We start from the raw sequence: 144,179 nt of genomic DNA on the forward strand, positions 1-144,179 counted from the left end.
CATAAGTCTGAGAAAATTATTCTGCAGAAACACTGCCAGCTTGGACCGAAAGAGACAGCAAGAGTACAAATTAAAGGAAGCTGTTCGCCCCGCCCCACCCCACCCCACAAACACTTCCCCGAGTTCTACTGGCAGGAAGCAGACAGATAAATATGTACTACCCTCATGAAAAAGGAAGAATAACCCAGGAGGTGGAACCAAGAGTCACAGAAGATTATTCCCAGACCTTGAAACCCAATCAGTAAAAAAGCATTTGCCCAGCCTCATTTCAGAACTGTTTTGGACCAGTGTCTCCTTTTTCTCTTCTATATTCGTCTCCTTTTATATTGAAATGTTTATAACTATTATCCTATACTCTTTCACCATGTTTTTGAGGTGTGTTGGGTGCAGATAATTTGTCTCTTTAGTTTCACAAGTCCACAGATTTATTAGAGAACTCATACCTCAGGAACTGTACTTAATAAATGACACCCAGGAGCCTCATCTGCATCTGATTTAAGTGATTTTGATAATGAGATTTTGGACTTTGAGATGATGAGATTTAGATTTAGATGATGAGACTATTTTACTTTGAGCAGAAGCCATAATAGGTTGAGACTTTTGGGAACATCGGGAGAGGGGTAAATATTTGGGGAGGACATGAGTCTTTGGGGACCAGCGGGAGGACTGCAATAGGAAGAATTCTAAGATGGCTCCCACTACGCACACCCCTGGTGTAATTCTACCCTGTATGATCCTTTCTCAATGAGAGAAGAATGGACTGGTAAATATGTTGGTTAAGTTACTAATCAGTCAACTCTAAGCTAATCAAAAAAGAGATTATCCTGCATGGGCCTGATCTAATCAGGTGAGCCTTTAAAAGACAGATTGAGTCCTTCCTGAAGGGAGAAATTCAGAGTGAGAGAAATTCTCCTGCTGGCTTTGAAGAAGCAAATAACCATGTTGTGAATAATCATATAGGAAATTACACAGCAAGGAACTGAGAGCAACCTCTAGGAACTGACAGTGGTCCCCAACACATAACCAGCAAGAGAACAGGGACTTCAGAACTACAACCACAAGAAATGGGTTCTTCCGACTATTGGTGAGCTTGGAAGAGCACCCTGAGGCTCAAATGAGATAATATCCCAGGCCAACACCTTGATTTCAGCCTAGTGAGACCCTGAGCAGAGGACCCATCTAATCCATACTCAGACTCCTGACCCATGGAAATTGCATTGTTTTAAGCTGCTAAATTTGTGATAATTTATGTACAAAAACTGAAAACAGATCAACGACTGCTACACGTCTCCCATGCTTCCCCCTTTTAAAAAGTATCTCTTGTATGAATCATGTCCCTGTCTCTTCATTCTGTGTTGGGTTGTAGGAGTGGAGCAGAATGCACATAGTTTTAGTGTATGTCTCCATGTACCCAAGATCTACCGGATGTAGATCGTGAAATCCTGTACTTCTCCTGTTGCCGTGTTTGGATGAGAATTGACAGGGTTTTAGTTTATTTTGTATGTGGAAAGACCTAAATAATTAGGGCCAGTGTGCAGACTGTGGTAGACTGATTGCCTTAATGGCCCCAGTTAATAGCATCCCCATATTCACAGTCTGCCCTGTAATCTTATATTTCTCTCCCACTCTGATTTAGGGATCAGCCAACTTACTCGCTTTGGTCAATGGGATATTAGCAAATGTGTCACAGACTGGCTTGAAAGAAGAGGTACATTTTCTGCTTATCCTTTTCATGACTATTACTCTCTTTTGTGCCCTGCTGTGCTATGAGAACATGTCCCTGCCAGTCTAATTCAGATAACTTGAAGGGAATTGTCTTCCCACCATTCCAGCTAAGGGCATTCTTGATCAGCCAATAGTCAGCCAACTGCAAGGTATATGAGGAAGTTCAGCTGAGACCAGAAGAATCTTTTCATCAAATCCAGCCTAAATAGTTGACCCACAGTGAGCTAAGAAAAAAAAAAAAACCCAAACTTATTATTTAAAAACCACTGAGTTTTGGGGTGGTTTGTTAAACATCAGAATTATAGCAGTAGATAATTGACATCAAGAAATACAGTGGTCCCCCCTTATCATTAGGGGATACATTCCAAGACCCCCAGTGGCTGCCTAAAACCACAAATAGTACCCAATCCAATCGTGGTCAACCGGAACATGTTTCTGCTCATGTATTCACCCACAAATTCAATGCCCTTTCTATCTTATCTGAACACTTGTCATGCACTGTGGCTTTAACTTATGAAGTCTGAGGTATGATAACAGAACTAGCACAAATTTCTTTTTTCTTTTTCATAATTTCACAAATAGAAGATTTGTTCTTAATGTAGATCTTGGCAACCTCAGCATACAAGTTTCTTCTTTCCTTATTAAGTCAAGAACTTTCACCTTTCCACTTACAGGAAGTACTTTAAGGCTTCTCTTTGGCATATCCCAATTGCCAACATCACTAGTCTTGCAGTTTGGGGCCATTATTAAGTAAAATAAGGGTTACTTGAACACAAGCACTGCGATACCATGACAGTGGGTGTGATAAAGTAGATGGCTACTAAGTGACTCACAGGTGGGCACTGTCTACAGCATGGATGTGTTGGACAAAGGAATGATACTGGATAGGATGGAGTGGGACGACGCAAGATTTCATCACACTGCTCAGACCAATGCACAATTTAAAACTTGTGAGTTATTTCTGAAATTTTCCATATAATATTTGCAGACTACAGTTGACTGCAGAAAGCAAAACTGCGGATAAGAGGGGACTACTGTAAGCTACATCGCATAATCCATTTGAGGGAGACATCCCCCATGCCATTTTTTATTTTTAGGTACTTGGAATTTCTCACAAAATAGACTTCACAGGCTTGTGAGTCATTCTGATGCGAAGCTGGTGAATATAGTGGGTTTGATTTCTTTTAGAAAAGACTTAGTGTCTAATCCAAAGTTGTCATCTATCAAGATGTGGCACCAATGTACATTGTTATGTCTCACTAGGAATTGCATGGACAGTCAATAAAGACTCTTTTATCTCAATCACCCTGACTACTTGGCTTTGCCTGAGGGCTCATGGTCTCAAATTCAGATTGCTGAACACAAAAAAGAAGCAATTTTAATTATTCCTTTCAATTTTCCAATAATTTTCAGAGCTGAGAGATCACCAGAGACAAACTAGGTCATAACTCTACTTATTTTGAAATATGTTTGTTCCTCTTTAGGTTTCTCTAAGATAGCCCTGTGTTACACATTCACCTGAAACAAGACCCCTGGACTTCATTATCTTTTTCTGTGACAGAACCTTTGAACACTTTGCACAGATATAGACATTACCAAGTATTAGTATACATGGTTAGTTAATGTTTTACTATCTCTTGTAGCAAATAAAATTTGTTTCAGAGTCTTACCACAAACTTATATACACAAAAAATTGGCAGATGCCATTGGAAATTCTTGAGATAACAAGTCTACCCTACTCCTTGCTATAGTAAGAGTTGTCCTTTGTAACTAGAAAAAAAATGCACAAAACTAAACTCTTGATTTTATCCTTGATAACTATTTTTTTCCTGGCCTTCTCAAACTCAATAAATGAATCAAAAACACACTCAGGAACTAAGACAATAATTCTGGAAGTCATCTTGATTCCTCCTTTCCCCACATTTCCTTTGTCCAGTCCATTGGCAAATTCTATCAATTTCACGTACAAAATATTTCTCAAAGACAAACACTTCTGTTCATTTCCTCTTCCCCATCCTATTCCTGATCAGTTGCTCTTCTTTCCTCTTTGCATTAACTTCTTGCCCTTTCATTCAATCATCACATTTTGGTTACAGTGCTATTATCAAAAAATTTCACTTTGAGATAATCTCAAACTTGCAAAAAGTTTTAAGTACAGTACAACCATCCCCATACACTCAGGTTTACCAAATGTTAATATTTTACCGTATTTGTGTTATCATTTCTTATATATATCTATATATCCACCCATCTATCTATATAGTTTATTTTCTAAAATAACTGAAAATACATCGTAGACACAATTCCCCTTTACCACTAAATCCTGTTGTGTAAATTCTTAAAAATAAAAACATTCTATTATATGATCTGTTTAGTCAGCAAAACCAAAATTTAACATTCATATAATCCTATTATCTAATCTGCAGATCTTATTCAAATATTACCAATTATCCCAATAAGCTCCTTTTTCTGATCCAGAATTCAGTTCAAGATCACACATTGCATTTGGTTGTAATGTCACTTTAGTCTCCTTTAATCTGGAGTTCCTCAGTTTTTACCTCCACGAACTTGACAGTTTTGAAGAGTAAGACTGGTTATCTTGTAGAGTGTTCCTCAGTTTGTTAACATAAGAATTCTTCTTGTTTAGATTTAGCATATGCATTTTTAATTATTTTTATTTATTGAATCAAAATCGATTATACATATTTTGGGGGTTGAATATTGAGATATGTTGATTGGTATGTGCATTTTTGGCAGGAATATCACAGAAATGGCGTTTTGTTCTTTTCAGTGCTTCATAACAGAAGGCACATTGAATCAATTTGTCCTATTATTGGTCATGTTAACTTTGATCACTTTGCTAAAACAGTGTTTTCCAGGCTACTTCACAGTAAATTTTCCTTCTGTAATTGTTATGGGTTGAATTCTGTCCCCCAGAAGATATGTTGATTAAAGAAGGATCTCAAACATATGGTTTGCACACCCATGTTCATTACAGCAACCCTAATATCTGAGAGAGGAATTAATAAAGAAAATGCAGCATACACATTCTATGGAGTATTATGCAGCCTCAGAAAAGAAAAAAATCATGTCATATGCTACAGCATGGATGAACCTTGAAGACATTATGCTAAGAAAAATAAGACAGTCACAAAAGGACAAATATTATATGATTCCACTCATATGAAAAATCTAAAGTAGTCAAAATCACAGAAACAGAAAATAGAGAAGTGGTTACCAAGGGCTAGGAGAAGGAGGAAGGGGCAATTAGTGCTTAATGGGTGTAGAGTTTCAGTTTTCAAGATGAAAAAGCTCTTGAGATCTTTTGCACAACAATGTGAACATCCTAATACTACTGAACTGTATACTTTAAAATGGTTACGAAAGTAAATTTAATGTTATGTGTTTTTTACCATGATAAAAAAAAAAAGGATGGCCAGAATGCTATAAAAAAAAATGCTTATTCTCAGTGGTAATTAAAGAAATATTGATTAGAACCATTACCAGCAATGAACACTATCATTTTTGTCATCTTTGTCAACCAATCTTTTCATAGATTAGGGTGTAAATTGGTATTACCGTCTTGAAAACATTTGGCAATAGATTTATTAAATGTGAAAAAAAAAAGATATGTTGAAGTCCTAACATAAATGTGAACTTATTTGGAAATAGATGTAATTAGTTAAGATGAGGTCGTACCAGAGTAGAATTGTCTCTTAATCCAGTGTCCTTACAAGAAGAAGAGAGAAAAACACAGGGACACAGTCACACAAGGGGAGAATGCCACGTGATGACAAAGACAGACTTTGAAGCGCTGCAGCTGCAAGCCACAGAACACCAAGGACTACAGGCAAATGACCACAAACTAGGAAGAGGCAAGGAAGGATTTTCTTCTACAGATTGCAGAGAGAGCATGGCCCACCTAACGCCCTGATCGCAGACTTCTAGCTTCCAGAACTGAGACAATAAATTTCTGTTGTTTTAAGCTACCCAGTGGTGGTACTTTGTTACAGCAACCATAGGGAATTAATACAGTAATTAATCATTATATTGTAGGGAGATATTTTGAGACTATGTAAGTAACCTATTTTTCTGAGTGTATAATTTTACTGACTGTAGAGATAGAAGATATACCTAGTTTCTCCTGGACTTACCCCATTCACCTTTTCCCTTTGCCAATCATGATCTATCTCCTTTTGCTGTAATAAATTTTCACCATGAATATAACACTTTCTGAGTCCTGTGAGTCCTTCTAGTGAATCATTAAATGTGAGGATGGTATTGGGAATCAACAACACAACCCTTCTAGTGAAGTTTTAATTTCAGTTATTTTTCTATTTACTTAGGAATTTGTTTCTTCTTGTAATTTCTGCCTCTTTTTTGATATTCTCTATTGAGTGAGATATTGTACTTACTTCTTTTTTTTAGTTCTTAAGTTTCATTAGTTTCATTCAACTTAAGTTTTTTAGTTTTTTAGTTCATGCTTTCCTCCAATTCTTTTGACATATTTAAAATAATGATTTAAAATCTTTGCCTAGTAGACACAACTTCTGTGCTTCCTGGACAGTTTCTGTTGATTGCTTTATTTCCTGTGCATGGTCCATATTCTGCCGTAGCATTCACTACCTGACTATGCAGAGCCTCGAGGTCATTTTGAAGTGAAAACTTAGGGCCTTCTTAGGTCTTTCCTGAGCATGCACACAGCCCTGCACATGTATGTGGCCTTACAGATTCCAGGAATATGTTGAAACTTCTCAAGGCCATTATGGATGGCCCATCTATCATTTGCCCCAACTGTTATCCGCCATCTCAGGCAGCTGAGAAGTGCATAAATTGTCTTTAATTGTTTTCACCAAATGCCCCAGGGAAAAAGGTTTTCGAACTAAGCGAGCTCTGAGTCAGGTCAAATGAAGACAGCCTTGCAAATAGGAACCATTAGGTAAAATTATAACAATTCTTTTTAGTAGAAGTTTTGAAGGAACTCCAACCTGTTCTGTCCCCTTTGATGGCTACCAGACTGCTGGTTTTCACCATGACTGAAGGGTGTTTGTCTTCAGTGCTACTGTGGAGTTGGAGAGGGGAGGATGAGAAGAGGGCAGGTGAAAGTGCCATGAAGCTTTCTGTTCTTACCAAGATTCAACTGTTTTTCTTAAATGAACCCTCCCCTTATTGCTGGGAGCTTTTGGTTAACTTCCAGAGTTTTGAAAAATTTAATTCTGAACATTTTTACCAGTTTTCTTATTTATAGAGGAGAAATTTTTCAGCAGTTTTTACTTCCTCTTCACTGACCCAGAGTATTTTTTATTTATTTATTTATTTATTTATTTATTTATTTATTTATTTATTTATTTATTTTGTCGTTTTTTCATGACCGGCACTCAGCCAGTGAGTGCACTGGTCATTCCTATATAGGATCCGAACCCGCGGCGGGAGAGTCGCCGCGCTCCCAGCGCAGCACTCTACCAAGTGCACCACGGGCTCGGCCCCCAGAGTATTTTTTAAATGTAAATTGAATCATGCTACTTTTCTCCTTCAAATGCTGTATTTCTAATGCTCTTAGAATATATCCAAACTCCTTGATCAAAGCCTATAAGACTAATAGGACTCTTCACATCTCTAGAATTACTTTTAATCCCACTTCCCCTTCATTTGGTATGCTCCAACTACACAGAGCTCCTTCATGTTCTTGAGATTGAAGCATCACCCAACCCAACTGCGTACAGTACACAGAGAATTGATTTCTGACCATTCTGTTGGCCCTTTTTGTTTTTTCTTTTCTGTTGGACTTATTTTCATCCCAGATTTAAGTACAGTTGCACATCACTTAACAACAGGGATAAATTCTGAGAAATATGTTGTTAGGCAGTGTTGTCATTGTGCAAACATCACAGAGTGCACGTACACAAACCTAGATGGTACAGCATGCTACACACCTAGGCTACTGGCATAGCCTATTGCTCCAACAACTGTTGGATATGCAATCAGTCGTTGACCTAAATGTCCTTACCTGGCACATGACTGTACATCAGAAAAGAGTTCTTTTCCTTCTCTCACAGCAGTCCCAGTAAAATTGAATAAAATATAATATATTGATATAAAATATATTTATATTTATATTTATATTTATATTTATATCTCAAAGGCTCCACTGGGGAAGAGGTCTAAACACTATCCAGAGAGATGCAGTGTTCTCATTAGCCAGACCTAAGATCTGGTGCCAGCTGTGGAGTCAACTCAAGTGGAAGCACCTGGATTGAAAGTATGACAGGGAATGGGTTGCCTAGAGAAAAACATGTAAGGTTGCCAAAAGAAGAATAAATCGATAAGGAGCAAAAACTACAACCACCATTTCAATTCATTGCCTTTGGGTCTGTGCTCATACTGTTTCCTCTGACAAGATTGCTAAGCATGATTGGCATAGTGTCATTCTCCAAATCTTATCTTAAATATTTTTTCTTCAGATAGATATATTCTGATCATTTAATCAAAGTAGCTCCCTTTCAGCATTCTCTATTACAACAGTTTTATAACCTTCATAACCTTTAGATTGGATGCTAGATTAATTCCATCGACAAATATTTATTTAGCACCAACTAATGCCAGACAGTGTACTAGACTTTGGTTATTGTCTTTCATAGCATACTGTGTCTGTGTATTCACCATTGCATGATTGAATGCCTAGAACATAAAAGGGCCTAAATAAAAATTCACTCAATGAATGAAATAGCCCTGATTCTCAATTCAATAAGATATTTTGAGATGTTAAAAAAAAAAATTTAAAAAGGAACAGTGGTATATTGTTCTGCTAGACCAGTTTATCTCCATCTTTCCTCACTGTCTTACCACTTAATTTGTCTTAGGCACACTCATAGACCCTCTAATTAAGGTAATAAGAGTCTTAATCACATAAAAATTAAACATAATACGAAAACCATGATAAACTACCTGAGATGAACTGCAGCCTATTAAATGAATGTAAAGTGAGATGATCTGAGCACAGAAATCCTTGTAGCACATGGACAACTTTAAAAATGTAAGACTAATATAGTGATAACATTTCTATAAAATAATATCACATTTTAATTTTGTGAAATGTGAATAAAATAGGATCCTGGACTTTCTCTGACCATTATGTTCTGCCGAATATTCAACTTCATGTACCTTATCCTTTTTGCTAGCTATTGGAGGAATAACTGTAACACACTTTGGGTGCCCTGTGAATGTTCAGGTGACATACCAGTTTTTTCATCAACTCCCATGGCTTTAATGACTACCCAGATCACTCACCAATCATAGCACTAGTCCAGACCTTTACTCTGTTTCAAATTCATATATCCAATTGCCTACTTCTCTTGGTTTTATCAAAGGCACCTCAAGCACACATTGCGTAAAACTGAATTCATGGTGTTTTCCTCAAACCTGGTTCTCATCCAGTATTATCTATCACAATGGAGAGTACCACCATTTAACCGAGAAAAACCCATACATCAGAATTGGCCTTTTTCTGTTCCTTAACATCATCTCTAAAGTGTCAGTACCAACAACTGTCTATTTTACCTCTTAAATAGTTTTTGAATCTCCCACCACTATCCTAGTCAAAGCTATTGTTTTTCTAGTTGTATTACAATAACATCTCAACTGGCCTATTCACAGCCTCTCTGCCCACCTACTATAGCTGTTCTCTATATCATTGAATTGTTTGTATAAAAATGTCTGTATAAAAACATGACCACATAGCTATCTTTCATTCCTATAATCTTTCAGACTTATACTTTTCTCTTTAAGAGTTCATGCCTGCTTGGTCCTACCTTACCTCTTGGGTCTCATCTTCCCCCACACTTCACCAACAACCCTTATCTATTCTCCATACTCTGCCTACATTGGACTTTCTTATAGAACCCTACACTCACTAGGATCTCTTCTCCCAAAATTACTTAGATATGCTCTTCTGTTTGCCTCAAGTAATTTTTCCTAACTCCTCTTCATCTTATGAATTTCTACTCATCCTTTTGACATAAGCACAAACTTCTCCAGGGAAGCTTCTCTGACCTTGCTGACTAGGTCAAGTACCCCTGTGATAAGCTTTTATAGCACCAATTACTTTCCCTCACAGCTTTTATCACAATTGCAGTTATTTGTATGACTATTTGATTAACATTTATCTTCCCTACGAGACTGTAAACTCCACGAGGGAAGAGCCTGCGTCTAGTTTGGTTCACCACTGTATCCTTAGAACAGTGCCTGACTCATATTAACATATTAGGCATTCAATAAATAAGCAAATGGTAGGGATGTTCCAGAATGAAATTCCAAAATGCAAATTTGTAGAGTTGCTCTATCTTAGGATGGCTTGCTTGAAGGTTTTGAATCCATCCACTCAATTAGGTACAGTCAAGACATGAGAAGTGATAGCTCAAATCTTGGACAATTGATCCCAAGTGTTGCATACCTCACCAACTTGTACCTGGAGGCACTGGCCTTGATGTCATTTTCTATTTAATTGTCTTCTAGGTATTCTCTTAGTCTCAAATTTAGCCTCAACATCTTTACCTAGTGTTCTTTACTATCATCAGTGTAGACTTACAGTTGTAAAATGTTTAATGCATATTCTGACTCAAGTAAATGTGTAGGGGGTTTTCGATTTCATTACTGCAGTTGGTACTGCTGTCTATAGAACAATAATTCACGTTGCTCACTGCCCAATAATATTACTTATGTAGACTCCAATGTCCAAGCGAGAGCTGATGGGGGATAGAAGTAAACACACACATTCGGTGGGAAAAGGCCTCGCCTAGGTAAATGTTTTCAAGAATCACGGTCCCTTAGTCAATTCTAAGGAGCCAGTTTATAGACATAGAACATGTAGAATGTTGGGACAGATTGCAACCTCAGGTACACCATGTGGTAATTGAATCTAGACCTTTATCAAAGAGAGGCTGTCATTTAAATGGGTGACTACGCCTTGGAGGACAGAAAAGTCACAAACTTTTAGGGGATATTTGGAATCTAAATCTGAGTTTACTTGAATTCCTGAGAATCAGAAAACCACTACAGACTTTTCTTTAGGGCAAAGGCTTACTGTGGCCAACTGAAAAAGGTGTTTAAAGCTCACCACTGGAACCCCAAACTTACCATGTTGTCACTTGCCCATTATGAGATAGGCATAGTGAGTCTGAGATAGACATCCTCAGGGTGTGGCAGAATCCCCACTTTCTTTTTATTACCTGTAAAGTAAGGGTATAATAGGGTAGCAACAACTGAGGGGAGATTATTTGGACTCTTCCTCCCCATCAAAATATAAAGTCAGGGGCAAGATCGCTTTTTTGGAGGAATTACAGAGATTAAGACTATTATCAAAGATTTGTGAGCTGTTGGCCAATGATTTCTGTCCCCATTCACTCCCTCAATATGGTCAGTGCAAAAACTAATGCTAACTCCAACTGCATTTTCCAGTCCCCACAATGGCCTCTTTACTAGAACAGAGGAGTAATGTTCCTGCTCCTGATCTGCAGTTCCTTATTTGTTGATTGTGCCCTACTTCGTTCCTGTCCGCTTGGACTCCCAGGAAGAGTATGATTTCAGCAGGCAGGGGCAACAGTTTAACTCTCTGCCTCTATGCCACAATCTAGATCTCTGGAAACTTGATGACCTTTCTTTCCTCCTAGAATGGAAACTCTGACACAGTACATTTACAACCTCATGCTTACCACTCCTGGAGAACAGCAAGCGGCAATGCCCTAGTTGTCTTGGAAAGGAATACTAGTAAGAGACAGTCATTCAGAAATAAAAGAACTTATGTTCTCTGTTAAATCCCAGGAAGAAGGCAGGGGGTGGGGGTGGGGGGTTCCAACGTCAATGGCATGATAAAGTATTCCCCCTAAGTGGAAGACAAGTTGCTGCACACAATAATAACAGGGAATCTTTTTGGATTTTGGAATCAGATTTAGAAAGCATCTGTGTGACCTGTGACCAATTAACAGGTAACAGAAATGTGCCAGGAGAAGAATAAGGGAAGGCTTCCCAGCTGGTTCAGTCTACAGCAAAAGCTGCCCTGCTAGCTGTCCTGATAGTCACACTGATCCAGCAGTGTCCAAGATGCATGAAGCAGACCAACATGGTATGAGGAAACTCTAATTATTTAAATGGGTTACTTACTTGAAACACAGAAGCACAGACATTTTTATATTCATAGGAAGCACTTACTAAAATCTTGCTGAATGAGGATGAACACATAAACCTATTCCTAGCAATTAAACATAAGAGCTACCGCAGGGAACCCTAGGGTTTTAGAGCTAACTCATGTTACCCTCAGCAGGTAACTATTTTCTTTTTGTGTAACAGCTCCTATCTTGCTTCTAAAATCAAATATCTGATTATTAAGCCAGGTGAGTCTGCAACCTGGGCTGCCCTGCATGCACTGGGTGCCATCAGCTCTACAATCCATATAAACAACAGGCTATACAAGCCACCAGAGTTAATTATTTAAATGGTTGCTTCCTTGGAACACAGAAGCACAGATATTTTTTATATTCATTGGAAGCACTTACTAAAACCTTATTGAATGAGGATGAACACATTAACTAGTTCCTAGCAATTAAAAGATTCCCACTAAATAGGAGACAATCAAATACTGTAAAGTAAATTCACCAGACTTTAGGCTTCATTAATAATATTTATTTTAAAGAACACTTTTTATTGTAACAAATATAAAGTCATCAATGTTTTACAAATTGTCAAAAATGCCTTAAGTACAAAAAAAATACATTAGTAAAATGAAAGTTATGTTGCATTATTTGGTACATACTTAATACTGTCAACATGCACACCATATGCCAGAAAAGCTCATGCATTATTGGAAGAGAAAAAAAATAAGATATAACTGCTATGTTGTCTGATTATAAATTCATGGCTTCAGTCAGTTTTCTTTCTTCAGGGATACCATTTACCTGCAATGTGTAAGAGTGAATATGGGCATGTGTTAGTCAGGGCACGGACACTTTTAGATTTTGAGCAAAACAAATTATAGCAAGAAGAAATTTTCTACTTTCTTAATATAATTTAAAATAGTTACATTGCATTATTACTCAGAATTTTTTTAGAAAAAAGGAAGAAAGAAAAAAAATTCCAAATTGGTCTTCTCCTTCTTGGACCAAAGCTACAATATTTTATATTTCTCAGAAGGTACAGCCTGAAAATTCCTCCCACAATAAACAAAAACAATGAGGTTGACTGCGGGATACATGACTGTACCTTTTAATTGTGGCTTTTAAAAAAATGTCATGTGGGTTAGAAGGGCAGAGAAAATAAGAAAACTGGGAGGGGCATCAAACCTAATGGCTTGGGCCTACTCCAAAAGGTAGTGCTGTTGTCAGCTTTTAACTGCTCTATTATCCCAGCTAGTGCTCCAGTCCTGGAATACAACACCAACAGCTCTTCTTAAACTTTTGATAGGAATTTAAAAGAAAACTAGCTGAATGAAACAAACTTCAAAATCTAGTCTCCCCTGATAAATTCCATATAGGTAGTTACAAATAAAATTATTTGATATACAAGAGACAAACTCTGCCTAAATTACCTTCCTAAAGGAGCTGTGACACTAGCATGGTGCTTTGAGGTACGTGGAAAAAGCCAGTTACTGTTTCACGATAATCATGCACAAATGTAGCTGCCTTATAGTGCTAGCATAATCACAGTGGAAGAACAGAAAAGCTCTTGTACCCATAAACATACATAAACAGCACTGAATCCATGCATTTGCATACAGAACAGAATAATTTAGACATTGCGAAACAAACTTTATTTTTTCATTTAAAAGAATACAATAGGAATAAGGAATGTAACTTTCCTTTGAGCTCCTCTCCCCAGGAGGCATGACTCTAGTTTTAAATTATCAGAGGCAGGAAACAACAATCTTTCATAATTATAAAAAATGCTAGGGTGGTCTCTCTCCCTTTAGCACTTAGATACTTTGGGGATTTATTGAGAAAACAACAATAACAACAACAAAAGAACCAAGAGGAGATAGTGCACTTTATTCAATAATATGATCCAAATTGCAGAAAAACAAAAGAAAACAAGAAGGTAATAATAGGCTATAGTGTTAACTCAAAAGAAGAGTAAAGCTTTCTTGACTCAACAAAATGCCTGCTCCCCAAAACCTGTTTTAGAAAAATAATTTAGAAAATTAGGTTGAACAACCTAAAACCCCCCTAGGGAAATTTTTTGGCTCTTATCACATTTGCTCAGGCAGAATTGTCCTTGTATTTGGAACTGCTCCCTATTACTAAAATGCAGCACACTAACAAGTCTACTTGCTAAAAATCTATGAGACTATCAAATAAATTGCTCTAATACCATCTACTCAAGTTTCCTATTTCTCCTACTGGGTAAATAAGTAAAATCTGGATTTTTAAAATACTCAAACATTTACTATTTTTCTAGAAATTGTCTCCCTTCTACTCGCTCTACCCCTGAAATCTGAGGAGAGGTGGAAGTCTCTCAGGTTAAGGAGGAAGAAGTTCTATCATTTCCACTGTAGAAATATTCTTTAAAAATTTTCCCCTTAAAAAACATAGCCATGAAATTAGTGGTAGTACATTAAATTATTTTTTTCTTTAGCTGACACATATTTATAACAACATTTGTTCCTTCATCAATCTCCTGAATGTTTACAGAGTAGCATGACCACATCAATATATACTGAAGTCTGGTGGAAACACGTTAAGATTTAAAACAAGTAATCAAAATTGTGGGAAAAAATTCTGATAAACATTATCTCATAATTAAAATCTGATGAAGAACTTCATTATACTTGCCTCAAATCTTTGAAATGTTGTCAAACGAAAATCTCCTTAAATTCCCGAAAGCGGTAATAGAGAAGATAATTTCTGAATGAAAACATCCAATACATTTCTACATATGCCTAAAGTTTTTAAGAGACTTACTTAATGGCTCCCCTATACAATGCCACTATTCATACTTAGAATTCCACGCCCAACTTACATTTTTAAAACTTCTCTTGCTTTTCCAAAAGAGCTACAAAGGCATTACTGGTTGCCTGGCAATTAGAACTAGGAATCAACCACTAATTAGAAGACAATCATGAATAAGTTATCTACTCAGTAGCGAGATGAATGAAATAATTGGCTGTGGAAAATTTTTAGGGACACTTGAAAGAAATAAACTTAAAGAAAGCAAGTCTTAGGGAAATAGAATAGTCCAGGGAGAATTGTCCGCCATCTTGTTGTCACTGGTCATGTTATAACAGCTTTTTAAAGCAGCTTTAAAACCAGGCCAACCATTTTTCATTTATCCCCTTGAAGCCTCAGTGATTCGTCACAATGGCTTCCTTTTGTAAGAGTCAGTTTCAAGCTGCTCACTTACTGAGACAAATCCTGGATGCATCCAAGCCAAGAATCTTTCATACCAAGGGGAAGAATAAGGAGCTTCACTTAAGGAAGGGGATTTTATTCAGTCTTCCTTAATTAGACAGGACCTACATGGATGCTTTTGCTCTAAGATCATTTACCTTGTGTTTATCATTCTGATGCCAATCTATGCAATAATCTAAGTCATTATTCTGAGGTTCTAAGTTTGATTAAGGAATGACATAACTGTTTTGCCTTACTTGGTGAAGCTTAAGCTTCATAAATTATATAGTGCCATAATTATTTTTTAACCTATCAGATTCATCCGTAAATATCAACTTATTATTCTTAGTACAGTACTCACCTGTCGTCTGCTGTTGGGGAATCTGAGTCTGATGTGGCAAGTTCCTAGAAATGATTAACATTTTTGTGTAAAACTGTGCTATTACATACATGTAAATAGAGAGCAGACATTAGAATGAAGAACTTTAAAGGTAGCTGGGACCCTAGATCATGTAGTCCAGCACAACTTCCCCTCCCGCTTCATGACTTTATGGATAAGGAAACTGGGGTCCAAGGAGGATAAACAATGACAAACACTTGATAACATTCATGGAATTCTTACTACCCACCATATCTAAACTACCTCGCAACAACCCTAGAGGTAGGTATTACCATTTTTCCCATTTTACAGAAAATGAAATAGCTTTAGAGGTCCAAGTACACATAGCTGAGCTAGGAAGAGGTGGATAAATAATATGTTACACGATGCCAGGACTTGTGTGGTAACTGAACACTTTCCAATCTGGGTCTAGAACACATATACACACTTACGCATTCTCAAGGAACAACATATATAACCTCCTTCATTCACTATCCTAAACTTGTGCTTTTTTATCTTCATGCTGGGGAATGACACTCACTGGCCATATGCCCACTGCACTAGTCAAAATACAAGTCATCCTTATTCTTCCCTCTCCTTAGTCCTCACATTCACGCACTTGGAACTTTTGACATTTCTCCTCAATCTCATTTGAATCTGTCCCTTTCTTCCCCATCCCCACTGATTGAAGCCATCATCATTTCTCACTTGGATCCCTGCAACTGGTTGGACTTATTTCCTCATTCATTTTCTTGCTCCCTTATGATCCACTCTGTCAGATGATATTCTAAGACACAAATCTGATTATGTTATATTTGCTTATATCTAATTGCAAGTTAAGTTTCAGGTTTCTTAGGGCGGCCTAAAAGGCCATCAATACATCTGGATCCTACCTGGAGCGCCCCCTGTCTCCTTGGAATGGAACAACTAACCACCACAGCTACTATCATGTACTACACCCAACCAGCTACTCTTTGTCCTTACAAACTCAATTCAAAATCTGTTACAGCGGACATGTATTACTCTTATAAATTAAAAATTCCAACAAAGAATCTTGTTAAAATTATAACATATATTTTTAATTTAAAAAATAACATCTCAAGAACCACTTCTACCCTTCCTCACTCTCTAAGCACCCCCCAGTTAGGTTATTATTTAGCATGCTTTCATACACATGCTGATTGTCATTGTATTTCTCTGCACAGAATATTTAATTGCCCAAAAGTGCCTTAACCATAACATCCTATTTTTAGTATCCCTAGCAGTAGGCATGCAATGATTTTTGAATGAATACATGCAAAAGCAAAGATACTTACCAAGTCTCACATTATATACATGTTTATTAACATGCAGATACAACCATTTAGTTTCAAATTTTGACATTGAAATTAATTTATGAAAATGTATCATTTAAATTTTGTGTGGAAGAAACCCTAGGAGTCAGCTCCTTGCTACAGAGTAAGAATTTGATCCAAGCCAGGGATTTTCAAAGTATTTGTTTCTCTTTAGCAGTGGAATTCCTTTTAATTGAAATCCTCAGCAGAACTCTGATGTACAAAAGAGATAAATGTGAGGTTGCCCGGGTTGAAGCAAGGGAGCTAAGAATCCTGCCTGCTTTGTTTCATTAGCCCCGCATGTTGGCCCCTAAAGCATTTCTTAAAAACCCCCAAGAAATAGAGTTTGAAAACCATTGATCTGAATCATTTCAGCCAGGCAAATATTATTATATATCTAAAGTGGAAAATAGCACATGCTAGTTCAATACTGTTTAAACTCTTAAATTAATCTATAGTTAATGCCTTCAAGTGATTTTTAAAAATTTTTCAGTGTCATTTTAAATATATTGCTAAGAAAATAACAAAATCAATTCTAATTCAATTTGAGGAAATCACTTAATAATTCATCCCAATGATTACTTTTTTTTTCTCTATTACTTATCAGACCTACTTATCCTTGTGTGGTCTAAGGGAATATTTCTTTTGGTTTGTTTGTTCTTTCATTATTTCACACAATGTATTTAATATTAGTTTTGGTTATGACAGTAAAAAGGTGAATTTATAAATCACAAAGAGGAAATAAGTTCTGGATTTAAAGATGGAAAAGCAAACATCTTTACTACAGAAGTCAAATGCAATTACATGGGCACTTGGGTTGGGGTGGGGGGATAAGGGTACACCTGATTTGAAATGAACACAGCACATCCTCTACACACACACACACCACACACACTACACACATGTGCATCCTCATTCCCTGTCATCTCTAGCGTTACCCAGCCTTTTAAGAGCTTAAGTCAACACATTTTGACAAAATACAAAAAAGCAGAGGACAAAGAAAGCACATAATGTAGGTGTTCTGACATAACCAGTGATTGGTAAACAAAGACACAGGTTTTTCAAAAGCCCTAGATCATGGCTACCCTAAATTCAAAATCAATATTTGGATGAAATAGTCGGAACCTCATCTCTCAGCCCTCTCAACATACCCTTCTATGTAACACAGCTTGAAAACTACTGACCCAAGTCAATCTATGCCCTATCATTTCTTTTACAGCCTCCATTTCCCCCACTTTTTGCTATACCGTGGAACTTTCTAAATGGCAATAGGCTGGGCTAGGTGAAGAGATATGGTTGGTTGAGAAAGTGCCACACACTGACTAGCAAGAAATTTAGAGAAGATGCATGAGAAAGTGATTGTATGTATTACATCAGTTAAGGGATTTAAAACTATCTGCAGTGCATTTCTCAGTTAAGTCTGAACAATGCACATGCACTCCTTGTGATTTCAATGTAAGCTTAGATGAGTTCTATCAAAAGTGCTTATGTGTACAAAAAAGCGCTCAACCAAAAAAAAGTTGAGATTCAACTTCCCCTGAAACTCCAAGGTGTGCACACATAGCTCTGGTTTTGTGGTTGCCCAAACCTGCGACTACATGCAAGCCTGGGTGTTAGAGTGTTAATATGTCTATGCTGGGCATATTTGACATTGAATATTCCATTTAAGAGTGGAAGGGAGGTACCTCATATGAGCACTGCTTCAGGCATACTGGAAAAATGCCTACAACTAACTCTGTGAGAGTTAAGATGCAGAGAATGCAGGAAAAAAGAACATTTCCATCTTTAGAGAAAGCAGGCCGCTAAAAGGCAATTATACAGGAGAGTGGGGTTGACTTCAAATAGAGGCACCATAATCTTCAAAGAAAGAACCTTTATAAAGTCATAAAACTATTTAGAATAATTCAGTTATTAATGGACTCACTGAAAGGTTATTATGTGTAAACTGCATTACATGGAAATTTTAAAAAACTGTAATTCTCTAAATTATTGGCATTAATTATTTTCTAATTTTATTACCATTAAATCCATGCATTTAAATAGAAAACTGTGTAAATTAGTCATTGCACAAACTTCATTTTTTAAGAAAGCAAAGATAATGACTTGCAAATTAATAAATAAGTGATGGGAGAGGATGCAGAATTATTTGCTATTTGTATAGCCATTTTAAGGTAATTTGACAATCTTGAAAACCCTGTAGAGTAATTCTGTGAGTAAGATTGCTGATTATCAACCAATTATATTGCTACTTGCTTGCAGACTCAAAAGCAAAGTGATTTGCATAAAGCCACAGAGTCTGTGCCAGAGTTGAAAGAGAATGACATTAGTTATCTGGAATACAAAACACTTCCTATTTGAATTAGTATGGACTCATTAACAGTAAGAAATAGTAATATGATTTCGGAATTTCCCAATTGTTTCAGCAAAGTTATATTTCCTAAATGTTGACTTTTCTACAAAATTTCTTTCTATAAAAATGCTGACTTGGACCTATAACATTATTAAGGAATCAGGCCATTATTTAGAGGGAAAGAGGAAGAGAGAGAGGAACGAAAGAAGGAAGGAAGGAACCTAGATTTCAAAGAAATTGGAAACATCACCATAACTTTTAATTTCAAAACGTTAATCTTAACTAAAATCAATGTAGTATTCTACATGAAACATATAGAAAAGAGGATACATTCACTTGCTTCTTTTAGTTTTTTCCCCCTGCTTGTATAAAGCCCTAAAGCAAGCCTATCACAGCGTTAAATTGAAGCAGTATGAACTGAGAGAACCAAAAATACAACAGGCAATACCACCTCTATCGCTTTTGGTGTATACTCACTGAATTAAAAATTTTTTTTTTAAAGTTCTTAACTCTGAAATATCCTTGGTTGCTTGACACTTCTTGTCAATAAGAAACCATTATCTTAATACCCTGAAACATTCTCTTCAACTGATATTAACTTTTATCGAAACTTAATTTTTTATTTATGAAATTTTACCATAAAGTTGGTTATCATTATCACCAAAGGGTAGACAAATGGAAAACTACTTAAATAAAAATTAAAATGATTAGTTACTATCTTTAATTAGAAGACTTAATTCTACTTTTACACTTGTTAATGTGCAATAGATTCAGCACAATCTACCTCCTGTTTTGAGGGAGACCCAATTATCCTGGATTAGGTCTAATGTTTAATATAATGAATAAGGAAAATTTTTGTATACGTAATTAAAATCTTCCTAGAAAATGTGTGGGGCACTTTTCCCTATTATTTATTTCACAAGGGCCCTCTATGAAGATGCTCCCACTCAGGAAAAATCTGTTGGTGGTGATGCTAAATAATGAGGAGGCAGGTCGTCCCCTAAAAGGCAATGTAACTCACTACCAATTTTAAAATAAATTATTTTTTAGAAAATTGGATATTTGCTACTCTCCAATCAATGCTCCCTTCTCTAAGCTTGCAAAATGCACACAAATTTCTAGTGGTTTTTGGCTTTCCAAGTTTGGCGCTGTTCTGTCACATTTAGGCCTTGCTTTCTAATCAGCACTCACCCCTCACTTCATACCGTCTTCCTCAGGCAGTTTAAGGAGGTGTGGAAAAGTCTATAAGCATAAACTAATAAACAGCCCCATCATTCTAGATAATGTGCATGGACTGCCTCTCTTTCATACTTTAACACATACCCCTCAGGTGAATTTAGGAAAAATTGTTCTCCTTTTAAAATTCTGTATGAAGGAATATGAATAACAGCCCCTCCCCCATCCCAGTCTCCACTCCCCACCAGAAATACCAGAGGCTCTGGATTTCCTAATCCTAAAATTTAAGTCCTTTAAGTATTTAAATCGGAGACTCTCAACTTTGTTTTCTGGCTCCACGGTAACATACACTTCCACCAGACTTCAAATCCCCAGACTTTGGGCCCTGCAACCCATACTGTAAAATCTCCACAGTGATTCTGATGTGCAACCTGGTTTGGCTAGCCTCTTTCTCAACATTCCTTTTAGGACCTAAAATTCTATGATTTATAATTTAATTTTTTTCATTTAAATAATTGCAAAGGTTTATCTTTGAGGTACATCAGTCAAATCTGTAATAGATTTTTGATATTAAGCCTTTGGTCACAAACAAACATAACTTCCAGTCACAACAATGATTCTTTGGCCAAGCCAACTCACTTTTAAAAATTATATTCCAATGTGATTCGAGAAATGAATTGTAATAAGTAACGGGACTGCTTAAAGAGGAAAAATATACTTCCTACTGTTAATGGTCACACTTATTCACTGAGCTACACAGATAGCTGAGCACAGATGCAGAAAGCCTGGCTACACGAGAAGATGGGGACATTCTACAGAATACCTGGCTAGTGCTCCTCAAGACTGTCAAAGTCATGAGACACAAGGAAGGTCTAAGAAACTGCCCAGACCCCGGGAGACTAAGGAGACATGATGATTATTGTGTTTTGGGTAGAATCCCAGAACAGAAAAACAGCAGTAGTGGAAAAACTGGTGAATTCTGAACAAAGTCTGAAGTCTAGGTCATAGTAAAGTACCAATGTTGAGTTCTTTTTTCTGATAAGTGTACCATGGTTCTGTACGATGTTCACAATGGCAGAAACTGGCTGATGGGCATCTGAGAACTCTCTGTATTATCTCTGCAACCTTCCTATACCTCTAAAATCATTCCAAAGTAGAAAGTTTATTAAAGAGTAAATGCATAGAGAAGGGGATCAGACACCCCTCCCCCCCACAACCAGGCACATGGCACCAGTGCCTCAGTGCCCGCCAGGGGACCTGGGGCATGGAGAAGGGGACCAGATACACCCCACAACCAGGCACACTGCCAGAGCCAAAGGAGCATGCCAAAAACCTCACCTCCATGTGGGTGGCCCACCACAGCCACCACAGTAACCACAGCTGCACGAAAGTGGCTAGATGCCACAATCATCCTGCAGATGGTCCACCAGCCACTAGAGTGCATTGACACAAGGAGAGTCACCAGCAGAGATAAAGAAAAGAAGAGGATGTCTCTCTCCACAAAGCCCATTTCAGAGTGACAGAAGAAACTGTCTGCTCTATGATAATATGGGGGACCTGAACACACCTCTCAGCTTTGGACAGATCATCTAGGCAACAAATCAACAGAGTAATTATTATTCTTTCAGATGGAGAGAAGAAATCTAGGGTAATTACAGGGGGAGGGGGGAGGGAGAGGGAGATGAGGAGAGATTGGACAAGGGGCATAAAGAATAATTATGATTTGCAACAATATATATGCTAGAAATATTGATTTGATCAACATATCTCAACGTTAACCCCCAAAATACATATAATCAATTTTGATTCAATAAACAAAATAAATTAAAATAAATAAAGAGTAAACATATCAGCAAAGATCAAATTAAATCGACCTTACATTTCTAGACTATGTGATCATTTTAACAGCCTGTTTATATTGTCTCTGTAATTTGAAAAGCAAATGCAACGGTGCACCATGAAACCCTCCTTTGTGAGCACGTGCTATGTCTCCCCATTCTGTCCTGCTTCCCTTCCCACCACCTCTCTGTACCCTTTGCTTGTAACCTGGATCAGACATCCCTCAGAGGTCAATGACCACATTATCTATCCCTGACTAGGTATCAGCATAGGTAAATAATCTAATCTCTGTCTGGTCTAATTTAGCTTTGTTTCTTATCAATGTGTCAAATTTATCATCTACAAGTAATTAAACAATTTTTACTGGCTAACCCATGGTGCCAGTTTGGAGCCCTGTGAAGCGTTCTACCAAAAAGAAAATATTACTGTGTAATTGATAACTGTGGCAGCCCCTCATTACACAACTGTTACAAGTTCTCTAAACCTTTGAAGTGGATCGACATGTTTAAATGAACAAACTAGTTTCTATGCAGCTTTGAAGGAAAGCTTTGAATGTTCTTGAGCCTCACTTAGAAGCCAACAGAAACCTTTAGCCATATCGTTATGCCCAAATACTTCTGGTGTCAATTCTGAAGAACATGCACAAAATCCTGTAGCTAGCCAAACTGTTTATGAACAAGAAGTTCAGTACACTTAGCATGAGCGTGTGAAGACGAAATGCATGCCCTTTTAGGAAGGGGTCATCAGTAAGTACAAGGCATGGTATCTAAGCATACACCTGGTTACCAAGTGCTGTAATGCCTCATCAAATATAACACCTTATTTTAATTTTGAGAACTCAGCTCAACCCAAATGACCAAAATTTTTATATAAGGTCTACTTGGTGCTGACATTAAACTTTAAAAACACGGCCATGTTTTTGAGGTAAGGAGCAAAAGTTGAATTTGCATAAAAAACAGTTATGATGAATCTGATATTATAAATTCCCTATTATCTGGCATGGTTGGAAAATGAGGTTAATCACATATTCTGGCTTATAGGGAGTTACCATAGAGACCATGCACATATTATCCGGTTCCAAGAATAAGAGAAAAATAATATACACTCAACACTGAAACGGCACCGAATGTAATTTAATTTTCCTGATGAGTCAGACACACTTGATGATCCTGCAGTGCCTCAGAATAATCATTGTGAACATCATCAATTATCTTCGTACTCTATCTATATAGAAGTGCTAGTTAATGGAGCTTTTCCATTAGAAGAAATCTGAATATTACGAAGGTTTTCTGGATTTAAAAGTGCATATATGTTGAAATTGTTGCAAGTTCAAGGTAATAACCTATTGTATTTGCAAATAGATCTGATCAACATAATGACAGCCTTGATGGGGTTATGGAAAAACCAGGAAGATGCATTTGGTTGTATACTAGACAGGAAATTTTTTATTTAGCCTGTATATTAGTAGCAACTTTGTAAAATCCTAACCGCAGGGAATCAAAAGAATTTTTAAGGAGCTATTCCTGTTCTCAGTATATATGGTTAGAAAGGGTATCTGAAAAATGACAGCTGCCTTTCTTCCTCCTTTAAACTTCACCAGCAACAGAGCTTTACTGATTTACAATCACACTCAAGATCCCCTACCCATTACAATAAACAGTTTTGTATTCTAAAATTTTATAGCATTGTTACTTTGCCAATAGAAGCACTTCCCAAGCTGTGTGCTTTGAAGAGTTACCTATTCTGACCTTTTCCCATGGATTCACATATATTAATATGCTAAAGAGTCTGAGAACTCTTGTAACTTAAAAAAACAAACAAAAAACCCCCACAAAACCTATTTCCCAAGTGTATTTGAACATTTCATTTTTGAAGAATATCAACACTTCACTGGCACTCTAGGTTAAACAATATAAGATATACCAGCCTTAAAAAATAAGTACAAATTATTTTCATTTTGAAAATGTATGATAAGCTTATTCATAATTTTTACCTAAAAAAGGCAGAAGAGAAGGCAGGAGAGATTATTAAATTGTGAATTAGCACACCATTCTTGAAATTTTACTAATTTTTCTCATCAGCATCTAATCCTAGTAAACTGGGTTTTATGATGACCCATAATGGAGGGACCACTGACCATCAGAGAGCATACAAATCTATCCTTTCTATTCAGTACAATGAAATTTTGTGAGACTTTAACATTCATATATCTGATATAATATTAATGTTTCCAAAACTCAAATATGTAAATGTATGCAATTTTCCCCACTGTTAATAGGACTTGAATTAATTACTCTCACACACACATGTGCATGCACACACATAAACATATACCTAGGCCTATACAATCCTAAGTAAATGATGTTAGAGAACTTTAAGAAAATGTCCGTAGTACTTCTGGATTTCCAAAGTATTTTGGGCAAATTTATGCAGCCTAGCTGTGTATACTACTCATATTAATTATTGTTTAATCTTCAAACTACCACATGCACTTTATCTGGTTATAAAATGAGCACTTTCGATGGAAAAAAGTTTGTACGTATCTTGTTCCCAGATAAATTTTTCATCAATAAGTATTCACTTTTATATCATATCCTAAGGTGTGTGTGTGTGTGTGTGTGTGTGTGTGTGTGTATGAGAGAGAGAGAGATTTTTCTTTTTTCTGCATATCCATCCAATCTACAAAAGCAAAGTGAAAAAGAGAAGGACCTCAAAAACAAATTTTGTGATTTCTAGTGCTTGGGGCAATTGAATTCAACCCATTTTAACATATGGTTAAAAAGAAAAAAAGAGCCCTGCTTTTAAAAATAAATGCCAGTTTTATCCACCATTCCCTTCTATCAAAATCTAGCTTCTAGAAATATAACATGAGCTCTGTGCAACTGTGCAATTTCTTCAACCCTTTCTCCCACACCTCTCCCTTACAAAGTTCTCTTCCAGATTTTCTGACCAGTCTTTCTAGCACTAGAGAAGGTTTGCACTAATAGAAGATGTGCTTATAGCCCAATTGGAACTGCTTGTTTTGGTATACAAACAGATAACAAAAAACTCTTTATACTGAGGGAAAAAATTTAGGTTAACTTTCTTCAGTAATAAACTAAAAAAAATAGATAAATTAGCAGAACCAAATAATTGTAGCAACACCTCTAAAAAATAATCAGTGTGCTATGTATTAGGATATGCTTCTCTTTTCACAATTAACTCATCTTTGAGCAAACATATGTTAGTTTATAATCAGTGTCAGTTTCTTAAATATGAAGGCACATGTGGTCTTGCTTGGATTAGCGAAGAAAAAAAAAAGCATTTCCTGAAAGTAATTTATACTGTGTTTGTGTCAGGACAGTGGGATTGGGATCTACACTATCAACGTCCTTTTGGTGTTTCCTCTTCCAGTTAAAAACAAACAAAAGCAACAACAAAAAGCTCCAGTCTATATAGGCATTAGTAAAAATGCACATGCATTTTAATAATTATGGCTCCCAGTGGATACTTACAGCTGTGTTTGCATCAGCGGCATGTTAGTATTATCATAATTGTCTGTGTGTAGAGGAGGTATGATTTCCCCAGTTACAGGGTGAAACACAGGCAGCGTTGACAGGGGCCATGCTATCTCTCTATTCTTGGACATGTCTCGAAGCTCTTTGGTAGATTTCTGAATAGCACTGTGATGGACCAGTTGGATGCTAGGTCAAAAAAAAAAAAAGTAACATATATTTAAAACCGTATATTAGCCCAAAGGATTATCAATACGAACAAGTTATGAAAAAATTTTTTCCTTTAAAATAACGATATATTATTGCACTTTGGGCATTCTACAAACTATGTCAGAAAGAGAGATATCTAACATACTTTTAACGTAGCAAAAGTGAAAATTATAAACTGATTTTAAAATACATAAGTCTTTCACTAAACTGAGCTATGACGCATTGTGTTAATATTGCAGCCCTAAGTAACAACCTAGTTTTCTATTTATTTTCTACGATTAAGATACAACTACCATTGCTTCTATATTGTTGCGTCTGGTGGGGCATTTATAAATACTCACAGAAGTTTCATTTTATGGTAGGTTATTACTGTAGATTCAGGAAAACTTGTATGAAAGGTCTTTTCATCTGTTCTCTGGTTTACAGAAATGCAGATTGGGAAATCACATAATATAAATGGCAAGTTAATATTCTGAATCTGAATTATTTTAGGTTTACTTTTTATCTATGTAATCTTAGTTTTCAAACCGTTTTTATTTTTAGTTTCTACCCCTCCTAAATATGTCTATTTAGAAAGCAGCTTTCACATTTCTGAAATTAACTATGAAAGATGACAAATGAAAAAAAAGCATGGCACACATGTACGGAGCATGACGAGCAACTGAGAAGTGAAAAAAATGATAAAGAAAATAACAGGAAAGAAGACACTTACTCTGGTGTTTGCATGTTTCTCTTTTCCCTAGAAACAAAACAAAATTTATGAATTAAATAATAGCATTGATATTTGGAACATTAAGACTATATGTGCATGAGATCTTGCGTGATGTGGAAAAGTTGGCATTGTTACTGCTAAATGCAACCAGGCAGCATTTACCACCAGGTTTACATTACTCGGATGAGTACACATATAGCGATGGAATACTGATGAGAAACGCACAGAAAAATGAAAAAAAAAATGGAGATTAAGAATCAAGCTCTTGACTAAAATAAAATCTATGACAGTGAAATCAGGCTACATGTAAAAGTGGAAGATTTTGTTACTTGCTGCATTATTAATTTTTTATCCTTTGCTTTGTTACCCTGACTTCCAGACAATCTCAGGAGATTATCTTAATTGACATAGATGTCCTGAAAGTACTAACTATTCATGAAGTGAAGACTCATTACTCAAATTATACCTTATTTTCATTAATTTACTCCTAAGGTTTTTTTTAAATATATTTTAAACATTTAGATTGTGTCACCCTGTTTGACAGCAGAACTATTTCAAGAAGAATTCTGACCATCACGTCTGATCAGACTAAGACAATTTATTTATTTAAAGTGCAATTACCATGTGAATAGACTCCACAGCTTCTTCTCATGCAAGATGGCTTGTATAACCAAAATATCTAGCCTCAATTATTCTTGGGACTGATTTGCCAGCATGAATTTATATCTAGCCTTAATAATTTTTGGATAAAGTAATTATATACCTTAATTTGATTTACTAAACTCAAAATTATTTTTTCATTTTAAAGGAATAAAGCACTGCAGTTGGACTTGAACGTAATTTCAATTCATTTATAAAGTGTTTTATGAAGTAAATGAAACTTTGCTTTTAATAGGATATTCTATGTTGTTATCTTAGCAGGCTTTCTAATTTTTTATTAGCATTTTAAAGTACTCACACTCCTTCCCGTCGGCAGCACATGATATAAGCAAGTATTAGGAAAAGGACCAGTGCTACTGCCGAGGGCACAGCCAGTGTAATTAGGAAATCCGTGTAATAGTCTCTGCTTTTCAAAGAATCAGAAGGGGGTTTGTACTCTCCACCATCAGGTAAAATCCCCTCTCCACGAATCACCTCCTGAAAGGTGGACACTTGCTTTGTTTTATCAACCTGATACAAAAGAAGACAATTACATGTCAAATTAATAGCTGCAAACATTATGAGATTTTGAGATGCAGACATACCAAAATATTCTTTGACAAATTACCTAAAAATTCATCTTTTCCAATTACTTTATCACCTTGAATTTGCAATTATTTGTTGGAGGTAAAGAGAGTGAAAGTAATAAAGGCTTTACCTTGGCCTACTTTCTATGCCCATCCTACAACATAGATATATATGCATGTACATGTATACATACATAATACATGTGTGTTTTTGTATGTGGTTATTGTTCTTTTTCAGTTTCCTTCTTCCAAAGCAGAAGTCCTTCACACTACCACGCAGATTTCTTGTTTCCTAGTAACAAACCCATAGTGCAGATGTTAACAAACTGCAAACTGGCTGATAACCAGGTATGCAGAAATGGTTTCTAAAGTAGTGAAAAGAAAAGAAAAAAATGAGGGATGATTTCCAAATGCATTGTCCTTGATCTTTCTGCCATGTAGCTGACAGAAGTAATTTTTAGGAAAGATAGTCTAAGAAATGATATCATTTTACTAAATTCTATCCCAGGATCAAAAAACACACAACCCTTGCACTATGTTAATTTACCTTCACATTAATTGAACTGCTTTCACTGAGTTGCATTTAATTATGTTAAGGTTTTATTGAAGGACACTAAAACAACAGCCATGTGAAATTTATTACTACATTTGCTACTAAAAACCAAAAATGTTGGGAAGAATTATTTGTGGCATTACTCAGTATCCCCCCTCCAACAACTCCAATTGAAGAATTTTGTTAATAATACAATTATTATATACAATTATTAATAAGGTTAGTAAAAACCTTATTTTCTGCCAAGGAAATAATGCTCTGCCTCCTTTTTAAGAATAAGAACTAAATAGCTGATGGATTTCCTTTTTTTATCTTGAACATTAAAAGGCTTGCTGTCAAACGTGATCGCAAGCCTATTTATTTTTTTGTAAAGTTTAGGTCCTCATTTTCTATTTCCTTTATATTTTATTTATTATGTTTACTGTATGACCTTTTTATGTAAGCTTCCTCAAATCTTTTGTGGTAAGATGTGGCAGACTTTCCATTTAAAATCCTTAAAGCATAAGACATTTTAAAACTGTTTAGTACTTAGATACTATCCATAAACATAAACTCATTTTGTGGTACAAACTCAAGTAAAATGGCAGTGTTAAGGCCTACAGTCTACTGACTCTGGTGAGAGGAATCTATTGAAATTATAATTGTATACAAGGGTGGGAAAGACTCAGTGTCTGATTAGCACCATGACTAAAACATTGAGATTTGCAAATTCAACACTGACCTATAATACACATAAACCACAAGTTAATAATTTTACTTGATTTAAGAAGGCAAAGAAAGACCATTATTTTTCTAAGACACAAGGGATACAAGTGTAGGGCAAAAGGATACAAGGAGTGCTAAGAGCTGCAATGTGAGTAAGATGTTCTTCAGTACTGGATCCTGGAAAGTTGCCTGCAGTTGGCTCTCTAAGACGTGAAGTGACAGTTGTGTTTATGTGTCAATAACTTTGTTCAAATGTCAACTTTAAACTTAGAACTAATTCACTCACCACCAATCATAAAAGAGTTGACAGAAGTTAAATCTAAAGGTCACTAAAGAATTAAAACAACTTTCCTACCTTTCAGACAGTAGATTCAAAGTATTTTATACATAGATATATATAATAAAATTTATATATAAAATATTATAAATATCTTACATACACAGGAAACCTTACATTTTCTTAAATTTTTTAGAATACAATTTAACAAGTAGTTTAGAAAGAAATACTTAATGTTTATGAATTAATTCTTAAGGCTGTAAGATTCTAACTTTCCTCACTTAAAATTGTTTCTTGTTCCTTGAACTTTCTCTACAATTTGAGTTTTCAGGATATTGAATCATAGCACAATATTGCTTTATTTTCAGAATTATTACTATACTCCGTTCTTTCCTTCCAAAGTGGGGTAGTGGTAGAATATTTAAGAAGAGACTTTCTGCACTTATAGCATTGACTCCATAATCTGTACTGATTTAGCAGTCACCTGGATATCCAGGGAGTTCATTTGGACCACCTGCCAAGCTAATCCAGCCATAGCAACTAATTAAGGGTAGAGTGAGTACAAAAGTGGAGATACTCTTTCCTAAAAGAATGCACTGTCAATGAGCTTACCATATCCTTAAAGTCAAGGGAAGTCGATTGCAGTTAACAAAGTAAACCCAGGATTTGTTCCTAAAAGCAATCCAGGTTTTAGTCAAATGTTATCTACAACCACATCACTCCTAATTACATTTGTAAAAACAAAACAAAAACTCACCAATGAAATTTTGCACCAGTCAATGTAAAACTGAGTACGAAATTTTTTATCACATGTTATTACAGGCTCCATTTCTTGACTGCATCTCAATTGATTCTGTGGATTTTCAACTTCTCGTAAACAAGAAGAAAACGGGACATCGGCACCAACCATGACATAAACACTGTAAAAATGTGAAACTCTCAGGTTATCATTTAAGAAAATTGGAAACACTGGAAAACAAGCTACCTTGAAAGCATGATTTATCCTTTTGGATTGAGGGATTAACTACAATCATCCCCAAAGTAGGGCCTAGGCTTTAAAAGCAGTGATTCACGTAGGGGCTTCTTTTCATTTATTCCTTTATTTAACCAATATTTACTGAGTGTCTTGACTCTCTCTGAGTGTATTTACTCACTCCATATATGTTAACTTCTAGAAATGTTATTTCATTCTATTTTTTTCATTCAAAATAATCACATCATATTTTGATTAGTATATTTGGTAGACTATTTGCATGAAAAAAGTATTTTTAAGGTAAATTGTTTAGAAAATAATCCTATCACTAGAAGTAAAAAATCTTCATTTGATTTCATTATCACAAGATTGTAAAATTGCATCCCTGGAGGTATGGGACTCTAGGCAGACTTTGCTATTCTACCCAATTCTTCTGTCAGTTTTTCTACTATACAAACCCCTACGTGCTTGGTCTCTGATTAGCAGGCTTTTCAGTCTTTTATGTAACGAGTTAATATAAGAGAAAAACTATTACTTGGTAAACACAAATGAGGCAAACAAAATGTATTTTCTTGGTGTGCATCTTAGCAATTATGGTGAAAGAATTCTACTTAATTGGCTAACAAGATTTCACAATAAAACAGAAGATAATGACAATAACATTTAAATAATCTTGGAGTAGTTTGAGAAGATAGGAATCTTATTGGCCTTTCAATAGAAAAAAGAAAACTGGGATATTAATCTAAATAAATATTATCTGTTTTCTTAATGACAATGCCACAGCTACTTATAAAATGAAATAAAACCATCAAAATTCCAGCTGTCTTCCTTGTAGAAATTAACAAACTAATCCTAATATTCATATGTAAATTCAAGGGACCCAGAATAGCCAAAAAAACCTCTTGAATAAGAAAAACAAATTTGGAAGACACAGAATTCTCAATTTGAAAGTTTACTCAAAGGCATAGTAACCAAAACTGTGGTATTGGCATAGGCATTAACACACAGATCAATGGAATAGAATTTTGAGTTCAGAAATAAACACTCATATTTAGTAAATTCATTATTCTCAAAGGTGCCAAGACAATTCAAGAGGGGAAAAATAGTCTTTACAACTAGGGGCTGGCCCGTGGCTCACTCGGGAGAGTGCAGTACTGATAATACCAAGGCCACGGGTTCGGATCCCATATAGGGATGTCCGATTAGCTCACTGGGTGAGCGTGGTGCTGACAACTAATGGTGCTGGGACAACTGGATATGCACATGAAAAACAATGCAATTGAACCCCTATCTCATACCATATACAGAGGTAACTCAAAATAGATTAAAGAGGACTTCCGGTTTCTGATCCAGCATATAGGAAGCCTGGAAGTAAATACTCCATCCTAATAACAAGTAAAAAGCTGAAAAAACTAAAAAATAAACAATTCTTCTTAGATCTAAAGAGGAGTGAGGTCAAAGGGCAAACTGCTGCTCCCCAAATTGGAGAGACCAACAGATGAATACGGAGAATCACAATTTACTTGAGAAGAAACCTACAAGTTCCTCTGAGGGAACCAGTGCTGGGGCAGGAAACTTGAACTATAATTGATGATTTGCTGGAGGCTCAGTGTGGACAAGTCTGATAACTAAAAACTCCAGAGGAACCCTGTCATCGGAAAGCCTCCACATTTATGTGAATTTTATCTCTTGGAGCTCTAGCACATTCTTGTAGTGAACATCAGAGAACAATCCCCTCATATTTCCAGTGAGAAGGGGGGGGGGGAAACATTTGAAATATACCATAACATTCTGTTCTTCTTAACAAGGACTGTCTCAGGAGAAACGATTTAACCACAGCCTAACCTGCTGGGGTTACATAAGAGCCTAACCAATCTGGGAGAAGAGAAATCCCTAACTACAACGACCTCTATCTTTCCATGTCCAGGGGAAGAAATACCTAATTCTTAGCCACTTTAGCCATCCTTTCCCACCTAAATTGGGGTGGAGGGGGGCACTGAGAAGCACATGTGAAGTTCACAGTCTAGAAGTCACAGGCTCACTAAGAGACTGAGACCTAATCATAGAACCATAGAATGATTCCCCTACTCCCACATCTGACCACCACCATATTACTAAAGGCCTGTTTACAGCAGTACCTTTTACCCAGTCCAGCTATCGAGAAAAAATTATAAAACATACTAAAAGGAAAAAAACACAGTTTGAAGAGACTGAACAAGCATCAGGACCAAACTCAGATATAGCAGAAATACTGGAATTATCAGACCAGAAATTTAAAACAACTATAAGTAACATGTAAAGGACTTTAATGAATAAAGTAAACCTTCCTTGTAAGAAATGTTAAAAGAATTTCTTTAGAGAAACAGAAAATGATACAGGTCAGAAACTCAGATCTACATAAAGACGAAATAAGTGAAGGAAAAATAAAAACTTTTATTTTTCTTATTCTTAATTGATCTATCAGATAACACCTTGCTCAAAATAACAGCAACAATGTATTCACTTATATATGCTCAACTGTGTGTGTGTATATATATATGCTTATATATCATATAAGTAAAAGGAATGACAGCAATGATACAAGGGCTATTAGGGAAGAACAGGGATTATTTAGTTATCATAAGGTACTGGTACTATGAAGTGGTATAGCATTTGAAAGTAGATTTGAGTTAGCTGTACAGGTATATTGCAAACTCTAAGGAAACCACTAAAAAAAAATTTTTTTTTAAAAGTACAACTAATATGTTGAGAGGACAGAAAATTGAATCATATGAAATGCTCAATTAAAATCACAAAAGGTGGAAAAAGAGTGAAAGGCAAAAAATATGAGGACAAAGAGCAAGGGCAATAAATAAAAACAGTAACAATTATGGTAAATAGTAAACCGACTATATCAATAACACTTTAAATAATCAATGGTCTAAATGTACAAGTTAAAAGAGATTGTGAGAGTGGATTAAAAAACAAGATCCAACTATATATTGCCTATAAGAAATCTACTTTAAATATAAAGACACATACATTAAAAGTAAATGGATGGAGAAAGATATACCATGCTAACACTAATCAGAAGAAAGTGGGAGTAGCTCTATTAATTCCAGACAGAGCAGACTTAACATCAAGGAAAGTTATCAGGGATAAAGAAGGGCATTACATAATGATAAAGGGGTCAATTCTCCAAGAATGTACAACAATCCTTAATGTATATGCACCTAATAACAGAGCATCAAAATAATGAGGCAATGAGAACTAGGAGAAATGGATGAATCCACTATCACAGTTGGAAATTTCAACATCTCTCTATCAAAAAAGGACACATTCAGTAGGCAGAATATCAGTAAGGATATAGCTGAACCCAACAACATTATCAATTGACTGGACTTAATAGATATCTATAGACTACTTCATCCAACAATAGCAGAATACACATTCTTCTCAAACTCATGTGGAACATTCACCAATATTCCAGGCCATAAAACACATCTTAACAAATTTAAAAGAACAGAAATCATACAGTGTCTTCTCTAAGACAGCAATGGATTTAAGCTAGAAATCAGTATCAAAAGATAATGGGAAAATTCACAAATACCTAAAGATTGAGCTTCCAAATAACACATGGGTCTAAAAAGAAATCTCAAGAGAAATTTAAAAATATTTTGAATTAAATGACAATGAAGACGGCATCAAAATTACTGGGATTCTGCAAAACCACTACTTAGAGTGAAATTTATAGCATTAAATGTATATACTAGAAAAGAAGAAAGATCTAAAATCATAATCTAAGCTTCTACCTTATGAAACTAGAAAGAGAAGAGCAGATTAAATTCAAAGTAAGCAAAATAAAAGAAACAATAAAAATTAGAGAAGAAATCAATGAAACTGAAAATAGGAAATCAATAGAGAAAATTAAAGAAACAAAAGATCAGTAACATTGGAAAGAATCTTTAAAAGATCAGTAAAATTGATAAGCCAGGCTGACTAAGAAAAAAAAAGAGAAGACACAAATTACTAATATCAACACTGAAAGACAGAGAGCACTAGAGATCCCAGGGACATTAAAAGGATAATCAAAGAACATTATGAACAACTCTATACCCCAAATTTGATAATGTAGATGAAATGGACCAATTCTTTGAAAGGCATAATTTGCCAAACATTCACAAGAAAAAATAAACAATTTGAATAGACCTATATCTAGTAAAGAAATTGAATCAATAATTAATAACCTTCTAAAACAGAAAGCACCAGACTGAGATGGGTTTACCAGTAAATACTACCACACATTTAAGAAAAAAATTATACCAATTCTCTACAATCTCTCTCAGAAGATAGAAGCCAAGAGAACACTTTCTATTTCATTCTGAAGCCAGCACTAACTTAATACAAAAACCAGATAAAGACATTCTAGGAAAAGAAAACTACAGACCAATATCTCTCATGAACACAGATGCAAAAATCCTTAACAAAATATTAGCAAATCAAATCCAACAATGTATAAGAGGAATTATACACAAGGACCAAGTGGAATTTATCACAGTTATACAAGGTTAATTTGACATTCAAAAATCAATTAATAAAATCTATCACATCTACGGGCTAAAGAGGAAAAATCACATGATCACATCAATAGATGTAGAAAAAGCATTTGACAAAATCCAACACAAATTTATGATAAAAACTCTTAGTAAACTAAGAATAGAGAGGAACATCCTGAACTTAATAAAGAATATCTACAAAAATTCTACAGCTAACATTATACTAAATGGTGAGAAACTTAAAGCTTTCTCACTAATATCAGGAACAAGTTAAGGATGTCATTTCTCACCACTGCTTTTCAAGATCATGCTGACAGTTCTAGTTAATGCAATAAGAGAAGAAAAGGAAATAAAAAGTATATAGATTTGGGAGAAATAAATAAAACTTTTTGCAGATGACATGATCAAAAAGAATCGACAAAAACTTCCTAGAACTAATAAGAGATTATAAAAAGGTTACAGGATACAAAGGTTAATATACTAAAGTCAACCACATTCCTATATACCAGCATGAAAGGTGGAACTTGAAATTAAAAACACCATACTATTTACATTAGCACCCACAAAAATGAAATACTTAAATATAAGTCTAACAAAATATGTATCAGTAACAAAAATATGTATCAGATCTATATGAAGAATACTATAAAACTCTGATGAAAGAAATTAAAGAAAAACTAATAAATGGAGAGATTTTCCATTTTCATGGCTAGGAAGACTCGATATTGTCAAGATGTCAGTTCTTCCAAAATTAATTTATAGAACCAATGCAATCCCAGTCAAAATCCTAGCAAGTTATTTGGTGGATATAGACAAACTGATTCTAAAGCTTATACGGAGAGGTAAAAGACCCAGAACAGCCAACACAATATTGAAGAAGAACAAACTTGGAGGACTGACACTAGCCAACTTCAAGATTTACTGTACAGCTACAGCAATCAAGACAGTGTGGTATTGGTGAAAGTATAGATAAATAGATCAATGGAACAAAATTGAGAGCCCAGAAATAGACCCACATAAATCTAGTCAACTAATCTTTGACAAAGGACCAAAGGAAATACAATGGACAAAAGACAGTCTTTTCAACAAATGGTGCTGAAACAACTGGACATATACATGCAAAGAAATGATTCTATTCACAAACTACACCCTTTGCAAAACTTAACTCAAAATGGATCACAGATCTAAATGCAAAATTACAAAACTCCTAGAAGATAACACAGGAGAAATTCTAGCTGACCTTGGGTTTGGTGATGACTTTTTAGATACACCACTAAGAGCATGATTCATGAAAGAAAGAATTGATAGGACGAACTTCATTAAAATTAAAATTTTCTGCTCTACAAAAGACACTATCAAGAGAATGGAAAGACAAACCACAGATTGGGAGAAAATGTATGCAAAATACATATCTGATAAAGAACTGTTATTCAAATTGTGTCTGGAACTCAACATATGTGATGGTGAGGCAGAAAAAATTCTCACATTTTTTGTATAATTTCTTTCTTATGTTTCTTATAACTTCATGGCATCAACATCAACACAAGAGAAATAAAAGAACCTTAACTAGGCTAGCTCTTTTCAGAAGTATATTCAGAAGTTCTATCGTACATATTCCTATGTTCACTGTTTATACATAACAATGTATAATGCTAGTCTTTATGAAAATAATAATTATAGCACTTAAATAAATATGTAAGCCATAAAAAAGAACTGTTATCCAAATATACAAAGAACCCTTAAAATTCAACCATAAGAAAACAAACAATCCAATTTAAAAATGGGCCAAAGACTTTAACAGACACCTCACCAAAGAAGACATACGCGTGGCAAATAAGCATATGAAAAGATGCTCTACATCATATATCATCAGGGAAATGAAAGTTAAAATAATGAAATACCACTACACACCTATTAGAATAGCCAAAACCCAGGACATTTTAAACACCAAATGCTGGCAAGGATGTGGAGCAAAGAAACTTTCATTCATTGCTGGTGGGAATGCAAAATGTTTCAGCCTCTTTAGAAGACAGCTTGGCAGTTTCTTATAAAAGTAAACATACTCTTACCATATAACCCCGGTATCACTTTCTTTAGTATTTACCCAAAGGACATGAAGGCTTATGTCTACACCAAAACCTGCACACAGATGTCTTTAGCAGCTTTATTCATAACTGCCAAAACTTGAGGGCAACCAAACAGTCCTTCAGTAGGTAAATGACAAGTAAACTGTGGTACATCCAGAAAATGAAATATTATTCAGCACCAAAAAGGAACAAGCTATCAAGCCATCAAAAGACATGGAAAAAACTTAAATACACATTACTAAATGAAAGAAGCCAATCTGAAAAGGCTATATAAATTTCAACTATATGACATACTGGAAAAAGAAAACTATGAAGACAGTCTAAATATTAATGGTTGCCAGGGGTTCGGGGGAAAGAGGGATGAATAAGTGGAACACAGGCGATTTTTAGGGCAGTGAAATTAATTCTGTATAATGCTATATAATGGTGGCTATATATGTAATTATACAGCTGTCCAAGCCCATAGAACATATGACACCAAGAGTGAAAATAAATGTAAACTATGGATTTTGGGTGACAATGAGGTGTCAAGGTAGTTTCATCAATTGTAACAAACATATCATTCTGGTGGGCTATGTTGATAATGGGGCAGGCTATGGAGGTGTGGGGGCAGTGGGTATATGGGAAATCTCTGTGGAAATCTCTGTACCTTCTACTTAATTTTCCTATGAACCTAAAAATTCTCTTTAAAATAGTCTATTTTTAAAAGTATATAAAAGACTTTACTGCAAGAGCTAAAACTATTAAAGTCTGGTCAATTAAGAAAGAATAAATTTAACAAAATAGAAAAAAACAAACAAAAAGATATGAAACTCAGAAAAAAACAGTCATAAATCTTTCTGACCTTGGATTAGACAATGGTTTCTCAGATAAAACACCAAAAGCACTAACAATAACAGAAAAACTACATAAGTTGAACTTTATCAAAATTTAAAAGTTTTGTTCTTCAAAGAACACCATCAAGAAAGTGATAGACAACCCACAGAATGGGATAGAATATTTGCAAATCGTGTATCTAATTAGGGACTTGTACCAAGAATATATAAAGAACTCTTGCAACTTAATAATGAAAACATAAATAATCCAATTTAAAAATGGCAAAGGTACTCAATAGACATTTCTCCGAAGAAGATATACAAATGACCAACAAGTATATGAAAAGATGTTCAACATCACTGGCCATTAGTGAAACAGAAATCAAATCCACCATAGGATACCACTTCACTCCCACTAGGATGGTTATAATCAAAAAGACAGGTAATAGTCAGTGCTGGTGAGAATACAGAGAAATTGGAAACATCCTACTCTGCCTTGGGAATTTAAAATGGTGTAACTGCTTTGGAAATAGTCGGACAGTTCCTCAGAAGGTTAAATACAGAGTTACCATATGACCCAGCAATTCCTTTCCTAGGGATATACCTAAGAGAAATGAAAACATGAGGGAAAGATTCATATTATCTTTTAATTCTATTTTTCCATGAATGCTTTGACGTACCCTCATATGTCTACACAAAAACTTGTATGCAAATAGTCATAGCAACATTATTCATAATATTCATAAAGTGGAAACAACCTGAATGCTCAACTTATGAGTGGATAAACAAAAGGTGGTATATCCATACAACAGAACATTACTCAGCAATAAGAAGGAATGAAATTCTGATTTATTCTATAACATGGATGAAACTTGAAAGTATTATGCTACGTGAAAGAAGCCAGTCACAAAAGACCACTCTTCATGATTCCATTTATATGAAATGTCCAGAAGAAGCAAATTATAGAGACAGCAAGCAAACTAGTGGGTACTTAGGGCTGGTGGCAGTCGTAAGTGACTGCTAATAGGTATAGAGGTGGGTGGGGGTGTTGGGATGATAAAAATGTTCTAAATTGATTATGGAATGGTTGCACAACTTTGTGAATTTACAAAAAATCATGAAATTGTACATTTTAAATACGTGAATTGTATGATATTTGCATTATATCTCAATATTTAAAAAAGGAAATTATTTCCTTGCTTTTTTAAAAAAGGAAATGAAATAGAAGTACAGCACAAAAATTCACAGCTCTATCAATGTAAATATGAAGTTAAACCTGAGATGACAATGTGTTGCAGAGGACAATCAAATTCATTTGTTCTTTATGTCAAATTTGTATTAGGACTTAAGATTCATTTGAAAGAACATTTTTTAAAAATTATAGTAACTTTGGGAAACAAATAGTAAATGATGGACTGAAATTGAAGATTCACAACAAAAGTAAATATGAGAAACCAATTGGTAAAGTATTTAGGTGATCAGTAAATATAAACGTATTCCATTTAAAATAAGTTATTACTTTTCAGCCTCCTACAGGCCAATTCTTACCACCTTATTAACTGCCTAGCCAACACCACATTTTCCCTTGATAATTATGAAATATACTTTTAAGTATAGAGACAAAATGAATATTTCTTACAACTGTTAAGAGCCCTCTTGCTTAAACATGACATTGATTTGCATTTATAATAAGTTAGATTTTAAATTCATTTCAATATAACAAATGGGCATGAGAGCTTTCAGTGCTTTGAAATTTTTTTTTCTTTAATTATAAAAGCAATATAAAAACATTAAAGAAAACTTGGGATATAAAAACAGAACTCATTTATATTACCAAGATAACTATTTGCATTTTCCAATATACCCTGCAGAATATTGTTCAAATGCATATATTTTAACCTAATTGTAATCATCTCTGAAATATAATTTTGTATCCTGCTTTTTCACTTAACGTGTCATAGGCATTTTCCATGTTGTAGTTTTTATAATTATAGTTTTATGGCAATATAAATTTTTAAGTGTACACGATTTATTTAGTAATTATTTCAGAGTTGGACATTTAAGTTGTTCCAGTTTTTGGACAGTATAAATAATATTGCAAAGACTATCTCAGTGCATGTTTTTTTAATGCCACTATCTTAAAAGAGATGCCTAGAAGTGGAAACAGTTTTCTGACAGTTGACACATACTGTCAACTTACTTTCATCTCTACTTGGATGATCCACAAGTTTCTCAAACTTAATATGTTCCGAACTGAGTTCATCAACACCCCACCCCACCTCCACCTGTTCCTCCTTCCATCTTCTCAGTGATTGGCATCCCCAGATGCTCAAGTCATGAACTCAAGCATCATCTTTGACTCCTCTCCTTCTCTCCACATATTCAATCTATCATCAGTTTCTGACATGTGCCCTGAAATGACTCTCATCCACACCTGTCCACTTTGTTCCATCCCACTGCTACAACTCTAATTCTAGTCACCATCACCTTCCACAAGGAGTGAAGCAACAGGCCCTTAACGATTCTCCTTGAACCCAGCCTTTGCCATTGTCCTCAGGAAACCTGTTCGCTGAATGAATGAATAAGTGAAACGCATTATTTAAGTTTAAAAACACAGAGCACAATTGTCACGCTCAAGAGTAGTAGACATTGGATTTGCCTTGTAGGTTAAAAAAAGTGTATTTATTTTTTTTATTTTTATTTTTTTGTAGAATCAGTAGGTTTGAACATGTTGGGTTTTTTTAGTATATAATTTTGCATGAAACCATTGTGATAATAATAACTACACTATAGATGCTAAAATGATATTTTTCATGATGTTTTCCTTTTAGCTATCTTTATGATATGCATAAATTTATAACTTTTATGAAGTGAAATGAAGATGATCTTTACCTTTATGACCTTAGCTCATGTTTTCAAAATTTCAAATATGTGTAAACAGATGAGATGGGACCATATTATCACTGACAAGGCTCTCAATGAATGTTAAAAAAAAAACATGGTGCTTCATAATGTTGGGAATTGGTGTACATTAGAAGAGCTGTTCCTTTTGAGGGATTTTTTCCTTCCAATTTGAACCACTCAATTTCCTTTCTTTGAGGTAAAATGTGTTTATTGAGGCCTTTTAAAACATACATTGTGAAGAACCAAGTAACAGGTTCTTGGTTAAAAAGAATTTAGGTCAAAATTCTGCTGTTTTCAGCAAGTCAAATAAATGGATCCAATTATTGCATTTTTTCCTAATTTTCCAAATAATAAATATATTGTGTTCTTTCTTTTGTGTATACAGGTAATAAATGACAGTTTAGAGGAGAATGTGACCATCTCTGTTACATGTTGCCTGGGAACTCTCGAGCTCTCAGAAGCAGCAGCACCATGCTTCCTGCCTTCCTCCCAACCCACTTCTTTTTCCTGGATCTGCAATCAATCAATCAAAAAATAGGATGAAAAAAATAAAGAATAAAGGATTTATGGTGCTATAACAAAACATAAAAAAAATGAAAAAGTAACCAAAAATTAGGAAAAATTTGAAAAATCAACAGGATTAATAAAAATACCATTGTAATCCAGAGCAGTGAGTTTGGCACTGAATGCATGGAAGGTACCCAATTAATAGGGAAAACAGTGAATGTCACAGTTCTCATTATTAGACAGCGGTGGTGCGACTACTATCTAAAAGTTTTAATGGCACTAAATTCTAATAATCTTCTCATGTGTTCATGTTCTTCTGGCAGGAAACATGGGTGCCATGTTCCCTGAATTCCCAAGACCTATCTCCACACAGCATTGTTTCCATTCAGTCTTCTCCTTATTCTACAAGTGTCATCTCTCTAAACAAAAACTTTAATATCAACCATTTCCTGCAAAAGTCTATAATGCTTCAGGATAAAATCCAAACAACTTTTCCTGGTGCACAAGGCCTTTCATGGTCTGGTCTTTGCCCCCTTGGTAACTGTCACTTCTGGATTCCTCTCCCCCATTTCCACACTAAGTAGGTTTCAAAATCCACCATGCTGTCTCCTACTTAAGGGCTTTTCCCAAGCCCTTCCCTTTGCCTAAAGGTCCCCTGTCTCATTTTCTCAGCAGCCTAATTTGTACTGATATTTTCAACTCAGATCAGGCTTAGCCTCTATGACCCCTTTCCAGGCACGAACCTGAAGTGAGGTATTCACCGCTCTGTGAATACCTCAGGTGTAGTTCTCACGACACTGATCTTAATTATCTGATTACTGGCCTAGTCTCTATTTGATTGTGAACATAAATTTTACTTTTTAAATCACTGTGCCCCAAAGATGAATACAATATTCTCCCATAAGAGATACTTAACAAATGTTAAACTATGAAAGAAAAAATGATAGAACTTAGAAGGATATTAAACAAATAGTGGCATTGATTTCATTTATTTATTTTTGTTATAAAAATGGATTGATATGGGTTTCCAATATTTTATTTTATTAAAGGAATTCTCAAAAAGTCCTTATATCGCCACCGTTCCATAAAAAAAAGGATTTTTACACCAAGAATATAGGAGGGACATTATTTAAAAATAAAGGGCAATCTTGTATGTCTCCAAAGATGGGGACAATTTCAGAACCCTACGGACTGGCTCAGGATCATGATTTTCCATGAGACAAATATTTGGCAGCCACTGACTTACATTCTCTTCCTTGAGTATAACTCCTCACTGAGGCCTCTGATAGAGGGCAAAAATCAGACAACTAATTAGAGGGAGTACTTTGTGAAATGTCTGTAGAATAACCAGGATTCTCTGTTACAGATTGAGACTAGATGTACATGCTTAGGTAACTAGAGGAAATAGCGGTAGGTTTGACAATCTCTTCTGAAAAGTGAGTATATTCTTTAATCCTCACACCCCATCATTCCCTTCATAGCCACCATTTACACCACATCACTCACCAATTGTTGGCAGCTACGACATGCCTACAATGAAATATGAGCCTACTCTTCTTTCCACCAACTTTATCCCAGGCTAAATACATCCACAAGTCCTTAGCTTCTGGCTCAGTGTCAGAAGCAAAGGCAGTACCAAGACCTTGCCCAGAGATAGCACAGTTGCCTTGGGGTTATGGATCTGGCAAGTGAAAATTAATCTTTTCAGAGGGCTCAGCCTTTCTTTGCAGAAGCTTACTCACTTTGAAGTAAATCTTTGTAATTGTTTTCTGTTTGATTTAGGACAAGTTTGAAAGCTGTCAGTGAGTTCTGTTGAGATGAAAAGATGCTTGTCAAGAAAGATGAGGAGCTGGGATGCTGCAGATGGGCTCTTGATGATTAGCATCTAATGGCGCTTTAGGCTGTAGAAGGGTAGTACGTTTACTTTGAGGGTCTACTACTGAGAGCCACTCTTAGTTATCTGCTGCTTATTTGACTACACATATCAAATATGGAAAAATTTGCACTTAGATTGTGGCTGCCATGAGTAACAGAGAATAATTTCACAGAGATCTTTTTTAAAAAAATCCAGGATCAAGACTTAGGCTAAGTATTAAGCAGAACACATTTATTAGGTGCTTAATTAATACTTACGAAGTGTATAAATGTTTTTAAATACAATTTTAGAAAAGCAAGGGATACAATTCCTTTGCTCCCTCTTACCCTCCCTCTTGATCTTTTCAATACTCCATTTTTTTAAAAAGGACCTTCATCCCATGATATTTTCGAAAGAAAATACAGAGGCAAAAAGTGTATTAAGTGAATTAAAAACCACAATATACACCATTAAAAAGAAAGAAGGCTCCAGAGATGAGTTGAGCATTAGATTTATTTCTAAATTTAAAGCAACGAGGCTAAACAATTGTTTTTGTTACCATGACATTATATGACAACCAATGAAAACATGCAAAATTATTCCCAGCAACAGACCTTTCTTCTGGAATTATAACTCAAGAGTAGGATCTTATTTCATTGGTACTTGTATAGGGACACTGGAGTAATAGAGTTGGCATTGGGTACAATTTATAGAAATTCTATTTTAAAAGACCTCTCATATGAATACTTTATAAAGGTTAAGGCTTAACGTTAAATTAAAACTCATGGAAAGCATTTCAATTTGGGAAGTGATCTGAGACAAGAGTCCAAATAAATGCCACGGGACTGACTCTCTCAAATATCTGCCAGCATATGCCGCCCTCTAGCAGGTGTTGGTGGTCGGTCAGCTAATGATTGAATTCTCTAACTAGTACTTGTAGGACAAAAATTCTGTTCTTAATTTAGAGTCACATGCTCAGACCTAGCCCTAGGCTCAAAGAATCAGAATCTCTAGGGGGACTTGGAGGCCAGGAACCTATCTAAATTTTTAGTAATGCTTTACTGGCAATTCTCCAACTAGACATAGTTGGGAAGCACTACTTTAGGTCAGAGTTTAGTTTAGAGAGTTGCTTAGTTCAATCTAGTTTAGTTGAGATTCTAAAAGTGCCTCTATAGGTGAGGCTTACACTACTGATTGGAGAAGGGTTAGCCCAAAAGAAAGTACAACTACGGAAAACTACCAATGCCTGGTTTTCATGCTGCTTCCTCTACCATTTGGTCATTAACAATCATTGTGGAACATATTACTTTATGAAAATGGTTAGAAAACCTCCATATTTAGAGAATGTTTTCAGGGCAGATAACCCTGTTTGTCTCGTTTTGTGGTTCTGCTTTAATTACTCGTGGAAAGAGAACCATATTGTGACTCTGAAGTGAAAATTTAAGCTCTAGAATTATGGTTCTGTATAGAAAGCCAACCAGCACACAGAAAGAGATAAAGCAGCTATTTTCCTCAAAGCAATTCTATGTATGCTTAAACTTCCTTCAAAATCTATTACTGTAACTCAGAACATAAAATTTCATCCTGAAATTTTTAAGTTGGATGTTACAACTCACTGCTTTTCCCCATGCCCCTTCTTCCTACTCCTTCAGACTTCACGTATGTGTATTTATGATCTTCTCCCTTATTTCCAACTAAGTTCTCCTTTAAAGCTGCCCTTAAATTTAATTTTCACTAACCCAGGTATTCTAGTTAATTCCAGATACCACCTGTATAAAAGTCTTACCAGAATTACGAATAAAGGAGGAATTGGAAAGGAAATGAATATGCTGCACAAAGGTGATTTATTCCACATACATTATCTTATTGGATTGGGGGGGGGGAAGCAAATCTGCCTCAACCTACAGATTAGGAATTAAAGGTCAAGGTTTGGCCTGATATTGGCATTGACACTTTCAAATCACCTCTACAAACATATAAGTCATACATTGTATTTGGAGGGCTTGAGATTGACAAATCCCTTTCAAATGCTTTGCCTCATTTAATCATTATAACAACCCTGAGAGTATAATCCCTATTAGAGCAGATGAGGAAGTTGAGGCATAGTGGAGTTTAGTGTTTGCCCCATGTCACCCAGCTTGTGAGTGACAAGGCCAGGCTTTAGGCTCTCGTGTCACAGGAATGAGTCTCAAATCCACCCCAGCCATCAGTCACTGACACATGGTGGAAAGAATGTTAAAAGAGAAGAAATAGTTTCCTAGAATAAAGTTACAGCAGCCTGCATGTCCTTCTGTAGCTGATAACTGGGGCATCAATTTCCTTTGAAATTCATGGCCTTAAATAATCAGCTTCTCTATGGAAGATACAAAAGACTTTGTGTCATAATTTATGATGCTGATCCTGATCTACAATTAGATTTCACAGGACTTGGAACTTGAGATACAAAGAACCATTAACACGGCCTTTTTGTTAATATAGAAAATTGCTAGTACATTCATATCTTTATAATACCCATTTCTTATTAAAAAGAAAAATGCAATAGGCCATCTTCCATATATGATAAGCTTGATATGATTACCATATTTTAAAATCCATTTTTAAGGCAATGAGATAAGGTCTGCTTACCCCTCCTTCATGTCATTAATAGGAAGCGGAACTCTGCCACCCCTGTCTAGGGCCGACGTGATGTTTATGGCGTTCAGGCGCTCAGGTTGCCACACATTCTTCACCGCCCCAAGAAAGTCTCCAAGAACTTCACTGGCCAACATTTCTTCTACGTTCATATTTTTAATGAAGAATTCTGCTTGATATGGCAATGGGAAGTCTAATTTTGGTGAAAAAGGGTATGCATATCTTTAATGAATTAGTCCTCCCAAAGAGAAATGAAAGAATAATTTGAGATTTGTTGAGGTCTGTCATAATCCTGGCAGTAGGGAGCAATATTAATACTGACTTTAAAAGCTTTCTGTATAACAGATGACGTATCTAAAACAAAACATACATTACACACCTTATCTACAATAGAATAAAATCCAAGTTTCCACAGGGCAATTTATAATTACATATAAGACTTGGCCAAAAAATAAGAAAAACTAAATCCCATTTTAAATTTATATTATTACTGATATTTTTGGAGCACGCTAAAACAATACATTTTCCTAAAATAAATACTGATATATCCAGTGAGAATTATAAAAATCAGAGCAATTCCACTATTTTGATCACTCTATAATTAAATATTTTAGAAAAATTATAAAGTTAGCATGCAATTGCACATTTCGCATTGTTAGAGATTCAGTTAGCTTTTTTCTCCCCAACATCTCATCAAAATTTTCCTCTCAAAATTGTTAAATTAATATTTTAACCCACTGTCAAACTCAGACTCTCAATATAAGAAACTCTAAATGAAAATATTTCAGTTTCTCAAATGTTACTCCTGAATTATGAACCATCGGTTTCCTATAGTCTGATTGTTCCATTAAGATAAAGAATAGCTTTCTTTTGTTTAATAATATTTCTGTAATAATAAAGGTTAATTTAAAAAAATATTTACTATGAGACAGGCCAAACTAAGAAATTTAATTTTCACAAAAAGATGAGTAGGTACTTATATTTTTCTCTATACTTTCAGATGGGGAAGTTTATCTTTAGGGAGGTCCAGAAACTTACCATAATTTAAACTTACCTCATAAAATGTTTTTTCCTTTTCTTTTTAATTTTAATTGACACACTGTAATTATACATACTCATGGGCTACAATCCGATGTTATGATATATATGTTGTATAGCTAGGGTAGCTAATGTATCAATCACCTCATGCTTTTATCATTTCTTTGTGACAAAAACATTCGAAACCCTCTCCTCTAGCTATTATGTAACATATAAAACTTAACTGTTAACCATAGTCACCCAACTATGCAGTAGCACACCAGAACTTACTCCTCCTATCTAATTGAACTTTGTACCCATTGGCCAACATTTCCCTTTTCCCTTCCCTGCTCCCCTCCCCAGTCTCACCTCACATGATTGTTATCTAAGCTAAAGGAGATTATGCATACAAAGTGCTCAGCAGAGTTCTCAACATATGAGTATAGTAAAAACTTATAAAATATTAAACTTCAGCTCTCATTATAACAATATGAAAAGGCTAGCTATCTGAATTCTTACTTTAAAAGGACAAGAAAATGTTTCTGAACTCCACACGGATTGAAAGTCCTCAATTGTAATTATATTATGTATATCCTCTGATTCATTTCAATAAAAGCCAAGTATCTGTAAAGCATTCCACTCTTATTTAATAAACAAAAAAATTACATAATAAGTACCTGAAATCTTGATGACCTCATTTTTTACAAAGTCACTTTGATATTAAAGGACATTTAATGCCAGAGATGAAGTCAGAGAAGAAACTCTAGTTATCAGAGTTTTCAACAAAGTTTTCTAGAGTGCAGTCATTTCTGCCTTAAGATTTAGTTCTTGAGGCCCCTAATCATACAAAGTTCTTTACTTATCTCCTACACTGTCATTTTTTCTGCTTATGATTTTGTTAGATTTGTTTAATGTATAGTCCATCTGCAATCCTCTAAAATACAATATATTTATTCTTTTATGCAGATAATTTTCCTGTTTTATACAGATATGTTTCCTGTCTTATACAGACAAATAGTAGCTTAATCATGCTACATTGTTCCCCATACCTAGAAATAGGCAGAAATTTGTCATGAAGAGATTCTTGGCAACAAATAATATCATATTTATAAATTATACTAAATATAGTTCTTGAATACGCCAGTTTATAATCTATTCATTTCACTCTGTTTTTACATCCAGTTTTTTTTTTTTCCCTTGGGGGGGGGGAGCATGCAAAACTTTTATTATCAGTCCTACTTTCCTACTTCTTGGAGAACTATTTGGCGTTTCCTGATCCATGTGACCCTACTTTGTTGCTACCTTTCTAAGACCGCTGTGAAGCCTGTGGCTGCTACCCCGCCCCTCAGTGGCTCTGGGCTCTACAGCTGCCTGCTGTCTACCCAGCCAAGAGCTGCTGCCAGGCCTCCCAGAGATGAGTCACAGCAGCTTTCTAACTCTGGGGAAATCCCATGCCTGCTATATTTGGAAATCACAGAGGCCAACAGAACAGTAGGCCAACATATTGGCAGCAGGCCTCTGAGGCGCTAAACCCAATTTAGAGAATCATTTTATGTACTCTTCTTGAGCTCCGTGCTGTGTGAGTCTACGTGACTAATTTCCCATTAGGTCTCTCAAACAGAAGACAGCTGGGCAGGAACTTGGATGGAGCATGATTACCCTGATATACAACTTTTGCTATTTTTTGTTGTAAACCTCATCTGGGACAAATAGCACAAGTGTGGGCCATCCTCAAAGATGTACATCCTAGTGCACATATACATTCTGTCTAGACCAGCAAAGATAAATGCATGACCTTTAGTTCAGTGGTTTTCAAACAGTTTTGGGCCACTGAGCCCTACTTAGAAGTCACTAGAATGGCTCTACCTGAATTAAAAGGGAAGGCTTTCCATTCCTTCTGTACAAGCACACCTTCAAAACCACTGATTTAGATAAATAGCCCCTAAAGCCAACTTTCAATCCTATAGTTGTCTAGTAGTCTTCCATTAGTATCTGCTTGATTATAGGTCCCCAAGCATCAACACCACCACCTCCTAAGATGCCTTGTGTACTTTGTGTCTATAGCACTAAGACTATATTTGAGAAGGAAGAACTTAAAACTGTAGACCGGGCTATCAGTCTGTAGGGTCACCCATACCTGACTAACAGCTTTGAGTCCCTCTGAGACCATAATGGTGAGGTAAAATGGTCCAAGACCACTGTAATGTAACTATATAACTATAGTGACGAATTTCCAAGGAGGAAGGAAACTTTTCGATTATTCTGCTCATTAAGGGTATTCCAATTCTACAGGGACAAGTATCCAATCACAAGTGTAGCCAAGAACAAAAGTGTCCCTCATCCAAACAGGAATAGCTAGCAAGAGCTCTTGGGGAGTGAGAAATAGAGGACAGGAAGTCCTCTGTCCAGGCCAAGAGACCTGGCTCTAGGACTTGCTTTTCATATATGAAGGTCTTTTAAAATTTTTAACTCCCAAATTTGTTGTCTTCAATTGTCATTGCTAAAATGCCTAGGAAAAAATTCACTTAAGGAGGTTCAAGGCTTCAAGCAATTTCTCCATGTACATATTTTCACTTTTACAGAAATTGCTTTCTTTCATATAGTGTAAAGGCAATTTTTAATCCAGCTTGGACTGAATTATCATGAATACCAAAGTAGTGAGTTCTGATAAAATATTTTGAATTTGTTCATTTGTTTTTAATTATTCTAGTAAATAGAAGCAAGAATTCCCCAATTGTTTTTCTATTTCCAGAGGGAAAAAATTCTGTATCAATTCTTCTCCTGTCACTCTCATAAATGATATCTAGTATGGAGAGGATAACGTTATGGTTTATAAATTTAACTAAAATGTTTTTAGTGGTATTTTTCCCAGTTGCCAAATATTTCCTTTGTCCCTAACCTTCAAAATCCTTAGGAAATCACTTATAATTTCAGCATATGTAACTCTGTATTGCTGATGGACTCTAGAAATTACTGAAGCACGATCAGCTATTTAGGAAGGAAGTTGTGCTCCAAATTATAGTTTAATTCTGTAACTCTATATATTCACATACAATTGAACTACTACCTATGATAAATTTTAAAGTAAAATAATAAAACTAGCTAATAATTGCAATTGTGCACTGTGATCAGTTCTGTATTAAGCACATCTGAAGCCTTAACTCATAGAATCCTTACCCCAGACTTACGAGAGAAATGCTATACTTAGTCCCATTCTATGGATAATAAAACCAAGGCTTAGAGAAATCTGTTTAGCTCCCTATCCTGGGTTCTTTACCACCATAACATACCACGATATTTCATAACAAATGACATATCGCTTAGTATTCTTTTCTATATTTTACCATTTCATCAGTTTTTATATAGTTATAAAACATAATGAAATACTTCTTGGAAATGAAGAAACAACCATCAACATATTTTTCAATACCTACCTTCTGCTGACATTATATTAATTATCAAATTATGCCTTGCTGTCTCAAAGGTGCGCTTATTGTACGCAGTTATCTATTATAAAAGGAAAACCATATTACAGAAACGAAATATTTGTAAAATTAAATTCATTAAGGACAAAAATGAAAACAAATTATCATTCTTTCCATTTTCATTATTTGTTGATATACTTACAAAATATTCCTTATCTAGGCAATCAGAACTCAGGGCTTTTAGCAATATTATAGGAAAATAAATAATTAGTCAGGTCTATTTAATATGCTAAAACAAAAAGTTAAAATCAGAAAGACCCTTTCAGAGAAGGCCATTAAGTCCTGGTAGCAATGCAGATGCATTAGTAAATGGATTAACCATTATGAATTACTTACCAGTGATGTTCTAGGATTTCAAAAAAACCTAAACAACATATTTTTGTACTTTTAAATGGAGTTTAAGGATTATAATGGAAAGTACACTTTAAAACAAAAACGTCTTTGAACTGCTTGCACTTAGTACTAAACTGCACACCAATCAGTTAAAAAATGTCATAAATAACCCTTTGGAAATCATATCTAATTTATGCTGGGAGTGAAGCAACAAGGATCATTGTCTATAAAGCTACAGCACATGCTCAAAAACACGAATCAATCCCTTCATAGACTCAAATATTAGTAAACATCTGTAGAGCCAATGAACTTATATCAATGTCAACTCAGAAACAGCCACCGCAAACAACAAACAAAGCAAGGGCCAACCACAGGATACAGCTTCAAAAGCAATGAATAATTAACTTTATAACAGATTTAAATCACTCAAGCACACCTGCAGTACCTCAAAAAAAAACAATGAATTTGTCAAAGTCTTAGAATCCCAGCACTAGCCTTTGGGCAATGGTAGCAGCTGGAGTTGACTCTGAGATAAAGGAATAGGATAAAACTAACTCAAACTAATAAGAAATATCATGTGCATTTAAAAACAAATAAATACCAAAGATTTCTATACATAATATATGAGCTCCAAAAGAAATAAACTGCAATCATTGGAAATATTGAGAGTTGAAACAGTAAAAATCAGAATTTTAGAATAAATAATTCAAAACTTTTAACAATATTTTAAAAGTATATATTCTGAGAGATATATTATTCCACAAAGTTAAAAGAACTTCTCTCTCCACAATTTGTCAAATTTCTGTTGGATTTCATCACTTCCTTGCTGCTATCTGTTGGGACACATCATCAATTAGGCTCACACTGGACACTAAAATCAAGACTAGCCATAAAACAAACTAGAAGCTATTGTTCAAATGAAGTGAATTTAAAAAATGCAAAATAAGTTTTACTTGAGAATCGTCATGATTTGAAACATTTACCCTGCAAAAAAATTAATCATATTTTCAATGAAACAGAGTATCAGTCCTTTACTATTTGTTATAATATCTTGAAGCTTCAGCATAGAAAAAAATAAGATATTTTCAAATTAATAGCAATATTCTTATGGCTAGTCTTCCTATATTTATCACAAATTTCATTATTGTAAATTTCATAAACTCTAGTGGGTTTTTTTTTTTTTTTTTAGTCACAGGCTACTGAAGGGAGTGAAGATTGTTTCATATCGGGGGAAGAATTTTATTATCTGAATTTATATTTATGTTTAATTTTAACAGCTGTAACAGAATGTAGTCCTTCTATCACTTCAAAGAGATATTTAAATACTGTAATATCCTCAATCAAATTTTACTTATTACAATGATGTGACAGCCTTCAAGGCAGAGAGGTGTATTTGTGTGTGTGAGTGCACATGCATGCGCATGTTTTATTTTTATTTTTATTTTTGACTGGTAAGGGGATCACAACCCTCGGCATGGTGTGGTCTGCACCACGCTCAGCCAGTGAGCACACCAGCCATCCCTATACAGGATCCAAACCTGCGGCCTAGGCACAACCAGCTCTACACTCTCCTGAGTGAGCCACGGGGTCAGCCCTGCATGCTTTATTTTTGATCCCCTATTTCTAAAACAGTGCCTGATCTATTTTAGGTCTCAAAATTTAAATATTTCAGATAAATATCTACTGAATTAATAGATTTATATGACTACATATTAAAGACATGCAAAACTCTTGATTAAATTAATATTATAATGAAATATAATTGATTAATTATAATGAAATTAATGGTATATTTAAACACTATACCTATTACTATATATGGATGTAAACATGAGCTATTTACAGATGAATTGCTACTTGTGTTATATGTAGGATATGCTAAATTTTCATCATTATCTTTTTAGTACATTATTTGATACATATTTGTGACAGTATATGTTAGTAGTAAGGCAAAAGAACATAACAAACTCTCCTAAATCCATCTCAACACACTGTTTCTCTCCTGTCCTAGTCCCTTGCCTCTCCCCAACAAGTAAGTGATTTTAAATTTGGTGTTTAACATCCCATTCATTTTAAATACAGTTTTATTATAAATACATGTATACTTAAAATATATTGCTTAGTTTGCTTGTTTTTGAGCTCTACCAAAATGGTAAACTACATGTAGTCTTTTGGTACATGTTTTATTTTGTTTTTTCATTAAACATTGTGTTTAAAAAACTATGTTGCTGGGCAAGCTTAAGTTCAATGTTGCTCTTAACATTCACTGTGAATACACCACTATTTATTAATCTGTTCTTTTGCTCATAGACTTTTGGGTCTCCCTGTTCTGTGGTTTTCCAGTGTTTTGCTATATAGACATTGCTTAATGAGCATGACTGTACATGCCTCCAGGTGGGCATTTACAAGTGTTTCTTTTGGGTAAGAATCTAATTTTATGTTTTGCCATATGGCTAGCCAATTGCCCAAGCACCATTTAATAAATAGATATTGTTTTCTCCACTTATCTACAGCACCATCTCTTCAGACATATATCATTGTTCCTTATGTAGAGGTTAACTGTTTCTAGACTCTCTATTCTGTTAGTTAATTTGTCTATCCCTGTATCAATGTAACCTTATGATAATTACTACAGATTTATAATAAATCTTGATATCCAGAAGGGAAAGAAACCCTTCCCCCCTTTTTTTCTGCTTTAGGATTGTCTTGGTTATTCCCAGCCTATTATTTTTCCTACAAATTTTAAAATCAGCTTGCCAAGTTCCATAAAAAAAAAAAATCTATTGCAATTTTTATTGTAATTGCATTGAATCTATAGATCAATTAGGGGGAAAGGGATGCCTTCATGACATTGAGTCTTCCTATTCCTGAAAGAAATATTTTTTCATTTAAGTAGGTAGTCTTTAATACCAATAAAGTTTTATAATTTTCCCCATACAGACTTTGCATACCTTGTTATAGTTATTCCTAGTGTCTTATAATTTTTGTTGCTATTAAAAATGGTATATTTTTTAAAACATGTACTTTCAATACTTGTTATTCATATATAGAAAGTAACAATTTTTTATATTGATCCTATAGCTCACTGCTGGTCTGTCTTAATATCTTTAATTGTCTATAGACTATTTACATCATTAACTGTTCAATTCTTCTTTTCAAATTTTCATAGATTTAATTTATTTTCCTTTCTTTACTGTACTGGCTAGGACTTCCAATATATTCTGTAATAGATGTAATGAGATGGTCATTCTTGTCTTGTTTCCAAATTTAAATTGAATTTCTGTTTTCCCATTAAGGATGATGTTTGCTATTATTTTTGGTAAAACCTATCAGGTTAAGGAAGTTCACTTCTATTCTAGTTTGCTGACAGTTATTTTTTTCTTATTAAGAATAGGTAGTGAATTTTATTAAACGCTTTCTCTGCAACTATCAAGACAATTATGCTACTTTTCTCCTTTGAAGAGAATGAGAATGCAATGAATTATATTTACATATTTCTTTTTAACTTTTACTAATATATTTAAAAGTTAATTTGACAATAACTCAAAATAACTTTCTTTTATCTACATATATTTCTATTTGTATATTTCATATCTGGTAATGTAGTGAATTATGTTTAAATATTTCTTTTACAACTTTTACTAATATTTAAAAAAATTAATTTAACAATAACTCAAAATTCCTTTCTTATATCTACCTATACTTTCCATCTTATATCTGTATTGCCTTAAGGAAGAAGATTTATAGATAGAAATCACTGAAAAGTAAGTTAATACAAACTTTCAATTCTAAATGAAGTAAAGCCCTCTTCCCTTGGCCAACATGGAAGCTCATATCCACACTCCAGGACTGATAAAAACTTTGGAGAAAAACGCAAAGGATACTGTCCCTTCAAAGTTTGTACATGGTAGAAAACATGTCACCTGCAACCTGTATACGCTCCTGGCAATTCCCCTGGCAGTTCCTAGGCTGCTGCCCTGTTCACTACAAGTCAATCTTTACAGAATTAAAGTTAAAATAGAATCTAAGATCCTGGAGGAGTCAAGACCTAAAATTATGGTAGGACTCTCCTGCCATTAATGGTCATTATAATTCTGATTTTGGTGGATACAGTAATTAGTGAAACACTTTTAGCTTTTATATCATTCATTTTTTTAAAGTATTAATTCCCCTTAAAGGTTCAATGTGATCATTGTTTTTGGTGTTGTTTTAATTTCTAATATTTTCCAGGTATGATGTTAGGAACTTGAAAACCTAATAAATTGTAACACCACCATCTCTCCTAGAAGAAAAGCTAAACACATCAGCATGGCTTACAGTGAGTGCACTCAAAGATCTGCCCCTACCAATACCAACACCTCCTGTTCCTTTCATTTGCCCTCTGGGTACATCCTACCCTCTAGCCACACTGTAGTTCTCTGAGACCAAGTGACTTTTTTATACCTCCAAGATTTTGATGTGCTGTTTCCTCTGTCTAAGATAGCCTTCTTTCTACTTTGTGAAGTAAGTTCTCATTTACCCTCTTACAACTCTGCATCAAATAGCACCGCTTATTATGGCATTTATTACAGTGTTGGCCAAGTATGTGTTTCCATCTCAGTGCTCCAACCCCCCGGGGCTGTAAGACATGGCAAAACTCACCTGTCACTCATCTCTCTATTTCTAAGCACCTATCATAATGCTTGGCACACAGAAAGTCTACTGAATGACTATATTTCAGGGACATAAAATTTGAATTCAAAATACAGAGCAAATAAGTGTTTTAAGTTTGCATTTATTTTCTTACATAGAATTCATATTACAGTACTCTATTTCTTTTAAATATCTTTTAATTTTTTTTCACTAATTTAGACTGTCATTTCTTATATAAAAGCTGAAATAAAAACCTTTATAAACAGAAAGAAATGGCACATTTCCAAATGTTATCTAGTGTGTTTCCATGCACAAAATATTAAAAACCACTGCCGTGTAACTTTAATTTCAATGCTTAAAAGGCAAATTACAAAATTTGGCTCTTTCTAAATAAATTACCTCAATGATAGTTGGTTTCCCCACATTTTCAGCTGTTGGAGACCCATATAGGACTCCATCACTATATGGTGTTCTTTGGATATATCGAAGCCATCCAGGTCTGTCTGGGTAACCCATTAAATTTGTGTTAAAAGTTATGGGATCATTACTAATCTCGCCTAAATAAGAAACACAGAATTAAAGCATTAAATAGTTATTTCACACATGTTGCTTTGATAGTTTCAATCAAAACATTCTGTTTAAAAATTTTTTTCTTACATATGTAGCAAACTAAATGCACACACACACACACACACACATACACACACACAATCCATCTGGGAATTTAGACTAGGGACCCATGTAAAGAAAAAAAATCCTTTTGGTGTTAATTTGTGTAGAAATCAGATGCAACAAAGAAAGCAGATTCATATGATTTTCCTGGAAAAAAAAATTTTGGTCACTTAAGAGTGGGACAGTTCCACCAGTGAAAGAACTCTCTCTCAGAAAAATCCCCTTATCATTGTCATGTATTCATTCTTTTGAGAAGCGTTCTTTTCATGAAACTCTGGATACTATCAAACTCATATTAAGTGATATTCCAACATTATAAAATTATCATCAAAACAAATATAATTTTAAAACATTGGAGAACAGGATGACAGATGTTACAAATTCAAAACAACTGTAATAATGATAACATTTATTAATAATAAACAATAACAGAATCATTTATTAGCACTTTCCTGGCCCTGTGTTAAATGCTTTACAAGCACTATTTCATACCATTTTCAAACAAACCTATGAAAGCAGTATTTTCATTTAGCCCTAATTTTATTGATTGAATATATATTTTTTATATTAAATAACTTCTCTATGGTTATATTAAGTGATGAAACTAGCATTTAATCCTGGCTGACTCCAGAAACTATGCTCAACTACATGTTCTCTTCTCAAATGTTAGAGCTGCTGTTCAAAAGGTTTAGCTATATTGTTTGGCAAACATGAAATTATTTTAAATTAATTGATAAAAAGACTGCCTTTTTTCTTGAATGTTATTAAGAACATGGTTTACTATATTTTATGAATGTTCTCAGGTATGCTATTCATCATATAACCGATAAAAAGAATATGTATATTAATTTTAATGCTAAAATGTGCTCTTACAAAATATAATTTTCAAAAAATCATTTTTACTTGTTACGTAGGCAAGAGTTGCAACTTAGTATGTTTTATCTTGCTATTCTTTCTACATCTTCATTAATTTGATGGCATTTGTGATCATTCAAAATAACATATTTAAACCAATGAATTAAATAAGACTTCATAATTGGTGTTACTTTGAAGAAAAAATTAATCTCCATCATATTACTATGAAGTTATATAAAATCATATCACATTGTAAAAATGTTTTTTTAGGAATTCTTAGTATCATATTTCATTCTCTTCTACAACACTGTACAGTTTTCCAAAAAAGCAATGTATTATGTAAGAATGTAAGTCTTAATACAGAAAATCATAGTTTTATAGCTATACTTATTTCTATGTGAATACAGGTAGATCATTTGTCAGAGGATTAACTGAAGACTAGAAATATGCTTTCTCTAAAATTCAAAAATGAATTATTTCCTTTTGTAATTAAATTTCTAATCTTGAAATGAGAAATATTCTACAATGACCAATTTATCAGGTATATAGACCATTTCAAATAATATTAATGATATTTGATCACATACTATCTAGATTAGATACACTGAGCAAAGAGAAAAATTAAGTATACTAACCACTTTTTCCCCCCACAAAGAACGTACCAGGTTTTGGGTAAGGTGGAAATTCCCCCTTGAAATACTCTCTTTCCAAAACATGAACAAAGAGAACACCTGCAGATGGGTATACATTCCGATCAGAGTGCACCTTCGAGAAAATAGTATACACTGAAAACAGGAGAAAAAATTAGAGAGAGAAACAAAAATAATGAGATATGCCCTTGATAATTCAGCTTATACTGTAAATAAGGGTTTCACTATGTAGAAATTTCTGGGAAAACTAAAGCAACGTGCAAAAGAACGGTTAATAAAAGTTTGTTTTAAAGGGAAGTGATTTTAGAACAAAACATGGAAAAACTCTTTCGAGTTATGTTTAGAGCCTTTTCAAACACTATGTAAACAAAATTGGACACATTTAATATTTTACATTGTTAAATAACAAAGACATCCATAATATCTTTCTGGTAATTTATTTTTACTTGAAATTATCAACAAAATACATCATGGTAATTGACCAACTACATAATTGCTACAGCTTGTTTTTTTCCTCTTTCCTTTTTTTAAAGAGAAGTACATAGAATAATTTTCAAGTGATGAGAATCTACATCATACCAATTGTTTTCTAGACAAAGCAAGTCAGGATATGTAATACCATCAATATATGTAAGGCAGCTTTCATATATACTTATAAAAATGCTTCGAATACTTTTTCTGAGTATTCATTCCTCATCTCTCCTAGAAATAATTTATTCCATTTTCCCTGATTTTGACAGTTAATAATTTGAACACCATAATCTATAATCATAATCTATTGTATTATGCTACAACCTGAATAAGCAATAACAATCATATAATAAAATTCAGTGCAAATAATTTCTTTAAATGAAATGGGTCAGATTATGTGATTTATTGATAACAAGACATATGGTGTGAGTACATTAAAATGGCCAGATTGGTTTGATTAGTTCCCACTTATTGTTTCTCTTCTGACCTCATTATCTCCACCAACACATTACTGCCATTCCCCTTGTCACCTCTACAATCTTTTTGGGGTTTCTGTCGTCCGATTGGCTAGTGGCTGCAATTTTTAGACAAATAAACCCTATCAGGCCAGTTCTTTCTCTTAGCCACTGATGGATTTGTAAATGGGGTAATTAACCTTAGGAACCCCAAGGCAGCTCTTGCCAAGCTCACAACTGACTAAAGCCCTGGATAGCAAGACTGGTGACAGTAAATGTTTCAGCATAAAAATAGGAACTCCCACAAAATGTTTCTTTATCTGTGAAAACTTGTCCCTGCAGTTCTGTGGACGGCTGCCAAAAAGGAGAACTGAACTAAAATATTTGGCTTGTAGATTCATGTATACATAGCTTTACTACTAAAAACACAACTTCAAAGGCTATGTAACAGAGGGAAGGAAGCTGCAAGTCAGGTTTAAACTAGGTATGTAGGGAGGTTCATTCTTTCCTGACTTGTTTGGTCCTAGTACACATAAGCAGTTCTCCCATGGCATACAAAGTACCCAACTGCTACTCAAGAACAATTTACTCACCTGTGGAAATGATCCTATTCCAAAAAACAAGAATGAACAGATTATACAAAAATAGTAAGAATGGGAATTTGGCTTTTTTTCTTTAATCAGTTCTATCCCACACTGTGCCCTAAATGCTAAGTGTTTTAAGGAATATGAAGATAAAAAAAACCCAGTCCTTGTTGTCCATGAGTTCACCATCTGGTTTGACAGACCAACATCCACCTAACTAGGTATTATCCCAGAAGTATAAACTGCTCTGGCAGTGCTTAAAAGGATGGGAGGAGCAATCGAGGTTGGAAAGATCTGGAAAAGATTTATGGAGGAACCAGAATTTGATATACCTTTTAAAGTACTATTAGGATTCTAAAACTCAGAGACGGGGAATTGAGCAGTAAACACACGTGCAAGATACAATAGTGGTATACTGTGGGGCCCTTTCAAGGAAGGAAATTAAGCCAGTGATGCTAGATTCTGTGATATACGTAAGGTAGGGGAAGGTAAAACTGGGAAGGAACGAAGGGTCAAATTATAGACAGTTTTGAACATCTGTTGAAAAGTTATTTCTCTATATACATAAAAGTGTTTAAATTCTGGATCACAACCCTACATGCAAAGCAGAGGAATATTTCAAATAACCTAAGTTAGAGCTTATCTAACTTATTCTTTCTAGAGATTAAAAACACCCTGAAGTCCAGCACTGAGTTTTATTTACCTTGTTCTTTTCTCGGCACCTAGAAGAATGTCTGGCATATTTGAGTAATTGTATCAATGCCAATGGAACAGATGAATACATTGTAATACAAAGCACTGTAGAGGTAAACACAGAACTACATATATACAGAATATTTAAGTGTAGCACTTCATAGATTACCATCCTCCATTTACACTATACACTACTAACAGTCTCCCTCAGTTTTTGCTCCTATAATGTGGCAAAAGCTAGCTTATAAAGCAAAAAGATTGTTCATATTAAATAATATTGAAACGATTATATTTTCTTTATAGCCTCCACAGGGCCTGGCGTGGAACTATTAAAGGATACCTGCCATTCCACATCATCTCACTTCAAAACCTAGTGTAGAACATATATATCAGTTTCTGCTTTCATAAAAAACATTTCTGCAAACTATAGAACCAAGCCACATCTACCATAGCCCTTCTGGGTTTTAAGATGACATGCGTATTTCTTTATTCATGTGTACTCAATTGCCTTTCTGCAATCTGCTGAACTACATACTTGCTGGACAGTTACCTTGGCAACTCCACAGTAAAGCCTGCTTCACTTTAACTATAGCATACCATTCACTTTGAGAAAAACATAATACAGATATATGACACATTCATCACCTTGAAATGAAAATGACTAAGCCTCTATGTTTTGTTTGTGAAAATAATACTTCCTTTCTGTAGCATCAGTTTAAATTATGGGCACCCATACAATGCATTAGAGAAGTGCTCCTTCCCTTTCCCTTTCCCATATGTTACTTGCAAAACAAGTAGCTCTTCAAAAGAGGCTATTTGGGCAGTGTTTACACCTGTGCTTCCTTTCAAAAACAACAAATGACACAGAGAACTCGAAACTATATGCTCTTGTTCTAAACATGAGCTATATAAATAATACTGATAAGGTCTGCACCAACACCCACAGAGGCTGCTACTAACAGTTAACACATGTTGCACTCACATATACCTAAGTATTACAAACTGTAAGCTCGAAGCATATTGTTTTCCTTAACAGCTAGTCTTGAAAATCAAATTTAAACACTCTAAGAAACCACAACACTAAGATCTAATAATCTCTGAAATATACATGTGTACGCTGCCATGCTAATAATCAAGCTGAGGTCACAGGGTCCAGCCTCTCTGTGTATCGCATGGTTTTGCAATCTTCTATGGCTGCAAATCCATTACCTCTGCAAACACATGCTACTAGATACAAATAAACTAGAAACCAGTGTGTGGCTACATCGGAGCAAATCTATCACCATTAGAGGAAAAACAAACCAAAAGTTCAACCCACAGGAGGTCAAAAATATCATCTTTAAATAGTAAGGATACTTAGACTTGCAAAGATTAAAAACTTCTAAAGACAGTCATAAGTAATAGAATTTTTTAAGGAAAAATTATATATCTGAGTAGACAGTCTAAAGGGTATGTGGGCAAGGAGCAGGGATCTTCATTTCGCCCTCATTAAACATAGCTCCAATGTCTCTCATCACCATGCTACCAAAATCTTGTTCACAAAACTGTTCCCTTTACGTTTTAGTCATAGGGCATAGAAACTACAGACCCCTTCAACCACTGTTTATTATGTGACAGCACAGAGCCAAGAATCAAATAACAGACTGTGATAGCAGTAGCAATAAAGTAGGACCTCATGCTAGCTAAATAGTGCCCTGTCTTTCTTTCTTTACTAATAGCCCGTTAGGAATTTTCTCTCTCTGTTATGAAAATATAAGGGTGTGCATTGGTGTGCTTACTCACAATTACTTTAAAAAAAAAAAGTTTGGATGTATTTATTAGTAAACCTTAAATTTTGAAGGTATTATAGTGGTACATTGCTAATGACTGTGTGGCATGTAATGCCACAATTATTTCAATGATTATTTTTAATGGCATATGCATGTACATGGGTATGCCCTCAGTCCCACCTCTGCAAAAAAGTCCAGAGAACACTTACCGGCCCTTTTTCTGCATCACCAAGAACAAAAATACCTGGCTGTAAAGATAAAATAGCTGCTGATTGTGAGACCCTGAAAGTTCCAGCTAGATTTAAACCTTAAAGCCGTCTCTCTTCTGAAATCATTGAGAAGTCATAAAGTACTGTCAATGTTCATGACCAGGTGACCTTTATTAGGAGCCAATTATGTATGGATGCCTTATCAACAGATTAATGACTTTAAAAGGTCTGTTTATATCATCATTTTCTAATTTTTAAGGTTTACAAGGATATAGTAAAATTACAGTTTACCAGGAACCCCATGGAACAAATCATTCCAGAGAGCTGATTTTTCTCAAGTCCTCGGCGGTCAATCCTTTTTCATAATGGTATAAGATCGTCATTTTACACATCAATTATCATACTCTGCTCTATTATACAGTGATGCCCTCATGGACTGTTTGGTTGCCTTGTTGTTTACTGATCATAGTAGTGGTTCTCAATCTGCTAATGCTTTTTAAAGGCTGTGTGTTTTATAGATTTTCTGCTTTCTCCTCTGTAGATAAGTTGTCAGCTGTCATTTCTCATTGCTATCAATATGTTTCCTATAGCAGCTTTTCTATCCCTTCTAATTTGCTGTTATTAATGTGCTGCAGGGTTAGAAACCAGCCTACCAAACAAGGTAGGACTGCGTGTTAAAATAAGAGCAAATACGTGATATTTTAACACACATGAGACTCTGCTAGATGTAAAAAACAAGAGCCTGCATTTGCAGCGTCTATTTCGGCTGCCCCAAGACCTTTTGTGGCGTATTTCCTGGTTCTTAGTTGACGCATTACACTTCTGAATAGATGATCTTACTATAATTGGGACAGAGCCATTACCTGAAGCAACAGCAGCATAAACTCTGTGAATTAAACACATTCAGAAATAAATAAGTGTATAATTGAAAGTCTTAATTCAACCCATATGTTATGTAAACATGAACTACCAAATCAAAATAGATTTAATGCATTGTATAAAGTAATTTCTTACATATTTGATAGATGGGGAATATACTGCATAATTTAAACAAAGAGATCTATGAATTAAATGATATATTACCCTTAGCAACAGCTAAACCAGCCTAAGAATATTGTAACACATTATAATTAATAAGTAACTTATTAATAAAAAATTAAAGTCTATTTCTAAAAATACTGCAATTTTGTCAATTTGCCTCTCGTGTTCAGCATTTTAAGACGTAAGCTATTCATTGGGGAACATCACAAAGGTGCTTTACTTGAGTCCAAATTACTTAATTTAGACAGTGTGTATTTCCCAGCTGTTCAGAGTAATGCCTTAATGGTAAGTATTATCTGGAAAAAAAATTTTTGGATAAGAATGATAAAGATTTTTAAATATGTTTAGAATATAAACAGAGTACTGAAAGGCAACCTACCTGGTACAGGTTTTAAAATAAATTTTCGCCTAAGTAACTAGGTATGATCATCCCAGATAATTTAAAATGTTAGATACTAACAGGGAAAATAAGACTTCTTGTCTTATAATTTATAATTTTAACAGCTAAAAGGTCTTTATGAGATTCAGAACCCCTGTATATATAGCACTCCAGAAGCCACTACCAATTCATCAGAATTCATTTTAAGAGATGAATCCCACTTGCTATCTCTGCATAAAGAGAAACCATTTCAGGGTTTTCAGAGCCTGACATATTTATGGATCCCTTCCTAATTTTTTTTTAACATGTTACTACTCTATAGTCAAATTGAGAGTTAATTATTAAAACAGATAATTGCAAAATATTTTAAGAGATACTTTCTAGCCAGGTACACCAAATCTGTTTGGTTTCTTTTTTTTACTCACTAAGATTTTCCCTGTGTTTGATCAATCCAACTTTATAAATTTTGGCTTTGAATCAAAAGCTTTTCTCAGCACTCTGACCTTCACCTTTGAGTTTACTCAACATCAAAGTATTGCAAGCCATTCATTTGGCAGTAGGCAGCCACTGTCTTTGTTTCAGTCACAGGTAGTCCATGCCTAGGCTGTGAAATTCATCACAGGGACAGCTTTTGTAAACTTCATTTCTCTAAGAGATACAGCCACTTTTCTTTCCATGAGGTAGAGGAGAAACTACTACTTGGACTTTTTTATATAAAAAAGCAGAGGGTTTCTGCATAAGACTTTTTTCCCCCTACCAAAGCCATTTACTTTAATTTTTCCAAACTTGAACTAAATATCTAGATCATTATATGATTGCAAGTGTTTTCCCTTTTTTTCTTAAATGTCAGTTGGAAAGAGGTTGCAAACCATTGTTAATTGGTGATCAATAAGCTTAGTCTCAGAACACTACAGTTGAAAAGGGCTTTAGATGTCATCCTGTCTAGATAAGCCAAATATCTTTCTCTACTAAAAAATAGATCACAGCATTACTTCCTACCTGGATAACGCCTCAGCCTCCTGCTCAACCCTGAATTCCTGAGTTACTACCAATCAGAGTTGGAATGCCTTTGTTCTCCAGGAGATTTCAGCCCTTCATTCTATAGATGAAAAATTGAACCCAGAGGGACTAAGTGACTGGTTCAAGCCTGTAGGACTAGTAAGAGAAAGTACCAGGACTTGAACCGGGGTAGTCACATACTTTGTTGATTTGAAAATGTAAGTTAATACATTTAGTAGTTGTACCTTATATTATTACATCTCACTACAGTAAGTCTATCATGTTGCATAATACCTTAATTTTTAAAATTACCTCTCCTTGTTTTATGAAGAACCAGAACTTGACCAGATAATCCAGATAATCCAAGTTTATTCTATTATTCCATAGAGTTATAATTATATTGCACAACTGGAAGAAGGGAGTTGATAATCATAATTTCAAACACACTCGTTTTTAAAGGAAAAAACAAACCTAAAGATTAGAAGAGGAAACATTTCAGCCCTCATAACCAGAGCTTAGAAGAAGAACCTTACATTTCTTGTAGATGTTTCTTTAAAATCCTGGAACTTTGTGATCTTTTTCTGATTTTGCCACTCTTCAGAGGCAAAGAAGAATATATATTTTCAATACTAGGGGCCACCTCCTGCTCCTTTCCAATCAACAGGAAAAATAAGTCATCTAGAGATACCTCTATCTTCAAGCCATGTAGTCCTTTGACTGTCAGCAAGCCAAGAAGCTTCCTTTAAGATGGTAGAAGAGAATTCTATTGTAACCCAGAATACATATTAACTTCATTTCCATGAATATTTAAAGTTTAACATTTAAGTTGAAAATAATTACGAAATCAGGACAGAATCATTTTAACTTTGCCATAGTTTCTTAAAAAAAACACAGTGAAAGCCAATCAGTAAACCTAAGGCTAAGCCATTTTAGAATGTGAGTTTTCCTAAGAAAGGAGAATTTGAAGATGAATACTCCCTTTTTATTTAGATTGTTCCAAGCTTAAATTTTAAAATTTTAAGTTCCCCTACTCCGACCCCAGGAAAAAGGGAAGGGAATCCATATTTAGAGTGCTCTTTATGACTTTTGTAACCACTTAATGTGTGTCAAGGTAGAATGATGGCAAGTGTGAAATGTGTTTGTCTGAGGCATTTGAATTCCTCAGAATCCCATTTATAGAAGAGGTACCACCTCAATGCTTCAATTAAGAATTGGAATTTAAAAGAAAAGTTACATAAAAAATGCAACTTCTAAATTTATTTTACTATATAAATGCTCTTATATTCTTTTGCGCTCTCTTGAAATCGTCAAAAAGAGATGTCTGGGATTCATGGTCAAGAACATCTCAAAGAACATTTTATATCTTAAACAGCATTAAAAAATGGCCTTACTATACAAGCTACTAGTATTTGTTATTGCAATTTTTAAGGTGATGAAACAATTCTCTTCTTCATACAGATGATGAAACGTATTTTTTTGATAATACAGAACTATAATGATTGTATTTAAATAAGAAGACCAGCAAGGGGAAAGAATCTAAAAGGATGAGATCAAGAGAAACTGAGAAAATAAGAGAATTTGATAAACTAAACCGATTACCTCAGTAGATTGAAGATGGATCAATCATTTCTATTTTCAGAACTTTAGTTATCTTTCAGGTCTGAAGGAGAAAATCAGTTTGAGGTCCAATGGTAGCACAAAGTTTGAAACAGGAAGAGAATAGTATCTCTTGGAGATTCTAAAGGATGCTATGTAAAGGTCATGGAATGCATTTCACTACAAACAGCACCATAATAGATGACTCACTTGGGTCTAAGAGCTGGTTAGAGAGTACTCTCTTGATTAATCAAACAGGAACAGGAGGAAAATGCTCAGAGAGAACAGAAGTTCTAGGGATCAAAGTTAAAGAGAAGAAACTGAAGAAAAGAGAAAGGATGACCCCAATTTAGTGTAAAATGGTGTTAAGTTCAGAGGAAGAGTCTTCAGGGATACTATGTGGGGCAACAGAAGCCAGGGCAGGTCCAGGGTACTTTGGAGGTGACAGAGCAGAAATACAGTGCAGACTGCAACAATGAAGAACACCTAGTGTCCATAACTAGAAAAATATTAGAAAACAAGAAGGGATATACCAAAGAAGCTGAAGGCCCTCAGCATGATCAAGGAACCAGCCAGATAAGGGTAATCAGGGGTGATTCCCTTGTAGGAACTAGGGAGAATCTGCTGAAAATATCTAAAGAGGGTGTGGGAAAAAGGATTATGAGGCCATGGGCTTAAGTCCTGGAACAAGTATATCTAGTGCTTTTTAAAATGAATTTTTGTGATCTTTTCATGGGAAGTTATTATTATAAAAATCTATGTTTTCTTATATATTTGAGCAATGGAAATGCATAGGTATTTGTGGGTTTGTTTCAAAGACAGCAGGGAAGAAGAGATGTTGAGAACCTCTGTCCCACTGTGAAACAGATCTCGGGGTAGAAGATTCTAGTGGAAGAATAATTTGGTACCCATTATAAAAAAGTTACTGACTCCATCTTCAGAAATGTACGAAGAAAATGAGGTAAGCCAGGAATCACTCCTACAAGTACCCAGAAGGTTTTATCTGGAGGTAAGGCCATTTTACCACATAAAATTACTGTTTCTTTAATAATATTTAAACATTATTATTATTATTATACATATTTTTTGTTGCCCCAAAGTTATAGAAACTAGGCTACTACTCTGCTAATGTTCACGACCACATTATTAGCCAATATTTTGCATGTGGGAGGAGGAAGGACCATAATTAAGAAATATTAAGTGAAAGTTCATAATGGTAATTGATATTTTGAAAGCAACTAATATTTTTACTGTTAAGTAAGGCCTTTTCTCCCTAATGAAATGCATGATTTCAAAGGTCCTGGAATATTGTTGATGAACACATTTACAGATAGGGAATAAAAATTTAGCAGGATCAGTCAATCATTCACAGGACAATAAAAAATAAGTGCCAACTAACAATTTAATAGCAAAACATATCAATTTGGTTTTGCAACAAAAATCATCCAAAATTAGCCAAAATATTTATGACCATTTTTCTAAGGTTGCATAAATACTGTTTTAAAATGATATACGAGGGGTATTCAAAAAGTTCATGGAAGGATTCATATTATCTTTTAATTTAATTTTTCCACGAACTTTCTAAAGAACCCTTATAAATTGCTTCTTAATGTTTTTCAATGTTATATATAAGTTGTTACAATAACCACACTGGGACAATGTTTATAAGTGGCAAGCTAGTGACTGGATAAGGGGCAACAACAGGTTAAAAACACAGGAATGATTTTTAGTTAAAAAGCTACAGCAAATGAAAAAAAACTTAAAAAATAATGGATTAAGAACATAGAGGATCAGAAGTTTTAGAAGATTAGAAAAACAAAATTTTATTTTATTACAATTGACTTATCAAAAAAAAAAATCCACACATGACTAAAAAAGCAAAGGGAATACAGGAAGCAGACATTTAATTGACTCCCCCAAAGGGAGTTAGATTTACAACCTAAACTCACCATCTTTCTTCCCAGCAGCCATTTTTCTGCTGATTATAAAACTGTTGGCCTGTTTGGTCTTCCAGTTAACTGTTCCATTTATGCCATCAGCACAGCTTAATAAAAAGGCTTTTCAGAATGAAACAAATGCACAAAAAATGAAATTAATGTCAAAATAAAATGACCATAACAGATCATCTACTATGAACTGGGTCATATTCCTTCCAGCCTGGCCAGCTGTTTAATTCCAGTCAACAAATATCTGTTGTTTGTCAATACAAGGACTATATGGGGATACAAGGTAAACAAGACACTGTTCCTGCCCCCCTGCAAGGAGTTTCCAGTCTATGGGGATTAGCAACTCATGTAAAAAATTTATGTAATATATAATATAATGTATATAATAATTATACACACACATAATGGTAGATAGTCTAAGTGCTACAAGAACACTAAGGGGAAAATAATTATCTCTGGCTAGGAATGCTGTGTTAAGTTTAAAGTATCTTTTAAATTCACAGTTAAAAAGACAACTCAGTTAGTTCAACTGGTCAGAGCATTGTGCTGATAACACCAAGGTCCAGGGTTTGATCCCTGTACTGGCTAGCTGCCAAAAAAAAGCAAAAACAAAACAAACAAAAACGAACAAACAACAACAAAATTAACAGTTGAGTTTTGGAAACATTACACTAGCAGCAATGAACAAGATTGAGGTTAAGGGATACTAAATAGGGGGCTATCACAGGAGTGCAGGGTAGCAGCCAGGTTGAAAGGAAAGAAAAGGTGATGCCAGTTACAAGATACCACGCAGATACTAGCAACAATACTTCAATTGTTGGATGTAATGCTAAAAGGAGAATCAAAGATGGCTTTAAAATTCTGATCTAGCATGACACAGAACAGTGAGACCTTAGGAACCCCAGAAGAGAAGTGAGTTTCGGGAGAAAAGTGATTAATTCAATTGGGGATAAGTTAAATTTAGAGTAACAGTTGGATATACAAGTGAAACCATCTAAGATGGGAATTAGATGGGAATAGAGCTCTGGTTCTTAAGACAATGTAATGGGGCTTCAGATTCAGATTCAAAGTTTTTCTCCAGAGAAATGATTGTTGAAGCCAAAGCCCCAGTGCAATTCCTTAAAGATACCATGACCCCATGTAACACACATTAGGCCCTCATGTAGAAAATGATCTGGAAAAGCAATGCTGAGCAAAAAAAATAAAGCTGGAGGCATAACACTACCTGACTTTAAGCTATACTACAAAGCTATAATAACCAAAACAGTATGGTACTGGCATAAAAACAGACACACTGACCAATGGAATAGAATAGAGAATCCAGAAATCAACCCACACACTTACTGCCATCTGATCTTTGACAAAGGCACCAAGCCTATTCACTGGGGAAGGGACTGCCTCTTCAGCAAATGGTGCTGGGATAACTGGATATCCATATGCCAGAGAATGAAACTAGATTCATACCTCTCACAATATACTAAAATCAACTCAAAATGGATTAAGGATTTAAATATACACCCTGAAACAATAAAACTTCTTAAAGAAAACATAGGAGAAACACTTCAGGAAATAGAACTGGACACAGACTTCATGAATACGACCCCAAAAGCACAGGCAACCAAAGGAAAAATAAACAAATGGGATTATATCAAACTAAAAAGCTTCTGCACAGCAAAAGAAACAATTAAAAGAGTTAAAAGACAACCAACAGAGTGGGAGAAAGTATTTGCAAAATATACATCTGAGAAAGGATTAATATCCAGAATATATAAGGAACTCAAACAACTTTACAAGAAGAAAACAAGCAACCCAATTAAAAAATGGGTAGAGCTAAGTAGGCATTTCTCTAAGGAAGATATACAAATGGCCAACAAACATATGAAAAAATGCTCAACATCACTCAGCATCCGGGAAATGCAAATCAAAACCACATTGAGATACCATCTAACCCCAGTTAGGATGGCTAAAATCCAAAAGACTCTGAACGATAAATGCTGGCAAGGTTGCGGAGAAAAAGGAACTCTCATACATTGTTGGTGGGACTGCAAAATGGTGCAGCCTCTATGGAAAATGGTATGGAGGTTCCTCAAACAATTGCAGATAGATCTACCATACGACCCAGCTATCCCACTGTTGGGAATATACCCAGAGGAATGGAAATCATCAAGTCGAAGGTATACCTGTTCCCCAATGTTTATCGCAGCACTCTTTACAATAGCCAAGAGTTGGAACCAGCCCAAATGCCCATCATCAGATGAGTGGATACGGAAAATGTGGTACATCTACACAATGGAATACTACTCAGCTATAAAAACGAACGAAATACTGCCATTTGCAACAACATGGATGGACCTCGAGAGAATTATATTAAGTGAAACAAGTCAGGCACAGAAAGAGAAATACGACATGTTCTCACTTATTGGTGGGAGCTAAAAATTAATATATAAATTCACACACACACACACACACACACACACACACACACACACACACAAACGGGTGGGGGGAAGAAGATATAACAACCACAATTACTTGAAGTTGATACAACAAGCAAACAGAAAAGACATTGTTGGTGGGGAGGGAGAAGGGAGGGAGGTTTTGGTGATGGGGAGCAATAATCAGCCACAATGTATATCGACAAAATAGAATTAAAAAATAAATAAATAAATAAATAAAAGAAAATGATCTGGAGTATGTACATATTCATGTTCTTGACCTATTCATCTGTCCTGTTTCTCATCATCCAAATTGCCAGTCTTACTGCTTACTCTCCAATTTCTCATCCTTACTTTTCAGTCTTGATATATCTGGGCATCATTTTTCTGACTATGATATTGGCTCTCCATCCTATTCTCCCTTACTCTGGCCATCTCAGGTAAGTTCCCTGAGTTCAGCATATCCCAAGAATCCCCCAGGGTCTATTCGATTTGTCCGAGCTCCCGGACCTGAAATGCAGTAAGAAAGAATGCACAAAAAGTAGGAGGGACAGCAAAGGCAGAAAACTGTGTCAATAAACACATTTACATATCAAAAGCAGAGGATGATTCAGCAAAGAAAGAAGAGAGACAGTCCAGAGAGGTTGAACAACTGAGTCTGAAGTGCCACATAAGCCAAAGGAAAAGAGATGCCCAGAAGCAGAATGTGATCAACATTCTTACTTATTGCAAAAAGGTCAAAGAGGATGAGAGCTTAGAAAAGACGACTGGACTTGAAAAGTGAGAAGTTATCGGTGACTCCTTGACAGTGGAGTTCCAATAAAGCCGTGGGAGTAGAAGCCAAACTGCAAAAGGTCAAGACGTGGATACAGCACATACAGTTAATCTCTCAAGAATGCTGGCCAGAATAGAGAAGCAGAGATCAAATGATAGACTAAGGAGTAGCAAGTGGAAAGAAAGGCCAGTTATTTTAGTATGTGGAAACTTAGATTTGTACGTAAGCTGAGGAAAAGATGTAAGAGGAGAGAAAGAGATTAAGGATAAAGAAAATTGTGTGATGAGACACAATCCAAGAAAAAGTAGAATGGGTAGAACCAAGCATATACAAGTAAAGAAAATCCTTCATGAATGAGAAAGTAAAAACAAGTGAAGACAGAAAGTTAGTGGGCTACAGCAAACTTAATGTTAAAGGCGCTCCCCACCTTAATAAGTCAGAGATGCAATGTATATTTCCTTTCCAAATTGAAATTTTAGTAAAACTTTGAACTTAAACTAAATTATTAGAAATAGCAAGTCCCCTTCTAAAATGAAAAAAAGAATGTAATTCAAAACCCAGGTTATGAAAAACAATCAAACAAGCAAAAAAATCCTCAGGTGACCATTTCAGTGATACCTGGGAGTGGACCTCAAAGGCCCTAGCACCTTAACAAATAAGCTACTTAATTTGTATTCAATTTTTAAAATATGTAAACTTAAGTATACTAGTTTCATGTACTAGCGGACCAATCTTATGAATGACTTACCTAATAAATGGTTGATTCATTTAATACATAATAACTGAAATTATGTACTTTTAAATCTACATGAAAAATACAGTAGGAATTTCCTAATTCTTTAAGATAAAACAGGATCAGAAATGTTAATAGTCTCTTGTGGCAAAATACCCCACCCTCAGGGTTCTCCTGATCACCAGGTTCCAAAGGAAACATGCTAGATACATAAGAAACAGTTGGGAAGCTTTCTAAAAATACATATTCACATGCACTCCAAAAATTATAATAAAAAAGTTTAAAAACACATATTCATAACTCCTCCATGGAGAGTCTAGGTAGGTGGATTACACAATTTCATCAGGTGAATCTCATACACAACTATGAGCTCTAGAAGATTGAGAGAAGACCGAGAGAAGACCTACAGAACCCAACAGAATTTAGGATATTCATCTGTCACATTATATGCAATAAATGTAGGGCTGATCTTAGAACTGAAAACCCTACCCACTCCTACTTCCAACTGGTCTACAGATATAACCAGTTTGCAAGAACACGTAAGTCACTGCTGGACAGTGGAAAATCCCAACCTAGAAAAACAGAAATTAGGCGGCCAAATTCTCTACATCTTTCCAAAGAACAACGTATATGTGGATCTGACAAGCAACATTTAGATTAACTGCTTCTAATCAACAGGGCCTGAGCAAAGTGCTTTCACATATATTGTCTAATTTGATCCTTACAAAGACAAATCTATTAACATGTCTAAAGATTACAGAGGCTTAATCTTAAAGCAGAGTGGAATAAATCCTGCAGGCAAGCAGACACTATATAAAATTCTCCACTTCTCCATGAATTGGGTAGTTACCATAAAGAAAGAATGGGTTGAGTGCCCAGACAGCTCCTCTTTTGTTCCTTCCTTTATTCTAGCTCAATGGTTCTCAGACTATGTTGTGCATAAGAATTATTGTTCAGAGTTATATACACAAAACTACACATATTGTACTTTATGGGTGATTTAAAGGATTTACTAGGATAACTTTAAGTCTATGGAATTTTTGTCTTATACTCTTGCTTTTAAATCTACTAACCCAGCATAAGATTTAACACCACTGCATGTCCTTGGCTGGTGAACCAAAGTGTCACTACTCCTACTTTCCAGGTCCCGTATAAGAGCAGTCTAGCTGGCTTTTACAGGATTCAAAAAAACAAATTTGATTGGTGTCTCAATCGTTTAAAAAAATAGAGGCTGGGTAAAATTGTTTAAATACATTCTACAGATATAGCTCTATTTTAAGAAAAACATTGCTTTGAGCACATTCATTTGTTAAAAGTTCATATTGATCCATATAAAGTCCTACTTTGACCACAGAAGACTGAAGTCCAATAAATCTGAAGAAAAGAACAACTTTGTATAGCTCTACTCACCAGGCAATGTCACTAAAGGCAAGACAAAACACCACAAATGATGTTGCTGCTTAAATATTTAAGTCCCACACCTTGAAGGAGAAATCTGAATAATATGGAAATAACTATTTGTTTTTAATTGTGTGTCAAAGATCATGGATCCACTCGACTAACTCCTTGTACAGAAAATTATTGTAATCTGTACATTGACAAGTGCAGAGTGCTCCCTGAAAAAGGATAGTTACTTTAGAGTTTGATTTTCATTAGAAAAGGACGAATGCACTTTCTGTCTGTGAGAACAAATTTCCTTAGGATGAAAAAATATGACTCAATGTTTAAAATATTTATCCTATACACAGCTTTTCAAGATTAAATCTAATGTGTAAAGAAATGTCAACCTGTATAAACTGGTTCTTGGACATCCTTCAAAGATAATGGACCATCCTCAGAAATCTTAAAAGGAAGAGAACACAGTGCTCTATGGATTCATGATAATCTATGCTACAGTTATACCTGGGTGTGAGTTTCGCTCTAACTCATAAACACAAAAGCAAAGAATAACATGCGTCCTAGGTTTATACAGCCCAAACTAAGAACATTCTCATAATTAGCAGGGATATCACTGTACACAATTTACCCTTTAACCAACTCTTCAATGTTCCTCCTCCAAAATCACCAAAGCCTAAATTAATCCAAAGCTGACATGCCCTCAAATTCCCTAGAAACCTTACGATAGCTAAAGACTGTCTTAAGATTCCATGATTCATTTTGAGTCTTGTAGCAGGATGACTACATTTCATCTGGCCTGGGGCAAGTACTCTCTGAAGAGATACTACTCTTTCCTAAACCTGAATAATTTGCTGACTGGGGAGGAGGGGGTTGCTACTTAATAAAAGCAATTGTAGAGCTGTGAATAGTGACTGATTGCTGATGAGCTAATCAGAATGTCAAGGGATAGAAATAATAAATAATAACTTACCCAGACATTACTGTCCAAGTAAACAGCAGGATATGCCAAATGAAATTTAATCTGATTAACACACTCACCTTAGAACCAAATTGTCAAGTGTTTCTCTGTCCACCACTCCATTTGTCTAAGTGGAATGAAAGACTTTGTTTCCAAAAGTTACATATAGAGCTACACCCCTTGCATCTCTTCTCTTCTCTCACCACCCCCCACCACCAAGTCACTATGTTGCTCACTTACTCTACATTTTTCTCTTTCTTTTCTTTATGCAACTCTCCTTAACACTTTATAAATTGCTTCTTATTTTAAAAAAGTATTTTCATGTTTTTCTCTCTAAAAAACATTAGCTGACCATTACTTATAATTAGCTACCATGGTTTGAGTGCTAAGTGCTAGATACTATACTAAGGATGATTTTACACGTATTTAATAATTTAACCCTTACATTCACTGTGTGAAGTAGGTAATATTAGTTCCATTTAACAATGAGGAAATGAAGTCTCAGGAAATTATGTAACTTACTCCAGTCCATATGTTCAGTAAGTGGCAGAGCTGGATTTTGAACCCATTTCATGGCTGACTGCAAAGTCTATGTCATCTACTCATCAATATACCCCCAAATAGTTAAATGGGAAAGCAATTTGTAAACCATACGTTTTTATGTAATTTGAGATATTATTATTACTACTAGTAGGTCATCTTCAATTTATTTTTCTTCCTAGAAAAAATATGTTGCCCCTGACTTCTGATTAGAAATAGCTAGCCACAAGGTAATGCTATTGGTATGCAGTGGAAAATAATCCCATGCACTACGTAATTATTATGTTATTATTTGGGAACATAATCCCAAAGCACAAAAACAAAAACAAAAAGAAACCAAAACAGTTCACTGAAAGAGGAAAGCTAAAAATTAGTAGGAACCTATGGGGAAAAAAGGGTTTTGATTAGGAGGACTGCCCACTCCAACCTCTGAAAGGAGTCAGGAAAAGATATTCCTAAGAGAAGTGTAACAGCAAGACTTTAAACCAAAAATGCCAGAAAAAGCAGCCTCAACTTTGTTAAAACAGAAGAGCCTGGCAGGGCAGAACATAAATAATTATTTAGTAAAATTAAAAATTATTATAATTTTATAATTTTTTAGTATAAGCTAAAATTTTAGGTAAGAAAAAAGACATTAGAGTAAAATAAAACTGGAGTACAGAAAGGTAGTGTTTAATATCAGAATCTCTGAAACACAGAGTGTCTGGGTTCAAATCCCAGTTTTCGTTCATTGGACAAGTTATTCAATGTCTCTGTGCCTCAATTTCTTCATCTGGTAGGAACAGAATAGTACCCATGTCATAGAGACACTGTGAGTATAGCATGAGGTAATACATTAAAACCTTTAGAAGAGTGCTTAGCACATAATGATATCCTCACAAAAATGGTAGCTATTATTACATTTTATCTTCAACTAATTTGAAGGAAATTTTGGATTTCTTTAAATGTGATTAATTTTTAAAATAAATCTTCAAATAAAAAAATTGTCACTACAGCTGGCATTATATAATATGGCACTCTCAATTTTTCTTTCATGATCACGACACATGAAAAATGATCATTTTCTGTGGCAGAGTGGAGTAAACACTGGATGTTACTCAGGAGCAGCGTTGACAGCCCGGGGACTCCAACCATACCAAACTCCACTTTGTGATGTCCCCGAGGGCTAAGAAGACAGCATCTCAGCAAGTCCTCTTTCCCAGCACTGAGCCAAGGCACACTAGTTTAACTCTTCTGAGGAAAGCCAAGTGCAATGAGATGATATTGATACTTGCTGATTCTGATAAACTCTTAGTATTTATTCTGAGGAAATGATGCAACAAAAGCAAAAAAAAAAAAAAAAAAAAAACATTGTAGGCATAAGATTCATCTTTTCATTAAACATAATATCAAAATTGGGTGGAAAATTAAATGTCTAATATAAGAAGAGTTGGTTTGATAGAACAGTTAATGGAGAAGTGAAGGTTCCTCACTTCTCTTGGTAGTTTTTGCCCCTTTGCTCAAATAGCCTGGGAAGATAAATTTGGGTTTCCACTCCTGGAAACAGTACTATCTAGCTCAGAAATTGGATGAAAAGGGAGCATCTGTAGGACCATTAACAGAAGATATATAATATATGGAATATATACATGCAACATTACAATTTAATGTCCTCATCTGCAAAATGTTGGGCTGTTCTGAAATTAATAAAATTAGTAAAAAGCAGAATACAAAACAGTACGTAGGCTATGTGAAAACTAGAGTAATAGTGCAATCTAGTGGAAAAGTATTAAAAGGCAAACTGTATAAGCTATTGGGTTAGAGAAGTAAAGCTGCAGGAAAAATTTCTGTTCAAAACAAAAAATACAATAATGCTTACATGATCTTTCCAACTAAGAAAGCTGTGAAAGAGAAATATTCTCACATTGGATGTTTGCTTTAAATTGTCATTAATTTTCTTTACTATAAAAGCCATACATTCCCATTGTAAAACATTCCAATAGTATAACCAGGAGGGTATAAAATATAAAAGTGCCCTCTCATGTCCCTATTTCATCCCATCAGTGCCACTGCCTAGCGTATCTACTCTTAATAGTCTTTGCATCTTCCCATATTCTATGCATATAAAAACATATATTTGTACATGTATACACATAAACATACATATACCCTGTTTTTTTTTTTACATAACACAATCACACTTTTTTTGTTTGTTTTTTGGCAGCTGGCCTATGAGGGATCCGAACCCTTGACCTTGGTGTTAAAACACCACACTCTAACCAACTGAGCTAACCAGCCAGACCCAATCACACTTTTGTCACTTAGGATATATCTTGAACATATTTATATCATACCACATTTTCAGGTTGTGTAGCTTTCTGTTATGTGTCTCAGTCATAATTTACTTGGCATGACCTTGAACTCAGCCTGTCCAAACTAGGACTCATGATCTTTCCCTTAAAATCTGATCCTCTTCCAGCATTCCATGTCCCATGAGTGGCATCATCATTTTTCTATCTTTATGCAGATGACAGAAATCTGGAAATCATCCTTGACATCTCCTCCAGGCAAACTCCATCCCCAGTTCAATCCTATCCCCACTCCTGTTGCTTTTTACCCGGCAAGATGTGCCTTCCTATCTTCATCTCCCCATCACCACCCTAGCCCACAAGGTCACCATCTCGATCCTGGATTAATAAAGTAGCTTCATAATTGGTCAACTGCAATCTATTCTGACTCCTCCAGCCCTTTCTTCAGAAAGGAGCTGAAATGCTCTTTTTGAAATGCAAATCTGATCCTGTCCTGCTTAAATCCCTCCAGAGTTCCCACTGATCTTGATATAAAGATTAAACTCTTTAAGGTTGTCTATTAGGTCCTGCAAAATTTGCTCCTTGACCTCTTCTCTGGCCTCATTTCATATTGTGCTCACCCTTCTCTTTCTGCTCCCATCTCAACTGGACTTCTCTCAGAAATTTCTATTTGCCACAATCAATCTGCCTCAGGTCTCTGCTCCAGGGCGCTTCCTTTTACCTCAAATACACCTTCCCTCTTCATCTCACTAACACATACTCATCCTTCAGATCTGAGCACTTTCTCAGAAAAGACTGCCTTAAGCCCCTGGTCTGGCCAAATCCCCTACTTAGAAGTTCTAGTAGTGTTTGCAGCACTTATCGTAGTCCTAAGGGCACATTTATGTGTGTGATTATTTGATTCATCTTCATGAAGATGAATCAAGTAATCTTGAAAAAAATTATTTGATTAATCTTTGTTAACCCCATTAGTTTTTGTAAAAGGTTCCATGATGACTGAGACCGTGTAATCCCCAGCCTCTAACCAGGGTCTCAAAACAAGTCGACACTCAAAAAAACAAATGAATAAAAGAATTATTAATTAGTAAAGAGAACCACAATTTTTTCTAGTTTTTCATTATCATGATCAATACTACAATAAACATCCTTGTCTGCATCTTTGAGCACTTTCCCCAGCATATCTGTAAGCTAAACTTTTAAGAAGTAAAATGGGTAGACAACAAATAAAGTAGATTTCAAATTCTCATAGGCACATGTAGCAACCCATTCTGTTTCTACTTCTGTAGTACTGGTTTTTGATTAGAACCAACTCTGTAACTACAGAAAATGAAAGATGTTAAAGGAGCTACATTGAATTAACTATTTCATACGAGAGAAAAGCTGATGTCATTTTACCGTACAATGAGAAACACTAGTTTGCTAAAGAGGAAAAATAAAAAACCTCAAGGCTAATTTTTTTTCTTTTGCATTCCAAGATAAAATAGCAACTATACTTCTATGCCTACTGCTGAAAAAAGAGGGAACTAAAATATTTCACTTTAACTGCTATAGGAAAATTAACTGTGATCTCTTCTTTCAAATTCGCAGTGAACCCCAAATCTCCATAATAATCAAAGTGGTGACCAGATGAATGAGTGAAAAGCTAAAGAATGGGAAAGAATTTATACCAGAGCTGCCTAACTCCTAAAGATTTTTGAAGTGAGCGGCTTCGGCTTCTTCGTTTTTCAGAAAAGAAAGTCTGCCTTCTATGTCACAACAGATGCCGCGGTGACTCCCGTGGTACAGAATGCCATAGATGTATTCTGAAAATCTTGTTCGTCTAAGGCAATCAGATAGAAACTGAGATGGGGTAAAGATGAGTGATTTTTAAGTAATAAAAAAATGCATTTAAATCTTAGATGAAGATACAAAAAATAATAATTCTACCAGAGTGTGACCCAAGAAAAAGAAAACAACACTTCAGCTTTTACTAACACATTAACGCTTCTGAGAATATAACAGTAATCGTGCCAGCAACTAACGTTTTGAGGTTATCTACTTACTTCCCAAGATAACTTCTTTAATTTTTAAAAGTTAAACACTGGGAATTATTACTTCCCAAGCACAGGAGCAGGAGCGAGCACTGCATTCAAGGAATTGCAAGTAGCCGCCTGCAAATCAGGTGAGCGCTGACAAGCCAGAACCTCATCTTTGAGCCTTTCTCTCTCGGAAACATGAACTCAGCCCAAGAACGCCTGTGGCATCTCCAACAACTGGGAAGCGAGCCATCACAAGTTGCCGTGTGCATTATTACAATCCCAAGTTGCATGGCACTTTTATAAAAGATAAAATAAGAAGAAGAGAAAGTTGTTCCACATTTAAAAATATACTTCACACAGTAAGAGTGAGAGTGACTGTATTTCTGACCTAACAGTTGGAGTAGAGGAGAAAGTTCTGGATGTAAGGCAGGAGTGACAGCAGCAGGGAAAAGTTGGTTAGAAAAGATGACAGAAGACTCTTAGCTCCTTTCTTCACATCTCTCATTAGTTTGCAAGGCTCCAGGGCATAAAGATAGTGTCTGTGGAGTCAGAAGCGCTTCTCAGAAGAAGGGTCCCGGCAGGAAGCCTGCATACTCCACAAATGCATTTTGAGCAATCGCACTTTCAAAGTTAGACATAGTAATCAAAATAAACAATCAACAGGCAGATAGGGAGGAAAGAAAAATCTGCCCCAAGACATGTTTGAGACACTAAGAATGTGCTCCTGAGGGGGTCAGAAACAAAGCTAACCTGAAATGGAGAGAAGTTAAAATAGCACAGGAGTAGAAGCTACTTTTAATGTAAAGGTTTTATTTTGCTACTGAAAAGCTAAAAACTGTAAATTTAAGTATTGCACGGAGATATATTACAAGAGGGGAAAATTTGCAGAAGGGAGAAGTATCCCACATTTCCCCCTGGGGAGGAGGCAGCTGAGGGCTGAGCTGTCCTGGACCAGCAGCCAGTGGTCAGCAGCCAGCCTGCTCCCCCCAATCCTGGGCACCCCCAAGCATCCACGGCCACTCTACCTGAGAAGCCTGCTCCAAGAAAGCAAAAAATACCAGGAAAGGAGTAACTCTAGGAAGGAAGTTAAAGCTAGGATATTTTGCAGGAAGAAAAATAAATCTTTCATTTTCTTCTCAGATTTTTATGTTTGAAATGGAATGGGAGAGAGAAGAGAATGTGTTCAATTACCCTGTTGCAGCTATTTTCAAGTTGTAAGAGATTAACTTGGAACACATAGGACTGTTCTTTTTAGACAGTTTATCAGAAAAAATAAAATGTTTCCATCACAAGTATCTTTGCTGTCTACACTAAAATGTTACCATGGCCTTCAAATTAAATATTCATTGCAAGAATAGAGAACATATCTGATCTTTAAAAAAAAAACAAAAAAACAAGTAAAGTTGCTTTTCTTGTTGAGCTGCACTGTTAGAAAGGTCTCAAGTTGAAATCTATCTGTACCTTTCACTCACTAATGCTAGTTCTGCTTTCCAGAGCAAACAGAAGAGAGTTCATGTCTACTTTTAGTCTTCTCAAGCTAAACACTTTCAGACCCTTTGAGGATACCTCCTATGACAGGATTGCCAGACCTCTCGCCATCCCCATGGACTATTCTGGAAGTTGTCTAATTTGTCAATGTCTCTCTTTAAGTGTGACAGCCAGAAATGGACACAATACTACAGATGTGTTTGATTAGAGCAGGGTACTATTAATTTTGTGACATATGGACACTACACTATTACCAGAGCTTAAATGAATTTTTTTTCTTTGCAGCTACATCATACCGCTGGTTCACATTAAACCTTCTTTTTCCTAAAGAACTGCTACCATACAAAGTCACCACTTTCCTTCCACACCAATGAATTATGAGGCATTTACTGCTATAAAATATCTTTTTACTCTCAGCATAACATTGCAGTCTATTTAACCATGTTAACAGTAAATTCTGCTATTTATAACAGCAATCCCTTTTCAAGTCCTCCATAGATTTTAAAATAAGCCTCCTAGATCCTCATCAAAATCATGCATAGAAATGTTGAAGAAGAGAAAACCCAGAGCAAGGGCTTATGATCCTTCACCAGGAACCAGTGCCTGACCCAAACCCAATAACTCACACACCTGGCCGGTGCTGGTTCAGCCTGCCTCCCGCTCACACAGCAATCCTGCTGATGAGTCTACACACCACCTCACACACAAGAGCATCCTGCAGCCTTGAGAAATGCTTTTTGCTAAAAGCAAGATTCACTTATCTTTCAAAACAAAGTGTAAAAAATCTATATATATTAAAATTACAGTTATATAAAAATATGTATGCACACAGAACAAAAACTAGAGGGGAAGAAGCAGCAATGGTAATGTTTGGTCTAGTGTCAGGCTGTGGACATTGTCTGGGGGTTTGTTTATTCAATATTGTCTTACAGAAATAGTGTTTAAAAAATGTAAAACACTGGGCATTATGGAGAATGTGGCTTGAAAGCCATCCATGTGAAATAGCTTTAAGAGCATTGAGACTGTCTGATTCTACCAACCTGAAAACAGTAATTAGAAAAATAACATTTGAAAAGACTTGTTGATCCTTAGAAACACCTGCTTCTTTTTTTTTCTTTTTTGAATTTGTATTGCTGCTTTAGGCTTAATATTTCTGGAAATCAGGGTTAGAGCAGACTGGAGAACTGGATCCTTAAGTTTAGGAAAAAACCTGAATGGGGTGTGTGTGTGTGTGTTTACCCATGTCCATGTCCATCGGTCTGTTGGAGAGGTTGGGAAAGAACGGAAAGAAAAGAGTCATCATGTTGATATTTCTGTGAAGCTTTGGATTAAAACCGAACAAAGTGTAAAGGAGCTCTCCCCCTCTAGCCCGAGAATCTTTAATGGACACATAAACCCATATCATCTGTCCATCTAGAGTCATTTTTTACACTAAGAGTAGGAAATAAAATAAGTGATAGAATATGCATTTATGTGTTTAGACTAGAGAATATGGTGTTTAGACTAGTGAATTTTTTAAGAAAAGGGGTCAAGTAGAATAAATGTGGACAATTAGTGAAAAAGATAAAGAAACAAAGTGTCAGGTTATTTGGGGGTAAAATATGATCTATAAATACTGCATTTATTAAAATTACGAGTAATCTGAATACCTGACTTGAGAATTTTTAACAAATCAGGATTTCTTCACTGCTTCAATATTTTGTTTTTACTGCGTTCTTCCTCAGTGACTAGTATTAGAAACTGGACTCATGTTACCTTTATCTCTTTGAGGCTGTCTTTAACCAGTTTTTTCTGGTGCTGTCCCTTGCTATTTTCAATGTCCGAGACAAGTAAAAAAATTCCACTTTGCTTAGAAATACAATTTGTTCACCATACTAGAAGTTAAGCTAAATACATGAGGTAAATCAACAACTTTCAGATTTATGGCAAACTGTTATAAAAAGGATAAAATGGTCAATACAAAATCCAGTTACAACTGAAAATTCTACTTTACTTAGAAATAAATTTTACCTACCATACTAGAAATTAAGCCAAATACAGGTGGTAAATCAGCAGGTTCATAGATCCACAGAGAATAGTCATTAAAATTGAATAAAATGTCCTAATAGAAAGTCCAGTTATTAGTTGGCAACTGAAATTTTTACTTTGCATAGAAATAAATTTTTCCTGTCATACTGGAAATTAAGCCAAATACATGTGGTAAATCAGCAGGTTCATCAATCCACAGCAAATTGTTATTAAAAAAGGACATGAGGGTGAAATATAAAGTCCACTTATTACTTGACTAGTTAAAATTCCAGTTTGTTTTGAAATACTATTCAAAATATTAGCTTCATAGATCCACAGTTTGTTTCGAAATACTATTCAAAATACTAGCTTCATAGATCCACAGTTTGTTTCGAAATACTATTCAAAATACTAGCTTCATAGATCCACAGTTTGTTTCGAAATACTATTCAAAATACTAGCTTCATAGATCCACAGCAAACTCTCACAAAAATGGATAAAATGTCCAAATACAAAGCCCCTTTATTACTTAATAAATAATGAACATTATCGTTTCTTTTGCTTTGCATGTAACCTTGAACAAAACGGGTAAGAAGTAGTCAACATCGGGAACAAATATCTGGGAAAATCCAAAATTCACTTAGACATTAAATGTCAAAAAAGTGTTTAGAGTTCTTTATTAATTTTTTTTTCTTTTTAAAATTGTTTTTGTTGTTTTAGATAACAAAAACAGGTGTCTATTCATGATGTCTTTTTGTTTCTAGTTTTTATATCATTTTGTTGTTCTAGATAGCAAAAGTTTTACCCAAATAACTTATCTATTGATGTTGTTTTTTACCCTTAGAAAATTATATATCTAAGTGAAAAATTTTTTTTCATATGTAGAGGAATAAAAAACACAAGCAAATATACCAAAATGATAACTATGTGTTTGTTAGAATAGTGAGAGCAGAGGAAATTATTCTCAGTTTTCTAGTTTTAAGTATTTATGTACTAAGGCTGTTCACTTAAAATTTTAATTAAAAAATTAATTAATATTACTACCTTTGCTGAAAACCCTGCAAATTTAATGTTATTTGACATTTAAAGGCTATTTGGAAAGAAAATAATTGAAGAGTATTAATTTGATGCCATTTTTAATTTTTAGAAAGTATATGCATGCAACCCTATGAAAAATATACAGTATTTAGATACCTATGTATGCAAAGAGAATGTCTAAAATAACAGACTATAATGTTTATAGGCATTACTGCAGGATGAAGAGGTTATAGATGATCTTAATTTTCTTCTTTACAACTTTCTAGGTTTTTTCCCCTGAATTTTGTACAATGTGTAGGAATTACTTCTATTATAATAAAAATACTAATGAAGCTTTTTTTTTTTCTTTTACAAAAAAATCCTGGTTAACATTTTGAAATAAAAAAATCAAATTGGTTCCAACTTGTTGAAACTTTGAAAGTCTCAGGATAGATTTTTAAACTTGAATTTCCCCAACTTTCCATCTATACTGGTTTTTAATTTCCCTTTTTCAAAAAAAAGAACGTCTCTCAGTTAACAACTAGGTGAAGTAACTCCTGGATTTAAAAGAAACAAACAAAAAAAAACTGCTAAGAATTTGACAGTACAGCGCGCTGATCACCAGAACAATACTCTGCCAAACATAAGAAATTCCGTAAATATACTATCTCGCAGAAGAAAGTGAACAGCCCAAAGATTAAATTAAAAGGCACTCCTAAAAAAAAAATGTAATTGTGTTCACCCAACTTCCTAGAAAAATGTCTTTCACTGTTGGAAATCTGCACTTCATTCATTCATATGGGCAACAGTTTATTTCTAGTAAAATGTAAAATCTCAATAAATGGGCTACAGTTTTATTCCTAGAAAGGCACACTTTTTTTAAAGTGCAGTCCCAGCCACCTTGTCATGTACAATGGGTCAAATTCTTATTTATCCTCTAAGTATACAATAATCTGTAGCAATGTTACTAAAATTTTCTCAGTTTTAGTCTTCAAATACGAACGCGTTTCCTCCGTGTTTCAGAAACCTAACTCAGCTGTAGTCAATTTGGTTTCCCTTCTAACTTAAACTTCTTTTACTAAGATTATCAACAGATTGTCAGTATTCTCAGCGCCTAATACTTTGAGGCATTTAGATGGGAATCCGTGTAGAGGTTTTATTTAGCATCCTTCCTCATCAGTATTTTAGTCTTGTAACCCACCGCAGGTTTCCCTAAACATAAAATATGTATGTTTACACTTATAAACTCAAGCAAATATTTGTGACCGAATCTCGGCAACCCCGCTTGAAAGCATTAAACGTTCGGGTACCGTGACTAAAAGCATTCATTCACCCTGCGAGATTTAGGAAAATGTAACGTTGCAAGGACAGCGAGGTCTCTGCATAAACCTCGTAATCACCATCAAAAGTCCGTAGCTGGGAGCCTCCGAGCCCGCCAAGCACACTGGAACCATCCGCAGCTGTTTTTAATTGTCTTTGCTTTCTGGAAATCGTGCACTGTTCGCAGCATCTCTGGCCCCCATCCGGGGTTAACCCTGACCCGAACGCCCTGTTTGGCTCCATTTCATGATCCCGCTTCCCTGGTCGGTAAAACCTAAGAAAAACGGGATTTCCGCCACCGAGAAATGCGCTTAGGAAGAGGGAGGAAATCAGATGTTTTAAATGTCACATTTTAGTGTTCTGTCTCGATCAGGTTCAAGAAAAGAAGAAAAGATGTGTTTGTGTAGAGGGGGACGCAGCTTGACGCCTAGTTCCTTTGGCTTGCATCCGGGCCCCAGAGCCTCAGGAGCGGGGTAACGGCCCCCCAGAAAAACGGGCAACGACCCCCAGCTCTTTGCTGCAGGGATCGGGAGAGGTCCACCAAGGGGACTGGGGGAGGGGGTGCTGGCAATGGAAAATGGAGATAGAATTTCTGCGCCCGCTGGGCAGGGAGGGGCGCGCGGGGGCGCGGAGAAAAAGAAAAGGCCAGGGGTCAAGCCTGGTGAGGGACGCGCTGGGCCCGGGAAGTGGGGTGCAGGGCGTCCTGGGGGAGGGGTGTAGTGGGGCTCGGGGCAGCAAGAGGGGCTAGTGCCCTAAGGGCGAGCCCAGATACCCGGAACCCGAGCGGGGGAGGGGGAGGCGGCGGCCTGTTGGCCCCGGGACCTCCACGTCGCGCGCAGGCCACTAACCTGTGAGCAAGAATGTGCCAGTGGTCGCAGGGCTCATCCTGCGTGTCCCCCGACCCTCTCCCGTCCAAGCACAGGGGTCTCCCAGCTCCCACCACCGGGGCAATTGCATTCTTGGCCTGGTTAGGCCGGCTGTCCTCGATTCTCCCCTCCCCTCCCTTTCTTCTTTCCTCCCAGCTTGGCCAGTTCAGCATCAGCATCCTGCACCCCCTCCTTAAGCCCGTACTCCCTCTAGCGGCGGGCCGCTGCAGCGTGGCCAGCGCCCCCACTCCCATCCCCCCAGCCCGCCCGCCCCCGCACCCCCCTCCGCCCCCCAGCCCGCGGAGCACACTGGGATTTGGCGCCCCCCTCCTCTGATCAGCCTATATAAGGCTCACCGTCTGCGCTCACGGTACACGCGCCTCAACTTCGGTTGGTGTGTGTCGAAGAAACCTGACTGCGACCTGGGGAGAACAGCGGAGAAGGTCCACCGAGCCTTGCGGAAGGTCCACTGAGCGGGCTCGCGTCCGGAGCCACTCCGGGCTGCCGAGCACCCAGTGGAGCCCACGCCTGGCTCAGGTGTGGGACACCATCCTCCCGTCTTCGCAGAGGAGTCCCCGCGTGGTGAGTATGCGGTGAGGATGTTTTTTTTTTTAAGATCACATTCGTTCCCCGTTCTTATCCAGAGCTGCGGGAGATGGAGTAGCGCCCCAGAATGTCTCCACGCAAACCTTCTCACGCCTTCACTGGCTGTACCCCCAAACAGAGTGGAGAAACCAAGCCTTCAGGGCTCTGATTTCCACGACTCAAGTCCAGATACGGGCTGTAGACAGACATGAGCTGCGGATAGTAATGAACTGCAGACAGACATGAGCTACAGACCGATTTGCAATTTGCTCTTCACCTGCCTGCTAAGTGACATACGCTACAAACTAATTGGCGCTTCAATGCGCTACAAACTGGCGCTTCATGCGCTGTAGACTGATGGGCGCTTCATGCGCTACAAACTGATGGGTGCTTCATGCGCTACAAACTGATGGGCGCTTCATGCGCTACAAACCAGTATGAACTGCGGCGATGTAAGAGCTGCAGACCGAAGACTGATTTGTGCTTGAAATACACTACAAAATCTGAGCTGCAAAAGATGAGCATAACAAGAGCGCAACAAAAATGATAGTTAGCCATACAACAGCGCTTCATTGCGCGGCAGGGCACGTGAACCGCAGAGGTACATGAGCTGCGGAACAATTTATACCTAAGATATGGTACAAAGTGATAACAGCTGCAGGGTACGTGACGTGCGGGCTGTTTTGCGCTACAGATAAACCAGCTGTACAGGGACGTGAGCTGCAAAGTACAATTACCCTGTTTTAGAGGGGGACCCCACCCTTTCACCTTTTAGAATGGCTCCTACTATATTTTTCTGCAGGACGGTTCTCTGTGATGGTGCTGTTAGACAAGATGGAGCCCCGGGCAAAAATTAGTGTTCAACATTCTGCCCACACCAATTCCTGCTATAGCAGTAGAGTGGAGGGGCGCCGAGATGAGTGTAAAAGGGAATCTTTTGGTGATGGCAGATCGGGCTGCCTACCTAGTTGTGCTTGGTTGAAGCTGTGTAGTTGTCCTGGTGGCGCGAATTGGCGACCAGCAACAGTTTGTGGAAACTGTCGGTTTGCTGAGTGTTGGGCGGGGGAGCGGGTTGGATCTGGGGGTGATTGCTCTTCATGCATGAAATGAATCTGGCTGTTGGAGGCTGGTGGGAGGGGTTTGGGGAGGGGGATCCTGGGAGAGGCATGCAGATACTCTGCAGCGCTTGTAGCAGCCAGTCTCAGACCTGCCCCGCCCATCCTAGCGCGCCTTCTCTGCAGTATCTGCTCAGAGCGAGCTTAGCGCCTCCCTTCCTCCCCCCCAGCGCCTACTCAGAGCGCGCCTCCCCTGCAGCGCGCCTTTCCAGAGCGCGCCTTCTATCCCTGCCTCCCCAGGCCCCGCCTCCCCCTGAGCCCGCCTCCTCTGAGGTGGCCTGCCTAGACTCCGCCTCTCCCTGAGCCCGCCTCCTCTGAGGTGGCCTGCCCAGACCCCACCTCCCTCTGAGCCCGCCTCCTCTGAGGTGGCCTCCCCAGGCCCCGCCTCCCCCTGAGCCCGCCTCCTCTGAGGTGGCCTGCCTAGACTCCGCCTCTCCCTGAGCCCGCCTCCTCTGAGGTGGCCTGCCCAGACTCCGCCTCCCCCTGAGCCCGCCTCTGAGGTGGCCTGCCCAGACCCCGCCTCCCCCTGAGCCCGCCTCCTCTGAGGTGGCCTGCCCAGACCCCACCTCCCTCTGAGCCCGCCTCCTCTGAGGTGGCCTGCCCAGATCCCGCCTCCCCCTGAGCCCGCCTCCTCTGAGGTAGCCTGCCCAGACCCCGCCTCCCCCTGAGCCCGCCTCCTCTGAGGTGGTCTATAGCCTCGCTCCCCCCCCCCCACCCTCGCCTGCGCTTGCGCAGTGTGAGCCCCCAGCCCCGCCCGGCAGGCACATCTCTGTTCCTGCACGCCTACCTTGTCTGAGCCTGGCTGCACAGCCCCACCCCCTTGCGGTTTCTCTTTTGCGCCGTTTTGCTTTTTGTCCACTAGTGTCTAAATAATGGTAAGAATAATAAATAAGAAAAATTAACAACAATAATAATTATACTTGGCCTTTATGAGCACTTTTAATAAAAGCCTTGTATATATGAAATAACATAATCCCACAATTTAAACTTCTGATTGTGGGTTATGAAGCTGACACGCCTAAGTGCTTTTCTAAAGGCAATTTAGCCAAAAGCTTTTACTATCACAAATGAAAAATAAAGTTTTAAAAATATTTTTACATTTAAGGTTTAATTTGAGACACTAGTGGACCTACTGGAATTGGACGCTTCGGTGGATACAAAATATGGAACAACTTGAGCTGTGTTTCAAAGAGTTTTAAGTGTCATATAGGTGCTGCTGGCTTGACCTCTGAGCTGAGCGAGGATGAGGCGCTTGTGTGCCTATGAAGCTGGATTTTTTTTCTTGGAACCCTAGGGGATTAGTCTTGGCGAACTTGCCTGCATATAAGAAATTGTGTCTGGCACATGGTAGGCATTCATTAAATATGTGTTAAGTGACCAGAGTAAATTGGTTTATTCGATGTCTTACTTAGTGCCTGCAGGTCTTTTCTAGTTTTGTGATCCTGTTTCCTGTGGTGTTTTGCTGTCCTAGGTTGCTTGCGTTCTCTCTCTCATATTTAACAGTATATTTTTTAAAAGTGTTTATTTTAAGTTCCAATGATGTAAGCTATAATTATAATACAAAACGACCAAATTAATTTAAATTCCTAATAATTAGCTTTTTTCATAAAAAGCTAATTATTTAAATTATTCCAAATGATTAGCTTTTTTCATAAAAAGCTAATTATTAAATTTATTCCAATGATTAACTTTTTTCATAAAAGGCTCATTTAAATTTAGGACAAGTAGATGATTAATGGTACATATTAGTATTATTTAAAATTTGTGTAATATAAAGCGTTTACATTACAAAATATAGATTGTTTCAGCTGGCGTAATTAAGCATCTGTATAAAACAAATTTATAACTTATTGCCAGTCAGATGTACCATGTAAAAATTATGTTTCCAACTGAATGAAGAATTTTAAAATCCTGGTTCCATATATTATAAACCATGAACCAGGACTTTGTTAAAGGAGGGAATTGGGGTCTTTGGCTCCCAAAAATCTGTCACCTTCAATCCCACCCCTCAAACAAGAAAATAATCTATGGAAAATGTGTGCTTATTACAATTACAGCTTTAAATAAGTCCACCCTCTTTGGAAATTCTGTTTCTACATATTAAAGAGGTTCAAAAGAACGGTTTAAAAAAGATGTAAATATTAACAGAATTTGCATTTCACAAATAGTACATATAGTACTCAAAAAAATTTGGACAACATTTGAAAATATAAAACAACTAAGTTGTTTAGTGATGAGTCACTTCCTAATGTGAGACATTTATGAATGGTGGTTTTTTTGGCTACTGTTGCTCTTTGGTGTGTTTGGGGAATAGAAATTTTTAGAAGTCATGGTGAAGAGTCAATAATTAATCAAGTGTATTTAATTCCTAAATAGATTTAAACTGAAATCTTTATCATATGTAAAGATGGTATCTGTTCCAGGCAGCTTGGCTTTATGCAGTGTGTCCTTTCAGGTTTCAGGAATGGGACCTTTGGACCCCACCTCTCCAATCCAGCCCCCTCGTAAGGGGGAATTTAAGGAAGCATCATAGTTCTATGCTTCAAATCAAGTGAAGATTCTTGTTGTCTCAAGTTAACTTGTGCCTACCCAGTTGCTGTTGAAACTTTTTTGTACTTCACATGCACTCACTGTTAAACTTCCTGCCCACTACCCTGTTACTTTTAATGGTTGAACTGTTCTGCTCTGGGCGGTTATCACTTTTAGGACTTAAAGTCCCCCTCCAAAATTCTAAACGCCCAGTTAGGGGCCTGAGGCCTGATACTGGTAAAGGTCAGAGGTCTTAAGCTAGGGAACTTTCAAGCCAAATAAAAATAAAGCCTTGAATTTGTTTAGCCACCACTGTATTTAAAAATTAAAAAGAATGTCTGGGGGCATGCACCCCAAGTTACATAGTTGCAGCCCCTCCCTATTATCTTAGGTCTGTTTTCACTTTCAGTTAACCCAATTGATCTTTTGTTTCCCTAAACGACATAGTGATTATTTGTTGATTTCCTCTAGTGTATTGTTATTTTTCTCCCATTTTTGTTTTTTGCAGATGTTTAAAACCATCAGACCTGGGCTTCAATAAAGCCCACCCCAGTGGCTGTGATTGACATGTAGGTTGTTAACCTTCCTGACCTGGGTCAAGTCTGCACCAAGGCCCTGCTGTGAATGTCCTTTGGGAAGTTTTGTCTCTATGTTTTGAAAGTATGAATGTCTAGATGACAGAAGTGGCACCTTAGTCACCTTACCTGTGCTTATTAGTTGTTTGTTAATGGGACATTAAAACTCTTAATTTAGTAAATAAAAATTACATTATGTTTTGACTTTATGTTGTCAGTGTCACCAACACAATTGTCTTTAAAGAACTGGAAAAGAGACGATGTCACAGGTTATGATGTGTTTGTGTCTCCTGATTTTTTCTAAACTTGAATATTTTATCTTGAATGTTAATTATTGTTTTTATAGCTTAAATTATTTAAGTAATTAAGTAGCATGGTTAAAAGTATTGAAATGGCACGCTAATTTCTGTTCCTTAAGGACCCTGCTTGCTGTATAGCCACTCCTTGGAGAGACCACACCAACAGCGCCAGGACATGGGGAAAGTGGTTTGTGTGGAGGGGTTGGGGCAGGGGAGGGGCCTAAAGGATTAGGAGGAGTGTAAAGAAAGGAGGAGGAAGAGGCATGTCTCTATAGCCAGGGACAGGGCTGATGAGTATAGGCATCATATTTGATTACTGCATCCCTTTTTTATTCTTGTACCCTATTGGTTGAAACATTAGCTATTTTCCGCCTAACTTCACTTGATAACAAATGTGTGTCTTTTTTTTTTTTCTTTTTACTTTACATAACTTATTTGGTGTTCTTTTTTGCCTTGATGGGTCAGGGAGAAACATTTTTAAACTTTTGTTTTAAAAGTTGTTTCAACTTTTTAAACTAAAAAGTTGTCTCCACTTTTTAAACTAAAAAGTTGTCTCCACTTTTTAAACTAAAAAGTTGTCTCCACTTTTTAAACTAAAAAGTTGTCTCCACTTTTTAAACTAAAAAGTTGTCTCCACTTTTTAAACTAGAAAGTTCTTTTAAACTCTTAAAAGTTTTCAACTGAAAAAGTTTTTCCACTTTCATATCTTTTAAACTTTTAAACTTTTATGTATTTTAAAATTTCCAAATACGGGATTTATGGTTTGAGATCGTTATTGAACATTTAAAATAATTAAATCACTGTAAATGCATTTAACCTTATTTTCAGGAAGTACACAGGCAGACACTGTGTCATAATTTACTGTGTGTGTGACTTATTGTCATCACACTCATAATTAGAATATTTAACCCCTCACCACCCCACCCCCACACGCATCTACTCACCTCCTAGGAATGCAGCCTTATCCTACCTTAATATTATAAACCTTCAGGTGGGGCTGTGCTGACAAATCTTAATTAAAAACCAGATATTGCAAACTGGTGACCTGCAGGACAAATAAGGACCTGGATTTGTTGACCAATATGGATTTAAAAAAGAAAAAAATTAAATATCTTTAGGTGAGAAGTGAATGCCCTGGTTGCTGTAATTACACAGCCCCTCCCTATTTTAATCTTAGTCTCTTTACACAGAAAGTTACCTTTCTGCTTTCTGTTTAATAACTTCATTAATATCAGGTAACAGTTATTGGACATTCACTATGTGATTATCTGCAGTATTTAATTAAATCTTTATAATAAATTTGAGGTATACTATTATTGGGCTTATTGGAATGTCCCATTTTATAGCCCACCTCTTCCTAGGAGGCATTAATTAATATTTGTTGAATGACTGCATAATTAGGAGGGAAACTGACATTCACATGTTGCTGCTGTTCAGTGCCATTTCTATCCCACAGAGAATTCTCCCTGGGAAATTAAACTAGGGTCAGAAAAATTAGACAGTCCTGTGGTTTTTGTGGTTGTCATGGTTGTTTGATTTGATAACCAGTTTCCTTCTCTGTAGAGGTGGGCCAGGGTCATGACACTTGGCCCAAGTGTCCCCCCCACCAGGGCTGATGCATAAAGGCATTGTGATTTTAGTACCTCCCTCTTTTTTTGTGTGGTTCCCTCTTGGTTTAAATATCAGCCATTTTTTGCTTAACTTCTCTAATAACAAAAGTTATCATTTGGTTTTAATTTACATAATTTATTTGGTATTCTTTTTTGCTTTGAAAGTTTTTTGCTCTGCTCCCTTGATATAAAACTACTTCTTTGGACTGTCTCAGCATTCTTTTATAGTTGTAAAGGTAAGCATGCTATTGATAAAGTTTTAAGTATTGTTGACTCATAATAAACAGGTGACTTGAGGAGGAAAAGGTCATTTGGACATCAAAAAGTAGTGTGCTTTTCATTATCTATCGTCCTGATTGATAACCTTTCCCTTTTCTTTTGAGGGTTTGTTTTCTTTGTTCACTAATGTAAGCAAATAGAGCAAAGAGACACTTTAAATACTAAAATCTTCTCTGTGCTGCTTTGAATGCATATGTTGAATTTATACTTTTATCTTCCTATACAGAAATAAGCGAGTTCTGAGAATAAAAAGAAGAAGGGGTGGAAGAGGGGGCCAGGATCCAGGCCTCCATCCCCACAGAAGTGAAGACACACTTGGGAGGTCTCCTCCCACACCAACAGTCACGCTGGGTCCCGACTGCCCACCTCCTCCTCCTCCCCCTCCCCCCAACAACAACAACAACAACTCCAAACACAGCGGCCACAAGAGCCCCTGTGTCCCCAACATGACCGAACGCAGGAGGGATGAGCTGTCTGAAGAGATCAACAACTTAAGAGAGAAGGTCATGAGGCAGTCCGAAGAGAACAGCAACCTGCAGAACCAGGTGCAGAAGCTCACCGAGGAAAACTGCTCTCTTCGTGAGCAAGTGGAGCCCCCTGCTGACGACGAGGATGACGACATCGAGCTCCGTGGTGCTGCGGCCGCTGCTGCGCCACCCCCTGCAGTCGAGGAAGAGTGCCCAGAAGACCTCCCGGAGAAGTTTGATGGCAACCCAGACATGCTGGTTCCTTTCATGTCCCAGTGCCAGGTCTTCATGGAAAAGAGCACCAGAGATTTCTCAGTGGATCGCGTCCGCGTCTGCTTCGTGACAAGCATGATGACCGGCCGCGCTGCCCGCTGGGCCTCGGCCAAGCTGGAGCGGTCCCATTACCTGATGCACAACTACCCTGCCTTCATGATGGAAATGAAGCATGTCTTTGAAGACCCTCAGAGGCGAGAGGCTGCCAAACGCAAGATCAGACGTCTCCGCCAAGGCATGGGGTCTGTCGTCGACTATTCCAATGCTTTCCAGATGATTGCCCAGGACCTGGATTGGAATGAGCCTGCGCTGATTGACCAGTACCACGAGGGCCTCAGCGACCACATTCAGGAGGAGCTGTCCCACCTCGAGGTCGCCAAGTCGCTGTCCGCACTGATCGGCCAGTGCATTCACATTGAGAGAAGGCTGGCCAGGGCTGCTGCAGCTCGCAAGCCACGCTCCCCGCCCCGGGCGCTGGTGTTGCCTCACATCACAAACCACCACCAGGTAGATCCTACCGAGCCCGTGGGAGGTGCCCGCATGCGCCTGACCCAGGAAGAGAAGGAGAGACGCAGAAAGCTGAACCTCTGCCTCTACTGTGGAAACGGAGGTCACTACGCCGACAACTGTCCTGCCAAGGCCTCAAAGTCTTCACCGGCGGGAAACTCCCCGGCCCCGCTGTAGAGGGACCTTCAGCGACCGGGCCAGAAATAACAAGGTCCCCACAAGATGATATTTCAACTCCACACTTGCAAGTGATGCTCCAGATCCATCTTCCGGGCAGACACACCCTGTTCGTCCGAGCCATGATCGATTCTGGTGCTTCTGGCAACTTCATTGATCATGAATATGTTGCACAAAATGGAATTCCTGTAAGAGTCAAGGACTGGCCAATACTTGTGGAAGCAATTGATGGGCGCCCCGTAGCATCGGGCCCAGTTGTCCACGAAACACACAACCTGATTGTTGACCTGGGAGATCACCGTGAGGTGCTGTCCTTTGATGTGACTCAGTCTCCGTTCTTCCCCATCGTCCTAGGGGTTCGCTGGCTGAGCACACATGATCCTAACATCACATGGAGCACCCGCTCCATTGTCTTTGATTCTGAATATTGCCGATACCACTGCCGGATGTACTGTCCAATACCACCCTCGCTCCCACTACAACCGTCCCTTTACTACCCAGTAGACGGATACAGAGTTTACCAACCAGTGAGGTATTATTATGTCCAGAATGTGTACACTCCAGTAGATGAGCACGTCTACCCAGATCACCGCCTGGTTGACCCCAATATAGAAATGATACCTGGAGCACACAGTATTCCCAGCGGACATGTGTACTCACTGTCTGAATCTGAAATGGCAGCTCTCCGAGATTTTGTGGCGAGAAATGTGAAAGATGGGCTAATTACTCCAACCATCGCACCTAATGGAGCCCAAGTTCTCCAAGTGAAGAGGGGGTGGAAACTGCAAGTCTCTTATGATTGCCGAGCTCCAAACAATTTTACCATCCAGAATCAGTATCCTCGTCTGTCTATTCCAAATTTAGAAGACCAAGCTCACCTGGCAACGTACACTGAGTTTGTACCTCAAGTACCTGGATACCCAACATACCCTGCGTACGCCACGTACCCGACCTACCCAGTAGGATTCGCCTGGTACCCTGTGGGACGAGATGGGCACGGAAGATCACTATACGTACCTGTTATGATCACTTGGAATCCGCACTGGTACCGCCAGCCTCCGGTACCACAGTATCCACCACCGCAGCCACCACCCCCACCGCCGCCCCCACCACCGCCTCCATCTTACAGCACCATGTAAACACTGGTCATGTCCTTCAAGATCTCTGCTCTCTAAACTTATTCCTGTTGAGCTTCTCAATCAGTGACTGTGTGCTAAATTGGGCTACTGTATCTTCAGGCCACCTGAGGCACATCCTCTCTGAAATGGCTACAGAAGGTCAGGGCCACCCTGGACTGGCACATATCCTAAAGCACCAAAAGATCTTCAGTATTTTCTGGGAGTAACAATATTTACCAACAAATTATCTCTGTTTTCCACCCTGACTGCCAATCTAACTAAAGTAATTAACAAGTTTACTTTCCAGCAAATCCTGGAAGCCTGGGTTTTACCTGCTGAAACCTATGTCACCATCTTAAATTACAGACTGCCAAATTCCTTGTTTAACATTTACAGAGAAGCTGATGCAAACAGGAAATGCTGATTTCTTTATGGAGGGGGAGACAAAGAGGAGGAGGACATGACTTTTCTTGCAGTTTCGGTACTCTCTTTACATCACTGGAGGACCGGAGCCTTATTAAGGAAGCCAAAATTACTGGTGCAGTGTAGAAAGGCTTCCGTGATGCTCGTGCTGCACCCTTAGAAACTTCACCATCTTCAAACTCCACTTTCATGGTTCCGTTAATTCTCAAGGAGCAGCAACTGGACCGGTTCTCCCAGGAGCAGGCAACGCCCCCGCAACAGGATACACCTCAGGCCTGAAAAGGAAGTGCTCTCTCAGATGGACTGTTGGATGTTAAGAGTGTGCCTTCACATCCCTGGTGCAAATCACATGTACCCAAGAACTCTGGCTTTAACACAACACCTTACCATCATCATGCCAGTAATGGCTTCCACAAAGTGTTAAACCTGGTAACCAGAGACTACTGGTGACTCCAGGCGTGTTAGATGTTTGTGAAGTGTTGTGTCCACCTCTCAATCATGTGCGAGGGCTATAGAGTAGCAAATCAAAAGTACCCAACTCTTAAAAGAGACTGAGTTAATTGTTACCAACTTGTCCTGGTACTTCAGAAAGTATTTTCACAAGTGTTGTTAATTGGCTGGAAAAGCACCAGCTTGAGGTTTTGGAAGCATCTGTCCATGTCTCTGCCTCCATATGCATCTGGGCATTCCATCATCTGTCCCCTCATTGGACGGTAGTATTTGGATGATTAGAGAGGGGAAATGATTTAGCACCCAGATCCACACTCGTATGCCTGGGAAGGATGTTTTTGAAGAAGAGGAATTAGGGCACTGGATGCTGTCTTGAGGATATGGACTTTCACAGACAACACAAGAGTTGTCGTCAATCCAGTGACACCTCTGGTGTCTCCTGGAGGCTTTGTGCTAACCTGGGACTGCCTGACTTCCTTTAGCCCGGTCCCTTGCTACTACCTTGAACTATTTGTCTAACCTCTCTCTTTCTGTTTAGTTCTTTACTACTGCCATTAACCCTGCTGCAGGATTTGTGTCATCTTCCTGCCTGGTTGCTGAGACTCCATTTTGCTGCCACACACGGAGACGAAAGAGGCAGGCTTTAATTGCCAAAACACAGTTTGAGTAGTAGAAAACAACATGGTATATATTTCAAATTCTGTGTCGCAAAGAGGAGCCTGACGGTGAAGTTTCATCTTTCTTCAGCACCATCTTTTACATATTCATTATCACCCACCCTTATTCTTGCATGTTTAAATACTTAAAACTTTTAGCTGTAGTAGTGTCCTTTAACAGTGTTTTAAAGTGGTGACTATGCTTTCAAAAATTTCCATTGAATTACAAAGTACTATCCAATTATTATTGTTAGAGTTCAACTAAGTAAAAATGATAAGTAACGTCGTGTAAAATGTTTATGTACTGTGAACTTCTTACAACACTGTGAATGCGAGGCTCCTCAGAACTGGAGTATTTGTAAAATAGTTCATCCTGTCCACCTTCAATCTTCAATTTTAACATCATATATAATTTCAATTTTATCAATTGGGCCTTTAAAGATCACACAAAAAGATATAGAGTTTCAAAGAAGAAACTTAATTGGCTATTTACTTAATCCAAAACAACTTTTATTTCTTTTCTTCAATGGAATCAGAAAGCTTGTCAATCACTTGTGTGTTTTAGAGTAATTTTAAAATGGTGCATTTGTGCTTCTGGACTATTTTGAAGCGTCACTTCAGTTTACCTCAGATATCAATCCATCCTCCATACATTTGAATTCAAGTTGTTTTGTGTCACATTTACAGTTTTCAGTTGATCTTCAGGCTGCAGAGAGTCTGTAGCCCCGGCATGTGCACACGGACATTTGCCACCACTGCAAGCAAAAGTCTGGAGAAGTTGGCCAACAACAAAAATGATCGGGGAGAGGAGGCTGGTGTGGGTTAACAACTCACAAAGTCCCTGACACACATTTGGCTGTTTACTAAAGCTTGTGATTAACTTTTTGGCAGTGTGTACTATGCTCTATTGCTATATATGCTATCTATAAATGTAGATGTTAAGGATAAGTAATCTCAAATTTTTCTGTAGTATTGATTGAAGTTTGGTTAAGTTTCCTTTCACTCAATTTATTTTGTTGCTTTTGATCAAATTTATGTTAGATTCTTTTTTCTTTTTTTTTTTTTTTTTTTGGCATTTTCCAAGAAAAATGCCTTTATTCATAAGAAAGGAGAAAGCAAAGGAATATCTAAAGAAAGGGAGCAAAATAAAAACATAAAGGAGATAGGTAAATCAGAACATCAGAATTATTAAGTAAAGCCAGTAGTTGAGTCTTTGAAACAATCTGGAAATTAAATAAATGACTTTTAGCACAAATTTGCATTGTTAATTAAATCAAGAAAGAAGATCTAAGAGCTCCCCTTGGTAGGCAAGCCTGGAGAGAACTAGCTAAGGTCATCATGTTAGAATATTGAAACAGAGGAAGTTTCGTACATTTATGAAGGGTCAATTTAGTTTGAACAATGAGGTGTTTGTCCTAGATACTGAAAAAAGAATTGGCTTGATTAAGTCAGGTTAAGTAGTACAGTGAACTCGCAGGTGCAGGTCAATATGGGGGGCAGTCAGGAATTCTGTTTAAGTTGCAGGTACCTCTTGGACTGCTGAGTTGATCCAGCTTTCATCCACCACAGACATCTCACATCAGATCCAGTTCCAAGACTGGCAACAGAGAACACCCTGCTGGGAAGACCTGGACAATATTTAAGGACCACCTGCAGAAATGAAGAGCCCGATGGGAACCATTCTACATTTTCACCTAAAGAGAGAACACACATCTGATGGGCCTGAAAGTTCTTTGTTGGTTCAGATTGTAGAACACGAATTGGTCCGTGGAAAATTGCATTGTTTTTATTTCTTTGTGTAATCAGTTTAAGTATTAGGGGTTATATATAATCATAAGTATTTTAGGGTGGGAGGGACTATTAAGTAATCTTAAGTGGGTGGGGTTATTTAGAAAGTTAGAATAATATTATGTATTAGATATCTCTATAAGTGGACATGTGTACGTACTTACTTGTGACCCTTTACCCTCTACTGTAATTGCTACCCTTAAAGATTTCAAATAAACTCTGAGGGAATTGCTGGGAGACCAGCCTATTTAGAGGGAATTGGACACGGATAAAACCTTCAAAGGTGATTGGATTAATAATTTAATAGAGGCCCTAGGTATTAACACCAGGGATCAGATTGTGAGAAAACCTTTAGAGAGTTACAGGATGGATAGGTGCCGTTTTTTGCTGGAATGAAAGTGATAACGATGGATGGTAAATAATCATGGAAGTTCTGGGAAGGTGATGAATAAAAACCCTTGCATTTGCCCCTGTTGGTAGCCCTCATCCTTACCCCTTCCCCTTCTCCCTCTTTCTACACCTACCTACCCCATCCCACCTCCCTACCCCTCCTTCAAACTGTATTGCTGTATTCTCTTTACTCTATATTTCTCTCTATTTACTGGTATTGTATTGATGTTATAATAAAAATTCAATAAAGATTTAGTGGTTAAGTGCAATCTGTGTCCTGATTATTTCAGCACCCACCAGCATCAAGGGAAACGGGGTGAGGGAGTGGGGAAGGTGGGGAGATGAGAAGAGAGGGTGGGGGGACTGGGGAGGGTCGGGAGATGGGAAAGGGGAGGGGGAGAAGGGGAGAGGAAGATGGAGCAGTGGGGGAGGGTGGGGTGTTGGGTTAGGGGGTAGGTGGGGGAATGGGAAGGGGGTGGGAAGGGTAGGGGTGGGGGTGAGTTTGGATGGGGTGGTGGTACAAAATACACATCAGTCTTGCAATCCAGTGATTGAATCAATCATCAATCAATCATTAATCACAAAAACCAGTATCAATTATACACCCAGAATACTCCAGGACATAACTTATTTATTCCAGCTATAAAACTTTAACATAAAATAAAGCCACACGATTAATAGTGACTCCAGTGACATAATAAACTTTATTTTTAATATCAATTTTACTTGAAATACTTGAGATTTATTAATAGAAAATTATAAAACATAGGTGAGGACATAAGACATATCAAATGCAGTAAAGTAGAAATGTATGGGAAATTAACATGCAGATTTATTCTTATGACAACAGTAAAACAATATCAGAGTGAAGTTTATCTAAAAAAGTGGCAAACAGGTTCATGAGGCATTCATCCTATGAGATTTTAAAACATAATGACATTAATCAGAGTGGTACAATTACAAGTTGCATATAGAAAACCTGAAGGGTTGCTGGGTTCATTTGGCACTGGTAGTCACATAAACATGGGGAAGATATTGGGAAGATGGTAACGAATAGCTAATGATGAAGACATACAGCTAAAAATTGTCTCCCCTCAGAAGCACCCTACCCTGAACTTGTTCATCCAGCCAGGAGTTCACAGACTTCCACGGGGTGTAGGGTGGTGGGTGGAGTCGGAGAAATTCGGAGTGGGGGTGCCTGGCCAAGAACCACTTAGCTATCAAAAGCCTGCTTTGGGGGTCACTTATAATTTAAACAATATGGTGTAAAAGTGATTAGCCAAGTCACTTTGAAAGAAAATTGAAATATCCTATTCATCTCTGTTTTGCTACACCTAGACTCCTCCCCATCCAGACTGCCACTTAGAATCCCTCGTATCCAGTGTAGTTAATGTCAGTAATTAATTAAAACAATTGTTTGAAATGAGGACCACACTATGTTAACTTAAAATACATAAATCTATTTTCATTTGTCCATCTTGATAGAGGCCTATATTTCACTAATTGGAGCTTGGAGTTCCTTTCTGAGTAAATTATGTCAGAAACAAAATAAATAACAATGAGAAAGTAAACAACTTTTAAAACATGTCAAAGCAATTAAATTGCTTCATGTGAAGAATCGCTTTTAATCCATACCTCAAAAAATGCAATAATGAATTTCAGATAAATCAGAGACTACAAGGAAGAAAAACTTACTGGTGTGGAGAGGGTAAACAAAATAATAATAATAATAGAAACTGAGATGGATGATTTTGAATAAAGAGAAAGAACATACACAAGAGAATGGGAAAATATTTGGTACCTACTTATGAAATATTTGATAACTAGCCTATTAAAGCACCTGATATTTTCTTGGAGAAATTAAGTAAACACCAAATACCAACCCTTTACACCTTTCCTGTCTTCTTTGAGTACTCAGTCAGCCCTCCATATCCGAGGGTTCCATATCCATGGATTCAACCAACTGTGGGTCAAAAATATTAGGAAAAAAACAAAAACAAAAACAATACAATAATAAAAAATAATACAAATTTAAAAACAATACAATACACAAACTATTTACATAGCATTTACATTATATTAGGTATTATAAGTAATCTAGAGATGATTTAAAGTATACAGGAGGATTACCAGCTAGCCACCAAAAAACAAAACAAAAACCAAGAAAAAATCGTTAAATAAATAAAGTATACGGGAGGATGTGTGTAGGTTGTATGCAAATATTACATCATTTTATATCAGGGACTTGAGCATCTTCGGATTTTGCTACCTGTGGGGGTCCTGGAACCAGTTCTCCTGAGAATACCAAAGGACTGTATGTGGAGAAGACTGGGTGAATAAATAAATAAACTTGTGTGTGCATGTGTATGCTCAATAATTAATTGATGTCTTTCAATGATCAAGAAAATAGGCTAGGTTTAGGGCGCACAGACCTTGGGCTGAGACACTTAGTGCCATTGAAAGGAGGCAGCACTCAAGAATATCCAGCCAGGATACCCCAACTGCTCTTAGGCACCATACATGCCCAAGTCATTTGTGAGCAGGCACCATTTAATCATCATTTAGTTCAGACAAAGGATATTGTCTAAGATTTGACATACGAGTTTTTTTTTTTTCAGAATATACTAAAATCTTAATTTTTTAAATTATTTTTACCAGTGTTTTTTAATTGAGGAGTAGAAAGAATGAATGAGAGAAAGGGAAGTTAGATGGCTCTTTCCTCCCAAATTAACCTCCCAAGCAACCCATTCAGCATACAATAAATTCCCTAATTCTATTCCCAGTTAATCTGTAGAGATAGTTACCTATATAGAATCCTGGTTGCTGGTAACTCAAGATAATTTACACAATAACATTTTGACCCAAGACAATAACTCTAAAGAGAGAGCAAGTGAACCTCTGGAAGATCATTAATTACTGTTTTATATCTAGCCTTCTAGGCCATACATAAGAAAATCCCTGAATTAAAATTAATTATAACTTATAACTTTGTATTGTTGGCTGGTTCTTCTCAAGTGGTCAATGTCAAAAGAGAAGTGGAAGTTATACTCTGAGAAAAACCCTCGTGAAAATTCATGATACATAAAATTATTTTTTTAAAAAGTAACCAAAAACAGATTTCCCTATTCTATTTCTAATAGCTTTCAACACTATTTCTCATTTACATCAACCTGATGTTAGAATGAGTCTAATAGCACAACATCCTACTTTCTATACCTAAGTTGGTTTTAGGACTATGCATTGCTTATTTCTATAACTTTGAATGACTTGAGTACCACCCCAAGTTTTATCACTGCCTGCAATTCTTAAGATTAATCAAAGGATGGTGAATAGGATTTTACTAGCTTTAGGGCCACAAAATTGGCATATTAATTTACCTGTCAGTCTAACACTGAAATAATGACCAATTCTGAGAACTCAGTTTTTAATCCCTGTTACTAGGTGCTAAGCCTCACCAAAATCCAATGTTAAAGTTAGGTTCACTCATCTCTCCTCTTTTGAACCTATTTGAGAATGAACACAGCAAGTTAGATGTAGATTAAAATGCATCTTTATTATGATCGAGCTAAACTGCGGAATGCAATTTGGGCCTTAGGTTAAAATTATCCTTCCTATTTCTTTCCTCTACCCCAAATCTGGATCTGAGGATGTGACACCTACATAGCTCCCCAGGGAAGCACACCCATCAAGAACTTTGGAAAATTTATTATAGATAGGTAAACAAAAACATTTTTTTCCTATTCTGTTTCTAAGAAGGGAGCAAAAGCAAGGTGGATATGCCTAGGAGACTACCTTTATAAGTCAAGGTCTGTGTAGATTGCATATGAGTACAGAGTACAGAACTTAAGCTCCATCTGTCCTCAGGACATTATCAACAACAACATATGACTTGTCCCTATTCCAATGACAGCTCTTATTAGGAGACGTGTATTAGGTTGGACTTATTTGCATATATGTAAAATTTACAACCAGACGGCTAGGGGTAGCAGAGACACACATGCACCAAACATGTATAGGACCAACATATTAGGGTTCACTAAGTATAAAAATCCTGATCATTCAGAGCTTGATGATATTTGCTCCAGCTGCACAATACCTGATTACCCTTGGTTCCCCTAATTCTGGAAGATCAAGTCTCTGCCTCGAGACTGGACTTCATTGTGATGAGGACCCTCATAGTGATTCCAATCCACAATGATGGCCTAGGGGGCTGCTTGGAAGAGAGTGTCCCTACCAACAAGATGATTGATTAATGGACCATCACAGACACCCACCTAGAGGTTAAAAGGTGGCCTCCTACAAAGAAATGTGTGTGAGTTTATTAATAGAAAAATGTAGTTTAGATGCAGTAGTTTTATATTGAATTTTTAAAAATATTAATAATTCCATATATCTAAATTTCATATATCGTTAATCCATATAACCTACATAATACATTTGTTATGGACTGAATTTTGTCTCCCCCTCAAATCTATATATTTAGGCCTTAACCCCCAGTGTGACTCTTTTTAGAGAAAGGGACTTCAGGGAGGTAATTAAGGTTAAATGAGGTCATAATGGAAGGGTCCTAATCCAATAGGACTGGTGTCCTTTGAAAAGGAAGAGACACCAGGCATACACACACACACAGAGGAAAGGCTATGTGAGGACACAATGAGAAGGTGGATATCTGCAAGCCACATAGAGAGGCCTCACCAGACACTAACTCTGCCAGCACCTTGATCTTGGACTTCCAGCCTCCAGAACAGGGAGAAAATAAATATCTTGTTTAATCCACCCAGTTTGTGGCATTTTGTTACAGTAGCTCTAGCAGACTAATATAATATTGTATATTATATTCTATAAATTTTATATTTGTTATAATATTAATATAGAGTAGTATAGTATGTATAGTATAATAAATATTAGTATAATATACTATAAATATACTAAATATTAGCATATATTATATGTCATATTCAATAGTTACATGATATGTTCTATATTATAGTATAAACACAGAATACTATAATAAATGTAAGTATAGTATAATAAATGTAATATATAATATAGTATAAATATACACATGTATATTTGGTATTTATTATAGTAAAGTAAATGCAAGTAATCTGAACAGGCTCTCTCTGGTTGTTGTTTGCATTATTGTATCAAAACCAGTAGAGTGTCTGTAGTGCATTCACCCCAGGTCTTAGAATCTCCTGTCGCTGTACAGCCTTGCTCTTGACCCTAACACAGGTGGAATTCAAGAGCCAGAGTAAATAAATGGACAGCCTCCGTTGCTAGCAGGCCTCAGTAAGAAAGTGCAAGTACAATGTGTTGGACCTTGAAGGAGCAGTGACCATCACCTCCATCCCCTTGATGCTACTGGAGAAGCAAAGGGAAAGTTTCCCACCAGAATTCCCCTGACAGGGCAAGTTCTTGTTACGATGGACAACAGTATGGAAGTGGGGTGAGATAGAGAATGGTTTCCTTCTTCTTTCCCCAACTTCTGATTATTAACTGGTTAACCAAATTTGTAGGGTACGGTGCAGTGACTATCACGCCTGGAGAGGAGGCTACCAGGAGCTTGTCAAGGCAAGCCTGTACCTACCTCATGGGGGCATCTCCCCAACAAAATGTACTGCTCCTTTGTTTATCTTAAGCCTAGTGATGGGCCATTTAGCTCTTACTCTCAGAAACCTCTGAAATGGGTCGTACTAGGAGGTTCATTAATTCCAAAAGCACTCCATAGCCTAGGCCAAAATTTCATCCCATTTACTATTTTAATCTTAAATTGTGCCCAAGAAAGCACAAATGAGGTTGAGTAGACAAATTTAGAAATCTATATGGTATTGAAGCATGTTAGAATGGATGAAACTCCTACTATTACTAAATTCTCTAGAAGAAATGAAAGCTAAAAGAAATGCCCTCCTGAGTTAGGTCAAAGTTCAAAATTTCATCCACTCCAGTTTTTCATTCATCCAGTCTGGTTCAGAGGGGTGTCACTGCTGTTTGTGTGGAGTAGGACTTCCTTAAGCGTGGGCTATCTAGAGCTGAAGGGATGATGACACTTTCTTCAGCATCTCCAAAATGAGAGAATTAGCTAATCCTAGTCGCTCATGTGTCTCACTTAAAATAAAACAAAACTGATAATAGAACACATAAGAATATTACGGTTACACACACACACACACACACACACACACACTATCCTCTTTCCCCTTAAAGATTTTAACTAAGCAGAATGATGTTTCCAAGCCTTTGGTATGTGGTTTGCATCAGTTAGTATTCATTTTAGCTGCATGTGAAAGAATACTCCAAAGTATCTAGCACTGGCAAGAAAGAAGTTATTTCTCTCTCAAATAAAAGAAGACCGGGCCGAGCCCATGGCGCACTCAGTGCGGCGCTGGGAGCGCTGCGACGCTCCCACCGCAGGTTCGGATCCTATATAGGAATGGCCGGTGCGCTCACTGGCTGAGTGCCAGTCACGGAAAAAGACAAAAATAAAAAAAATAAAAGAAGACCAAAAGGAAATAGTCCAGGGCTGATACAGTGGTTCTATAGTATTAACAGAGACCTAGACTCCCATCTTTTTGTTCCATCAACTTCCATCCAGTCTAAGATTACTGCTGACCAAAAGAAGGACTAAAGGCCAAAATAGCAAAAGGGGTCCCTCTCTGTTAAGTCAGCTCCCTTTGAGCTAAAACCCTACACACTTCATTTGTATTTCATTGATTAGAACTAGTTACATGTGGGGGAAGGGAAATAGAATATTTCATTTAAAATGTCTCTATTCCCAGCTAGAAGTCTGGGGTCCACTGTTAAGGAGAAAGGAAAGAACAGATGACGTAAGAATAGGCAGCTCAGTTTCTACTACATAGTACAATCCAGATCCACCGTCCTTTTGACCTACTTGTATTGAGGCAAGGAAGGCAAACAAGGGGAATCATGAGCAGAAAGAGGAAATGGTATTGGTTTGGACCTTAATTATATGGCAGTAGCCAATTTAAAACCAGTTATTCTGTGTCCCAAACCTATCAAATTTGCCTCAATTATAAGTGGTCTTCCAGATATCAAGAATTACAACAATTATTAAGACAGTATGTTATTGCAGCCAGAGAGACAAGGGGTCATAGAAAACCAATAGAGAAAACAAACACAGACCTATGGATATATGGAAATTTAACGTGTGAAAGAGATGGTATTGACTGCAGATGAATGGAAGAAAAATAAACTTTTTCTTTTTTTGGCAGCTGGCCGGTGCAGGGATCTGAACCCTTGTCATTGATGTTACAACACCATGCTCTAACTGGCTGAGCTAACTGGCCAGCACCAGAATAAACTTTTTAATGAGTGTTGTGGCAGATTTTGTTTTCAAAGATGACTGCACCAAATATATATCCCACCAACATGTTCTTCTTTCTATGTGATATGGGCATACCTCCTCTGAGCAGTAGAGTCTGTGTTCTCTCCCCTAAAACATGAGCAGAACTTTGTAACTGCCTCAACCAATAGAAAACAGTGAAAGTGACAGTGCATGACTTCTGAGGCCAGATCATAAAAGATATTTCTGCCTTCCACTCTGAAATTCTTTCTCTTGGGGGTATCCAGTCTCCATGCTATGAATACATTCAAGCAGCCCTCTTGAGAGGATCATGTGAAGAGAAACTAAGCCCCTGGCTAACAGACAGCATCATTTTGCCAGCCATGTGAATGAGATATTTTGGAAGTGGATTGCCCAGCCTTAGATAAGACAACCTTGCAGATGGCTGTAGCCTCAGAAGATATAACACTGCAACCTCATGAGAGACCTCAAGTAAGAAATGCCCAGCTGAGCTTTTCTCAAATTTTTGACCAATGCAAACCATGAAAAATAATAAGTAAGAATTGTTGTTCTAAACCACTAATTTTTAGGGTGATCTGTTATGTAGATAATTAAAATAGGTGCTGAGAAATTTGTTTATTCATAAGAAAAAAATAATTCAAAATTGAGCCCCTAACTCACACTGTACACAAAATTTAATGTGAAAAGTGAAACTTTAAAATTCTAGAAGTCTTAGAAGACAATGTGAGAAAATATCTCTATGATATCATGATAGGGAAATATTTCTTAAACAAAAGATAAAAATGCTAACATTAAATAAAACATTGATCCATGACTGCATTAAAATCTTAATCAAAACATGCCCTAAAGAGAGTAAAAAGATGAGCCACAATTGGGGCTTAGTGCAGCAGTACCTTTTAAACATTCCTAAAGCCAATATGAAGATGACAAAAATCTACATAATCTACATAAATGATCATTTTATGTAATTAAAAAAGAATGACTCAACTTTACTGGTGATCAGGAAATGCAAATTAAAAACCCAGTGAGACACCATTTTATAGCCATTTGATGGGCAAAATAAAAAAATCTAACAGTTACAATGTTGGAAGGGAGAATCTCATATACTGCTGGTGGAAGGGTCAATTAGTACAACCAATCTGTAAAACATTTGGCATTGAAAAATTGAATATCTGCATGAAACATGACCTGTAAATTTTTGCTGATAATATCAGCATTGTTCATCATAAAACCGGGGGGTGGGGGGGAATCCAGGGGGAAATCCATATGTCCATTGTGAACAGAATGAGTTTGTATATTCACACAAAGGAATACTATAAAGTAGTGAAAATAAATAAGACACAGAAATATGCATCTGGATGAGTCTTTGAATCACAAGACTGAGGTGGAAAGTAAACCTCAAAACATTATGTACATTAAAACACCATTTTTTCTATAGACAGTAGAGAATTATATACCTTTTGAAAATCAAATCCTGGTGAACATGCTACTGAACCATGGAAGAGATAGAATGCAAAGTGGAAGATCTTCTCTAATTACATATTAATGCATACCAGAAAGTATCCAGCATAGAAAAGCTACTAAACCAAGTAGACAAAATGACTTATCCTACTGACTTCAGCCAACCTGTCATTGGTCACTTCAGTGATGACATAATAAGTATATGAACGAAATGGCCATGGTGGCAGAGGTGGAGATTATGCACGGGAACAACAGTATGAATTCCCACTTACCAACACTAATCTAGCTATTGCCTAGCTTTGTTGTATCATATTTCTAACTTGTCAGCATAGAAACCAATGCCAAGCTCTAGATATGGCACCATTCCTTGAGATGACCAACCAATCACACAGTGGAAAATTGACTAAGTCGCACGCCTTTTATCCTAGAAGCTCTGGCAGGAATGGTATAAGTTTGCCTTTCTTGTGTAAGGACCTCAGCCCTACCACACTCTCTGAGGACTTATAGTTTTTTTCCATTGGCATGGGTTCCCACAAGAAATTATATCAGGCCAGGGAATCCACTTTATAACAAAAGAGGTGCAGAGTGGGATCATAACTATTGGATCCACTCGTCATATCATTTACCATCACCCAGAAGATGCCTGCTGAAGGCATAGTTTAAGTGGCAGCTCAGTGTCAATGCTTTACAAGGATGGGGATGTAGTATATATTTTAAATCAAATACCTCTATAAGGTGTCTGCAGTAGGAAGAATATATGAGTTCAGGAAACAAGGTAGAAGCAGAAGTGAACCCTCTTGCCACCACTTCCAATGACTCACTTGATGAATTTTTGCTTTCCATCCCTGCAACTCTAGGATCTGCAGGGATTGAGGTTCTGATTGCCAAAAGGAAAACACTTCCCCCAGCGGACACTTCAAGAGTCTCATTTAACTACATGGTATGGTTGGATATTTTGAGTTCCTTATGTCTAGGGACCAGGAGGTAAGGAGTCAGCATCCTAGCAGGGGTAATTAACACTGATCAACAGGAGACAGCACTGCTATTATACAAAGGGAGCATGGAGAAATATTCTTGACACCTAGGTGATCCATTTGGGTATTTTTTGGCATTCCTTTGCTCAATTGTGACTGTACGTGGACAAGTACAGCAACCTCAGTCTGTGAAGGGCATGGTGTTAGAGATTCAGAGCCCCGGGAAAAAGGGTATGGGTCATACCACAGGTATGCTAGCCCCAAGAAGTAACAATCGTTTCAGAATTTTCTAAGCATACGTATATACTCACAAACACATATCACATGCATACACTCATACTTTTTTAATTTAGTAAGAACGTATAATAAGCTGCTGTGCAATGTGTCTTTTTCAATCAACAATAGATCAGGACTACTTTCCATTAGAGTATATAGAGGTCCATCTGATTTAAAAGCTAAATTATGTTGAACAATAGTGCATACTTTATGTCACTATTGCTTTTGGTGCCCATTTCATTATTTCAAATAATGCTGCATTGAACCAGTATTTCTGTAGGATTAAATCTTGAAGTGACAACCAAAAGGTGGGGAGCAGTCAGCCCTGACTGGGCGTATTTTATCTCTGACATTGCTTAGAATTGCTACTGCATAGTGATTAAAAGAAGACCAAGTTTTGGTTGGTTTCACTATTTTTTAAAAATTCTCTACAGACTCCCTGATTGCCTGTATCCTGGGAAGATCTTCCCACTGACTTGCCCTTAATAGGCCACTGGGTTCTTAAAATAGGAATTAATAGGTTCAAAGAGTACACACATTTGAAATTGATGATACCTTTCCCTTACTCCTCTCATCCTTCAAAGGTTGTACAAGTTTACAACCCCAACAACAGTATGAGAAAGTGGCAGATTTCCTATACCTTCAAAAAATGGTGAATATTATCAATGTGATTCATTTTTACAATTCAGTAGATGATAAATATAATCTAATTGCTGTTTTAATTTTCATTTCTTTGATTTTTGTAGAGTTTGAGCTTCTCCTCTCATTGGCCTTTTGTATTCCTTCTTTGAATAGCCTATTATATAGTCAGTTTTTAAAAATCCATTCCTTTATGGTCTCTGTGCTATATACCAAGCTCAGAAAAGTTCTGTCCATTTCAAAATAATAAAAAATATATTTTAATATGTTTTTCCAGTTATTTTGCAATTTAAAAATATTGTTATCTTTTCCCTTTCTAGAAATGTTTTTGTATATGGTGTTAGTTAAGGATCACTTTTTTACATTGCCAGTCCATTTTTCTATCATCATTTATTTACCAGACCAGTGGTATCCCTAGTTCCCCCAAGAGATCCATAGAATCAGGACAAGTCTGTGAACCTGATGGAAAACTATTACCTTTTATTTTCACTAACATCTAACTGATATTTATAATTGCCTTAGATAATTAATATAGGAAACAAATTGCAGTAGCAATAGCAGTATCCCTGACTTCGTTACCAATAGAAATTAGAGATATTTTCATATCAACTTACAATTTTTTGCAGGTATCTCAGAATATTGTTTTCACTCACTATTACTTTGAATTTTTACCAATTCAAATGATTACTAATAATTATTGCAATTATTGAACTTACTACCGTGCTCGCTTCGGCAGCACATATACTAAAATTGGAACTTACTACTCATTTTTTGGCCAAAATACTTCGACCAGAAAGTAAAACTTTATATTATTTGCACAGAAGGGGTCTCTATAATGTTTGGTAATGCCTCTGGGCAAAAGGAAGTGTCTTACATCATCATTTAACACATTCATGTACTCATAAGAAAACTCTTCCTATAATCTTGAAATAAGTTTTACCAATAGCCATAAAACTTATCAACTTTATCAGAAAAAAGGTATCTGAATCATCACATTTAATTTTTTTATCAAGGGATGGGTACAGGATATGACCTTGCTGGCTATTAAGAGGATAAGTTTTGACGTGCCTGCTGAGGCACAAGTTGCACATCTTCTGAAACAACAATAGCAACAAATCCTTTGTGAACACTGTCTTAGTCTGTTTGGGCTGCTATAACAAAATGACTTAGCCTGGGTGATTTAAAAACAATATAAGTATATTGCTCACAGTTCTGGAGCCTGAGAAGTCCAAGACCAAGGTGCTAGTAGATTCAGTATCTTGTGAGGGCTTGCTCTCTGCCCCAAAGATGATGCCTTCCAGCTGTGTTCTCACTTGGCAGAAGGGCAAACAGGCTCCCTAAGCCTCCTTATCAGAGCACTAATCCCATTCATGAGAGCAGAGCCCTCATGACCTAATCACCTCTCCAAGTCTCCACCTCTCACTACTATTGCTCTGTGGGTTAGGTTTCAACATACGAATGTTGGGAGGACACACATATTCAAATCATAGCAAACACTATGAAAGAAATTATTTTATGGAAGTGTAAACTCTGCTTGTACGTATTTTAAGTCATATGAGTTAATTAAATCTGTCAACTAAAGGTACCAAATAATTAACATAATTGCTACTGAAAAATTACAAGTTTTCTTGGATAAGCTGCTGATATGGAAGAAGGGATTTGAGGCACATCCTGACAAATTTTTAAATGTCAGAAGGTGTGCTTTATCCAGATATAAAATTATTTGTAAAATTTTCTCAGAAGAGAAATCTGAAATTACCTGGAAACCCTGGAAACCCTTTAGAAATCTTCCAAAGTTGGCCAATCTTAATGGCTTATTTTATCAATTCTTTCTTTCATAGATCATTCTTTCAGTGATGTATCTAAAAGTTCATCATCAAACAGAAAGTCACCTGTGCTTTTTTTACAGATGTTTTATAGTTTTGAATTTTACTTTTAGGTCTATGACCCCGCTGAGTTTAATTTTGCAAAAGGTCAATCCCTAGATTCATTTTTTTTCTCTTTCGTATGTGGATGTCCAGTTGTTCCATCACTCCATCACTATTTATTGAAAAATCTACCCCGTCTTTACTCCTTTGCAACTTTGTCAATGACTAGTTGACAATATTTTTATGGATCTGTTTCTGAGTTCTCTATTCTGTTTCCTTGACCTATGTGTCTATTTTTTTTTTTTTTTTTGCCAATATCACACTGTCCTGTTCACTGACATTTACGCTAAGTGCTGAAATCAGATAGTGCCAGTCTTACAACTTTGTTCTTTTTCTTCAGTATTATGTTGGCTATTCTAGATTATCTTTTGCCTTTGCACAAAAACTTTACAATCAGTTTGTCAATATCTACAAAATAGTTTGCTAGGGATAGATTGGGATTTTGTTGAATTTATAGATCAAGTTGGGAAGAACTGATACCTTAATATATTTCAACCCATAAGCGTGTAATATATCTCCATTCATTTAGGTCTTCGTTCATCTCATTCATCAGAATTTTTCTGCATATAGATCCTATATATAGTTTGTTAGATTTACACATAAGTATTTCATTTTGGGGGTGTTATTTTTAATTGTAGTGCTTTTTAAATTTCAAAGTCCAATTGTTCATTGTTGGTATTTATAAAAAACAATTAAATCTACAGGATTAATTGAACATTAACATTGTATCCTCCAGCCTTGCTATATTTGCTTGTTAGTTCCAAGTGTTTTGTGTTTATTCTTTGAGATTTTCTGTATAGACAATCACGTCTTTTGCAAACAAAGAGAGTTTTATTTCTTCTCAGTCTGTACACTGCTTATTTCCTTTTCTTATCTTATTGCATTAACTAGGACTCACAGTATGATGATGAATTGGATTGGTGAGAGGGAACATCCTTGCCTTGTTCTGGGTCTTTGGAGGAAAGCATGTAGTTTCTCACTGTTAAGTTTGATGTCAGCGTTTTGATATTCAATTTTGTGCCCCACAAATATATATAATCAATTATCTTTCAGTAAAACAACTGTCAAAAAAAAAGTATGATATCAGCTGTAAGTTTTTGTAGATGTTCTTTATCAAATTTAGGAAGTTCCCCTCTACTCCTACTTTGCTGAGAATTTTTGTCATGAATGGGCAATGAATTTTGTCAAATGAATTTTCTGTATCAATTGATATCATCAGAAGATTTTTCTTCTTTAGCTTGCTGATGGCTGATTTTACATTGATCAATTTTTTAATGTTGATTCATAATTAGAATAAATCCCACTTGGTTGTGTTGTATAATTATTTCCATACTTTAAAAAAATTTACTAATATATTTTTGAGAATTTTGCATCTCTGTACTGAAAGATTTTGATTCATAGTTTTCCTTTCCTATAATGTCCTTATCTGGTGTTGGTTTTAAACTAATGCTGGCCTCACAGAATGAGTTAGCATGTATTCCTTTGGGTTCGATTTCCTGGAAGAGATTGTAGAGAATTGGTATAATTCCTTTCTTAATTGTTCAGTGAGATTCACCAGTGAAAACATCTGGACCCGGTGCTTTGTTTTGTAGAAAATTATTAATTATTGATCGATTTCCTTTATAGATAGATATAGACCCATTCAGACTATCTATTTCTCCTTGTGTGAGTTTTGGTAGTTTGTATCTGTCAAGGAATTGGTCCAGTACCAATAATAGTCAGTAGTGATGACACTGCTTTTATTTATGATTTTAATAATTTGTGTCTCCTTTTTTTTTCTTGGTTAGCCTGGCCAGAGGTTTATCAAATTGACTTATTTTTTTAAAGAGGTTTTTGTTTTGTGGACTGTATTGTTTTCTTCTTTTCAATATCATTAATTTCTGCTCTCATTTTAATTATTTGTTTTCTTTTGATTGCTTTAGTCATAAATTGTTCTTCTTTTTCTAGTTTCCTGAGCTTTGAATACTGATTTTAGATTTTGTTCTTCTCTAATACAGGCATTTAATGCTATAAATTTTCTTCTAAGCACTGCTTTTGCTGTATCCAACAAATTTTGAAAAGTTGTACTTTCATTTCCATTTAGTTCAAAACATTTTAATAATTTTTTGAGTCATCTTTGTTAACCATGTGCTATTTAGATGTGTGTTGTTTAATCTCTAAATATTTGTGAATTTTCCAGCTATTTTTCTTTTATTGATCTGGTTTAATTCCATCATGGTCTGAGAGTGTACTTTGCATAATTTCTATTCTTTAAGATGTGTTTTATGACCCAGATTGTGGTCCACTTTGGTAAATTTTCTATGTGAGCTTGAGAAGAACGCGTATTTAGCTGTTATCGAATAGAGTATTCTATAAATGTCAACAAATTGATTGACAGTACTGTCCTGGACAATTCCATTCTTACTGATTTCCAGCCTGCTTGATGCAATACATCATTACTAACCCTCTGTTAGGAAATAAAGTCTACACATTTACTAGTGGATTTTTCTATCTCTCTTTACAATTCTATCTGTTTTTGCCTCGTGTGTTTTGATTGTTGTTAGCTGCATACACATTGTTATGTCTTCTTAGAGAATTGACACCTTTACCATTATGTAATGCATGTCTTTATCCCTAATAAGTTTTTACAACGTCTGCTTTTTTCCTGAAATAAATATAGCTACTCCAGCTTTATTTTTTATTAGTGTTAGCATAGTACATCTTTCTTCATCCCTTTACTTCTGTGTCTTTATACATAAAATGGCTTTCTTGTAAGCAATATATAGTTAGGTTTTGATTTTTTTATCCATTCTGACAATCTCGGTCTTTTATTTGTATTTAGAGCATCCACATTAAACTGATTATTGACATAGTTTGGTTAATATCTGCCTTGTTTATAAGTGTTTTCTATTCATTGCACTTTTTTTTTGTTCTGTTTTTCTCTCTCTCTTTCTGTCTTTTCTGGTTTTAATGGAGCATTTTATGATTCTACTTTATCTCATCTTTTAGCATATTAATTCTACTTTTTTATAAAAATAGAAGAAATTGCCCTGGAGTTTGCAATATTAATTTTTAACTAATCAAAAAACTTATCTTCAAATAACAAGGAAGATGGGGAAGGCAAGTGTCTGGTTTCTACCTTGGTGAGGCTGATAAGGTGGAAATTCCTCAGACGTTGAAAGGATGTTCAAAATTGCTGAGTAGCCAAACTGAGTGACAAATGTCTGCCACATACACATTTTTCTTACCTATTTTTTTCTCATATTTTCCACCTCTTTGCTTAGGCCTAAAACAGTGAATTTCTTTCTACTTTATTCTCCAGTCATTAGGTTGTTCTACAAATATGACATTGCTCTTCAGTCCTACAATTGTGTTCTTTTTCAAAAATATCATAGCATCCTGCTTTTGATTTCCAAGAATCTTCTCTTTTTTCTGATAGCTTCAGTTTTTGCATACAGTAACCTTCGAAATCTAGTTGGAGGAATGAATCATAAAGTTTTAAAAGATTGTATATATTTTTCTCTGTATTTGTGAATTTATTTTAGTGTCTTTCTTGCTATTTGTTTTTTCTCAAAATGCCTGGCAATTCAATTTTTTGTATTCATATTTTTAAATGAAGGACTTGGTTCACCCATACAGGTTTCATGGGGTTCTTTTGCCATTTTCAAGCTATCTTTCCTATAGAGAACTGTGCCCAAAAATGGAGAAGTAACTTTAGGGCTCCCTAAGTGCAGTGGGGAAAAGCTCACAGGATTCCTTCCTGCCAAGAGATAAAGGGCAGCTTTTCTGAAGAGCCTATAGATAAGAGGCAGACAGACAGTCTACCGACCTTCCTCAAATGATGAAATAAGGAAAGGATTACTGTGGTTTAACTCATCTCAGTGTGGAGCTGCATGTCCCTGTTTATTCTGAGGGTTAGATCTTACATTTTTACCTTACTATAGCCCAGAAGTTCATGGTGAGTCTTCATTTTCCATGAGCCAGAACTTCCACTGTATTTAATTCTTCTAACAGGATTTAGCCTGTAGGCTAAAGAGCATTCAAGTTGGGACTAGCCCAACCTTTGCACAATTCTTCAATGAACTGACTCAGTGTTTGGCCCATCGCCAGCTCCCATTCGACCCTGCTGACACAATGCTTTGCATTCCTCTAAGGTTTCTAGCACTCATCCTGCTCTCTATATTTTCAAGAAATTCCTCAAATTTTAAGTATGACGATGACACCCTACTTAGTCTTCAGCACTGTTTGTTCTTTTTATTGTGTCACTCCTGTTTTTCAAGCTGGTTTTATGGATGAAAGGAAATAATGTCTGACACATTGGTGTGGTGACCCCATTTATTTATTTTTTTACTGCACAATGTGAATAAACCAGTGGGTAAAATTTGAATTATCAGACTAGCTTAGACTAAATAAAATATTCAAAGGTGCATTGGTCTGATAGAAAATTCAGCTTTTTTCATTGGTATATTAGGAATTTATGTTTGTGTCAGTAGATTCTTGGGCATGACCATCTTCACCATGAAACTTTAAAAATGCAAATTATCATTTGATGTTTGTACAATTCATTTTAGTACTTCTGCTGAGAGATAACCTTTTAGCTTTTTTCTGAACAGTGTATATGTTCATTAACTTATAAAACATGTACTTTAACATAAATATATTTTTATATGAAGATTAAAATATTAATTACAATTATTCTGGAAAGTGGAATTTTGAACGAAGTCCATATTTTTGTTTTGTTTTGGTTTGATTTTTTTGGTGGCTGGCCAGCACAAGGTTTGAACCCTGGACCTTATCAGCACCACGCTATTAACAGAGTTAACCAGCCAGCCCTTTATGTATATATTTTTGCTTTTAGATTGTATCTTCTGAGTTTTCCACAGTAAAGATGTATGCAACTAAAAGGGGGGCATTTAAAAATAAATGTATTTGCTTTTATTTTCTTTCAGATTGCTAGACAAATGTTATACCATGCCCATGGCTACATAGAGAAGTAATCACGTTTTAGAGCAGTAAATCAAGGTATGGAAAATCTAAAAGCATAAACAGCTTTATGCATATTGGTTGCATAGAGACTTTTTGGTGTGCACTATGGGAGCATGCAAGTTTCAAACTTCATGCATTATTTCTTCTCTGCTTTTCCTGCCAGCTGCTGACCTTCAAAACAACGTATTATTGAGATGACTCATGAGAATCAGTGTGAAATCAAACATGTTACTGCTAGTTTTTTCCCTCCTTAAATTGCTTAGTACTGTTTGGCAGTACCATATAAAGGCGGACAAAGTTATAAAAACTGAGATTAGAAATTAGTCCTGTCAGCACACCTTAAAAGAACTATAATTTCGTTAGGAATGTGCAACAAAAGAATCAATGTTAACTATTCATTTAACAATTACATTTATTGTGCAGAAGAAATAATGCATTACCTGCATTAGAAGATGAGATTTCTTCTAAGTCTTCTAAGGCTTAACATGAAAATACAGAGCTTTGTGGACTCCATTATAATTTGGCTTCTGACCCACATCTCTTAAATTTCTTTAGAAATTATATGAAAATTATAAGCACAAAGATTATCTTATAAAAATATTATAACATTAGCATTTTCCTTTTTAAAAAATATTTGGGATTCATCCTACAAAAAGTGCCTATAGAGTCAGGGACGGAAGATGGCCCTATATGTGGAAATGTTATCAGAAGGCATTTTCAACTCTGGGAAAAATAGAGTACAAAGTATTAACATTTTTATTTGCTATGAAAAAAAAATAGGCAAAATTTGAAAGTAAGGGAAAAAGTTGGGTACCATGTCCCTTTGATGTCATATTGAGGTGATAGCCATCCAAGGATTATCGAGGAAAGTGGTCCTTAAGCTTCAGTGTGCATTCAGAATTATCTGAAGGACTTACTAAATCACAGACTGTTGGACCCCACCCAGACATTCTGATTCTGTAGATCTGGCATGTGATCTGAGAACGTGTGCTTCTAACAAATTCCCAGTTGAATCAGATTTTGCTAATCCAGAAACTACAATTTCAGAATCACTGATAGGAGAACATACTTACCTAGATTTACTGTACGTTATTAAAGTTCTCAGGCATTAATTTATAGGCTTTTGTTCAGTAAAAATAGAAATAACTTCTGTCTAGTGAAATATTTAGATAACACTAAATATTACTGCCTATAAGACAGTACCAGTTTTGTATTTTACCCATCTCTTCCGAATATATCTATGTGTGTGGGTGTGCGGGTGTGCACGCATGTGCACGTGCACACACGGATGTATAATAGTTCCTCAAATGCTTTTTGAACTGGTCGTAACATTTTATTAGTTCTATTGTGAATAAGTGAGTTCAATAACATTTGTTATACATGTTTATATTATGAGAGTCATGATTTTACTTTTGTGAAAATTATACTTTAACACATTTGAATAAATCATTTTTGACTGAATTTGGGTCAATAAAATCTTCTGAACTTTATTACACAACTTTAGTCAAGTGTTATATAGAGCATCAAGATAACATCTTTTAAATGGAAAGGTATATATTTTGTGAAACGTCAAATTACTCTGATATTTTTATTTGAATAGACTTCCTTTTCTTGCTTCAAATTTATGTGCTTTTATATTTTCTTAAAACTTGAAAGAAGAAGTTGTATTATATGATTATTATTCATCAGAAATCATTTTCTCTTTATTTTTATTGAAACAGTTTATAAAGAGTTTTTTTATGTTAATATATGAAAATATGTCACACGGCTCTGTATGTTTTTCATACAAATTGATTGGCACCCATATTTGTTGGCAAAAACAAGCAAACAAACACATTTTAGCACAGAAATAATAACAGAACATAATAGTCAGCAGTGCTTCCAGGAATTCAGTAGATGGCTGAGCAATTCATAACTACAAGTTCAACTCCCAATTTATTACTGATTTTTCATTCTTTTGCATCATTGTTTGCCAAGTATTGTAATATTTGCAGGGATGTGATATGGTAATTTAGTGACGTTGTAGGCAATATTGATAAATTAGATGGTCTAGTGAAAAAAATTAGTATCAAAAATATAAATCTTCAAAACCACAATGAGATCTTATTTCACACACACTAGTACATTAGGATGACTACTACCAAATAAAATAAAGTAAGTGTTAGCAAGGATGTGGAGAAATTGAAGCCTTTGTACACAGTTGCTGGGAATGCAAAATGGTTCAGCCACTGTGGAAATCAGTATGGTGGTTTCTCAAAAAAATCAAAAATAGAATTACTATGTGATCCAGCAATCCCACTTCTTAGTATGTATCCAAAAGAATTGAAAGCAGGATCTCAAAGAGATATTTGCATACCCGTGTTCATGGTAGCATTATTCACGATAGCCAAGAGATGGAAACCACGCAAATGTCTATCAACAGATGAATGGATAAACAAAATGTGATATATACATACGTCAGAATATTATTCAGCCTTAAAAAGATAGGAAATCATGTCACATGCTACAACATCACAAACCTTGGAGATATTATGCTAAGTGAAATAAGCTAGTCACAAAAAGACACATACCGTACTTATGGTTCCACTTGTGTGAGGTGTCTAAAGTAGTCAAATTTATGGAAACAGGAAGTAGAAAGTAGGGACTAGGAGTAAGGGGAAATGGGGAGTTGTTGTTCAGTGGGTGTAGAATTTGTTTTGCAAGATGAAAACATTCTGGAGATCCATTGCACGATAATGTGGATATACTTTACTAGACTGTACATTTAAAAGTGGTAAAGATGGTCAATTTTATGTTACGTGTTTCTCCACAACTAAAAATAGAAAAGTTAAATAAATCTTTCTGGATAGGATTAACTTTATGGCTTTATAAGAAGCCAGCTACAGGAGCATAATTTCAAGTTCACCACAGGAGTCTCTTCTCCCGTAGTGTCTCTTACTAACCTGTTTTTAAACTCCACACCCTTGCAGCATTATTCCTTGTGTTTATAAGCATATGTTCTATTGTGAACAAATACCCAAAATAACAATCTATAATTAAGTATTTACATTTGTAAGAACCCTTATGACAGATTATGAAAAGTAAACTTTAACAGAATAAGGGAAGGAAAAGAGAGCAAAGGGTCTTTGGTGAAACGAGAGTAAGAGTCTGGTAAAGCCTGGTTATTTACCAGAACTTCCTTTACTTAATTCCACATCAGCCTGCAAAAATATTTTCCCATCCTATTTCCTGTTGCCCTGGGGAAAGTTGCTGTTACCATAGAAAAGCAATTCTATGTGTGTAACCTATGCATTCCTTTCTAGGGGCGAACAAAAGAAGCATTGTGAGTGAATTACTTTCACAGTTCTTCAGCTCTAGCCCATTACCACGCTCAGTTTTAAGCAGTTTTCTTTTTCCCTTTTTTGAAGTTAAATTCCTCCTTTACTATTTCTTCTTATTTCCACATCTTCTTTTAGTTTGGTGGAAGAACATTATACTATGATTATTACCTGGGGACCAGAAATGTCAATCCATTTTAAGATTGATTGAAACACAGACCACTCACCTCTTAGTCCTGTGCTGTGGAACTTACTTCTGGAAGAAATTCCATTCTTAATTTTACAATTTTTTACACATGTAGCAAAAAGAAGTAGTTACCATGGAAACTGGGAAGTAAGTATAACTTGGTAACTTTAACAGAAGTGCTTACTTGCTATTATTGCCAAGTTGGAATAACAGTCATGCATTTACCAGGGGAATATAAAACTTTCTATTGTAAAATTGGCTACTTTTATTTTTTCCCAGGTGCTCTATAACCCTTCAAGTGTATGCCCATCACAGCAACAATATTTTCTATATTAATGACATAGGAAAATGTTTGTTATTTTGACATAGCAGTATTGTAGCTAGTGAAAGAAGTTAAGTTGACATGATTTATACTACGTTAAGTGTCTACGTTTTTCCCTTCTCTTCTGTCTCAGGCTTTAAATGGGCATCCTTGAGGGTTTTGTGGGGTTTTGTTTCCCTTTGTTTTTAATTAAACACGGAAGTAATTCATTGTACAAAACTTGGGGAGCACAATGAAATGTAAAAAAGAAAAAAGTCATAAATTCATTATCCTGACAATTTTAGTTAATAATTTGATCTACGTTTTTCCTCTAGTACTTTTTCTGAAGCTTCTTTTTTAACATAGCAGAGATTATTGAATGTTTTAATGGCAATTATAAAAGGAATTGCAGACTCTGCTTAAATGGCTGGGATACCTGTATAAAACTGCTTTGTTCGTTGTTTCTTTACCTTTACTTTCCAGCAATAGAATTTAGCTGAGCCATCTATCTTCAGCATAACATGTTAATGTCACTTTTGCCTTAGAATGTTTATTTTTCCTATGTAACTCTTAGGGTTTATGTAATTTTTGTATTTATTTTATCAATAAACATTAGCTCTAAGGAAAAAACCAAGAAATACCTTTGGTGCCACAGTGTCAGAGTCTGGATCTATTTGAAAAACACTGCTGACAGGTGAATGTTGTGCATCTTTAAGATGCCAAAAGGCCACAAGATGATAATGAGATGAGACTTCCATGGCTGAAGTAGTGCAATGGTTTCTCCTTCTCCAGGAGAGGAACATTTTTCTGTTTTTTCATCTTCCTATCTTAGGTTCATTGGCTGGGGCCCAGTAAATCAGACAAAAGACAGATTAACCAGAGAAAAAGAAACAAGTTTATTAACATGCGCAGCACATATGCACATAAGAACACTCAGTCATGAGTAATTCAAAGGGGTGGTTAGCACTTGGCCTAATATAGCATCTTAACAATAAATTTTAAGACAATAAATTTTAGAGATGTGACAAGACAAAGGAATAGGACCTTGAGTTTCTAGGGCACAAATTGTGGGAAGGTAAATATATGGGAGAATGAACGGAAGATAAGGGCTAGTCGGTAAGGTCTGGTATAGATTCCTCTGGTGCTATCTCCAGGCTAAGTGTCTAGAGTTGACTACATCCATTAATTTCTGTCCTTCCTGGTGAAGAGGAGAGGGGGGCACCTTTACAAATTTATGGACTGCTTTTAATCAAATAAGGAGAAGACAGGGAGCTCTCCTGTAACATTTCTTCTTAATTATCTTCAGCTCAGAATAATCAATATGCCAAAGTGGCACATTTTGGGGTGGCATATTCTTTGACTCTTCACATCTATATCTCTTGATAACACCCTAGCTGATACTTTTGGAACTGGCTCTTACAATGATGGTGCTGAGGGTATGTGCAACTGAAAATTACAGAAAAATGGGAAATGCCGTAATCAGAAAAAGGATTGTTGACTTAGGTGAGCTTCCCTCAAAATGTATTCTTTATAAGAAGACTAGCAATATCAATAGCCTTTTTCATGATACTAATAGATAGCATTAACTGAGAGCTTACTGTATGTCAGGTACATGACCCTTATTGTCTCATGAAATCTTCTTGGTAGTCCTATAAATTAAGTACTGTTACTTTTCTCATTTTAACAAGGAAGAAACTGACTTACAGAGAAAGTAAATAGCTTGCCCAAAGGCAATAGCTAGTTAGTAATGAAGTCACAATCTGAACTTCAGCAATCTGACTTGAGAGTCCAAGTTCTTAACCATATTTTGCTGTGTCCCTTCTGGTAGAATCAGATCAATAAACCTTTTTAAGACTATGAGCCTTGTTCTCAGTCTTTTCTGAAAACACACCAATTACCAAATGTAAAATATTTATCAGTATTTACTGATAAGCATTTATCAGTGTTTACTTTTAAAATGTCTGAGGAAAGTTAAACTCAAAAATTTAAAAATTAACCTCATATCTTTTTTCCTTTGAAATAGACCACAAGGATTACTGGATGTCCTCAGTGGGAAACTAGGCAGTCATCTAAGCACACCATTACTGTTACTTGATTCTATAGGTTCTCTGTAGTTTTCATTGTCTTCGAGCTATTTTATAATTTTTGTAAGTTGTAAATATCTGATAGCAATGATTGTTGTCTGGAATCATACAATTTCACCTGGGTGAAATTAAACTGATTTTTCTCTACCTCCCATGAAATAAGCCAGTTCTACAACTATTTGTAAATCAGTTTCGGCATGCTTACTGCTTATGTATGTATGATTCTTTAACTCTCATTTGAATCAATTATAACATCTATAGTTCCCTCATCAATTAATGAGTTAAATAAAATCTTTGACAGGTGTCCATTTTATATTTGTATGAGAGTCATGATTATATCCTACTGTAAGCTCCCAAACCTCCTTTTCTTCTTGTATTCCAATTAGTTTCCATGTTCAATGGATCCTACCTCAAATATATTTTAAACCCATTTTTTTTTGTTCCTTTTGCCTTATCCAAGCCCTCCTCATCTCGTCAGTTCTATGGCAGCAATCTAACCAGTAAAGACATGTTTGTTGAATGAATTCATGAACACCCAGGTTCAGAAATGTCTTTGCGATATGGAGGGGTGTGTGTGTGTGTGTGTGTGTGTGTGTGTGTGTGTGTGTGTGTGTGTGTGTGTGTGTGTGTGTGTGTGTGTGTGTGTGTGTGTGTGTGTACATGGGCAATAATAGCACTGCAGGAGAAGGGAGAAGACATAAGTTTCTAGTTTTTACCATTAAAGTCAAGAAGTGAAAAAGAGATGTCAAAATACTCTTCTGAACAAAATAATATTAAAATTCGGTATTTTCCCGAGCTGCATCAATATTTTTAAAATGGTATATTACCAACAGATGTGAATTTTATGAATGACTAGAAACAAATGGAATTTATGTATATATCTATTTTAAAAATTCTCTTTTTATTGACAATTATTCTATTATAAAATTGTTGGCTTTTTTCATAGACCTATTATTACCTTTGTTAAAAAATGTATTTATAAACTATTACATAACCACACCATCCAGCATTTTACAATCTTCTTCTGACTTATGAATTCCCCTTCAAGTTTTTAAAAATTATTTTGTCTATTTTTATATGGTATATAATAATAAAATGAATTTAAGTAAAGAAATTTAGTTTACATTAGCTTATCAACAAAGAATACAAATAAAATTTATCTAAAATAATATTTTAAATATTTAAAATTATTTAAATTTTCGATATCTGATAATTTTTAAATATATAAGGATCAATTTAGGCTCCTTCCTGTTCAGTAAGAAAGCAGCTACTTTGTCAAAAATAATAGTTAAAAAAATATGTTTTACTTGGGGATTGAATGCATGTCACAAATATATTTTGTTATATAACTAAATGCTATACAACAAAAAGAGCAAAAACACCTTCATGACCTTGCAATTTTAGTATATTCTTTAAAACTCAACTGGTTTTTCAAAAAAATTATTGTTTTATGTTTTTTTTCATTGATGAAGCAAAAGCAGTACTTTTAGGATATTATGAAAATAAATTTTAAAATTGCTTTTGAGGTATAGTACTTATTTCCCATTACCAAAACATACATTATGCTTTCTCATTTTAACATGTTTTTGAAGCCCTTTTCTTAAAGAACTATTCAAGAGTCTGGGTCTGGTGAAGAACTGTTTTTATATTATAATCATGAACAAAGCAGAACTGCCTGCTTAGTAATATGACTAAATGAATGAGATTGATTTACTACAGTAAATAACAATATCAAAATTGAGGAGATTAAACTTCTCCATTGGAGTATAATACATAATCATTTTATAAAAATTTCATCAATGTTTACCTTCAGTGAGATTGTATTATGGACAGTGAAGGCATTAACAAATCTCTTGAGCCTTTGAACCTTTTTTGCAAAATGCACTGTCTTGAAAATTTTTATGTGAATAACATTTTACCTGTACAAAATTATTCTTTGATTTGATCACTTTCCATGAAATTCCTATAATAGTGATAAGCTAATTCACAAACACAAGTATATCAAAGCAATCTAAAATATTTTTAGCATCTCTCTTTTTATGTGATAAATATATAAATTGTTGTGATTTTCTAGGGGCTCTTTGAGAATCTCAAAGATAATTTTAATTTTAAAAGACATGTTAATGCTTGCTTCAGCAGAAATGGATATCCACATGCAAGAAAATAAAGTTGCACCCTTACTCTCCATTATATACAAAAATTAACTTAATGTGAATCAAAGCTGTAAACATAAGAGCTAAAACTACAAACCTCTTAGAAGAAAACATAGGGGAAGCATTTCATCAGATTTGGCAGTGATTTCTTGAATATGACACCAAAAACACAGGCAATGACAGAAAGATAGATCAGACTACATCAAAATTTAAAACTTTTGTGTACCAGAGAACACTATCAATAGAGTGAAAATCAATCCATAGAAGGGGACAAAATATTTTCAAATCATATATCTGGTAAGGGTTTAATATGCAGAATATATAAAGAACTCCTGCAATCAACAACAAAAAACAATCTGGTTAAAAAATGGGACTTGTATAGACATTTCTAAAAGAAGATAAACAGTTGGCCAATAAGCACATGGAAAGATGACCAATGTCACTAATCATTAGGGCAATACAAATAAAAAATACAGTGAGATACCACTTCACAACCATTAGGATGGCTATTATCAAAAAAAAAAAAAGTGAATAACAAGTGTTGACAATTATGAGCAGAAACTGGAACCTTTGTGTATTGCTGGTGTGCATATAAAGTGGTACAGCTCCTATGGAAACTAGTATGGTGGTTCCTCAAAAATAATTAAACATAGAATTACCATACGGCAATTCCACTTCTGGGGATATACGCAAAAGAATTGGAAGCAGTGTCTCACAAAGATTTTTGTATACACATGTTCATAACAGCACTATTCACGATGGCCAAGAGGTGGAAGCAACACAATGTCCATCAACAAATAAATGGATAAACAAAATGTGGTATCCACAGACAATGGAATATTATTCAACCTTAAAAAGGAAGAAAATTCTGATACATACTACAACATGTATGAACCTTGAAGACATTATGCTAAGTGAAATAAACTAGTCACAAATACTGTATGATTTCACTTATATGAGCTACTCAGAGTAGTCAAATTCATAGGGACAGAAAGTAGAGTGGTGGATAACAGGGGCTGGGGGAAGAGGAGCATGCGAGGTGGTGTTTAATGGATATGGAGTTTTAGTTGAGGAAGATGCAAAAATTCTGGAAATGGATGGTAGTGATGGGTGCACAACAATGTGAATGTACTTAATGCCACAGAACTGTACACTTAAAAATGGTTAAAATGACACATTTTATGTTGTGTATATTTTACCACAGTAAAAATTTTTTTTAATTCATTAAAAAATTTTTTTTTCTGAATTTAGGATCTGATCTTGAGGAAACAAAGAATCATCAGAAAATATTTGGTCATCTGATTGATACGGGAACATAGTTGTGTGTGAGCAATGACTGGTTATAGCTTACTTACACAAAAATGAAGGTGATAATAATATTTTATAATAAATATAGAAGAAAGTAGCACAACTGTAAGGAACTTTAGCTCTTGTGAAGTGACAAACTTTAAAAAAAATAACATAAAAAGGTCAGCACAAATTAGAGGAAATAATTCTGATAATATACAGAATTTCTGCTAAGCCTGTAGATTACACATAAGGTAAAAAATAGTCTTTTATTCCCCTTGTAAAAGCAGACTAAATATTTCATGATCAATTTTTATGTTAACAGGGAGAAAATAAAATTCTAGTATTGCATTGACTTAGTCTTTGGCATTAAAGGATATTAAAATGTCTTTATAAATAAACCCATAAAAATTAAGCAAACTTTGCCAAAATATTAACATATTTCATCTTTTTTTTTCCATACTGAGGTATTATAAAGAATGGCAAATAAAATTCATTTTCTTCAAACCTGTTACAACTTACTATACATACACTCAAGTTTTATCCTTCACTGTATTTAATATTCTCGAATAAACTGACAGTTTAATCTAGAACAAACCTATTCTGGTTTTCCTTGAAAACTATATCAGACTGTCTCTTGATTGTCTAAGGCTGCTTTTGTTTTCTCATTTTCTAAGATTTCATTTTTTCTTAATTTGTTGAGATTTGTTATGTGACCCATAATATGGTCTATTTGGAGAATGCTTTATGTTCATTTGAATCATCTTGCTATAATATCTTGCTTTATCCCTGGTGATACTTCTCATTTTGAGGTTTACACTATATGACATTATTATTGAGTATTGTTTCTATAATATATTTGAAAAATCATTTTGACCTGTCTATGGTGGAGAAAGTAATGAACTGCAAAGGAGCATGAGAAAATTTAGATGTTGGAAATATTCATTATCTAGATTGGCAGTGCCGTCATAAAAGTTATATATATTAAAACTCATCAAAGTGTATACTTAAAATGAGTGTAGCTTTTGGCACAAAAATTATACCTCAACTAGTTTGATTAAAGACAGAAAATAATAATGAAAAAAATCTAGAAAATCTCCAAGTATTTGGATATTAATACACTTCTAAATAAACCATTGCAACCAATGGTCAACGAAGAAATCATAATGAAATCTAAAATATTTTGAACTGAATAATAATGAAAATGCTTTATATTAAAATATGCAGTGTGCAACTAGAGCAATGTTTAGAGAGGAATCTATAGTTTTAAATATTTATATTATACACACAAAAAAAACATTTAACAATGTTGATCTAAGTTTCTACCTTAGGAACCTAAAAGCAAGAATTAAATTTATAGTAAGCCAAGAAAAAGAAACAATAAAGATCAGAGCAGAAATCATTGAAATTGAAAATAACAAATAACAGAAAATTAACAAAGCAAAAAGTTTGTTCTTTGAAAGTAAAACTTGTCTTTTCTAACAGCTTTAGGTAAAATTTTGAAAGATGCATAGACGTGTACTATATTAACAGTGTAGGTAAGGTCAGGATACTCCCGGTATCCACGCAATCACATAAAACTATGAACAAGCATGTTGTGACCACAGTTTGTGAAAAATTATCCAAAACTTGGAAATAAAGTTGAGAGAGTATTGTCTATTCTTTCAATGTCATACTGGATTGTTATTTAATAAAAACATCTGAGGATTATTTAATTCTTTAAGGAAATTAAACTAACACTTTTACTTGTGTTTTACCTTGCTTTTACTATTTGATTAGAGCCCAGATACTGTGAAATTTATGTTATCTTGTAGATTTCTGTATGACAGAAAATAATAACTTCCAGAATTACATTGGGTTTTTTACTGTGAATAAACCAATTTTGTATCCAACCTAATAATCTTATCCTAACATTACTTTACTCAAGTGCCTATAAATAGTTTCTCAAAATGCTTTTTGAATTAGCTTTACCACTTTACTTAGTGTTGTTGAGACAATTCTCTATGGGTCTCTCACATTTTTGCAGGTCTTACGAGCAGAGGTACTAACTGTCTTTGTTGTGAATTATCTTTTCAAGAATGCTTGCGTAGCAAACAGCCTTGGAAGAAATAATATTTCTTTCCAGAGAAAAGTGCAGTTTTGCTTACAGCCTTTGGAAGATATAGATAGGTCTCCCTCTGGATCAGGGGTAAGGCATACTTAGTGTGTATTATAAAAGATATGGATTACCTAAACTCAGAGTTTCTCTCTTAGAAGGCAACCCACTGCATCTGCAGGTGTCACTTGGTCTTCTTCACATCACTGAGTGCAAGTTGTGGTTTAGAGAACTGGTACCAAATATGCTTATGCTTGTGCTGCTTGCTGTGCCATGAGTAATAAAGTTCTTTTTGTTTCGGACCCAGGAGTTTCATGTCATCTACCAGCACCCATCAGTCCTTGGCAGGCAATGTTTTCACTTGCAAGCAGGGTAAAATCTCAGATCCTGCACAGTTCCTGACACATTCCACTTTATTTTAAAAATTGGACAAAATATTTGACTTGCGTTCATTCTAAATTTATATGAGAGATGTGTTTCAGTTCTTTGAAAATTGAACTTTAACATGTTGACAGGTCATCCACTAAGATAAAGTGAACTTACCAACTGGATTCAGTAGAACTACATTGTTTAAGAAATGAACTTAATTAGCATCTTAAGCCAAGGCATGTCTTTTCTTAGCTCCCCAACCAATCATGGAACCTTACTTTTACTAAATTGCTATCTCTCTAGTTATTTTTTCCCCTTCCTCATTTTTCTTTTCTTGTTCTTGGTCAGGTCTGTTAGTTGTTCTATGTCCCCTCTAACTGGGTGTTTGGGCTAAGTCACTTTCTACATCCAGGAGGAGGGACTAGTGGTCTAGTAGGATGGCCTTGACTGCATAGTCAGATGAGCACCTTGTATATACAAGAATCTCTTTTGTGTGTGGCCAACAGATGTTTCCTTATTGATTACAACAATGATTGGTGATCTATTTTTATGATTTTACCATTTATTAATCTCTGTGAGAGTGATGGGAATTTATTTTTGGACAGGTAAGAGATAACAGAGAATATAGCTTGCTTTTTTGTTTGACTATTTGTTAACTTACATCAATTAAGAAAATATTTTTGTATCCATTGGGACGAAGAAAAGTCCTTTGCTATCTGAACTGTGGAATTTTTGTGTTCTGTGTTTACTTTCTCCTGTGGGTGAAGTTGTAGAAATAAACCAACAAGTACTCTCTGTATGTTTTTGTGATTGAGAAAAGTCTTTACCTGTTTTGGTGTGATTTCAAATATTTATTCCCAGAGTTTCTAGAAATTAAAGAAATGAAAAATTTTAAATTGAAACATATTTGATTGTACATCTCTGTGGGGTACAGTGTTGAATACCCATACCTATGTGCAATATGTGATGCTCAAATCAGGATAATTAATACATTCAACATTATACAATGTAATCATTCTTTGTGCTCTTTACAAATTTCTCACTAACCCCCACCCCACCCCCTCCTCCTTTCCCATCTCTGATGGCCTCAGTTCTGTTCTCTCCTTTTGAAAGTACAACGAATTATTGTGGTTTTGGTATCTTTCTTTCTTTTTATTAATATTTTTTAAAGCTCCCACTTGTGAGTGAGGGCATGTGGTGTTTCTCTTTCTGTGCCTGGCTTATTTCTCTAAGTTCATTCATGTTGCTGCAAATGGCAAAATTTTATTCTTTTTTATGGCAGAGTAGTATTCCATTGTGTAAATATACCATATTTTCCTTATCCAGTCATCTGACAATGGGCAGTTTTAAAAGTTCTTTGGTAGAGTCTTTAGATTTTTCTCTATATAGGATCATGTCATCTGCAAACAAGGACAGTTTGACTTTGTCTTTTCCAATCTGAATGAGCTTTATTTCTTTCTCTTGCCTGATTGCTCTGGCTAGTACTTCCAATACTGTGTTAAATCGGAGTGGTCAGCAGGCCACCCTCACAGTGGCTGTAGCTGCTACTGTGGCAGTGAGCCCACCTTGCTGCAGCAGTGGCTGTGGCAATGGGTGTGGGGTGGGTGTGGCAGACCCCTTGCACTAACGGTGTCTACAACAATAGCAGGGGCTACCTGCAGGGGCTCCTGAGGTCCCTGGGCATGTTCTTGACCTCTACCATGTGGGAGAGCTGTCCCTAAAGAAACTAAATTTTAATATGTCATATATGTTAGTGTTTTTAAAGTTCCTTTTTATAGAAACTTAGTTCAGAAGCACTTTTACATAAAAATCCAAATCCATATAATCAAGGTGAAACTTTGGGCAAATCAGATTGTATTGATAATTTAGGTTTAAACCAAAATTTCCCCACTTTGGCACTGTGGGCATCTTGGACACATAGTAAGAATTCAAAAGGCTAAACTCTTTCAAAAGACATTTTCATTTTCATTAGACACACTCTTTTTTTAGTCCTAAAAAATCTGTGAAAATGGAAATAACATACTGGACTCATGGAACTAATGTAGGAAATCATAAACATTTAAAACATGAAAAATTAAACTCATCTGCTATCTTGCTAAAAAATTAGGTACTGACAAAATGAGTACAGTGTTGATTTTAAGCTAAAATTAAATTGATTTGTACAAAGAATTGTCTATTTGAAAAGAATATCTTTTCCTGATTTTTCAAACACAGATGAATCTCAGTAATAAAATACCAAAAATTTTAAAGGCTGTGAAATTTTGCCAGAAAAAATAGAGCACTAAGTGTTGAGTTTTTCATTATATCTAGGAACCATATCCATTACATAAGCACACAGTTAACTTTTCTTGAGTTACATTTTCGGCAAGGGAAAACATGCAACAGAAACACAAATAATTCAATATTTCCTCTACTTCTTTTGCTATTTTGGAAGGTTTTTTTATATTTTATTTTTAACTTACAAATAATAATTGCATACGTCTATGGGTTAGAGTTTCTTTATATCTACACTAGATATTTCCAGAGTTTACACATAATGAAAGAGCAATGTTCATGAACAAATTAGTTTCCAAATTTCCAAAGAGAAGGGGAAAAGAAAGGGAAAGTTACAGGGGAGGAAGAAGTAAGAGGAAGGCAGCTTAAGACAGGAAATTATCACTGTAAAAGGCTGACCACCTAAACTCTGAAAGAAGAAGAGAAAGTCTAGATGAAAGTAAACCTATTTTTACACATACACACACAAGAGAAAAAGCATTACAGCCAATTCAAACAATAACCAGAGCCTTTAACTATTCCATCAAAACTTATGGTTAAAAGGTTGGTATTTAGTCTCTCTTGCTTCCTCTTGCCATGTGATCTGCTTGTACCCGCTGGCTGCCTGCTGCTCTCTGCCATGAGCAGAAACAGCCTGAGGCCCGTGCCAGATGCAGCTGTCCCAGAATTGTGCAGATGCCCACATTCATCTACAACCCTGAGTCAGTTTTCTAATGAGTGCTGTCTTCCCTGAGTTTCCTTCATGCTCAGACTTCAGAGTCTCCGTCCACAATTCTGGGAAAGGTGTCTCATTCAATGAAGAAGAACAACTGCTACTGATACTGAGACAAGAGGGAAAATTGTTCAGGGGATTCTTATAAAGAAGACACTGCAATATACTGAGCAGCATTCTCCACAATATCTGCACAGTGGATACTGCAGTGAATTTCACACCTCTGTCTTTTGTATCATGCCTTGATGTAATGAGCTCACAACGATCCTACAACATGGTCAATGCAATAAAAAGCCAGCTACCTGTGCACTGAGCTCTTACAAATATCTAAGAGTGGAGTCCAACTTTTTTATATAAGGGACTAAAAAGAAGGTTGAGTAAATCTTTAATTTGTTATACAGGGGAAGGTCTTCCTGGGATACATTTTCCTGAATTATTAAGTGATAATTTAATTGATACACAAAATAAGATAAGCAAAATGTCAGGATGTTTCTTTTACTCTAAAGACTGTGGAGGACCACCTTCCTCCTCCGCCACTCCTCCTCCTTGTTCGTAAACAATTCAATTATGTTAGTACTGAACTGTGATGAATGTTCAAATAGCAGTGATTTTGGATGGAGCACAATTTTATGTTGTCTGTATTTCTGATATGGAGAAATACAACACCATGTTAATGAAAGGACTTGTGAAACAGCTGTATATACTCATATGTGAAAAGAAGACAGTGGAAGTCTATTACTGGGATAAGGAGAAACCAGAGGAAGGCAGTGGCTAGAATACTTAAGAAGATAGTGTGACTTTAACAGATTTTGTTGAATATTGTCTTTTGCCATTATGTGCAAGCAGCGATAGCAGTTCTTACGACGTATTCCTCGTGTCCCATACACTTCTCAGCCCCCTTGCAGCGAGGAGGGGCATGTGGCTCTTTCTATATGATAAAATGTGGGTCAGAGTCACGTGAGTGACTTCCTTGCTGAAGCACTGGAGACGCGGAGTGCCAGTTCACCCCTCTCTCTTCCTCTGCCAGAGCAACCACAGAAACCATTTACTGAGTTGGAGACATCATAAGAAGGGGACAGCTGGGACCCCGAGTGACCAAATGAACCTGTATTGAGCAGTGCATGATTGAGAAATAAACCTCTGTAATGTTATGCTTTTAAAAAATAAATACAAAAAAAGTTAAATTAAAAAGTTGGCATTTAGTAATCACCTGAGTAGAAAACCTTGGTGTGTTTGGGGTGTGGGCGGGGGTCAGAAATCTCTTATGTTAAAAATGTTCTCTCATTTGGACAGGTAAGTCAGGGAATCTTCTTCCAAGGTTTTGTTCTCATTTGTTCTAATTCATCCCTCAAATAATTCATCTTGTTTATGTCAGAAATTCTCCAAAGTAGCCACAGTAATTTTAAATTACCCTTGGTGAAATTAGGCCAGTTAGAGAAATACGCACATGAGAGAAAGCATGTTTGGCTCAGAATGTCAGAGAAGACCCCATGACAACTGCAACACTTGGTAAGAATCTGGACAATCAGCAAGTCACACAGGCTAGATGAAACCCTTCGCTCTAAGCAGAAAAAAATAAAATGAAGTAGTTATCAAAGAAACAAAGACAAGACTCGGGAACATTCTTATTAGGTTGGGAAGGTGGTCCAAGGCAGAATTTGTCCCAAAAGGATGCTGGTCTGATGAGATCTACTGAACATGTCAGCCTTGTGGGATGCATTGAGAGACATACTTATTGAACCTATGCTAAATCCTCTCCCCTCTGAATTTTCTCTTAAGAACTCATGACAAAAAGTGACAAGAAGAGAAAAAGGGCCAAAATACTGTGTTATTAATAAGGAAGTTTTCCCACCAAATCTAAGAATTTCCAGGCTGGCCAGTTAGTTCGGTTGGTAGAGGGTGGTGCTGATAACACCAAGGTCAAGGGTACAGATCTCCATACCAGCCAGCTGCCAGAAAAAGAGAGAATTTTCAAATCTGATCAGAACATAAACAGATTCCTAAAAGAGAAATCCTCATTCCAGAACACAAAAGAAACGTAGAATTAGAGGGCTTTACGTAAATATACTGGACTTGAGCCCCAGTGCAGGACCTACCTTACCACTACAGTGGGAGAGACACCCACACATGAGGTTAAGGAAGCCTCAAGGCTATGTGTGGTCTCATGGTCTTGGTCATGGCAATCAGAGTGTCTCAAGTAAATCTTGGGACCTCTTCAATCATCAACAGTCAATTCCTTAACAGTCCATCTGAAAAATCCTGTTGACCAAGCAAAGCTAAGTTTATTATACTTACCGTAATAAGGTAGAACACCACCTTGAAAGTCTTAGTATCTCAGAAGGGAGATTTCAAGGAATAATATTTGTAGTAAGGGAGCTTGAAATTATGAGGGTTAGGGCAAGTCTTTCGTGGCAGACAACTAATTATGATAGGTCCAGTTTTGATATAATAATTTGGGATCGGTGACACAGTGAGGTGTTTTGATGCGTAAACTATTGTCAAGTACACATGCTGTTTGTGTAAAACAGCAATCTGTCATCTTAATAGAAGAGCTATTTATCCAAATGAACAAAGTATTGCCCAGACAAAACTGGTTTGCAGAAATTCCCTGATCAAACCAGTAACATTTACTGGTTTATAGTCTTATCTCCTTGGACTAGAGATCTCTCAAACAAAGTTATATCATGATGGATGGCATAGGAGATCTGAGTTCTCAGACCTTTCTATTACGTGACCTTTGCTACAACTTGCCCAGTGATATGCCTGGAAAGTTTCATTGCCTTCAGGTTATTTTCCACATAAAAATCAGTTAATATTGTTCAGAAAATTAATTTTCTTCAGTTGCATCAGAATGTGCCCTTTCTGCAGATAGTATTACCCTTTCATTTATCTGGTAATACCTCTGTTTCTATTTCCTTGCAAAAGGGGTACTGGCTGTTAACAGACCAAAGTTAAAAGTGGTTTTGCCAAGATTTGGATCTTTGATTCTGTCGGGTCCGCTGCCGGCCGACCCAAACAGCCCTAGCCTCAGTTCCTTTCGGTGGGCGAGCAAATGGCCCGGATTCCTCTTTCCCTCCTGTCCCCTTTGGAAGGAGACGGGGGAAGAGAGCCGTGAAGAGAGGTGAGCACACCACCGGCCCCAACCAGCCCAGTTAAAGGACGCTCAGACGCGGCGGGGGTTCTGTGGAGCAGTTACGTTTATTATCACACAAGCACTTGCTTTTAAAGGCAAATGGGGAAAGGAGGTTTTTTACATAATCCTGTCAGCTTAAAGGTCAAGGGCATGCATCCTGTCTCAATGCCTAGCTATTGCAACCACGCAGTGTTTATGAGTGCAGAAGCACGTATTTGGCCAATAAGGGCTAAGGCAAGTTTTCCGCAGACACTCCCACCCTACTTCCTCCCGGCGCCGTCTTAGGCTGCCACGTTAATAAGCCCTTGTGGGCCCATAATGGCGCCACTTGTAATGTCACTTAAGGTGGCGTTAGTTTTTAAGGCCCAACAGATTCTTTCAGGATTCTTTCAGGATTCCTAGGTACATAGCCCTTTCAAAGAAAGTATCTTCCTGATGTATTCTTCCTTAACCTGCTCCCATTTGTATCAAGCAAAAATTCATCAAACTTCTAGGAACAGTAAAAATTTCTTCTGACTAATATTTTGCAGTTATTTTCTCAAGAATTTAGGCTTAAAAAATTAGCCAGCTTGTCCTTAAGATCCTCTTGAAAAGCAAAGAAGTAGAAGATTTTTCTTCTAACATGATTGGTAAAATAAAATATAAGACTACAGATAACAGAATCATTCTGGTAACTTTGTAATATGAGCTATTTCATTCTTTTAGACTAGAACAAAAATGTTTTTTGCCAACAGAAATATAGTAAAGCAGTTTGAATGGAAGCCTGAAATACATATTTTGCTTTGTCTATTTATTAAAACAGAGAAATTAAAATCTAAATTTGACTCACTAAGTATTAGAAACACGTCTTTCACTCATTCCAAAGGGCCTTTTAATTTGACAAGACTGGTTAAGAGGCAAACGTAGCCAATACAAACATATAAAGAGAATGATCAGACTGCACGCACAAGTGTCAGTTGAAAGATCTTAGAAGTCAAGAGTGCAAAAACCAGAGAAAGCCATGGAGGTGCCTGGAATTTAATTAGATTATCTTCGAACATTTAAAAAATTTCTGCATTCTAGATTATAAAACATTATCTTCTATCCTAGAAGACAGAATATGAAAAGAAGGCAAGATAAGGTCAAGTCCAAAGGTTTTTGATGATAGACAAAAATATTAAATATTTTAGGGGACAAAGAAGTGAAAATCCAAATGAGTTGATGAAGTAAGTCTACAACTTTGGTTGGGGGTTGCACACTTTTTTTAGAAAACAAGTGCTGGAATTTCCTGCTTATTGTTGGTAAACTGTTTCTGACAATCAATACTTGCATACAGAATTGTTAACAGACAATTTTCACTTATTTTAAGTAGGAAAGTTTACATTATGCTGAACATCAACTCAAAGCCTCCAGCCAATTTCTTAAAATACAAGAACAGTAGCATATGAGTGGACTCTAATGGTAGGATATGAAACTATTATAACTAAATGTTGTATTATATGCAGTAATACTGTAATGTGTCTCTTTATAGCATGGACATCATAGGAGTCACATCTCTTTTATTCACACTGCAATATGCTTGTCAAGGCTTCTACACTGATTCTGTCATTCTGTCAATTGTATTTGATTGCAATTCAAAGGTTTTTTCTCTCATCGTCTTGGTAAAAAATATTGCATTGAGCTTTGGGATCATAAATATACATTTTTCCCCCACATAAACAGCAGCCTAAAATAATGTATTGAGAAATAAATATATTTTATGAAGTTAGAGGAATTAAAACCCAAGAGGAATCCTACTGGGAAAATCTTAATTGAGGAGAGAATCAGCAGGTTATGCCTACATTACGAAGTATGCAATTTAAAAGTACAGGCATGAACTGTGTAAAACCTTCCCCCATCCCCTTTTTAAAGTCATCGATTATAACTAAGACTTACTGTGAAACCTTATTGCTGTCATTAAGAATCATTCTCGAATTGAACCTGAAAAAGGAAGGGAATTCGGCTACGACAGAATTGTTTCTTGAGGACATCTTGCTAAGTGAAATAAGCCGGTCACAAAAAGACAAATACTGTATGATTCCACTTATATGAGGTATCTGGAGTAGTCAAATTTATAGAAACAGTAAGAAGAATGGTGGTTGCCAGGGGCAAAGGGGAGGGGAGAAAGGGGAGTTGTTATTTAAAGGGTATACAATTTTAGTTTTACAACATGAAAAAGTTCTGGAAATCAGTTTTATAACAATATGAATATACTTAACACTACTGGACTGTACACTTAGAAATGGTAAAGATGGTGAGGATTATGTTAGGCATATTTTACCACAATAAAAAAAGAAAAAAACGGGGGGTGGGGAGGGGAGAGAATCATTTCAGAACCTCACCGTACTCAAAAGGTGTCTCTAAAAATTTCTTAGCACATCATAAGTGTATCTTTAGTGATTAAGGATGTTTTCACCCAGGAAGAGTTAGGAGTATGTATAAAAAACCGAAAAAAAAAAAAAAAAACTGTAGTGTTAGTATTTTGCATTAAAGAATCTTACGTATTTGCCACTGTATTTTCTTGTACCGTTTGTCTTATTAGCCTTGTAATTGCATTTCCCAAAGTATACTTATTTAATTGATTTAGGCTTGTGATATTAAATCAAAATCTTACTAAATTTATGTACTTGAAGACTAATAAGAGTGAAGTAGTCAGGAAGATTGTGTCTAAGTTAGACAACTGTATTACTGAAAAGAAAACTGAACATTTTAACTTAAAATGTTAAACAGTAAAAAGAAATGTAATAAATTTAGATGCTTAAGGGAATTTGATGAAGTTCTAAAATCCTCCTTAAAAGCAATTGTAAGAATTTGCTAGGCTTTTAAAAAGAATTTAAAGATTATAAGATGAATTAAAAGCTTAAGAAAGAATCAACTACCTAAAATATTCATTTAAAAAGAAACCTACGTAAACCTCTAAATGGTCTATTCTACACATAAAAACTGTCCTTGAGGGCATCAAAAAATTCACTTTAATTGACAATTATACTAAAGATGATGAAGATTCTCTCCCTCACCAAACTCTAGCCAGACTTCTGAGCCCTCTTCTCAACTAGGCCTCAACCTTGGCCTAAAAAGACTTGAACAAACACTGTCATGGTTTCTAATGGCTCATGGCCCTATCTCTAGGACAACCCTAGCCCCCTTCAAGTAAGTGCCTGAGAAAACTCAAGGCTGCCAAAAGAATTTAATGTTTGTTGCAGCCACCACCTGAAAAAGAGCTCCTGTCTCGCCGCCTCTGTGGGAGGGTAGGAACCTAACTCTGAGAAGCACCAGATAGTACGCCCAGATCGGTTTCTCGTGGGCCAATCCCCTTCTCACCTTCTGTAATTTTTTACTTCCACAACTCTACAGATCCCAAGCTCACTCTCCTCCCTATTTCCTCATCATCCCTTTAAAATGCCCAGTCTCCTCTGTACAAATCAAAGTTGAGTTCAGTTTATGCTGGACTCTTTTTCCTAATACAATAGTATGTTACTGGTCTTTAAAAAGCATAGGCTTTGTTTATCTTTACAGAGAAGAGAATGAGAGTTGGGTTGTAGCAAGTTAACCAGCAGTTTACCACTGACATAGTGTGAGCAAGTCAGGTACTCTATACAATAGAAACAAGTAAATTCAATGACTGTGGCGAGCCATGCCTACAAATGCACATGTGGAGTATTTGTCTTCCTATTTAAATTATACTAAATCCTATCCATAATTTTTAACCTCAGAGTCCTTACTCAGTTCGTTATTCATTAACTGTCCCACCAGCAAGCAACTTGTGAATTCTGGGGTAAGCCATCTGTGAGGCCAAGACTATAAGTAAACTTATAATGAACAGCCTATTTCTCTCTTCTCCATTGCAGAGGAACTTATAATTCTGCTCAGATGCAAAAGTAGTTTGAAACTGACTATGTCTCTGGCTCTTAAAGATTTTTCCAAAATCAAAAATAGATTTTCTTTTCTTTTTAAGTAATCCGCAAAGCACCTGCTCAGCCACACCTACATTTAATAATTTGGGGGGAACATAATAAGGATGACTTGGTGTCATACCTCCCTAATGAGCCAGTTTCTTAGTAAGCTCCAGCCTTTGGTGCACATGAGGTACATTTTTAAATCAGTCAGAATCATTTGCTATCACCTTCTGCATGTAGATTACTGTTAGTATTATTAACAATTTAAAAGAATAACAGAAGGGAAAGATCTGGATTTCAAAGAGTTTTTAACAGGCTTTTTGGCATATGGAACACTTCTGGGTAGGCAAGGCCAGGGCAGGAAGCTGCAGCTGTGATCAGCTTCAGGGCACGAGGTCATTCAGGAGGGTATGAGGAAAGGAAATGAGAACTAGAAATAGCTGTTAAGGGAGAACTAGAGAAACCCATTCAAAATTATACCTCTTACCAAGCACAAGTCTTGGTTCAACTATCAATTCAATAAAATATTTTCAGATAAAAAAAAAAATCAGTGCCATCCTTGAGAGACTAAAAATATGAAAGGACAATGGTCAGACCATATATGACAATCCAACTCTGACCAGGGACCGCTGCATCTATCACTCCAACACTATCAAAACTTGCTCAGTGAGTGCCAGCTTCCCCTAATTTTTGCCCCAGCTTCCAACTCAGGACCAACCAGAGAAAGCAAAATAGACCCCCAAACTAATCACATCAGATACCTTGCTTCTAGGTAGCCCACCTCCAGCTTTCCATTCCAACAAACTCCAATCAGAGCAGACCCAGAGCCTTACCTCTTTTTCTCCTTTGAAGCTTTCCTGCATTGGAGTTTCTGCTAAATGCAAGTGATGGTGGCTGACTCCATTACAGTAAGCTCTGAATAAATAGCCTTTTAAAATTCTCATTTCAGTGGTCTTCATTTATTTCCAGTTTTCCTGGAGGCCCCACCTAAATACATTTTGCACTACTGTTGCTATGGACTTCAGCCTTTACTAGGTGCAATACCTCTGGGGGTCCCTCATGCCTCATTACTTGTGTCTTGGGGAGTGAGCACCAATGTAGTAAGTTAAAGCTGGGTCTGAATTTAGCTCTCTTTGCATTGAGTTCCCTGGCTATTTTTTATGTATTCTTATTTATTTTTTATTATTCTTATTTATCTTTTTATTTATTCTTATTTATTATTTGTTCTCAGTTTGACAGGCAGACTTTGTTATTGGTTTCTGTTGGGAAAATATAGGAAAATGGTCAGGGCCCCTCAGATGTTCAGAATCCTGCCAAGCATTTGATGTAAATATGCATGTGCACCCAGGTGTTCCTTGGTTATTGTCTGATGTAATTGCACATGTGCACCCAGGTGTCCTGGGTTATGGACTTAAGCATAAAGTTTGAGCAGCTCTGATCGACAGGGCCCCCTCCCCTGCCCCCAGGACGCCCCCTGGGGGGCCACAGGGAGGCTGCTACTGCTGCTGGAGGCCCTTGCTGCAAGCTGTTGCTGCCAGTGCCCCCAGGATGCCCCACGAGGCCACTGCCGCCATAAGCTGTTGCTGCTACTGCTACTGCAGAGGACTGAGCTCGTGTCGTCTGCCAATGGCTCCCAGGATCTTTCCCAATTATCTAGCATGGACCTGTGTCTGAGGGGTCTGGTGACCCAGTTTGTACAATGGGTTTGAAGGGTCTGAGCCCTAGCCCTGACAATACAAATAGAAACCTAGTATAACTAAAATAATGAAATGTTTTGGCTTTAGTTATGAATGCCTAGCCATACAAGTGGCATAGTCCTATAGCTTTACAGTTTCCATTTTGGGGCTTCCTTGGTGAAATGATGTCATTCCTTTATGCTGTCCTTTGTACTTCTGTTTTGTGTGCTTTGTCATAAGAAGGAGAATCACAGGTTAGACACAGGCATAGGCCCTATGAGTCTGAGGTTTCGGCTGGACTCAAAGACCCACGATTTGCAGTTCTTCTTGGACAGATGTCCATTTGGACAAACTGCTGTGGTCACCAAAAGCTAGATGAGTTCCCCCTTCTGTCTTGACTTTTTGTCTTGAGAGTTTGGCTTGATCCAGAGAGAGTGTTCTCTGGTTTTCTGCCTGCCAAGTGGGAGTTAGGGAGGTGCAAATTATCGGATCTGTGCTCAAAGGCGGTCAGGTTTCAGGTTAGGGGCTCAAAACAGGTAAGGCACAAGGAATACCTTTCTACTGACCATTGCCAGCTCTCACGTGTCATCTATGTCTAAATCCTCTCCTCCTTAGGAAAAACTCCTTATGTGTACTTTCATTATAATCCTAATTCTTCATCTTTCTCTCTAAATGGCATAACTTTACCAAGAATGATTTGGGCCTCGAATGGCCACTCTCAGTAACATTTGACTTGAACAAACTTGTTCATTTAAGAAGTACCTTAAGAAAGAAAGAATATCTTTTTGGTCCAATTGGTAACAGTTCTTGAGTGATATACAGAGGCCTCTAAATGAAATTCTGAATCAAATATTGCTTCACTACCACATCATTTGGCCAAAGATAATGAGCAATTAAGCAAACTAAGCAAAAATAAACTAGACTCATTTCCCTAGTAAGTTCTCCCCCTCCTTGGCCTCCACTTGCCTCCTTATATCCAGTCCTCCCACTTCTCCCTTATTCTTCTTCTGCACTTCCAGACCCTCTTCCTTTTGCCAACAACTCTCCAAAGAGCCTGACCTATCACTTATCTCTAAAGATTTATCCCTCCATGAGCCAGGTATGCAGGCAAGTGTAGAATTTAAACCTTGACCCAAGGTGAATTAGAAGCTATAATTAAGGATTTCACTAAACCGAGACAAGACCAGCAACCATTTACAGATGAAATTAGAATTATTTTGGGTGCATATGACCTGGGTTACCTGACCTTACCAACTTGTGCACATGTTGGTCAAAACCTCAGATGCTAAATCCTGGATGGCTAAATTTGGTTGGACTAACTCAGAAAGGGACTGCACTACTAGGGTTAGGGCTCACAGACCCCTCAAGCCTGTTGTACAGACTGGGTCACAAACCCTTCACGCGCAGGTCCATGAGCTAGGTAATAGGAAAAGATCCTGGGAGCTGTCGGTAAAAAATTATTAGGCTTTATTCAGAGCTGGAGCAGCCGCCCTAGTGGCCTCCTGGAGTATCCTGAGAAGCAGACAGGGGGCAAGTATCAGAGCCATTAGTCCTTCATACCTAAGTCCATAACCCAGGACACCTGGATGCCCATACACAATTACATTAGACAATAACCAAGGAATACCTGGGTCCACGTGGATATTTACATCAAATGTTCAGCAAGATTCTGAACATCTGAGAGGCCCTGACCATTTTTCTATATTTTCCCAACAGGGACATACAAGATTCTGCTTTAGACAGTAAACCTTTAGGTCAGAAAAAGTCACAAAAAGGAGGCCATAATCTCCTAAAAGCGACACATGAAACATTTCCAATAAAAATTGGTTGAACCATAATTGAATTATGCAAGAAAAGATAAAACTGTAGTAGATTTTTACAATGGACTAGAAAATACCTTCTGACAATATTAGGAAGTTAAAGAAAGTGCTACTGGAACAGCGGCCTTTGAGCTCATTTTGTCCAAGCAATTAAGCCTGAAATTGGAGAACTAATTCAAAAGGAGAAATTAGAATGAGAAGTAGCCCTTTACCTGAACTACAACACCTGGCAGAACATTTTGAAAGGGCTTTAGAACAAAAATGAGATAGGACCCAAAGCAAACTTGTGGCTCTGCAGGTAAAACAACTTAAAGTAGCCCATGTCCAACCAATCACCTATTGACAAGGACACTTTTAGTATTATAAAAAGAAGGAACACTGGAAGAAAGATTGTTCCATTTTACAAAAGAAAAAACAAGACAAAAAAAATCCTGTGGTTCAGATCAATTGAGCTTGCTCCAGAGGGAAAAAAAAAATTGTCCAATAACTCCCCTTGCCCTTGAATACTCAAAGTAAACGAACCACAAATATAGGTGGTCAACCGTATCAATTCCTGCTAGGTGTGGGTGCTACTCTTTCTACATTAAACTCTGCCACCTGCGCTCAACCTCGTCCTCGAGGTAACACAGGTGTTACATATTTCAAATAACCCACAGATCTTTCCTGCCTCCTGTCCTTAACAATAACCCTGGGCCCTTAACTGAAAAATGTTCCTTTCTACTCTGTGATACCATTTATGCAAATTTAAAAGGGAAAGACTTACTTAGCAATGGAATTGTAATATTAAATGCACACAAGTAGGATTCTTTCTTAAGGTTCCAGAGGACTCCTCCATTCATAATCAATCAACTTGTTTCTATTTTGGACACACCTTTGCCTTCTCCATTATATTTGAGGCATATTCCAGACAAGGATCATGACACTTTATCTGACACTTCATAGGCTAAAAATTCTACTGACATAGGAAAAATAATTGGAGCAGAACCTATAAAAGTTAAATAGATCCTACCAAATTGTAGGGAAAGTGAAGGAAAATGGTCAGGGCCCCTCAGATGTTCAGAATTTTGCTGAGCATTTGATGTAACTATGCACGTGCACCCAGGTGTTCCTTGGTTACTGCCTGATGTAATTGCGGATGTGCACCAAGGTGTCCTGGCTTACTGACTTAAGTATAAAGGATGACTGGCTCTGATCCACGAGGCCCCCCACCCCCAGGATGCCCCCAGGGGTGGGTGGGGGGTCATGGGCAGGCCACTACTGTTGCTGGATGCTGTTGCTGCAGGCTGTTGCTGCCAGGGCCCCCAGGACCCTCCGGGAGGCCACCACCACTGCTGCTGGAGGCTACTGTAAGCTGCTGCTGCTACTGCTACGGACTGAGCTTGTATCATCTGCCAGTGGCTCCCAGTATCTTTCCCAATTACCTGGTGTGGACCTGCATGTGAGGGGTCTGGTGACCCAGTCTGTACAATGGGTTTGAAGGGTCTGCACCCTAGCCCTGACAATACAAATGGAAACTTAGTAACGTTTTGGCTTTAGTTATGAAATGCCTAGCCATACAATTAGCACAGCTATTGCCTCAACCTGACAACTGGCATAGTCATCTAGTTTTACACGAATTATTACACAAAATTCACCAAAATCCCTTGAAACCAAAAGTAAAGGAAAAACTCAAACCTATAGTTCAAGGCTTTATATCAAAAAGTCTGCACGAGGTCTTGTAATGCTCATCCTTCCAGTCAAAAAATCAAACATACAAATATAAGTATATCTGCTTGTTTACAATCTCAGGACCAATGACAAAATTGTCACCCCTCACCTAACCCAGATATCATTCTATCATCAATTCCACCTGAAACCACTTGCTTCACTTTGCTCTACCTTATTCAGTGTGCCTTTAGGCCGGGATAGTCAATATCCTTTTGCCTTCACCTGGGAAGGACACTATAACTGGATAGTCACACCCAATGGTTTATTAAAGCTCCCTCCTACATTTCCCAGGTCTTCAATCTATATTTAAAATATCTAAATTTCCCTCATTCAGACCTGATACAATATGTAGATGATGTCATACTTTGTTCAGAGAAAAAGGAAGCCTGTAAATAGGACTCCATTTACTTGCTCTCAGCCATAGTAGAAAAGGAACATAAAGCGTCAAAAGATGTCCCAATTTTGCCAAAACACAGCCTATTGCTTAGGGCATGACTTATCTAAGAAAGGGAAAAATACTCTCTCCTAAAACTCCTAGGCTAGAGAACATCCAAACTTAACCTTTATCCCTTATAAAATGGAAATAGAGAACATTTCTAAGTTTAGCTGGCTGTTGCAGACATTGGGTGCCAAATCCTTCTGAGCTTGTGATAACTCTTTATGAATTGAAGATCTTGCAATACAGTTGACTGTTGAGATGACTGAACGATCCCCAATTAGTGAAGATCTGGATCTCTTAGCCACCACTGAATTGATCAACCTCTCACAAGTGAGAAGATGACCAAAGATGGGACTTGTAGGCTGAATATACAAACAGACACTGGCCACACCATATATGCAATCCAATTCTAACCCATAATCTCTGCTTCAATCAGCCCAGAACAATGAGAACTGGGTTGGTGACTGCCAGGTTCCCTAATTTTTGCGCTGACTTCCAACTCAGGATGAGCCATAGAATGCTAAATAACTTCCCCCAACCCAGTCACATAGAATGCCCCATTTCTAGTTAGCCTGCCTCCAGCTTCCCCATGCAAACAACCTCCAATCAGAGCACAC

General features: G+C 36.4%; 2 protein-coding genes across 3 annotated transcripts; one reads left to right on the top strand and one right to left on the bottom strand.

Annotated features, from left to right (window-relative positions):
- Positions 1 to 12,530: 12,530 nt before the first annotated feature.
- On the bottom strand, positions 12,531 to 85,377 carry SGCE (sarcoglycan epsilon). 2 transcript variants are annotated; one of them, XM_063099663.1, is made up of 12 exons: positions 85,269 to 85,377; positions 67,447 to 67,554; positions 57,314 to 57,436; positions 55,524 to 55,681; positions 50,109 to 50,181; positions 45,652 to 45,850; positions 30,108 to 30,270; positions 27,548 to 27,759; positions 26,590 to 26,616; positions 25,668 to 25,856; positions 15,457 to 15,500; positions 12,531 to 12,671 (listed from the first exon to the last, which is right to left on the bottom strand). In XM_063099663.1, exons 1-12 carry the CDS (start codon positions 85,375 to 85,377, stop codon positions 12,655 to 12,657), a joined length of 1,422 nt encoding a protein of 473 aa, XP_062955733.1. In that variant the 3' UTR covers positions 12,531 to 12,654. The 2 variants fall into 2 exon arrangements, with proteins under 2 accessions (XP_062955733.1, XP_062955734.1); XM_063099664.1 differs by lacking the exon at positions 67,447 to 67,554.
- Positions 85,378 to 92,509: 7,132 nt separating this feature from the next.
- On the top strand, positions 92,510 to 97,283 carry PEG10 (paternally expressed 10). Its single transcript, XM_063099770.1, is given in 2 exon segments — positions 92,510 to 93,673; positions 93,676 to 97,283. Coding segments are annotated over 2 exon segments (2,115 nt in total). The 5' UTR covers positions 92,510 to 92,724; the 3' UTR covers positions 94,842 to 97,283.
- The last annotated feature ends 46,896 nt before the right edge of the window (positions 97,284 to 144,179 follow it).

Source organism: Cynocephalus volans, chromosome 6 (assembly GCF_027409185.1).
Source record: "Cynocephalus volans isolate mCynVol1 chromosome 6, mCynVol1.pri, whole genome shotgun sequence".
NCBI lineage: Eukaryota > Metazoa > Chordata > Mammalia > Dermoptera > Cynocephalidae > Cynocephalus > Cynocephalus volans.

Excerpts from the sequence above, each read along its gene's own strand:
- SGCE (XM_063099663.1), bottom strand. The coding sequence starts at position 85,377 with ATGCAATTGCCCCGGTGGTGGGAGCTGGGAGACCCCTGTGCTTGGACG. Across the intron at positions 50,182-55,523 it reads GGAAACCAACTATCATTGAG|ATAACTGCGTACAATAAGCG; the intron begins GTAATTTATTTA and ends CTTTTATAATAG. Across the intron at positions 26,617-27,547 it reads TGCTGCCGACGGGAAGGAGT|GGAAAAGAGAAACATGCAAA; the intron begins GTGAGTACTTTA and ends TTTTGTTTCTAG.